At 37.8% G+C, this 121823-nt stretch overlaps 11 protein-coding genes, 2 long non-coding RNA genes and 1 pseudogene across 27 annotated transcripts; 6 read left to right on the forward strand and 8 right to left on the reverse strand.

Annotated features, from left to right (window-relative positions):
- Window positions 1–915: 915 nt before the first annotated feature.
- LOC131319692 (monocopper oxidase-like protein SKU5) lies at window positions 916–10124 on the reverse strand. 2 transcript variants are annotated; one of them, XM_058350067.1, is made up of 8 exons: window positions 9880–10121; window positions 3949–4058; window positions 3298–3568; window positions 3072–3195; window positions 2599–2983; window positions 1848–2219; window positions 1654–1732; window positions 916–1435 (listed from the first exon to the last, which is right to left on the reverse strand). In XM_058350067.1, exons 1-8 carry the CDS (start codon window positions 10018–10020, stop codon window positions 1148–1150), a joined length of 1770 nt encoding a protein of 589 aa, XP_058206050.1. In that variant the 5' UTR covers window positions 10021–10121; the 3' UTR covers window positions 916–1147. The 2 variants fall into 2 exon arrangements, with proteins under 2 accessions (XP_058206050.1, XP_058206051.1); XM_058350068.1 differs by having other exon boundaries at window positions 1296–1435; window positions 1654–1758; window positions 9880–10124.
- Window positions 10125–16892: 6768 nt separating this feature from the next.
- Window positions 16893–20641, reverse strand: LOC131319694 (monocopper oxidase-like protein SKU5). Of its 3 annotated transcripts, XM_058350072.1 has the most exons (9): window positions 20410–20641; window positions 19800–19909; window positions 19367–19640; window positions 19140–19263; window positions 18667–19051; window positions 17924–18295; window positions 17730–17808; window positions 17307–17509; window positions 16893–17223 (listed from the first exon to the last, which is right to left on the reverse strand). In XM_058350072.1, exons 1-9 carry the CDS (start codon window positions 20548–20550, stop codon window positions 17130–17132), a joined length of 1782 nt encoding a protein of 593 aa, XP_058206055.1. In that variant the 5' UTR covers window positions 20551–20641; the 3' UTR covers window positions 16893–17129. The 3 variants fall into 3 exon arrangements, with proteins under 3 accessions (XP_058206055.1, XP_058206056.1, XP_058206057.1); XM_058350073.1 differs by lacking the exon at window positions 16893–17223 and having other exon boundaries at window positions 17282–17509; window positions 17730–17834; window positions 20410–20618; XM_058350074.1 differs by lacking the exons at window positions 16893–17223; window positions 17307–17509 and having other exon boundaries at window positions 17524–17834; window positions 20410–20618.
- Window positions 20642–28200: 7559 nt separating this feature from the next.
- LOC131319693 (monocopper oxidase-like protein SKU5) lies at window positions 28201–32269 on the reverse strand. 2 transcript variants are annotated; one of them, XM_058350069.1, is made up of 9 exons: window positions 32063–32269; window positions 31145–31254; window positions 30711–30981; window positions 30484–30607; window positions 30014–30398; window positions 29256–29627; window positions 29063–29141; window positions 28656–28858; window positions 28201–28561 (listed from the first exon to the last, which is right to left on the reverse strand). In XM_058350069.1, the coding sequence occupies exons 1-9, from the start codon at window positions 32201–32203 to the stop codon at window positions 28462–28464; spliced, it is 1785 nt and encodes a 594-aa protein (XP_058206052.1). In that variant the 5' UTR covers window positions 32204–32269; the 3' UTR covers window positions 28201–28461. The 2 variants fall into 2 exon arrangements, with proteins under 2 accessions (XP_058206052.1, XP_058206054.1); XM_058350071.1 differs by lacking the exon at window positions 28201–28561 and having other exon boundaries at window positions 28662–28858; window positions 29063–29167; window positions 32063–32232.
- Window positions 32270–39846: 7577 nt separating this feature from the next.
- LOC131319695 (S-type anion channel SLAH2-like) lies at window positions 39847–47888 on the forward strand. 6 transcript variants are annotated; one of them, XM_058350077.1, is made up of 7 exons: window positions 39847–40252; window positions 41624–41707; window positions 42457–42655; window positions 42986–43462; window positions 43949–44719; window positions 47087–47118; window positions 47264–47888. In XM_058350077.1, exons 3-7 carry the CDS (start codon window positions 42479–42481, stop codon window positions 47694–47696), a joined length of 1890 nt encoding a protein of 629 aa, XP_058206060.1. In that variant the 5' UTR covers window positions 39847–40252; window positions 41624–41707; window positions 42457–42478; the 3' UTR covers window positions 47697–47888. The 6 variants fall into 6 exon arrangements, with proteins under 6 accessions (XP_058206060.1, XP_058206058.1, XP_058206059.1 ...); XM_058350075.1 differs by having other exon boundaries at window positions 40018–40252; window positions 42463–42655; XM_058350076.1 differs by lacking the exon at window positions 39847–40252 and adding an exon at window positions 40375–40493.
- A 4672-nt stretch (window positions 47889–52560) lies between these two features.
- LOC131319697 (S-type anion channel SLAH2-like) lies at window positions 52561–55983 on the forward strand (annotated as a pseudogene).
- Window positions 55984–62010: 6027 nt separating this feature from the next.
- On the reverse strand, window positions 62011–63626 carry LOC131319699 (probable membrane-associated kinase regulator 6). The gene is made up of 2 exons (XM_058350082.1): window positions 62442–63626; window positions 62011–62341 (listed from the first exon to the last, which is right to left on the reverse strand). Exons 1-2 carry the CDS (start codon window positions 63073–63075, stop codon window positions 62334–62336), a joined length of 642 nt encoding a protein of 213 aa, XP_058206065.1. The 5' UTR covers window positions 63076–63626; the 3' UTR covers window positions 62011–62333.
- A 732-nt stretch (window positions 63627–64358) lies between these two features.
- LOC131319700 (uncharacterized) lies at window positions 64359–65593 on the forward strand. Its single transcript, XR_009198020.1, has 2 exons — window positions 64359–65024; window positions 65518–65593. It is a non-coding gene; the product is annotated as an uncharacterized LOC131319700 (long non-coding RNA).
- On the reverse strand, window positions 65308–70903 carry LOC131319698 (uncharacterized). Its single transcript, XM_058350081.1, has 4 exons — window positions 70426–70903; window positions 70163–70315; window positions 68327–68392; window positions 65308–66149 (listed from the first exon to the last, which is right to left on the reverse strand). The coding sequence occupies exons 1-4, from the start codon at window positions 70555–70557 to the stop codon at window positions 65481–65483; spliced, it is 1020 nt and encodes a 339-aa protein (XP_058206064.1). The 5' UTR covers window positions 70558–70903; the 3' UTR covers window positions 65308–65480.
- A 1775-nt stretch (window positions 70904–72678) lies between these two features.
- On the forward strand, window positions 72679–76951 carry LOC131319701 (G-type lectin S-receptor-like serine/threonine-protein kinase At5g24080). Of its 2 annotated transcripts, none has more exons than XM_058350083.1 (6): window positions 72679–72929; window positions 73381–73826; window positions 74048–74968; window positions 75080–75260; window positions 75425–75878; window positions 76193–76951. In XM_058350083.1, the coding sequence occupies exons 1-6, from the start codon at window positions 72679–72681 to the stop codon at window positions 76529–76531; spliced, it is 2592 nt and encodes an 863-aa protein (XP_058206066.1). In that variant the 3' UTR covers window positions 76532–76951. The 2 variants fall into 2 exon arrangements, with proteins under 2 accessions (XP_058206066.1, XP_058206067.1); XM_058350084.1 differs by having other exon boundaries at window positions 72797–72929; window positions 73329–73826.
- LOC131319702 (uncharacterized) lies at window positions 72756–78941 on the reverse strand. Of its 2 annotated transcripts, XR_009198022.1 has the most exons (4): window positions 78850–78941; window positions 75691–75909; window positions 75386–75540; window positions 72768–72895 (listed from the first exon to the last, which is right to left on the reverse strand). It is a non-coding gene; the product is annotated as an uncharacterized LOC131319702 (long non-coding RNA). The 2 variants fall into 2 exon arrangements; XR_009198021.1 differs by lacking the exon at window positions 75386–75540 and having other exon boundaries at window positions 72756–72895.
- A 1400-nt stretch (window positions 78942–80341) lies between these two features.
- Window positions 80342–87455, forward strand: LOC131319705 (uncharacterized). 3 transcript variants are annotated; one of them, XM_058350087.1, is made up of 17 exons: window positions 80342–80562; window positions 80694–80807; window positions 81813–82243; window positions 82328–82449; window positions 82964–83106; window positions 83224–83540; window positions 84033–84091; window positions 84228–84322; window positions 84804–84906; window positions 85022–85116; window positions 85204–85266; window positions 85720–85795; window positions 85896–86004; window positions 86248–86360; window positions 86524–86582; window positions 86824–86932; window positions 87033–87455. In XM_058350087.1, exons 3-17 carry the CDS (start codon window positions 81853–81855, stop codon window positions 87165–87167), a joined length of 1989 nt encoding a protein of 662 aa, XP_058206070.1. In that variant the 5' UTR covers window positions 80342–80562; window positions 80694–80807; window positions 81813–81852; the 3' UTR covers window positions 87168–87455. The 3 variants fall into 3 exon arrangements, with proteins under 3 accessions (XP_058206070.1, XP_058206069.1, XP_058206071.1); XM_058350086.1 differs by lacking the exon at window positions 80694–80807; XM_058350088.1 differs by lacking the exons at window positions 80694–80807; window positions 86524–86582; window positions 86824–86932; window positions 87033–87455 and having other exon boundaries at window positions 86140–86257.
- On the reverse strand, window positions 87437–98284 carry LOC131319704 (uncharacterized). The gene is made up of 20 exons (XM_058350085.1): window positions 98045–98284; window positions 97624–97776; window positions 97333–97492; window positions 96508–96823; window positions 96036–96173; window positions 95766–95961; window positions 95524–95651; window positions 93904–94116; window positions 93262–93428; window positions 92370–92448; window positions 91257–91412; window positions 90819–91169; window positions 90358–90728; window positions 89843–89971; window positions 89652–89753; window positions 89206–89442; window positions 89027–89095; window positions 88697–88924; window positions 88381–88479; window positions 87437–87964 (listed from the first exon to the last, which is right to left on the reverse strand). The coding sequence occupies exons 1-20, from the start codon at window positions 98139–98141 to the stop codon at window positions 87679–87681; spliced, it is 3675 nt and encodes a 1224-aa protein (XP_058206068.1). The 5' UTR covers window positions 98142–98284; the 3' UTR covers window positions 87437–87678.
- Window positions 98285–100048: 1764 nt separating this feature from the next.
- LOC131319707 (plastidial pyruvate kinase 2) lies at window positions 100049–110314 on the forward strand. Of its 2 annotated transcripts, none has more exons than XM_058350092.1 (12): window positions 100049–100398; window positions 101910–102179; window positions 102616–102781; window positions 103235–103369; window positions 103475–103585; window positions 103688–103776; window positions 104094–104156; window positions 104282–104457; window positions 104918–105020; window positions 105132–105280; window positions 106388–106496; window positions 109946–110314. In XM_058350092.1, the coding sequence occupies exons 1-12, from the start codon at window positions 100171–100173 to the stop codon at window positions 110051–110053; spliced, it is 1707 nt and encodes a 568-aa protein (XP_058206075.1). In that variant the 5' UTR covers window positions 100049–100170; the 3' UTR covers window positions 110054–110314. The 2 variants fall into 2 exon arrangements, with proteins under 2 accessions (XP_058206075.1, XP_058206074.1); XM_058350091.1 differs by having other exon boundaries at window positions 100095–100398; window positions 104918–105041.
- Window positions 110315–110405: 91 nt separating this feature from the next.
- LOC131319706 (uncharacterized) lies at window positions 110406–114490 on the reverse strand. Its single transcript, XM_058350090.1, has 3 exons — window positions 114251–114490; window positions 110749–113036; window positions 110406–110716 (listed from the first exon to the last, which is right to left on the reverse strand). The coding sequence occupies exon 2, from the start codon at window positions 112651–112653 to the stop codon at window positions 110755–110757; it is 1899 nt and encodes a 632-aa protein (XP_058206073.1). The 5' UTR covers window positions 112654–113036; window positions 114251–114490; the 3' UTR covers window positions 110406–110716; window positions 110749–110754.
- Between the last annotated feature and the right edge of the window lie 7333 nt (window positions 114491–121823).

Consider the following 121823-nt stretch of genomic DNA (forward strand, 5'->3'; position numbering starts at 1 on the left):
GTTAATATTTGATCAATATGGAGTAATTTAGCAAGTTTTTGTTTGAATAAACTTATGACATGAACAGGTCTGATCATTATTTTGGACCAGATATGAGGTCAACCCACAAAAGTCTTGAGAGTTTGTTGAATTGGAGGTCTTAAGAGGAGCTGACCCAATTTTTATTCACCCGACATTAGATTTGTTCCGCTCCAATCGCGGAACGATATATCACTTCAACCCTTTCGGATAACTCGGATGTTCGGGCAAATTTACGAGCATCTCGACAAACAAGTACTTTGTATGGATTGGTTTCAAATAAGTCGATAGCATCCGAAAAGTTTCGAACTTGAGACTTTCGGATAGGGCTGCAACGGCTCGATAACGGCTCGGCTTGGCTCGGTTCAAGACAAAAACGAGCCGAGCTCGAGCTCGAGTCCTGGGCTCGTTTCATAAACGAGCCGAGCTCGAGCTAGTCGAAACTCGGCTCGAATTGGCTCGCGAGCTCGATTATATAATATATTTATATATATATTTATATATATATATTTACATATTTATATATATTTATATATATATTTATATATATTTGTTTCATAAACGAGCCGAACGAGCCGAGCTCGAGCTCCGTAAATACCTATCGAGCCGAGCTCGAGCTCGAGTTCTGCAGCTCGTCACGAGCTCGAGCCGAGCTCGAGCCAACTAAATTTTTGCCGAGCCGAGCTCGAACACTCTAAAACTCGGCTCGGCTCGGCTCGATTGCAGCCCTACTTTCGGATGAAACAAAATCTCAAGTCCCGAACCTTGAACATCCGGCCAACATCCGATTGGGTTTTTTTTTTTTCCCCCTCATCTAAATTTCATTTGCTTTCCCATCCCAAATTGAATAAGATATTGTGCGAAGAGAAATTCACGAATACTTAACAATCCCAAACCTCAAACAAGAGCAACGTACGTACTAGATGGAATTCAATGAAGTTGGTAGCCATCCATGGCCTACACACAATGCTAAGCAATTCCCTCAAACAAATTTTCTACCAAAACACAAGTGCGTTTCGAAATACCACAACCAAAAACTAAACACAATGAAGACACACACACACACACAAATAGTGACTGGCATTTGGCTTGGGCATAAGAATGTTATTTTCATTTGACCCAAAAAAACTTAGCACAGAATCAAAATCGACGCAAAAAACACCACGAGCAACATGAGATACAACTTTGGATGTTCAACTCCCCAGGCGATTGATTTTGGGTAATTTTCAATATCACCGCAGTAGAGAACATTATCGGGCACACTAGCGAACACAGTTGCATTATCTACAAGGGGATCTACAACCCTCATATACGTCTCTTGGCCTAGATACCATCTGTTGAGATTCTCTGCTCTAAGATTCCACACTCCAACGTTGTCCAAATAGATCAGAATTGCTGTCCACCCACCTGGAAAAACCTACAAAATACTCCACAGGGAAAAAGAGAGAGAGAGGAAAAAATTTAAAACGAGCGCTAGTATTTGCACCTAATGGTCCACCTATCAGAACACCGTAATCTTCTGTGGGCCTCGTTACCGTACGTGCTCGGTGCTCCGATCGGTGCACACATCTCGGTGCAATTAGGGTATCTCAATTTGATGAAGAAATGTAGGAGCTAAGGAGCCTGAGCAGAAACCTGTACGGTAGAACGCGATATAGTATCGTTCATGTTATACAACTTCGTGCTGTTTTTTGTCCATTCTCCAAGCCCCATCCTGCATTAGTATCACACACTTGATTTCTGAACATCAAAAAAGGACGAATCGAGCAGGGCACTAAAACTTGCACGGGGTACCTAATTACAAAGAAATCTGTAAAAACTATACGTACCCAAGAACAAAAAACGAATGACCATCCATGTGAAAGCTCAGCACAACAGTGTCATTGTTTTGCAATATGAGTTCCATGGAGTGGTTATACGTTCCATTAATGAGAGAGGTGGCAATCCGAGATGGCCCGCTCGGCAACGTTGCGTTCGGGAAATCGAGATCGTAAACATCTTTCGATTTGTCAAACTGGTCAGCTAGCCGAATCGGATAACCAGGATTTTTGAATGAAATTCCGTTAAATGTAGCTCGAAGTTTGCCGTCAATTGTTGATGGTTGTGTGCTTCTTAAAATGAAGACCTCAGAGGATTTGAGCAGACGGTATTCGAACTTGCCTTGTTGGCTAGGGCCACCTCCTGTAGCATTTAAGTCTTGCCTGATCAACGAATGAAATTACAACATTGTTAGTACTTACATAACTATTACAGGCAAATGATAGGAAACCCTAATTTTAGCAATGCCGATGTGACGTGGACTGTATGAGAATGTAGCATTGCTCTTGTTTTTACTGATTTAAATCCTTTTATGCAAAGGATAGACGCGTTATATCCTAACACAGACGGTTAGCTAAGTTGAAAGTATCGAACCAGACTGAAAGATATAAAAAAGAAGAAGAAAAGAAGGTCGATTTTTGTTTGGTTATAGAACAAAAGCAAAGAGGAAGAACGGTTACTAGAACAAAAGCAAGCAAATCTTGATTCAAAGTGTATTGGAACACGGGAAGGAGAAAGAAGCGTATAATCAGGCAAGCAAACCTGATGGACATTGACTGCTCCATCGCGAGAGACGTATTATAAACACCATTTGGTGGTACGGGATCGGTTGGGAGAGGACCAGCTGCCTTTCCTTTCAATTTGGAATAGTACAAGATAGCAACCCCAATACCATTTTGCCACTGATAGGTTTGATTAGGGTTCATAAACTTCGGGCTTGCTACGATGTAGTAATCGCTATTCGCATCCTGATTCATGGTAACCAAAAATGAGTAAGACTGCCCGACGTGTATGTCAAAGCTGGAGTTGTTTTGTTGAACCGTGTAACGCCCCTCTGTTTCTACCAGGAGCAAATCGTGGTTCTGGATTCGAAAGTTCAAGCAAGTTGACACCCCGACGTTGTGCACCCGAATCCGATAGGTTTTTCCTGTAATCGTGATCATGTTTTACATAAAATAACCCGAACATAATTGCGAAAAAGAAGAAGTTTTATTAGACTGGCAACAATCAGTTACCTGGGACAACATTGATTTTTTCATAATCAAAAGGTTCAGCCGTGCTATAAGGCCCCTTCCCGTTAATGAGAACTCCATCAGGTATTCCAAGGTCTGTTCCATTGTTGAGTGCCCCTCTCAGTGCCTGACATGCAAAAGGTTTAGTCGCCACCCTTTCTAAATACTCCAGCGTCTGTTCGTTTATGTATGCATATAGAGTACAACAGTTTTATCAGCAAATACGAACCTTATGGCTTTGTTTATACCAATCACTGATGAAAACAACGATATCACCATATGGAGTGTCGAAAGGCAGAGGTACTATAGGCAAGTTATTGATGATAAAAGAACCGAAACCACCGGCCGATCTTTGAAGATTGAGTGATGGGAAATAAAAGAAGCTGCCGATCTGATCCTTGACTTGAAATTCGTAAGTCCAATTTCTGTTTGGAGGAATGGGGCAATTTGTGCCTAGAACGCCGTCTTGCCAAAAAGTGCGACGCATTCTCAATCCAGCCCTGCCACAACCCATGAAATGAAAGATAGCTAACACACGATTCATGAATTGAAAACTATGCAGAAAAAACTGCGCGGTCTATATTTGAATCTGTCATGTGGGCGTAAATGCAAAAATGCTACTTGCACAACCGTTGTGTTGGTTGTGTGCGTAATTTTGACCATTCAGATGTATTTGGACGGTCTAGATTTTAAAAAAACTCTTTCAAGGAAAAGTTTAACTTTTATGGAGAAAAGTTTGAACGAATCCTGGCCATTTATTACAACAACGGATGACTAAAGATTGGTTGTGTGTTGTATTTTACACAACCGTTGTGTGTGTAGCACTTTTGTATATTTATATGTTTGCTTCTTCTTCTTCTTTTTCTTTTACGAAACTTACCAAGTAATGAGGAGATTTTCGTCCAATTTGTTCGTCACAGTTACGTTGACAAGGTGATTAGTAGTAACATTAAGAATTGGACCAGGAAACATTCCATTTACTGCAATAACCTGCACACAAGAGAACAAGAAATAACTTATGCATCTATTTTGCAGGTTTTTAACACACCCATTACAAGTGGCTAAAAGTTTATTAATGCATGATTTTTGCTTTAAAAAACGACGTGCACTTATTATATCCATGAATTTCAATTTTGAATAAGAATAGGTGGTACAACTGATTGCAACCATCCCAACGTGTTCTTAATGGTCCACAATTGTCAACAGTATCTTACCAATAAGATACTTTAGGAAATCAGAATAACTGATTGGCGAGATGAATGTTTAATTGCGGAGGCTTATTTTCTTTTGAATAAAACCTATACAATGACATCTTTAGACCTTAATACTACATGAAACGAGAGAGAGAGAGAGAGAGAGAGAGGGGGGAACTTTCTAAAAACGAAAAGAGAATATATATATAGAGTCCGGTTCCCCTAAGAGATCCCGCACGGGCTTACCGTGCGGGACTCCCCTTTTCTGATCAAATTGCGACGATCCGAGCCGCTCAAAATGATCAGAACGTGATTTTAAGAGTACCCGCGAGAAATCAGCAAAAAAAATAATTGGGAAGGGCTTGATCTGAACAGTTTTTTATTGAACGGTTCAGTAAAAAACTGCTCGGATCAAGCCCTTCCCGATCATTTTTTTTGATTATTTCTTGTGGGTACCCTTAAAATCACGTTCTGAACACATTGAGCGGCTCGGACCGTTGCAATTCGATCGGGAAAGGGGAGTCCCGCGCGGTAAGCCCGTGCGGGATCTCTCATTGGATATAAAGTGTATATATATAGGGGAATTTTTAGGCTGGCCCAAAAAATTAGGTTCGGACTTAATTTAGTCCTGCATAATTATTTGTATTTTTTATTCCAATCATGCCCCTTCACGAGCATCAGCGCACGGGACTAAAGAGCATCTAGTATAGAAAAATTATCCAATGCTCCATGAACATTGGAGCACCATTAAAATATTGTTTAAATTTCAAAAAGTCATATCTTTTGTTGTAATTATTCATTTTTTAAAAAAATTATATTTTTGGAACCTATTCGAAGATATCTACTAAACAAAATCCATATTGAATATGAAATTATGTAAGATTAAAAAAATATCATTTACCATGAGAACTGTTTTTATGAGAATTGTCTCTATGAGAAGTGTCAATGATAACTATTTCTATGAGAACTGTTCCAATGAGAATTATCTTTATGAGAACTATTTCGGACAAAAATATCCTTGGCTCTGTGAATTGGTTATGAGAACTGTCAATTTTCATAGTCAGTTCTATGAGAACTATGTGAATGAAAAATACACAGTTCAAATAGTCTCAACACACACTAAACTACACAGTTCTCATAGACAATACTCAATTTTCAAAGAAAATACATAGTTCTCATATATAGTTGTCATGGACAATACGCAATTCTCATAAAAAATATACAATTCTTTTAGAAAAATACATGATTCTTACAGACAGTTCTCATAGAAAATACACAATTCTTATAGAAAAATACACGATTTCCATAAAAAATATTCAGTTCTCATAGAAAATACACAATTCTCATAGAAAATACACAGTTTTCATGGATAAATACACAAATCTCCTAGAAAGTACTCATGAACTATGGTTACGAGAATTGAGACTATGAGAGCTATATTTTTATAATTAATTCATGATCAAATCATATTATTTCGGACAAAAATACCATTGGATATTTGAACTGGCTATGAGAACTGCCAAGTCTCATAGTCAATTCTATGAGAACTACTCAGTTCTCATAAAGAACTGGTCTTGTGAGCTGAGTTATGAGAACTGGCTATATAAATTGCCAATTCTCATAGTCAGTTCTATGAGAACTGCTAGTTTTCATCGTCAATTATATAAGAATTAACTATGAGAAGTAATTGTTCTCATAAAGAAGCTTTGTAAACTGGTTATGAGAACTAGACTATGTAAATTGGCTATATGAACTAAAAAATATATATTTCACATAGTCTTACGATATACTAAAATACACAATTCTCATAAAAAATATATAGTTCTCATAAAAAATACACGGTTCTAATAGACAATTTTCATGGACAATATACAGTTCTCACAGAAAAATACGCAGTTCTTATAGAAAAATACACAGTTCTTATTGTCAGTTCTCATAGAAAAATGCATAGTTCTCATAGAAAATATACACACGAATAAAAATTGAACAAAAATAAAAAGGTAATCAAATCAAATATAGTTATAAATGTTCTCACCGTCATATCTTCAAAAAAATAATCAAAGTAAAAAAAGTAATAGTTCACATAGAAAATAAATTGATTTAGAATTGAATTTTTAATTGTCAAGTCTCATAGAAAAATACACAGTTCTCATAAAAAATATACTTGTTTATATAGTCTCACCACACACTAAAAATACATACTTTTCATAGAAAATATATAGTTCTCATAGAAAAATACACAATTCTCATAGACAGTTCTCATGGATAATACACAGTTCTCATAGAAAATACATAATTCTCATAAACAATTTTCAAAGAAAATATACAGTTCTCATGGACAATACACGATTCTCATAGAAAAATACACAGTTCTCATAGACAAATACACAATTCTTGTAGACAATATATAGTTCTCATAGAAAATTCACAGTTCTCATAGACTGTTCTCAAAGACAAATACACAGTTCTCATAGAAAATACACAGTTTTCATAGAAAAATATACAGTTCTCATAAAAAATACATACAAACAAAAATTGAACCAAAAAAAATAATCAAAATCAAATATGAGAGGTTGAAAATACATAAATTTGACATTTAACAAAAAAAACATCTACGAAAAATTGAGTGCCATTGATGGATGGTCCAGCATTCAACAAAAAATTTGATTGACATTCAACAAAATATCTAATCAACAAAGATTTTTACCCTTGCTCCGGCGTCTCCAGCTTGGATCTCAAAAAATTTGTGTTTTGAAATTCGGATCTCAAAAAATTTGGATTCTGAAATTAGATCGGAGAAATACCAATGGGCCTCCGTCTCGTACGTCGTTTTCATGTTCATGCTCCGACAAGAACCATGGGCAAAGCGATGATGAACTACGTACAGTTTGTGAAATTGAATTGAAACGGATCTAATGGTCGATCGGAATCGGAAGACGGCCGGAGTAGAGTTGATTCCCGGAGAATACGGATACGTGATTCTTACCCTCGTTCTCTATTGCTTCTTTAACATCTGGATGGCCGGACGAGTCCTCAAAGCACGCAAAAGATATGCAACTTTCTTGATCTAAATCATGTCAATGGTACTATTGATTTGATAATGAAAAATCTCTTTATCCTATTGCATCAATTCAATAGAATACAGATCGATGATGGAGAGAGAGAGAGAGAGAGAGAGAGAGAGAGAGAGAGGAGGAGGTTTATCATCTTCAGAGGGAGAGGGAGGAGGAATGATGAGATTGAGTTGACGATGCGAACTAAAATGGGCAAAAAAGTCATAAGATAACATATCCGAGCCTATGCAGGCTTGGGGATAATATTCTGGGTTGGGATCAAACCAAGCCTAAAAACTAGGACTGGCCTCTAATTATATATATAGAAAATTAGAAGCCAGCCCTGGTTTTTAGGCTTGGTTTGATCCTAACCCTGAATATTATTCCCAAGCCTGTATAGGCTCGGATATGTTATCTTATGATTTTTTTGCCCTTTTTAGTCCGCATCGTCAACTCCATCTCGTCATTTTCCTCTCTCTCTCTCTCTCTCTCTCAAGATGATAAAATGAAAGTCCAGTGAGTTTGGGGACATGGAGACAGGCTCGACAACCCGGAAGACGCGGACGAGGAGATAGGTGATGGAGGAGCAAGAGGCCATGTGGATCATGGTGTGGGAGATCGGGAAAGGCCAGTTGAACATCTTGCGGTTGAGGATGTATTTGTTAAACACGATCACGGTGAAGCTGAGGAAGATCCATATGGCCACGTACGTGTAGGACACCACGATCTTTCTCGACATACTCGTTTTCATCTACTTTGGCGGCTGGAAGACAGCCTGCGCAGATTCTCTTTTTTTGGTTGCGAGCCCGCGACGGTGATTCGGCGAAGGTGGTGCCGCCATCACCGTCGCTGAACGTACATGCAGAGAAAGCTGATGAGGACAAAGAGGATGGAGCTGACGTGGACGCTGAGGCCGTGGTTCTTCTCGGAGCATGAACACATGAAGAAGACGTATGAGACGGAGGCCCACTAGTATTTCTCCGATCTAGTTCCAGAACATTTATGATTTGCGATCCAGATTTCAGAACACAAATTTTTTAAGATCCAAAGACCAATTGGTGTTCGAATTTGTGGCCGGATTCAAAACATTGCGGGTCGTCGTCGGTTTTCATATATGAAAATACGAAAAATGTGGTGAACTGTTGTGCAAATGGAGACAAAAAGCAGAGGGCTGTTTGGTTGCTCATTTCAATGCTTCATTTGGTTAGTCTTTTTGTTTTAGAAATTTTCAGTTGACTAATGACTTTCTTCTTAGTTGATTGAAGAATTTAGAACCATTTTTTATGCGAACTATACAAGTAAACTGTATATGGGATTATGTGAGCTGTGTATTGGGGCTATATGAACTGTTTTTTTTATGAGAATTGTGTATTTTTTTATGAGAACTGTGTATTTTTCTATGAGAAATGTCTATAAGAACTGTATATTTTCTATGAGAACTGTGTATTATCTATAATAATGGTATATTTTTCTATGAGAATTGTGTATTGGACTATTTCATTTTGTTTTTTCTATGAGAATTGTGTATTTTCTATGTAAACTATATATTTTTCTATGTGAACTATATATTTATTTCGGACTATTTCACTTTGTTTTTTATATGAGAATTGTGTATTTCTTTATGAGATCAGTCACTTCTCATAGTCAATTCTTATAGAACTGACTTTGAAAACTGACAGTTCTCATAGAACTGATTATGAGACTTGGCAGTTCTCATAGCCAATTCACATAGCCAAGTGTATTGTATATTTTTTACGAGAACTGTTCATTTTTCTATGAGAACTATGTATTGAACTATTTCACTTTGTTTTTTATATGAGAATTGTATATTTTTTTATGTGAACTATATATTTTTTATGGAAAATGTGTATTTTAATGTATGATAAGACTATGTGAACTATGTATTTTTTAGTTCACATAGCTAGTTCACATAATCCAATTCTCATAATCAGTTCACAAAGCTAGTTCTCTATGATAACAATCACTTCTCATAGCCAATTCTCATAGAACTGATTATGAAAACTGTCAGTTCTCATAGAACTGACTATGAGAATTGGCAGTTCACGTAGCCAGTTCTCATAGCTCAGTTCACATACTCAATTCTCTATGAGAACTGAGCAGTTCTCATGAAACTGAATATGTTAACTCGGACTATGTGAACTGGCAGGGATATTTTTGTTCAAGTTATTATGCTAACTGGCTATTCAAGTTATTATGCTAACTGGCTATGAGAATCGGCAGTTCTCATAGTCAATTCACATAACCAAGGATATTTTTGTCCGAAATAATATGAGTCAAGAGTTAATTCTAAAAATATAAATTTTACTAAAAATGGACATGTACACAAAAAGTTAAGAAGAATAGGCAAAATAGTAAAAATGCATGAAAGTCAAGAAAAAAGGACTGAAATAAAAAATATATATTTTTGTCAGGACTAAATTAAGCCAAAACCTACTTTTTGAGGCTGGCCTAAAAATTTCCCATATATATATGTGCTGCTAGCTAAAACACATACAAAAAGATAGGAAACAGTATCCCAAAGGAGATAAAAGAAAGGAGTAGAACCTTTTGAGGGACACCCAAAGGGGAAAGAGTGATGTAAGAGATCTCCAATTTGAACTCGGCAACAGTTGCAAATGAGAAACAGAGGCCGAAAAGCAGAGAGAAGGGGATTAAACACAAGATACATGACCCCAAGAACGCCATGTAGAGAGAGAGAGAGAGAGAGAACAAAACGGCTCTCTGTTCTGCTCTGGCTTTGTATATTTACGTCTTAGAATCTAAACTGATTCCGGGCCCAAGCAATATGACATTGGTTCGTACCCCTTATATAAAGTTTCTTCTGAAGTCTTTCATGCATAGTCTTTTTTCCTATGTATCCGGGGGGCATCTCTTGTGTATGATGAGGGGTTCTCTGAATTTCAAATTTTCAAACAAGTAATAAAATTTTGTATGTTGTTTTTACGTATAGTTTGACTTTTTTTAAGATTGTATATAATGGATCATATCATTTTCACAAAGCCAAAATAGATGAAAAACAACTTAAATTTTAGCGTAAAGTAAATAATATAGCTCAATAAAATAAAATAAACCAGGACAAGTAAACTCTCAACCAAAAAAAAAACATCTTTACTTTGTGTAGGTTTGTGTACAAAAAATTCTTTATTTTTTTGTTATCGCTGAATCAAAATTTAGGAACCTCTCTCCCCTGTTTGTATCATAATTTTTCTTTGCTTCATATACTGCTGTTTAGGCTCTTAATATTTGGGGACTTAAGACTCACTCTTTTTTTATGTCTTATGTCTCAAAAATGACCATAGAAAAATTTCTCAAATCGAAAAAATCTCACTGTGCAGAAAAAGAAAAAAAGTTAGGTAAATGATATAGACACTTCAAAAATTGATACAGGCACTCCAGAACCAGTGTAATTTCAAAGCCACTTTTCTTTGTTTTTTGGAGTGTCTTCATCAATTTTTGGAGTGCTAATATCATTTTTCAAAAGTTATTTTCTCATGAGAAAGTGGAAAAAGTGGTTAGGTGAAGAAATGCTAGATTCCCCTATAAAAAAGAACAGAAATGATATTGGTACCGACCTCCCGGTACCGAAATCGTACCGCCGGCCGCCGGTGGGCCGTCTCCGGCCACCGGACGGCCGATCCGATCCGTCCAAAAATTTTAAAAAAAAAAAACGAGGGGGCCAACGCGGGAATCAACGGCATCCGAGGTGTGTAAGGTGCTTGATCCGAGCACCCTTTTTTCGTGTATATATGTATATTCCCGCGAATATACATATATACACGAAAAAAGGGTGCTCGGATCAAGCACCTTACACACCTCGGATGCCGTTGATTCCCGCGTGGGCCCCCTCGTTTTTTTTTTTTAAAATTTTTGGACGGCTCGGATCGGCCGTCCGGTGGCCGGAGATGGCCCACCGGCGGCCGGCGGTACGATTTCGGTACCGGGGAGGTCGGTACATGTAGCACTACTCAAAAAAGAAAGGGGAGTGATTTTCACACTTATTTTTTTGATATCTATACTCTCTTTTTATTTTTAAGTGTTAAAAGTGTGTGTATTTTTTTTACTAAAAGACAAAAAGAAGGTGTAGATATAAAAAAAGGGAGTGCAAAAATTATTTCCGAAAAAGAAAGAGAAATGCTAGATAAAGTAGATAATATGTCATCTGAACATGTAATACTTATTTAGGATTTTTGGATGGGGAAATAAAGAACCCTTGTTCCACTAAGGGTTCTTAAAAAATAAGTACTTATTCGGTGTGCTATTTTTTATTGTTTAAATATTTCAATATGGATATTCAAAAATATGCAATATGAATATTGTTTAATAGATTTCAATTAGTTCTAGGGAAATTTATATAAATGCTCCTCTTAGTTTCATCTGAGTTTTATTCTTTTTTCCTCAAAGTACCAATTACAACTCTTTTGATCTTCAAATTTGATTTTGTACCAAATCAGTCCAATTAATAACTTCTATCAGCCAAACTGGGTGAAAAAAAATTAAATTGATGGTAGTTTGGATGTTGTAGTTCGTACCAATTTGGTCAAATTGATGACGTCTGGCCTCAATTTGATTATTTCCACCTAGTTTGGCTGACAGAAGTTATCAATTGAACCAACTTGGTACGAAAACCAAACTTGAAGGTCAAAAGAGTTGTAATTGATACTTGAAGGACGAAAATGAGACTCGGGTGAAACTAGGAGGACCATTTCTATAAATTTCCCTTAGTTCTATTATACAAAGTTCGCAAAATCATAAAATTCATTATAAATTAAAATATATAAGCAATAAAAAATGACACAGATTTTAGAATGTAGAAATAAGAAGGTAAAAAGTTAGTGGAACATGGGTTCTTATTGGATAAAAAAATAAGTATTTATTTTGTTAGTGGAATTATTTCAGTATTTTTTATTTTTCTTCATAATTTTTGTTTAGCTTTTCGCCGTAATTTTTAGGGTTAAATCGGAAAATTATAGAGATATAAATTGATGTTGAAAAAATTTAAATAACATAGCACTTTAGACAAATAAGAAATTTTTTTTTTTATCAGAAGACAAATAAGATAGTTTGATTTTTTTTTTTGTCTTTAGTGAACTTTTTTTTTTGTTGCTTCCGGTCATAATTTTGTAACTTTTTAGACTCATTTCGTTGACACATGTGATTAATCGAAAAAAATTCAATCGAATTTAACAAAAATTCAGAAAAGACGAATAAATCACCCAGATCAAAGAAAATAATTAAGTTTACAAAAATGCGGCCACAATATTCCATTGACCAGTAATATGGAATTTAACAAGGCAAATTGGTGAATTTGCAAACTAATGGAGTATAACAAAGGGGCCCTATATAACAAAAAGAAAAAAGTAGATTCCCCCCATTACCTGAAATAATTGGAGTCCTTTGTCTCTCTTTTTTACATTTTTTCTTGCATTTATGAAGACGACTTCTGATTGACACTCTAGTCTTGCCCTTTTGATATCGAAGGTCTTCACGGCTCGACCAGAGAAACACAGCCAGCCAATCCCCAGATTCTTCTTTTTTCCCTTTTCTCGCTTTCGGATCGCGGTTACTATTGACGATCAAAGAATCACTCAGGTTATTATTAGGTGGAAAGGATAAGAAATGATGGGAGATTCAACCTTCCTGTAATTTTCTGCGTGTTCAATTACCAAGAAAGTTATAGGATTCACAGTTTCAATTTTTTCACTGAGAAACACTTTCCTGCTAAACAGACTTTCCTAAAATGAGGGAATTTTTGTTTTTCTGCAAGATTTTTTGTCAAAAGAACATACACAGAAAAATAAATTTCATCTTCATTTACTTCACCTCACTTTATTTTTCTTGGGAACCAATTCCGCACACAACATTCCCGACAATGAGGTATGTTCTGGTCCGTTTGATAACCGTACTAGTTTGTAGGGATTACTCCATTAAGAGCATTTCTAGTGGATCCTATAAAATACTCGTTAGCTTTTTTTTTTTTTTTGGAGATCTATAAAATACTCATTAGGTTGAATAGCTAAAATTTTAGCTAGTGAGTGTGCCAAAATTTACTACAGTGGACTAGATAAAATTGATCCATAAACTTCTGGCTCAATAGCTCACCCCATAGGTTTGGCCACCAATATGTACTCATTAAATTTTGTTGGTCCAATTATAAATAAGAAAACAATTTTTTTTCTTTAAATTTTTTTGGGAAAAAAATGAGCTATTTTCTTTTTGGGTATCCAAATTAAATAGGGACCACACTCACAGTTTTTCTTTTCTCTCTCTTTCTCTTTATCTCTCTCCCAGCTCTCTCTATCTTTTAAATGAATAACAAAATTTTTTGATTATTCAATTTTGATCATATCATTCAGGACACCCTTATCCGCTCCGTTGGTTGTGGAGTTGCTTTCAAATGTAAAAGGTAACCAAAATAAAAACAAAAGTGAGGTGGGTTAAACCTTAAAAAGCGTTACAGCAACATTACAAAGGATTAACTTTATTAAAGAGTGGTCTAAAGCTAAATTTCACACATCATCAACTACTAAAAGTGCATGCAGGACCAAAATAGTAAGTCCTACCGAAAATGACAATGGAAAATGTTGCGTGAATCTGGACCATTGATTACATTTTCACGGACATTTTAATGGATTTTTTTCATGTACCATACCGGTCTTCAATGACTATTCTTTCCATTCATTTATATCTAAATCGAGCAATGTTACAAACACAATTTTATAATATGATTCTTAAAAAAACTGTATCCAGAACTGGTCGATGCATATAAACTTTATGTACATTGAACGTTTCCAATTACAATTATGTCTGGAATCATATAGTAACGTTGTATTCCAAGACTTTTTGGAAACTTTAGTTGTCAATGATGAGCCTTTCCAAGATAAGATTGGGGATTGGAGGATATATGTGAAGCCTCATTTTACAAGTCCCACGTGTGCGGGTAGGATTAAAATGAATTGGTATATAAGGATCCGTGAACAAATACTTTATAACTCGAGTTTAACTTATTGAGCCACTTGGTTAGGCTAAGAATTAGTAGGTGCGCGGGTCGTTACAATTTATATGTGTTCGGAATTCTTAACACCAAAATGGGTTATTGCATGTGTCATCACTCATCAGCACTCATAGATGTTTTTGTTTTTTGAACAGTAGCACTCATACTGATGAACATGTTAAAAATCAAGGGATGTTTTGTTTAGACGTAAAATATTTTTCTGAAAAATGTTTTATTTATGTTTGGTTATCTTACAAGGTAAAACATTTTTCATCGTATGGTTGAAAATATTTTCCTCTTGAAACGTTAGTCATTTGTGGGACACTTGGCCTTCAATGCTGCTTGAGTCTCGACTAACGTCCTTTGCATCCTAGCATCAAATTCACCATAAATCCAATTAGGGCAAATGATCTGTGCGAAAGAAGAAAACACGACCCAAAGCTATCCATTTACAAGCAAAATGATCAAGACCGGCCAATTACTAAAGCTTGTAACGAGCAAAACAACAAAATACCAGAAAATAATAATATAACGACGTTGTTGCACTCGGCCAGGGAATTTTATTTACTTTAAAATATTTTCCATAAATGCACTGCAGAACTGTACGGGTTTTGAAAGGAACGCTACTACCCTAACGAATTGCATAGCAATGCGAAAGTTTCGAAACATGGTACACTCCCTTTCCAAAACCGTAAATATAGCGATCCAAAGAGATCCCCAAATTATTTTCAAAAAATATAACTTTCTAATGTAAAAATGTAGAGAGAATGGAATTTTGGTGAGAGAAAATGGAAAAATTTGGTCATCGTGTTCCTAGAAATGTATTTTGCATGAATAAATTGGAAACTGATACTTAGTTTTGCTAGATTTTTATCCATTGAGTTTTGATTTTGATATCTATAGAAGCCTACCCTTAGCGTTTCCCAATTTAGGCACGTGACCCTATTCCTGTTCCTCCTACCGATACGATCCGCGTTCTTGGCAATTAATATATATGGTCTCTACCTAACTCTTCTACCTGTTGCTTTTCAAAATTTCTCGATACTGGGAATGAAGATAAACAAAGCCACTTTTCTTTCTCGAATTTGAAATAACTTGAGGCACATCCGATTCTCCAATTCTTCACCCACTAGGCGAAGTATCTTGACTTAATTAACTAAGCTGCCTCCCAAACCAAAACGGAAAATGAACAAAGTAACATACTGCAATGGTTTGTCGGTATTGATAGGACACTACCTAATTTAGTTTTGTTATGCTCATTTATTATATTATTTGGAGTTTGATACTTGTTTTTCACGTTGCAAGACTTGCGAAGCAATAAAATGGCACACGGAATAAATTGATAAGTTAATGGAAAAATATGGACAAAGGTTTATGTTGTAGCATTTCAATTAAGAGAGAAACTTATTTACGGAGTCGCAGCAAAGTAGCTCTTTACGGAGTTAAGCGATTTCAGCCGTCCATTTCGGCAATCAATGGTCCGAATTTAAAAAAAAACTATTTGCGTGAATAGTTAACTATTCCCTATGCTACTATTCTAGCGAATAGTTTTTTTTTTTAAATCCAGACCGTCCAAAATATTTTTGGATGCGCGAGATTGAGCTTCATAATCAAAAGTTTACAGGTTGCTCCGTAAAGAAGTTTGGGAAATTGACGACTCAGGACGTGTTTTAATAATTAATATCTGTCAAGGACAATCTAAGAACATTTATTAATACTGAAAATGTCCTTAGCGAGTAGTAATTATGGCGCAACTAGTCCTGAGATAACGACTGGCCAACGGCTAGCTTGAATCTGCCGTCATTTTTCCAAGAAGTTTTTCTCTTCAATTAATCCCTTTCCGGAAGGTAGTCATGCTATTATACTTGTAGGCTGTAGCTTCCCACGGGGTCTGGGCTATAAAAATTGGTGCGGTGCCCAAGCCTATGGGGTTGACGTTCTCTGTCTAAAGCCCAATACTGATGCCCTTCTTAGTATTCTCGGCATGTACTGTATTACACCATGAAAGGGAGGCAGGAGGGAAAAAATTTCACTAGCGGACAGGTACCATGTGGTGCCCGTTTGGCGCATTCGAATTGGTCATTGTGTTTTTAGATGGCTTAGATTTGGAGAGAGAATAAGGAGAGAGAAAGTGTTGGGATGAGAGAAGAGAGAGGATTTCAATTCGAATAGTTCAAAAGTGTATTTGCCGAACGGATACCACGCATGTGGGATATATCCACCCAACACCGAAAAATTTCTTGAGGCGGTAGGCTTGAAAGGGGATCTTTTTTGACGCATACACAGAGATGGCAGCAGCTTCAATGGAGTTCTAATAACTCGGGTGTTCAGGCTAATTTACGAGCATCTCGACGAGCGAGTACTTTGTATGGACCGATTTCAAATAAGTTAATAGCACCTGAAAAATTTCGAACTTAAGACCTTCGAATGGAACAAAATCTCAAGTTGCAAACCTTGAACATCCAGCCAACATCCCATTGGGTCCCCCCCTCCCCTCTAAATTACATTTGATTTCCCATCCCAATGTGAATAATAAGATATTGTGCAAAGAGAAATTCACGAATACTTAACAATTCCAAACCTCAAACAAGAGCAACGTACGTACTAGATGGAATTCAATGAAGTTGGTAGCCATCCGTGGCCTACACACAATGCTAAGCAATTCCCACATACAAGTTTCTCCCAAAACCCAAGTGCATTTCGAAATACCACAACCAAAAACTAAACACAATGAACACACACACACAGTGACTGGCATTTGGCTTGGGCATAAGAATGTTATTTTCATTTGACCCAACAAAACTTAGCACAGAATCGAGATCGACGCAGAAAACACCACGAGCAGCGTGAGATACAACTTTGGATGTCCGACTCCCTTGGCGATTGAAGATTTTGGGCTGAAATTCAAAGGTAAAAACAATAAGTTGGTCATATATGACTTGTGAGCCCGAGGGAGAGAGAAAGAGTGGGGATATTATACTTTGTGTAATTTTCAATATCACTGCAGTAGAGAACATTATCGGGCACATAAGCGAACACAGTTGCGTTATCTACAAGGGGATCTACAACCCTCATATATGTCTCTTGGCCTAGATACCATCTGTCGAGATTCTCTGCCCTAAGATTCCACACTCCAACGTTGTCCAAATATATCAAAACTGCTGTCCACCCACCTGGAAAAACCTACAAAATACTCCACAGGGAAAGAGAGAGAGAGAGAGGAAAAAATTTAAAACAAGCGCTAGTATTTGCACCTAATGGTCCACCTATCAGAACACCGTAATCTTCTGTGGGCCTCGTTACCGTACGTGCTCGGTGCTCCGATCGGTGCACACATCTCGGTGCAATTAGGGTATCTCAATTTGACGAAGAAATATAGGAGCTAAGGAGCCTGAGCAGAAACCTGTACGGTAGAACGCCATATAGTATCGTTCATATTATACAACTTCGTGCTGTTTTTTGTCCATTCTCCAAGCCCCATCCTGCATTAGTATCACACTCTTGATTTCTGAACATTAGAAAAGGACGAATCGAGCAGGGCACTAAAACTTGCACAGGGTACCTAATTACAAAGAAATCTGAAAAAACTATACGTACCCAAGAACAAAAAAAGAATGACCATCCATGTGAAAGCTCAGCACAACAGTGTCATTGTTTTGCAGTATGAGTTCCATGGAGTGGTTATACGTTCCCTTAACGAGAGAGGTGGCAATCCGAGGCGGCCCGCTCGGCAATGTCGCATTCGGGAAATCGAGATTGTAAACATCTTTCGATTTGTCAAACTGGTCAGCTAGCCGAATCGGATAACCAGGATTTTTGAACGAAATTCCGTTAAATGTAGCTCGAAGTTTGCCGTCAATTGTTATTGGTTGTGTGCTTCTTAAAATGAAGAGCTCGGTGGAACTGAGCAGACTGTAATTGAACGCGCCTTGTCGGCTAAGGCCACCTCCTCTAGCATTGAAGTCTTGCCTGATCAACGAATGGAATTACAACATTGTTAGTACTTACAGAACTATTACAAGCAAATGATAGGCAACCCTAATTTTAGCTATGCCGATGTGACGTGGACTGTATGAGAATGCAGCATTGATCTTGTTTTTACGGATTTCAATCCTTTTATGCAAAAGATAGACGCGTTATATCCTAACGTGACGTTTAGCTCAGTTGAAAGTATTGAACCAGACTGAAAGATATAGAAAAAAAAAATGGTCGATTTTCGTTTGGTCATAGAACAAAAGCAAAGAGAAAGAAAGTTTACTAGAACAAAAGCAAGCAAATTTTGATTCAAAGTGTATTGGAACACGGGAAGGAGAAAGAAGCGTATAATCAGGCAAGCAAACCTGATGGACATTGACTGCTCCATCGCGAGAGACGTATTATAAACACCATTTGGTGGTACTGGATCGGTTGGGAGAGGACCAGCTGCCTTTCCTTTCAATTCGGAATAGTACAAGATGGCAACCCCAATAACATTTTGCCACTGATAGGTTTGATTAGGGTTCATAAACTTCGGGCTTGCTACGATGTAGTAATCGCTATTCGCATCCTGATTCATGGTAACCAAAAATGAGTAAGACTGCCCGACGTGTATGTCAAAGCTGGAGTTGTTTTGATGAGCCGTGTAATGCCCCTCTGTTTCTACGAGGAGCAACTCGTGGTTCTGGATTCGAAAGTTCAAGCAAGTTGACACCCCGATGTTGTGCACCCTAATCCGATAGGTTTTTCCTGTAATCGCGATCCTGTTTTACATAAAATAACCCGAACATAATTGCGAAAAAGAAGAAGTCTTATTAGACAGGCAACAATCAGTTACCTGGGACAACATTGATTTTTTCATAATCAAAAGGTTCAGCCATGCTATAAGGCCCCTTCCCGTTAATGAGAACTCCATCCGGTATTCCAAGGTCTGTTCCATTGTCGAGTGCCTCTCTCAGTGCCTGATATGCAAAAGGTTTAGTCGCCAATCCTTTCTAACTACTCCAGCTTCTGTTCGTTTATGTATGCATATAGAGTACAACACTTTTATCAGCAAATACGAACCTTATGGCTTTGTTTATACCAATCACCGATGAAAACAACGATATCACCATACGGAGTGTCGAAAGGCAGAGGTACTCTGGGCAAGTTGTTATTGATGATAAAAGAACCGAAACCACCAGCTGATCTTTGAAGATTGAGTGATGGGAAATAAAAGAAGCTGCCGATCTGATCCTTGACTAGGAATTTGTAAGTCCAACTATGGTTTAGAGGAATGGGGCAATTCGTGCCTAGAACCCCGTCTTGCCAAAAAGCGCGACGCATTCTCAATCCAGCCCTGCCACAACCCAAGAAATGAAAGATAGCTAACACACAATTCATGAATTGAAAACTATGCAGAAAAATACTGCACGGTCTATATTTGAATCTGTCATGTGCACATATATTTTTATGTTTGCTTCTTCTTCTTTCTTTCTTTTTTTTAAACGAAACTTACCAAGTAATGAGGAGATTTTCGTCCAATTTGTTCGTCACAGTTACGTTGACAAGGTGACTAGTAGTAACATTAAGAACTGGACCAGGAAACATTCCATTTACTGCAATAACCTGCACACAAGAGAACAAGAAATAACTTTTGCATCTATTTTGCAGGTTTTTCACACACCCATTGCAAGTGGCTAAAAGTCTTTTAATGCATGATTTTTTGCTTAAAAAACGACGTGCACTTGTTATATACATGGTTTTCAATTTTGAATAAGAATAGGTAGTACAACTGATCGCAACCATCCCAACGTGTTCTAAATGGTCTATAATTGTCAATAGTATCTTATCAGTAAGATATTATTTTTATGGGCAAGATACTTTAGCAAATCAGAATTATTGATTGTCAAAATAAACGTTCAATTGCGGAGGTCCCAGATGTTATTAAGTGATCACCCATTCCACTCTCAAGCAATGTGGGATTCTATTTCCTTAACAACATGTGACAAAAGAGGGAAAAAAAACTTTCTAAAAACGAAAAGAGAATATATATGTGCTGCTAGCTAAAACACATACAAGAAGATAGGAAACAGTATCCCAAAGGAGATAAAAGAAAAGAATAGAACCTGTTGAGGGACACCCAAAGGGGAGAGAGTTTTGTAAGAGAGCTCCAATTTGAACTCGGAAACATTTGCAAATGAGAAACAGAGGCCGAAAAGCAGAGAGAAGGGGATTAAACACAAGATACATGACCCCAAGAACGCCATGTAGAGAGAGAGAGAGAACAAAACGGCTCTCTGTTCTGCTCTGGCTTTGTATATTTACGTCTTAAGAATCTAAACTGATTCTAGGCCCAAGAAATATGACATTGGTTCGTACCCCTTATAAGAAGTTTCCTCCTAGTTTCATTTGAGTCTCATTTTTATTCTCTAAGTATCAATTACAACTCTTTTGACCTTCAAGTTTGGTTTCGTACCAAATTGGTCCGATTGATAACTTCTGTCAGCCAAACTGAATGAAAAAAAATCAAATTGATGTTAGTTTGGACGTTGTAGTTCATACAAAGTTGGTCAAATTGATGATGTCTTGTCTCAATCTAATTTTTTCCGTCTAGTTTGGCTGACTGAAGTTATCAATTAGACCAACTTAGTACGAAAACCAAACTTGAAGGTCAAAAAAATTGTAATTGATACTTGAATGACGGAAATGAGATTCGGGTGAATCTTGGATGACCATTTCTATCAATTTCCCTTAGTTCTATTACACAATGTTTATAAAATCATAAAATTCTTTATAAATTGAATTATATATGCGATAAAAAATAGCACAGATTTTAGAATGTAGAAATAAGAAGGTAAAAAGTTAATGGAACATGGGTTCTTATTGGATAAAAAATAAGTACGTATTTATTTTGTTAGTGGAATTATTTCAGTATTTTTTACTTTTCAAAATTTTTGTTTAGCTTTTCGTTGTAATTTTTAGGGTTAGTCGTTCGTCTCGACAAGATGAATCGAAAAATTATAGAAATATAAACTGATGTTGAAAAAATTTAAATAAGATAGCACTTTAGACAAATAAGACAGTTTGATACTCCCTCCGTCCCTAAATAAGTGTCCAGTGCGCAAACTCAGACCTTTTAAAATATGCATTTGTTTCATTAAAAAAATTAATTTTTTCACAAATGAATAGATAGCAATGAGTTCTATTAGACAGTGAAAAAAATAGATTTTTTAAACGAAAAATATGCATTTTCTTTGTAAGGCCTAGATTTACGTGCCGAACACTTATTTAGGAATGGAGGGAGTACTTTTTTTTTTTTTTGTCTTTAGTGAACTTTTTTTTTTTTGCTTCCAGTCATAATTTTGTAACTTTTTAGACTCATTTCGTCGACACAAGTGATTAATCGAAAAAAATTCACTCGAATCTAACAAAAATTCAAAAAAAACGAATAAAACACCAGAACAAAGAAAATAATTAAGTTTATAAGAATGCGGCCACAAGATTCCATTGACCAGTAATATGGAATTTAACAAGGCAAATTGGTAAATTTGCAAACTAATATAGCAAAAAGAAAAAAGTAATAATGGCCTTTAGATTCCCCTCTTTACCTGGAATAATTGGAGTGTAATAATGCCCTTTTCAATGGGTCCTTGTTTGTCTTTTTAACACATTTTTTGCATTTTTTAAGACGACTTCTGATTGACACTCAAGTCTTGCCCTTTTGATATCGAAGGTCCTCACGGCTCGACCAGAGAAACACAGCCAGCCAATCCCCAGATTCTTCTTTTTTCTCCTTTCCTTCCCTTTTCTCGCTTTCGGACCGCGGTTGCTATTGACCATCAAAGAAACACTCAGGTTATTATTCCTTTCAGACATAAAAGGTCCCGTCCAGTTTTACGGAAATGATAAAAAATAATGGGAGAATCAACTTTCTTGTAATTTTTTGCGTGTTCAGATACCAAAAAAGTTGTAAGGCTCATAGTTTCAATTTTTTCAATGAAAAACACTTTCCTGCAAAACAGACTTTCCCAAAAGGAGGGAATTATTGTTTTCTTGCAAGATTTCTTATTAAGAGAACACACAGGAAAATAAATTTTATCTTTCTTTACTTCACATCACTCCACTTCAATTTTCTTGGGAGTCAACTCCGCACACAACATTCCTGACAATGAGGTATGTTTTAGTCCGTTTGATAACCGTACTAGTTTGTAGGGATTATTAAGAGCATTTCTAGTGGACCATATAAAATACTCATTAGTTTTTTTTTTTGGGATCTATAAAATACTCATTAGGTTGAATAGCTAAAATTTTAGCTAGTGAGTGTGCCAAAATGTTCTACAATGGACTAGATAAAATTGATCCATAAACTTATGGCTCAATAGCTCACCCCATAGGTTTGGCCACCAATATGTAGTCATTAAATTTTGTTGGTCCAATTATAAACAAGAAAATAGTTTTTTTATTTAATTTAATTTTCTGAGGAAAAAATGAGCTATTTTCTTTTTTGGTAACCAAATTAAATAGGAACCACCGGACCACACTCTCAGTTTTTCATTTCTCTCTCTTTCTATCTCCTCCCATTACTAACAATGAACCCACCTACTTTAATTTATTCCCAGCTCTCTCTATCTCTCTCTACTAACAATGAATTTTTGATTATGAACTATTGCAAATCTCAACATTGTTAAGTTTAACAATCTCCTAAATGAATAATCAAAATTTTTTATTTTTCAATTTTAATCGTGCCATTATTAAAGACACCTTTATCCGCTCTGTTGGTAGTGGAGTTGCTTTCAAATGTAAAAGGTAACCAAATAAAAACAAAAGGGTGGTAGGTTAAAACTTAAAAAGCGTTACAACAACATTACAAAGGACTCACTTTATTAAAGAGTGGTCTAAAGCTAAATTTCACACATCATCAACTACTAAAAGTGCACGCAGGACCAAAAAATAGTAAGGCCCACTGAAAAATGACAATGGAAAACGTTGCGTGAATCTGGACCATTGATTACATTTTTACGGACACTTCAATGGATTCTTTTCATGTACCGTACCAGTCCTCAATGACTATTCTTTCCATTTATTTATATCTAAACAACTGTATCCAAAACTGATCGATGCATATGAACTTTATGTACATCGAACGCTTCCAATTACAATTGTGTCTGGAATCATGTGGTAATATTGTATTCCTAGACTTTTTGGAATCTGTAGTTGTCAATGATGCGAAAAACTGTTATCAACAAAAATGCTGCGAAAATTGCTAGTAACCCAGGCTTTTCCAAGATAAGATTGGGGGTTGGAGGATCTATGTGAAGCACCATTTACAAGTCCCACATATGTGGGTAGAATTAAATTGAATTGGTATATAAGGATTCGTGAATAGCTACTTTATAACTCGAGTTTAACTTTCTGAGCCACGTGGTTAGGTTAAGAATTAACAAGTCAGCAGGCGCGGGTCATTACAATTTGTATGTGTTCGGAATTCTTAACACCAAAATGGGTTATTGCATGTGTCATCACTCATCAGCACTCATAGATGTTTTTGTTTTTTGAACAGTAGCACTCATACTGTCATACATGTTAAAAATCAAGGGATGTTTGTTTAGACGTAAAATATTTTTCTAAAAAATGTTTTACTTAATTTTGATTATCTTACGAGGTAAAACAATTTTCATTGTATGGTTGAAAATATTTTCCTCTTGAAACGTCAGTCATTTATGGGACACTTGGCCTTCGATGCTGCTTGAGTCTCGACTAACGTCCTTTGCATCCTAGCATCAAATTCACCATAAATTCAATTAGGGCAAATGATCTGTGCGAAAGAAGAAAACACAACCCAAAGCTATCCATTTACAAGCAAAATGATCAAGACCAATTACTAAAGCTTATAAGTTGTAACGAGCAAAACAACAAAATACCGGAAAATAATAATATAACGACGTTGTTGCACTCGGCCAGGGAATTTTATTTACTTTATAAAATATTTTCCATAACCGCACTGCAGAACTATACGGGTTTTGAAAGGAATGCTACTACCCTAACGAATTGCATACCAATACGAACGTTCCGAAACATGGTACACTCCTGTTCCAAAACCGTAAATATAGCGATCCAAAGCGATCCCCAAATTATTTCCAAAAAATATAACTTTCTAATGTAAAAATGTAGAGAAAATGGAAAAATTTGGTCATCGTGTTCCTAGAAATGTATTTTGCATGAATAAATTGGAAACTGATACTGAATTTTGCTAGATTTTTATCCATTGAGTTTTGATTTTGATATCTATAGAAGCCTACCCTTAGCGTTTCCCAATTTAAGCACGTGACCCTATTCCCGTTCCTCCTACCGGTACGATTCGCGTTGTTGACAATTAATATATATGGTCTCTACCTAACTCTTCTACCTGTTGCTTTTCAAAATTTCTTGATACTGGGAATGAAGATAAACAAAACCACTTTTCTTTCTCGAATTTGAAATAACTTGAGGCACATCCGATTCTCCAATTCTTCACCCACTAGGCGTTCGGCCCCGTTCTGGAAAGGAAAATAAGTCCTCATTTTTCAAGAAGGCAATTTCAAGCTCAAAAATCATGTGCTTACGCAAATTATTTTCCTATCAATATGGATCTTGTTTAATAGATATCATTGAGATCTTTAATACGGTGCAAAAAATTTTGAAAAATTATTTTTCATTTACATTATTTTTGAGTTTGAAAATGTGAAATAAGTACTTATTTTTTAAGAAGGTGTTCTGGAACGTATCATGACTTAATTAACTAAAGCTACCTCCCAAACCAAAACGGAAAATGAACAAAGTACATACTACAATGGTTTGTCGGTATTGATAGGTGCATAAATGTGCCCATTTACGCTCCCTAATTTAGTTTTGTTATGTTCATTTATTATATTATTTAGAGTTTGATACTCGTTTTTCTCGTTGCAGGGCTTACGAAAGCAATTAAATGGCACACAGAGTTAAATTGATAAGTTAATGGAAAAATATGGACAAAGGTTTATGTTGTAGCCTTTCAATTAAGAGAGAAATTTATTTACGAAGTCATTGCAAAGCAGCTCTTTACGGAGTTGAGGGATTTCAGTCGTCCGTTTCGGCAATCAATGGTCCGAATCTTTAAAAAAAACTATTTGCGTGAATAGTTAACTATTCCCTACGCTACTATTCTAGCAAATAGTTTTTTTTTTAAATTCAGACCATCCAAAATACTTTTGAATGTGCGAGATTGAGCTTCGTAATCAAAAGTTTACGGGTTGCTCTGTAAAGAAGTTTGAAAAAATGACGGCCCAAAACGTGTTTTAATAATTAATATCTATCAAGGACAATCTAAGAACATTTTTTAATATTGAAAATGTCATTGACAAGTATTAATTATCAAAACACGTCATTCGCCGTCATTTTCCCAAGAAGTTTTTCTCTTCAATTAATCCCTTTCCGGAAGGTAGTCATGCTATTATACTTGTAGGCTGTAGCTTTCCACGTGGTCTGGGCTATAAAAATTGGTGCGGAGCCCAAGCCTATGGGGTTGACGTTCTCTTTCTAAAGCCCAATATTCTCGGCATGTACTTATTACTCCATGAAAGGGAGGCAGTGGGGAAAAATTTTAACTAGCGGGTGGTACCATGTCGTGCCCGCTTAGTGTATTCGAATCGTTTATTGCGGTTTTAGATGGCTCAAATTTAGAGAGAGAATAAAAAGAGAAAGTGTTGGGGTGAGAGGAGAGAGAGAGTTTCAATTCAAGTAGTCCAAAAGTATATTAGACGGGGCTGAATGTGCCGAACGGATACCACGCACGTGGAATATACCCCCAACACCGAAAAATTTCTTGAGGCGGTAGGCTTGAAAGGGGATCCTTTTCGACGCATACACAGAGATGGCAGCAGCTTCAATGGAGTTCTATCCTTGCCCGATCATCTCCTTCTCCATGCGCGGCTAATATCCTTCGGCTAGGGTAACGAGGAAACTTTCTCCAAGTAATGTAATCATTTGATTTCTAGGGTTTTATTCAACAGTTAATTGTATGACTTTTTGGGATGATTCATACTCCAGTTTTTATGAAAGAACATATTTTTTCTACTATTTATCTATTGTGTTTGTATTTCGGATATCAAGCACTATCATACAATAGTTTTTATTGATAGTCTCTGAGATGAGTTATATTACGTTAGACGGGTTGTGCCATTGGTTAAATCCAATGAGACGATTCGCGCTATGTTAAGATAGTCTTTACGGAGTATGAGTCCCGAGAACCCTCTTGACGATTGTCGATTGGGATTGCAAGCCCTAGCGACCAGGGATGGATTTAGGAATATAATCTAGTGGGGGCACACGTTAATCATAATAGAGAAAGTTCATTTTTTTAGTCAACTACAGTAAGATTGTACAAAATTAAGGCATACATTACTAACTACAAAGGTTCTTTAAGTTAAATTAGATAAAAATGAGCACCATATCTCAGAACAAATTTTAAAGTATGTTTTAAATGAACATCGATAAGTCTTAGAATGATTGAGTTAATTTTGTTAATGACTTTATTTTGAAATAATTCCCCAAACGGTTAAAAATGAAGAGAATCAAGAAAGAATGATTCCAAATAGACAAGCAACTCGTAAAACAATAAGTATAAATGTATCATAGGATGAAATTCAAGCATAAAACTAAGGGCTGTGCTACGTGCACAGACTGCTGTGCACAGCAGCCTTTTTCTCCCGCCTCGGGTCGCACAAAGATGATCGGAGCCGCTCATTTTGTTCAAAATATATCGTTTAAGGTCTCTGTAAAAAATGAGCTTCGTTCGATATCGTTTGAGGCGTTAACAAAACACCCAAAATCACTTCAGAATGAGCGGCTCCGATCATCTTTGTGCGACCCGAGGCGGGAGAAAAAGGCTGCTGTGCATAACTGCTGTGCACAAATCATTTCTGTAAAACTAATTCTATATGTGTATTTTTGAGATATATGCAAGTGTGTATGGTTATATATTAGCACACTTTTATAATTATGCTAATTTATACCAAAAAAAAATTAATTTTGACTGGGAGTACGCGTTCAAGTGGGGGCACGTGCCCCCAAATGACTCCCTTTGGGTCCGTCCCTGCTAGCGACAATCTTATTTGTCTTATGTTGAATAATTACCTTAGATTTTATTACGATTATATTGCAAGGGGAAGGTGGAATCGAAACCCTAATTCCTGCTCTCTTCTGTCTTCAAAACTTTAATTGCTTTCTAATTTAGTTTTAGTTTACTCAAATCAAATCACAAATTTATCTTTTTCAGAATTGAATTAAAAATAAATTGGAAGTACTGCAACTCAGCTTTTTACTTCCCGTAGACGATCTTTGACCTAGTCATTGTTCTTTGGAATAATAGTTAATTTCTCGTTTTATAAATTATATTTTTGGTACGAAAACAACAAGACCAGGTATCCGGAAATTGTCAATTAACACCAACAAAATTAGCTAAGGTTTTCTTTCCAATCGGTAACGAAACCCACAATCTTTTTAACATCAAGTTTACTTTATGTTTGCAAATTAAATGACTTCTTTGTCAAAATAAAGAGAACCCAAATAATCACACGATGCTGCAGTTTGTCAAAAGCAGACACAGTTCGGAAGATTTAAGGCCCACACCACGCACAAGAGTCCTGAGAGTTTGTTGGATTGGAGGTCTTAATAACTCGGGTGTTCGGGCTAATTTATGAATATCTCGACGAACAAGTACTTTGTATGGATCGAGTCCAAATAAATTAATAGCACATGAAAAGTTTCAAACTTAAGACTTTCGAATGGAACAAAATCTCAAGTCGCAAACCTTGAACATCCAGCCAACATCCCATTGGGTTCCCCCCTCCCCTCTAAATTACATTTGATTTCCCATCCCAATGTGAATAATAAGATATTGTGCAAAGAGAAATTCTCAAGTACTTTAACAATTCCAAACCTTAAACAAGAGCAACGTACTAGATGGAATTCAATGAAGTTGGTAGCCATCCATGGCCCACACACAATGCTAAGCAATTCCCACATACAAGTTTCTCCCAAAACCCAAGTGCATTTCGAAATACCACAACCAAAAACTAAACACAATGAAGACACACACACGCAGAGTGACTGGCATTTGGCTTGGGCATAAGAATGTTACTTTCATTTGACCCAAAAAAAACTTAGCACAAAATCGAGATTGAAGCAGAAAACACCACGAGCAGCGTGAGATACAACTTTGGATGTCCGACTCCCCTGGCAATTGATACCAAAGATTTTGGGCTGAAATTCAAAGGTAAAAACAATAAGTTGGTCAGATATGACTTGTGAGCACGTGCGCTGAGAGAGAGAGATAGAGAGAGTGGGGATATTATACTTTGTGTAATTTTCAATTTTACCGCAGTAGAAAACATTATCGGGCACTCTATCGAACACAGTTGCGTTATCTACATGGGGATCTACAACCCTGATATACGTCTCTTGGCCTAGATACCATCTGTCGAGATTCTCTGCTCTAAGATTCCACACTCCAACGTTGTCCAAATAGACCAGAACTGCTGTCCACCCACCTGGAAAAACCTACAAAATACTCCACAGGAAGAGAGAGAGGAAATAATTTAAAACGAGGGCTAGTATTTGCACCAAATGGTCCGCCGATCAGAACACCGTAATATTCTGTGTGCCTCGTTACCGTATGTGCCCGGTGCTCCGATGGGTGCACAAATCTCGGTGCAATTAGGGTATCTCAATTGACGAAGAAATGTAGGAGCTAAGAGCAGAAACCTGTATAGTAGAACGAAATATAGCATCGGTCCAATTATACAACTCCCTGCTGTTTTTTGTCCATTCTCCAAGCCCCATCCTGCATTAGTATCACACTCTTGATTTCTGAACATTAAAGAAGGACGAATCGAGCAGGGCACTAAAACTCGCACAGGGTACCTAATCACAAGAAATCTGAAAAAACTATACGTACCCAAGAACAAAAAACGAATGACCATCCATGTGAAAGCTCAGCACAACAGTGTCATTGTTTTGCAATATGAGTTCCATGGAGTGGTCATACGTTCCATTAATGAGAGAGGTGCCAATCTGAGGCGGCCCGCTCGACAACATCGCGTTTGGGAAATCGAGATTGTAAACATCTTTCGATTTGTCAAACTGGTCAGCTAGCCGAATTGGATAACCTGGATTTTCGAACGAAATTCCGTTAAATGTAGCTCGAAGTTTGCCGTCAATTGTTACTGGTTGTGTGCTTCTTAAAATGAAGAGCTCGGTGGAACTGAGCAGACTGTAATTGAACGCGCCTTGTCGGCTAAGGCCACCTCCTCTAGCATTGACGTCTTGCCTTATCAGCGAATGGAATTACAACATTGTTAGTACTTACAGAACTATTACAAGCAAATGATAGGCAACCCTAATTTTAGCTATGCCAATGTGACGCGAACTGTATGAGAATGTAGCATTGCTCTTGTTTTTACTGATTTAAATCCTTTTATGCAAAGGATAGATGCATTATATCCTAATCACAACGTTTAGCTCAGTTGAATGTAACATTGCTCTTGTTTTTACTGAAAGATATATATATAAAAAAAAAAAAGGGGCGATTTTCATTTGGTTATAGAACAAAAGCAAAGAGGAAGAACGTTTACTAGAACAAAAGCAAGCAAATCTTGATTCAAAGTGTTTTGGAACACAGGAAGGAGAAAGAAGCTCATAATCAGGCAAGCAAACCTGATGGACATTGACTGCTCCATCGCGAGAGACGTATTATAAACACCATTTGGTGGTACTGGAGCGGTTGGGAGAGGACCAGCTGCCTTCCCTTTCAATTCGGAATAGTACATGATAGCAACCCCAATAACATTTTGCCACTGATAGGTTTGATTAGGGTTCATAAACTTCGGGCTTGCTATGATGTAGTAATCGCTATTCGCATCCTGATTCATGGTAACCAAAAATGAGTAAGACTGCCCGACGTGTATGTCAAAGCTGGAATTGCTTTGTTGAGCAGTGTAATGCCCCTCTGTTTCAACGAGGAACAAATTGTGGTTCTGGATTCGAAAGTTCAAGCAAGTTGACACCCCGACGTTGTGCACCCGAATCCGATAGGTTTTTCCTGTAATCGCGATCCTGTTTTACATAAAATAACCTGAACATAATCGCGAAAAAGAAGTCTTATTAGACAGGCAACAATCAGTTACCTGGGACAACATTGATTTTTTCATAATCAAAAGGTTCAGCCATGCTATAAGGCCCCTTCCCGTTAATGAGAACTCCATCCGGTATTCCAAGGTCAGTTCCATTGTCGAGTGCCCCTCTCAGTGCCTGACATGCAAAAGGTTTAGTCGCCAACCCTTTCTAAATACTCCTGCTTCTGTTCGTTTATGTATGCATATAGAGTACAACAGTTTTATCAGCAAACACGAACCTTATGGCTTTGTTTATACCAATCACCGATGAAAACAACGATATCACCATACGGAGTGTTGAAAGGCGGAGGTACTCGAGGCAAGTTATTGATGATAAAAGAACCGAAACCACCAGCTGATCTTTGAAGATTGAGTGATGGGAAATAAAAGAAGCTGCCGATCTGATCCTTGGCTTGGAATTGGTAAGTCCAACTATGGTTTGGAGGAATGGGGCAATTTGTGCCTAGAACGCCATCTTGCCAAAAAGCGCGACGCATTCTCAATCCAGCCCTGCCACAACCCATGAAATGAAAGATAGCTAACACACGATTCATAAATTGAAAACTATGCAGAAAAATATTGCGCGGTCTATTTGAATCTCATGTGCGCGTAAATTTTTATGTTTACTTCTTTGCTGATTCTTCTTCTTTCTTTTTTTTTAAACGAAACTTACCAAGTAATGAGGAGATTTTCGTCCAATTTGTTCGTCACAGTTACGTTGACAAGGTGACTAGTAGTAACATTAAGAACTGGACCAGGAAACATTCCATTTACTGCAATAACCTGCACACAAGAGAACAAGAAATAACTTCTGCGTCTATTTTGCAGGTTTTTCACACGAGTGCTGCTAATGGTACATACGAGATTCCCACCACAATCGTACTGACGGCCGTGCCAGGCCGTCTCCGGCTACTAGACGGCCGATTCAAGCCATCCAAAAATTCTATAAAAAAAAAACCGAGGGGGGCCAGGCGGTAATCAATGGCATCTGATGTGTGTAGGGTGCAATCACCGTCCGGTGGCCGGAGACGGCCTGGCGCTGCTGTCGGTACGATTTTGGTGGGAATCTCGTCAGTACCATTTGACTTTTCGTTTTTCACACACCCCTTACAAGTGGCAAAAAGTTTTTTTTTTTGATCCGGTGGCTAAAAGTTTATTAATGCATGATTTTTTGCTTAAAAAACTACGTGCACTTATTATATCCACGGGTTTCAATTTTGAATAAGAATAGGTGGTACAATTGATCGGAACCATCCCAACGTGTTCTTAATGGTCCATAATTGTCAATAGTATCTTATCAGTAAGATATTATTCTTATTGGTAAAATACTTTAGCAAATCAAAATTATTAATTGTTGAGATGAACGTTTGACTGCGGAGGCTTCTTTTGAATAAAACCTATACAATGACATCTTTAGACCTTGATCTACTTAAAACCTCAGTTTCTACTTCACCCACTACATGTGACAAAAGAGGGAAAAAAAACTTTCTAAAAACGAAAAGAGAATATATGTGCTGCTACCTAAAACGCATACAAAAAGATAGGAAACTAAGAAACTTATCCCAAAGGAGATAAAAGAAAAGAGTAGAACCTGTTGAGGGACACCCAAAGGGGAGAGAGTTTTGTAAGAGAGCTCCAATTTGAACTCGGAAACATTTGCAAATGAGAAACAGAGGCCGAAAAGCAGAGAGAAGGGGATTAAACACAAGATACATGACCCCAAGAATGCCATGTAGAGAGAGAGAGAGAGAGAGAGAGAGAGAGAGAGGGGGGGGGGGGGGGGCGCGGGAACAAACCGGCTCTCAACAATGACCATAGAAAAATTTCTTAAATCGAAAAAATCCCACCGTGCAGAAAAACCAAATAAGCTCTTTTCTCTTGGGAAAGGACAAAAAGTGGTTAGGTGGAGAAATGCTGGATTTCCCGATAAGAAAAGTGAAGAGAAAAGAAAAGGGTTTGATTTTCACACTTATTTTTTTGATATCTATACTCTTTTTTCTATTTTTTAGTATTTAAAGTGTGTATTTTTTTAATTAAAAGACAAAAAAGTGTAGATATAAAAAAAAAGAGTGCAAAAATTAATTCCGAAAAAAAGAAAAGAAATGCTAGATAAAGTAGATAATATGTCATCTATATAACATGTAATACTTATTTTTGGATTTTTGATAGGGGAAATAAAGAACCTTTGTTCCATTAAGGTTCTTAAAAAATAAGTACTTATTCGGTGTGCTATTTTTGATTGTTTAAATATTTCAATATGGATCTCAAAAAATATGCAATATGGATATTGTTTAATACATCTCAATTAGTTATGGAGAAATTTATATAAATGCTCCTTCTAGTTTCATCTGAGTCTAATTTCTGTCCTCTAAGCATCAATTACAACTCTTTTGACCTTCAAGTTTATTTTCGTACCAAATTGGTCCAATTAATAACTTCTGTCAGCCAAACTAGATGAAAAAAATCAAATTAATGTCAGTTTAGACATTGTAGTTCGTACCAAATTAGTCCAATTGATGACGTCTGGTCTCAATCTGATTTTTTCCGTCTAGTGTGGCTGACAGAAGTTATCAATTGAACCAATTTGATACGAAAACCAAACTTAAAAAAAATAGAGTTATAATTGAAGCGTAGCTTTCCTTTTCAATGGGTCATTTATCTGTTCTTTTCACACTTTTTTTGCATTTATGAAGACAACTTCGGATTGACTCTCAAGTTTTGCCTTTGTTATCGAAGGTCTTCACGGCTCGACCAGATAAACACAGCCAGCCAATGCCCAGATTCTTCTTTTATCCCTTTTCTCGCTTTCAGACCGCGGTTACTATTGACGATAAAAGAAACACTCAGGTTATTATTCCTTTCAACCATAGAAGGTTCCGTTCAGTATCACGGAAAGGATAAGAAATGATGGAAGAATCAATTTTCATGTAACTTTTTGCGTGTTCAGTTACCATAAAAGTTGTAGGACTCACAGCTTCAACTTTTTCACTGAGAAACATTTTCTTGCAAAACAGACTTTCACAAAATGAGGGAATTCTTGTTTTCCTGCAAGATTTCTTGTCAAGAGAACACTTTACTTCAATTTTCTTGGCCGGGAACCAACTCCGCACACAACATTCCCAACAATGAAGTATGTTCTGGTCCGTTTGATAACCATACTAGTTTGTAGGGATTATATATTAAGAGCATTTATAGTGGATCCCATAAAATACTCGTTAGTTTTTTTTTTTTTTTTGAGATCTATAAAATACTCATTAGGTTTTGAATAGCTAAAATTTTAGCTAGTGAGTGTGCCAAAATTTACTACAATGGATTAGATAAAATTGATCCATAAACTTATGGCTCAATAGCTCTATGGGTTTGGCCACCAATATGTGCTCATTAAATTTTGTCGGTCCAATTATAAACAAGAAAATAGTTTCTTATTATTTTTTTCTGGGAAAAAAATGAGCTATTTTCTTTTTGGGTAACAAGATTAAATAGGTACCACACTCTCAGTTTTTCATTTCTCTCTCTTTCTATCTCCTCCCATTACTATCAATGAACCCACCTACTTTAATTTATTCCCAGCTCTCTCTATCTCTCTCTACTAAAAATGATTTTTTAATTATGAACCATTGTAAATCTCAACATTGTTAAGCTTAACAATTTCTTAAAATAAAACTTTTGGTTTTGCCATTGGAGACACCCTTGTCCACTCTGTTGGTGGTAGAGTTGCTTTCAAAATTTATAGGTAACCAAAATAAAAACAACAGAAAGGTAGATGAAAACTTAAAAGCGTTACAACAACGTTACAGAGGACTCGCTTTATTAAAGAGTGGTCTAAAAGTACCTGCAGGACCAAAAAATAGTACCCTACCGAAAATGACTATTCTTTTCATTCATTTATATCCGAATCGAGCAATGCTAGAAACACAATTTTTAAAATAACTATATCCGGAACTAATCGATGCATATGAACTTTATATACATCGAATGTTTCCAGATACAATTGTCTCTGGAATCATGTAGTAACATTGTATTCCTACACTTTTTGGAATCCTCAGTTGTCAATGATGCAAAAATCTGTTGTCAACAAAAATGCCGTGAAAATCTCCAGTAGCCCAGCCTTTCCAAGATAAGATTGGGGGTTTGGAAGATCTATGTGAAGCCCCATTTACTAGCCCCACATCGGTGGGTAGAATTGAATTGAATTGGTACATCAGGATTCATGAAAAGCTATTGTATAACTCGATATTAACTTTTTGAGTCACGTGGTTAGGATAAGAGGTAGCAAGTCAACTAGTGCGTGTTGTTTATAATCTATATGCGTTCGGAATTCTTAACAACAAAATGGGTTATTGCATGTGTTACTCATCAACACTCATAGATGTTTGGGAAATAATAGAATACACACTCCTTAAAAGGATGTACCATATGCACCTATTTTATAGTTCATTCATAACATTTTAGAATGTTTCGTAACTTTTGTTCTAGAATTCATAACCTTTCAGCAGTACGATTCGTAACATTTTCATTATGATTCATGACATTTTAGTGTGTCTCGTAACCTTTATACGATTCGTAACTTTCTAACAATATATTTCGTAACATTTTCTCTATAATTCATAACATTTTGGGGGTGCATATGATGCACATCCAAATAAGAGGTGTGTATTGTAGACTTTCCCTGAATGTTTTTGTTTCTTGAACACCATCACTCATACTGTCAAAGGGATTAAGGCTCCATTTATTTAGAAGGTACTTATTTTTGGTGTTTGGCAGTGCAGAAGACATGAAATTATTTACGGGATAAAACATTTTATCCTATGGTTGACAATATTTTCCGCTTGAAAAAGACCATTAGTCATTTTTAGGATACTTGGCCTTTGACGCTGCTTGAGTCTCGACTAACGTCCTTTATAGCTTTACCTAACCGAGCCAATGTTGTCAATCACGTACCATACCGGCTGGTACGGACCATACTGAACATGAAACGGTACACATACTTAGGTGTTCTGTACTATCCAAAATACCGGCCTGTACTAGTCGATACCAGACGTACCGGTCAGTACTGGTCGATACTAAAAATATAGAAAATATATGTTGCGGTCATTCCGGAATGGTATCAAGATACACACCTGTATGTAATGTCCCAACAGAAGAAAAAAAACGGTACACTTATCGGTACGAAATTGATAACTTTGAACCGAGCTCCTCCAAGCCCCCAATTCTCATCCACCTGAGCCTATGCTTTCTCAAGATTACTTTATGAAGTCAAAGGAAAAATTTCAAAATACCCCCCAGCCTTTACACCAAAATTTAATTAGACTTTCAACCTTTCAAAAACTTCAATTTTACTCCCAACGTTATCTTCCATTAACCAAAATGCTCCCTTCCGTTCGAATGACTAACGGATTTCGTTAAAAGCTCTGTTAAATACTGTCCCGATCGAATTTTGATGATCTAAACTGCTCAATGTGTTGAAAACGTGATTTTAAGGTTACCCGCAAGAAATCAACAAAAAAAATGAACGAGAAGGGCTTCATCTGAACAGTTTTTTATTGAATAGTTGAGCGGTTCGGATCATCGAAATTCGATTGAGAAAGGGGAGGTGCGGATCGATCCGGATTTTGTTCAAGTCCGAACGTCCGGATTTTGCTTTGGTCTGCACCTCCTCTTTTTCGATCGAATTTCGATGATCCGAGCCACTCAATGTGATTAGAACGTGATTTTAAGGGTACCCGCGAAAAATCAACAAAAAAAATGACCGGGAAGGGCTTCATCTGAACAGTTTTTTTGTTGAACTGATTTCTTCCGGATACCCTTAAAATCACGTTTTGAACATATTGAGCGGCTCGGATCATCAAAATTTGATCAGAACGATATTTAACAGAGCCTTTAACGGAATCCGTTAGTTATTCGGACGGAAGATGGCAATTTGATTAACGAAAGATAACGTTGAGAGTAAAATTGAAATTTTTAAAAAGTTGAAAGTCTAATTGAATTTTAGTGTAAAGATTGGAGGTATTTTGAATTTTTCCCCTAGTCGAATGCCGGACAAACACTCTTGTACGGCAAGAGAGCTAATAAAATACAGCAGATTACATAGGTAGACGCCAAAGAAAGGCCCAAAACGGAGTACATTAGCAAAGTGGGAAAGGAAAGATCCTCGTCCACGGGCTGAAGCGGAAATCATTCCAGATTCTTTTGTTTATTATGCGGCCCCAGCCAGCGGATTGGGTTTCTCCCATGTTTTTTAGGATTATGTTTTTTTGAAAAAGCCCAGGTCAATGCCAGTAGTACTTTTTCCAGCACCAGCTGGCGACAACAGGTACGACAAACTAGGGGTAGGGACCACCACCCTAATTTACTGCAGTACAATTTAATTTGTTCCTGGATCCCACTGTGGACGAACCAACGGCAACGGCGCAACCCGTTATCACTATTCTAAAAAATGATCTTCCCAAAGATACTACGGTTGTATAGTATTAATAAGGCTCCGTTCCGGAATTTCTTTTAAAAAATAAGTACTTATTTTGCCACTTTTAATTCAAAAATAAGAAGGGGCATTCCACAAAATTCTTTTTAAAATGTTCATTTCACATTTTCAAACTCAAAAATAATGTAAATGAAAAAAAAAATTCAATTTTTTTTACACCGTATTAAAGATCTCAATGAGATCTATCAAACAAAATCTATAGTGGTAGAAAAATTATTTGCGTAAACACATGATTTTTGAGCTTGAAATTGACTTATACAAAAAATAAAACTGTTGCTATGATAATGGGCGCCAGCGGAGGGAAATCGTACCCGCGGCCTCGCCGGGCCGTCTCCGGCTACCGGACGGCCGATCCGAGCCGTCCAAAAATTCTAAAAAAAAAAACCGAGGGGGCTTATGTGAGAATCAATGGCATCCGAGGTGTGTAGGATGCTTGATCCGAGCACCCCTTTTCCGTGTATATATTAGGCCCCCTCGGTTTTTTTTTTTTAAAATTTTTGGACGGCTCGGATCGGCTGTCCGGTGGCCAGAGACGGCCTAGCGAGGCCGCGGTACGATTTCCCTCCTGGCGCCCATTGGTACCTATATAAATTCTACCAAAATAATTACCACCCTTCTTATTTTTCGGAACAACCCTTTTTATTCAACAAAAAATAAATTCTTAATTTCTTTCTGGAACACAACCTAAAGCCAACCAATAGGAGTACTAATTTTCCTGAAAAGTCGGCAAACTTTTCTTTTCCTTCTAATAAACGTAGATATGAATCACCTCCAGCGCTTGGATTGGGGTTTGTTCAGGTGTGGTGGCATAGGCGGCATTTTGGGTTTTTAAGGTTTTGTTGGTTTTTGATTAGCGCTTGGGCCTCGGATAATTATAGAGATTAAATAATTTTCATTTTCTTGTCCTTTAAATCTCTCTAATTTTTAAATTCAGTGATTAATAAAAAAATTTGCTGATAAAAAAATAATAATAATAATCACCTTCCGCGTGCCTCAATTAATTTCAAGATTCGAAGTTAATGACTAGACTACTCATCCAACGGGTCCAAAGTTTAGATTATTTGGCCTTTGTAGAATTCAGACATACAACATAATAAAAGATAAATACTTTTTGCTTTCTCATACTCATTTAACTAAATTCCTTGGGTTAGTCGCTCTACCATGCAGGTTTTCGACGCAATGGGTTAGTAGGCACTCTCTACTTTTCATGTTTTCAATTTCAATTTATTCTCTTCCCTACTCATTTTTTTTGGCAAAAAACAATCAAATGGCATTGCTTTGCTTTGTACTTGTCTAGGCCCTTTTTTTTTGGGCGCTGTTATTCGCAACCTTTTATTTTCTCTCATAGCCCGTTAAAAATTTTCAATTATACTCGACAGTTAGTTATCGAAATTGATATATATTTTCAGCATCCAATTACTGAAATATAATATTTTTTTCAACAGCTCTTTACCGAAAATATATGTTCAGCAGTTGTTTACCGAAAGTTGAACATATTTTCGACATGTAGTTATCGAAATATAATCTTGTTTTCAACAGCTATTTACCGAAATGTTATGTATGATTTTCAACAACCATTTACCGAAATATAATGGGCTACGAAAGAAAATAAAAGGCAGCGCCTTTTTTTTTTACCGATCCTCATTTTTCCTCGTAATCGTAACATCAACTTTCAGACCTCTCTTTACTTGGGTGGTTCGGGTTAAAAGCAGCGATGATGTAAACGGAGATGTGAAAAAGTGGGGTTCTCAATGAATGTGGGACGTTCCTTCTTTTTTTTTTCCTCTTGCAATTTCTCTGCAGCCAAACAATGTTATGTTGGTAAATAGGTTTTAGCTCAGTTGGCATCTTTTGATCCTTCTTATACGGAAGCACAAGATTTGAGTCCCGTTTTGGACGTTTGGGATTCAGAACTATAGCCTCTAAAAGGGTTCTCAATGGATGTGGGACGTTCCTTTCGTTTTTGTTTTTTTCCCTTTGATATGTATGCCAATGGGCTCTAATCCAGTTAACAACTTCTAGTCCTTCCCATGTGGAAGAACAAAGTTTGAGCCCCGTCGTGGGCATTTGGGATTTAGGACTATACCCTGAAATTTTTTTGTGGACTAACCTACTAACGACAAACTTTTATGTATGCTGAGGATATCAAGGGTGTTGGTATCCCTTCCGGTCTCAGGCCAGTTTCGCATTTTCTGATTATATTTGGCTGATTGGTTCTAGAGCCCAGTTGGCATCTTCCGGTCCTTCTCATGTGGAAGAACAGGGTTTGAGCCCTGTCGTGCGCATTTGGGATTCAGGACTATACCCTTTAAAATTTGTGGACTAACCTACTAACGAGAAACTTTTATGTATGCCAAGGATACTAACGGTGTTGGTATGTCCTCCAGCCAGTTTCACATTTTCTGATTATATTTGGATGATCAGTTACTTTCATTTTGTAGAGTTTGGCGAGAACCTTAATCATACCAAAAATCATGTTCATCAAATTTAGTAGGTACAAGATCGGCACCCGTAAAAATTGAAGAAAATCAAAACTTGGTCCAAAAACACACTGAATCTGAAACCAGTTTTGGTTTTTTTGCGATTTTCACGTATGCCGATTATGTATCAAATAAATTCCGATGAACACGATTTCGGTATGATTAAGGTTTTCGCCGAACTCTATAAAATGAATGGGATCGATTATCAAAATGTGATCGAAAAATAAGAAACGAACAGGAAGGAATACCAACCCCGGATGTACATAAAAGTTTCTCCCTACTAACACTCCTCCAATCTCCGCAAACGTATAGGCAAAAAACAATGATACGTAGGAAATCCACCTTATCAGTTCGGATCATAGTGTTGGAGATTAGGTATTAGGTCAATATTCAGTTCATTTTTCCGCCACAAACAAAAAAACCACCGTCCTAGTCAGATTCCCACCACCATTGTCCCTTCCCCCTCTCTCTCTCTCTCTCTACACGCACGCGTACACCACGCATGCTTATCTATATCCATCCGTAAAAATAATGGTACAGAACAGGAATTCCGCTGTAATATGTGGTTTCTGATGCAGGTGTCGAGCTCGGATTCCCTTACATTTAGGGAAATTTTTTTTCCTTTTTTTTCTTTTTCTCTTCAACTCATTGTTGATTCATCTCCAAACTTGACTGCCCTACGTTGGGTTCAAGTAATCCAAAAGTGGAATGGGCTGTAAATGGGCAGAATGGCAATGAACAGTCCCGGAAACCCAGTTTGTGGGACATTAGTATTTCCCTTGGCCATCAAGATAAAGGAGCCCCCGTGGACCTTCTTGAGGTGGGTGATTAATCTCATTTTAAAATTAATTTTGCTCTTCTTCTTTTTTCTTTTTTTTTTTTCCTTCTTCTTAATATTCCATGAGTCGTCACTTCTTCACCTTTGCTGGATGTGGGGACTAGCACTAGCTAGAGCTGGAAATATCTGTAAATTTTTCAAGGCGGTCCCGAGTCGGCTGTGGGGAGAAAGAAGATGACTTGATAAGTGATACCCAGAAAAAAACTGGCCATGATTTCCTGAGGTGGTCACCGTTCAGCCGCTTTTATAGAATTTGAATACGAATTCCTTGGATTTTTTTCTTGGATGTTGTTTTTGGGTTGATTTGACAGATTGGCGTAGGTTGATGCATTGCATTTAAATATCCTAAACAAGACATGTGTGGTCTTTCTCCTCATAAATGTAAACTACTGGGGGAGACCATTTTTGGACCCAGCCATGTGTTTGTTGGCGTCCATTATAATTTAGAACCGTGTTTGAGTATTATACTTGTTAGTCCTTTGACTTTCTTAACTTATTTTGTACTCGTTAATTTGTTTGGTTGTGTACTCATCAATTTGTTAGATTCTGTACTCATCAATTTGTTGAAAATTGCTGTCGTGTTTTCGTCCAGAAACTCTGTTGTAATTTTTTAAGCGGAAAGCAAAACGTTCAATAATCTTCCAAGTCCCGGGTATTCTTGGTGGCTTCAAGAAGAGTATATTTACCCAGTGATCTACTCTAAGATTCGAACTCGTGACTTTTCGTATGGAGACATAAGCTTTGATCAACTGTGGAAGTTATATTTTGCTTCTTGAGGCTGTCTTTTTATTGCTGAAGTTTTATTTCAAATGTTAGCATAGATCTGCTATGAAGCAATATTTGTCCATTGGCAAAAGCAACTGATGTTGCTCCTCTGCCTTCCCTTTCAGAGTCTCATATTTCTTGAAATTTCACTAGTAATTCATCATTTAAAAATTGGAACTCTATTTAGCAGTAACATGCATATATGTCCCATTGTCATCCATTCTGTTCATAGCTGTCAAGTGAATGTAGTCAAACCTAATTTTTTAATTGAAAATGAGTTGTTAAACCAAAATTTTCAAGCCTAAAATGCCTTGCTCTCTCTCTCTCTCTCTCTCTCTCTCTCTCTCTCTCTCTCTCTCTTGTCCTTTTCGTAGATGTCATTTTCATACAAATTATATTTTTTGTCTCACATGAAGTGTGGGGTTGATGTAGCTGTTGCAAGAACATTGCAAGCCTTTCGGTATTTATACTGCTTCCCATGGTTGGGAATCATGTTCGTCTTTCTATAAATCTGTTTTGTGTTTCCTGCACCTCGTGGTTCACCAAAAACCTTCTCATATGAGTCTTTTGTTGACTCATTATCTGCAGTGAAAAGGGTATACCTCTTTTGGTGCTTGAAGGCATAGCTCTAATAACCATCAACCCAAGTTCACAGGGTCATTGAATTTGAAGGTACAGACTGTCTCTTTCTTAACAATCTTTAACTCTGTACGTTTGAAGCGAAGTTTTTTTTATTTCGTCATGATTGGTTAGTAATTTTATGTATCTTTCATTCTCCTTCAAAATTATCTGCATTTCAACGGAGTTGTGTGGAGATGGTAGTCACGAAAATGCAACTTTTCCAGTGGAATTGACTTCATGTCTGAAGATTTTCATCTTAGTTCCTTTAAAAAATAAATCTGATTGTCACACGGCAATCAAATCCTAGAATATTATCAGTATGAGATACAAATTAGAAAAAACCATCTAATATGTATTGCCAGAAAAAATAAGAAGCATAAAATTGGTTTAGAAATCAATATCTACAAGTGACCTGGGTTGCCATAAACAGAGTACTGCCAGTAAGTCATATTTTGATTGTTTCTGTAGGACCTTAGGTTTGCCAATATATGCAATCAAACTTTTGTCTGTTGACAGAAAATGGTTTCTAAATTTGCTTATTGTTACGGATGTGTAATTGCGTTGACTACGTCTGATATCATGAGAGTACTTGATACCACTTTTGGGGTCTTTTTGGTATTGCTGAGAGGGTTGAGTCTACATAAAACATGTACTAATTAGAAGTAATCTTGGTTGAATCTGAAATTATTTTACAACACTGAAGTATAGGTACCGTAACTCACTTCATCACTTAGAAGCTGCATTTTTAATGTGTTTGTTTGAATGTTTCAAAGATCCCTGAATAACTGAGCTGTTTGCAGCTGTAGGTGTAGTTGCTTTGTCATGGAAGACAATGAACATCTTGGTTTGTCAAAGCTGGTCTCTCCTGAAGTAGTTCCATCTCTCATCAAATTTATAGCTGCAAATGAAGTAGCAGGCTTTGATAGGGTTGAGGAGCCCAAAAACTTGGATATTCACCATCAACAAACTGGTTTTCAGTTCTTCAGTTCCTCAGCTACAGTAAGTTTTTTTTCTTTCCACCAGATGGGAGTAAGCATTAGTATCCTTCTTTGTATGCTCATCTTTCACTTTTTTGGTCGTCTTGACATGTCTAGCATACCCATAGATTTGCATTCTTAATATGATTCATATTGTGGTATGTTGGTATTCATAGGAACAAAGCTACCTGAGCTTGAGATAGAGACATTAGGTTGTTTATTACGTTGTGAATTGCATAAATTCAATTTTTTTCCTTGTTCTTTTAAATGCAAAATACTACAATATGGAGTGAATTTTGTAGCTCTATCAAAGAACACTGTATCCTGGTGTAATACTTTCTCTATACACTAGGAAACCAAAACAGCTGCTGTCCAAAGCCAGAGAATGCATTCTGTTTCTATCAGTATGCCATCTTCCCCCATGGAGGTTCACTTACAGAGCAGTAAAAGAGTTCTCTTCCAAGATCAAGATGGAACAATCTTCAGCGATGAGATTGCAAATCCTACAACTTCTGGCACTAAACAGGAAAAATTCCATTCTCAAACAATGCCAGCTGGTTCTGCATTTGATGAGGCAGATACAAGTGGATTATTTCCAAACCGCCCACGGCTCCCACCAAAGAATCCAGGGATTGAAAGGCTGAAGGACAAAAGGTTTGATTCTTTTAAAACATGGTCTGGTAAGTTTGAAAGGCAGCTATCAAATCTACGTGGAAAACCACAAGAAATAAGACAAGAGGCAAACACAGAGCAGAACGTAGAGGTGGAGACTTTGCCTGTGCATCGATACTTTGATGCCTTGGAAGGACCTGAGTTAGATACCCTCAGGGTATGTGTTTTCTATCGCCAAACTCTTTTCTGCAAGTTTGTTCCTGTTATTTGGTTACATAATGTCATCTCCCTCCAACTTTTAAAGGTGGATAGATCCTGAAATTTTCATAATTTTGCATGACAAGTAGCTTTCCTGCTGTTATTTGGTTCTTTAGACTTTTCTCCATTATACATTGGGTTCCATGTTGCATGTGTAATATCACCATTCAAGTGTGGGCTGCTGTGGCACCCTCTAAAATATAACTTTCATGTTTGTCAATGTTCCGTGAAAGAATAACAATCATCCTGCAAATCATCAAAAAGGAAAAAAAAAAAAACAATCATCTTGCAAAGTGTTTGGATCCATTTGTAATACTTTCATATTCAATGCACCAACATTTTTGAATTTAGCAATGTGATTTAGTTGTTTTCCTTTTGTAAATACTGGACATTAATGTCAAAGCGTTACTACTGTTATAAAATAAAAACGAATTTTGCTTTACAGGCTTCAGAAGAAATCCTGCTTCCAGAAGACCAGCGGTGGCCGTTTCTTCTATGCTTTTCTATTTCTTCATTTGGTATTTGCCTCGGGGTTGGCAGCCAAGTGATTTTGTGGAAAAAGTTGGCCACTTCTCCTTCCATAAAATTTCTTCATGTAAGCCTGGATGTAAACCTCGTCCTTTGGTGCATAGCTGTTGCGCTGGTATCTACAGTCTTTGTCACCTACATGCTCAAAGTCATATTCTACTTCGAAGCGGTTCGCCGTGAATATTATCATCCCATCCGTGTTAACTTCTTCTTCGCCCCATGGATAGCCTTATTGTTCTTAGTTCTTGGAGTCCCACCATCCATTGCTCAAAACATACATACAGCTCTCTGGTATATTCTTATGACACCAATCTTTTTCCTAGAGCTTAAGATTTATGGACAGTGGATGTCAGGAGGACAAAGGAGACTTTCAAAGGTGGCAAATCCTTCAAATCACCTATCTATTGTTGGGAACTTCGTGGGGGCCTTATTGGGTGCGTCGATGGGGCTGAAAGAAGGACCGATATTCTTCTTTGCAGTTGGATTGGCTCACTATACAGTCTTATTTGTAACTCTCTATCAGAGACTTCCAACGAATGAGACACTCCCAAAGGAGCTCCATCCAGTTTTCTTTCTGTTTGTCGCCGCACCCAGTGTTGCTTCGATGGCATGGGCGAGGATTCAAGGCTCCTTTGATTATGGGTCACGGATTGCTTACTTTATTGCTTTGTTCCTTTATTTCTCACTGGTTAGTCTTCTTGTCACTCATATCATGAGCATTTACTTTATATCTACATCATAACTTGGATAGAATCATTTTGGCATTTGTTGTCTTGGGGATTGCATTATCTGCAGCAATGACAAAAACGGTGGCACTGCAATTCATTTTAGAAACTTGTAGCTGTCATTACATGGGAACAAAAAAACAACTTTTTTGAATTTTTGAAATGGAACAAAAGAAATTCCATTTTAAGTTGAGAAATTTTCTAGCGTGGGGTTATATGTCGTTAGGAGACGAGCACAGGTATTCTTAGCCAAGTCCCGCACTCAAGTCTCATTTTCTTTCTCCCTGAAAAGCTACAATAATTGGTGAAGGAGCCTTGAATCCTTAAATTGTCTTGCATCATCCATTAAAGAGTCAAAATCATGTTCGCCTGATACATAAGTGGGAATGACATTTACAGCTCAATTAAGGCTGCAAGAAGTTGTGCAAATCTAGAATTAAACAACCACCCTACCAGGCCTACCCTAAGAATCATTTGTCTTAGAGATGCCTAGTCAGGCTTTTGGTCAAGAAACTGCAACTATTTGGGACATTCTTGTTAGTATAATTGGCATTTTCCGGATTATGTCAAAACCATTGGAGTCTGTATTGTTCTTTTTTCATTTGGGTTTAGGAGGTGGTTCTTTTATTTTATTTTGTCTAGATACTCCACCCGGTGAATGAAGAAATATTGAGAAGCTCTTGCCTTGAAGGATGCTCAGATTGTGTTCGAAAGAGGTATATGCATTCTATGCATTTAGTGTAATATTTTCCATGCATCACTTCTAAGTTTTATGCATAAACTTCAATACTGCAACCTCGCTTTTTAATTCCATGGCATTAGCTCTCTTGGTTTGTTTTATGGGAAGAAGTAGAGAAATTTCTCCAAGGCATGAGAAAAAGCTTTGCTGGCCTTGCTTGAAGGAAGAAAAATTTTCTAAGGCAAAAAGTGGACAGAACCATGTGCTAGCGGAGCGCTCTTGTAGCGCGGTAGCACTCGTTAGCGCCCTAAGAGTGCTAGAGCTCTCCGGTGGCGCTATTCAAAGTGTTCTTGATTTTTGATTTAGTTCTAAATACCAAATTTTGAAGGGCGCTTGCAGAGCGCCTTGGCAGCGCGCTAGCGCTAGCTCGCATGCTAAGAGCGCCGCTGGAGCGCGCTAGCACCCGCCGTGTCCATCCCTTATTGGCTAGCTCTAAGTTTTTGTTCCAACCATATATATATGCCGAATTTCTCTTCTGGTAGGGCAACCCACTCTTGCATCAGCCACTTTAGAGAGAGAAAAACACTTTCACTCATATCCTTGTGTGCTTATGCATTTGAGATGATCTAAATAGAGCATTTGATCATCCTTTGTCATCCTAGAGAAATACTCTAATATTCAATGTATCCTCTCTAGGTTGATTTGTTTTCCACAAAAACTTCATCTATTTTAAAATCCATACATTGTTGCCGATGATACTACTTGGCCGGATGATTCCGGAGCCGTGTTGAGCGGAAATCGAGGTGGTGGACTCGTGGTGGCTATGGGATCAAGAAGGAGTTCGGGGAGCTACATCAAAGTGGTGGAGTTAGGATAAGCTTTTGGGGTAAAATTGTTATTCCTCTCTCAACACTTTGTAAACCTTTTGATCTATAGCAATTTTGGTAGTTAGGCCTTGGTTTTATGCTTAGGGTATGATTGACCCTAAGTAGTTTCCACGTATATCTCGGTGTTTGTGTTCTTTAGATTAATTGCTCTTAACTTATATTGTTAATTTGGATAGCCTTGGCATGGAATTTGGATAGTAGCCTAAATTGTTTGTTGCTTTAAATTTAAATTAGTAGTCCTATTCACCCCCCTCTTGGACTTTGTAGCGTATTAGATTATTTCAATTCTTTTTTATTGCCTTACCCATGTGAAGGGGGAATTTATATCCGTCACCTAACACATGACCGAATGTATGGCGTCATGTAATGAGCTATTCCAATTTTATGTCGCTTCTTGCAATGCATGCTCCCATTTCCAACCTGTTAGTACTCACTCAGTGTATGTCCAAAGTTCCAATGTGTGGATGCCATGACTCATAGATGCTTAGAAGTGAAGAGGATTAGTCCAAATCAATTTAGGAAGCCTCCCATACTAGTTTTAAAAAGTCAGACTAAGCAACAGAATTACGGTTTGAACAACTAGAAGAGAGCTCGGTAACCTCAGTATCTGGTTGATGTTAAATGGAACCAAGTTGCACCCCCACCCCGGCAGAAGTGTTGAGTCCTTCCCTTTTTGTACCATTCTGAATATCTATTAAATTTCATTCTGCAATAGTTGCCTCACTAATGACTAATGAGTCTACTTTGTTTCTTTGTTACTACAGGCTGTTCGTGTCAATTTCTTTCGAGGATTCAGGTATAGTTACTCACCAACCCACCCCAAAACCCCCCCCCCCCCCCCCCCCCCCCCCCCCCCCCCCAACCCCGGTGTGTTACTTGTAGCTATCCATAATTCATCCTTGTGTCTTAACTTTCTGAGGTTCCTTTGTTGGTTTGTATAGGTTCTCGTTGGCTTGGTGGGCCTACACATTCCCTATGACTGGAGCTGCCATTGCAACTATCGAGTACTCCAATGAGGTACCAAACGTAGTAACGAAATCTCTTTCGGTACTACTCACTGCCATTTCCACTGTCGTCGTTACATCGCTGCTTGTAACGACTATTCTCCACGCCTTTGTGCTGCGTGACCTCTTCCCAAATGACATTGCTATTGCCATTAGTGACCAAAGGCCAAAAGCACACCCCCATAAATGGTTCCACAGGAGAACTGGAAGCTCAGATAAGGACATTGAAAATTTCCTCAAATTTACAAACTCAGGTGGGAAGGATATCGAGGCTTCTATGATGCCTCCAAGCTCCATTCCTAAAGGAGTTGACAATTCCAGCACAACCGAGGTACACTGCCATGTCTCTCAATTTTACCATGACCACTGAGGGACATTCAGTTATTTGGGGAGAAAAGGGGGGACAAGGGAGGAATAGGGTTTTGCTATTCCAGTGAACTTGATGTAGTGTGAGAAATGGAGGTTTATGTTGTAACTGGGAGAGGGTACAGTATGGCCATCATGTCAGTTGTAAGTCATAAGTATCTATAAATAAAATATTGCAGCCCTTTTGCTTGGGAAATTGATCTCCTTATTTTCACTTGCTGAACTTGAATTTTACCTCATAAAGGTAGCCCAAGCATTCACATATTACCCATCTTACTGTCTGGTATTATGCTATTCTGCACTTGTCGGTTAATTTACTACCCGGTAACTTACCGAATCTTGTAAAAGCACCTCGGATTCTTCGTATGAAATTTCTTCTTTCGATGATACCATATCGTGGACCCGTGGATCTTAAGAATATCTCATACTATCCTTTCTAATGTTTAAGTTGTATTTGCATTTGGTTAAAGAAAAGATGCCCTAAAAATCTGAAAGTGGAATTATTCAGCCAAGCACAACCATGCATTGATCCATTAGCCTTGGCAGCAAATGTCTTATTTCCCCACAATTAAGGCGCATAAGTGAAACTGATCATGGTCTAGCCATAACTAGGCGGACGCGGGGGCTCTGCTGCCCAGGGGTGGGCAGCAGCCCCTGTCCACACTCACACACACTCACACACGGCACCGTTTCGTTAAAGAAAAAAAAAAATTTCTTACGCTTGCAATCCTAAGAAGCAGAAACATGATTATGAGAGCCTTAGAGTTAAAATTTAATTATGTCTCTTTAGAATAATATGATCAGAATAATAAGATCTTCACGTCAATTCAAACGGATTGAAAATTGGAGCACTTAATTTTTTAATCATATTTTTTAATATATAAACGGTTTAAAAAATTAAGTGTGCCACTTTTTAATTCGTTTGAACAAGTACGAATATCTTATTATTCTAATCACATTATTTTAAAGAGATATAATTAACTTTTGTCTATAGGACTCTCATAATCACGTTTCTGATCTACAGGATCCTAAATAAAGAGCAGATACTTAATTACGAGAGTCCTAGAGACAAAAATTAATTATATCTCTTTAAAATAATATGATTAGAATAATAAGATATTCGTACTTGTTCAAACGAATTAAAAAGTGGCACACTTAATTTTTTTAGACCGTTTATATATTAAAAAATATGATTAAAAAATTAAGTGCTCCAATTTTCAATCCGTTTGAATTGACGTGAAGATCTTATTATTCTGATCATATTATTCTAAAGAGACATAATTAAATTTTAACTCTAAGGCTCTCATAATCACGTTTCTGCTCCTTAGGATTGCAAGCGGAATAGTTTTTTTTTTTTTCTTTAACGAAACGGTGCCGTGTGTGAGTGTGTGTGAGTGTGGGTAGGGGCTGCTGCCCACCCCTGGCAGCAGAGCCCCCGCGTCCTAACTAGGCCAGCATTTCAAACTGGTACTAATTTTCTAATTTCTGTACACATTTGGATGATCGGCTTTGTTTATTATATAGAGTTCGGCGAGAACCATAATCATATAAAAAATCGTGTTCATTGAATTTTAGTAGATACATGATCCGCACATGTGAAAATTGAAAAAAAAACAAAAACAAAAAACAAAATTGGGTTTCGATTCAGTATGTTTTTGGACCCAGTTTTGAATTTCTTCAATTTTCACGTGTGTCGATCATGTATCTATTAAAGTCCGATGAACACAATAGTTGGTTTGATTAAGGTTCTCGCCGAACTTTACAAAATGAACGAAACTGATCATCCAAATGCGAACAGAAAATAACCGAAAAATTAGAAACTTTCTGGAGGGGATACCAACCCCCTTCTATACCGGGGATACATAAGTTCCTCAAAATGCCGGAAGCAGTGTTTGACACATTAGTTGATTTCAGGAAAACTGTCAGCTTGCGCCTTGAATATCACTGCTCCTGCACAAGTACAAAATAGATGTCGTGAAACTTTTGTTTTTTTTATTTTATTTTAGAATTATTTGAGGTGCGTGTAAGTTGGCCCAAACACCTCAGCTAAAAAAACAAAAGTGACAGTTTGTTTCCATGTTTGTGCAAGTTCATTTTCTGCAAAGTAAATTCCAACCCTAACAAGTGATTTGATACTGACATTGTGGAATCCCACATCTCACATCGGGAAGATATGGAAATTGAATTCAATATTTAAGAAAACCCAAACAGCTACTGTATAACTTGAGGTTAATTTTTTGAGCCACGTAGTTAAACGAATGATTAACAGGTGAACTGGCGCGGATTGTTACACACTATCCAATCAAACAATGAACAAGGGTTTCCTCTACCCTCTCGTTTGTTTCAATTCTCTCATCTGTTTCAGAAAACTACTATTAAGTAACACTCTGTTTAGTTAATCAATTGTTTTCTTTTACACAAACTCAAGCCCCTGTTTTTATTTAACACCTAAAAACTGCTATTTTGTCTATGAAGAGCATCTTCAACACAGGCTTTAGATTTGGAGGTGTCAATTTTTGTAAGGCAAATGTGAAATATTGACATCTTTAAATTTGACATCCACTCAAGAGAATAACGTCCAACTTTACCTCGAAATTGGAGTTGTTAAATTTCCTCTGAAGGTTTTTGTAACATTCCTAAATTAAAATAAATAATGAACTCCAATGTTTAATCGTACATCTTGATTACTATGTGACTATATATGTGTATTCATACATATGGTGACTTGATTTTTGTTTGATTCGGAAATTACTACTACTAGTATCCTAGTCTAGTGGGACCCACCCTACTAACCTAGACCCTAGGACCTATCGTACACCTAAGTCGCATGATGCACGTGTGGTTGCGGAAGCGTGAGCAGGAGCATGAAAGTGTCTTTCAAAACAACTAAAATTTGTAAGTACGAGGATTGAAAGCATAAGAGCAAAACGATAATTGAGTGCGAGAGCGAAGACCATTTTAAAGGATTATGTGACCAGTCCAACACCCAAACCTATTGGGCTATTACGTACCGAGACCAATTAGGCTCAACCTTAAAAGCATCTCCATTCGGCTTTTTGTGGCCTTTGTTTGGGTCAGTGTTTTTCTGGCTCAGGCTTAGTTTCCCAAAAAAAAAAAATTTATAGATATTTAAAAAAAAAAATTTGGGTATATGTCATGATTTTTTAATTCTTTGATTCCTCTCGTCAAGATAAACCAATAATTCACAAAATTTTGACGCAAAACTACTAAATGCAAAAAAAAAATAAAATTTGAAGAAGGATTAAACAAAAAAAAAATCCAAGTTTTTTTGAGAAACTAGGCCTCAGTAAAATAAGAAACGATCGCATTTTTTGCCTTTAAAAATGGGCTACCACCTTGGTTTTGTGTCCATTTTTGCTGCCTTTGCAACCGTTGCAAACCCGGTAGAGTACTGAGTTTTAGTAGATGAGAGAGAGAGATAGAGAGAGAGGAGAGGGAGGGCGGCCTTTTTTTCGGAAGAGAGAGAGAGAGAGAGAGTAATCTCTCTATACTTTAATTAACACTACTACTAAAAAACACCTTAAAGTGTCATATGGAGTACATTTTCTTTCTCTAGTTAACAAATTCCTTAACACATAACCGTGGACTCCACTTTTAATGCTTTTTGTCACTGGTGATCGAAGTATAGATATACACTCCACCCTTCACCACTTTTCCCTTCCAATCAACCCCACTCCTCCATCCACGGACAGAGCTAGAGGGGCTAGTAAGGGGTGTCGCCCACCTACAATTTGCATTGAAAAAAATGTATTATCAAAAAAAATTTTGATTGTATATATTCGTACTCCCTACGCAAAGATTCTGGCTCCGTAAGTAGTAATTTATCCCACTCAACTCTCTTGATCGTTGCACTCTATCGCTCCTCCTCTACGTATATGATATCAAGCCCCCCTCCCTCGTGAGCTTCTGGAAATTACTCCATATACTAGTGATCATTTGAATGATTTATGGTGAGAGAAAGATAACATAGAGAGAAAAAAATGAGACTGGTCTGTTCGTCCCGCAGCCATGTAAGGATGGGTGATTTGCTGGGGAGTCCATGGAGCTTGGACGGCAAAAGCTAGCGCACAGAAATATTATTATAGAAGGCGGGAGAGGGTTATTTAATTAATGTTGCCAATTTTTGTTTCATTACTTTGCTAAAGAACAGCTCTCCGGGCAGACTGGTCGGATGGAGAACAAGTCGAGGAGGATTTTTTCGGAGCATGTCGAGTTGATTTTGCGGTACTTTATTTTGGAAATTTTTTTGATCGGCAGGGGACCTAAATTATTGCTGCCTTGTTTCGCAGGTTTCTAATTTTACATCTTCCCTATTTTGGTAAGATGTCTTATTTCTTTTTAATTTTGGTTTCCAAACAATTGTCTTGCTTCGTCTCCAGACCAAGTCAAAGCCTTCGTCTCCGAGGTAATTGCCGTATTTGTTTAACGCCTCTGTTCGGCACTTGAAGAAAGCGGGGGAAAGTAAAAGCAAAGAAAGTGGGTGGACAAGTTTATTGTTCAGAAAAATTGAATTTGTTATTTTTTCCCATCTTTCTCTCCGAACCAAACAATGGGAGGGAAATTCGATCTTTTAATTTTCTTTTCTCTTCCTTTCTTTTCTTTTAAGCCTAAGGGCATAAGCATCTTTTGATTCAATAAATTTATAGAGTTTCATTCTCTCTTTTCCCAACACATTTTAAGGAGGGCTCGTAAATTCAAGTGTTTATCTCGTTTGCTAAAATGCTATCTAGCCCTGTCTTTATTTCGCCGTGTCACTTTTCACAGGGAGTCATAAGCTTTAGTCAACTGTGGAAGGTTTTTTTTTCTTCTGGAGGCTGGCTGTCTCTTAATGGCAACTAGTTATTTCAAATTAATGTTGGCTTACATCTGCTGTGAAGTCATATTTGTCCATTGCATGCCTTAACGCTATTTCAAATGTTCTCAGAGAATCTCAGGGTCACTCAATTCGAACGCACAGACCGTCTCTTATTTATCATCACCAATCAGTGGCGGAGCAAGGAATCAGCGTCACAGAGGGTGCTTTTAAACACTCTTTGAAAAAAAAAACTGTTGTTGAAAATGCGTTCGGTTTCTATCAGTATGTCGTCTTCCCCAGTAGAAGTTCACTTACAGAGCACTAAAAGAGTTCTCTTCAGAGATCAAGATGGAACGATTTTCAACAGTGATATTGCAAATCCTACAACGTCTGGCACTAAACAGCCCGAAATTCCATTGTCAGTCAATGCCAACTGGTTCTGCATTTGATGAGGCAGTTGCAGCAAGTGGATTATTTCCAAGTCGCCTCCTGCATCTCCCACCAAAGAATCCAAGGATCGAAAGGCCGAGGGATAAAATCTTCCATTCTTTCAAAACATGCTCTGGTAAGTTGGAAGGGCAGCTATCAAATTTACGTGGAAAGTCTCGGGAAATAGGACAAGAGGCGAACACTGTGCAGAACGTAGAGATGGAGACTTTGCCTGCACATCGATACTTCGATGCCTTGGAAGGGCCTGAGTTAGATACCCTCAGGGTATGTGTTTTCTATCCCCAAAATTTTTTCTGCAAGTTTATTTTCCTGTAAAACATAAATCGAAGGTATACGATTCTATTGGTGGAGATTCATTGCAGGAAAACGCGTCATTTTAATCTGATGCATCACTTTATATTTATGAATGAGACCCTCTTCTACACTTGGTCAATGTACTAAAATCGTGAAAGAATAACAATCCTTCTGCCGAGTGTTTTGAATCCCTTTATAGTACTATCATATCTGATATGCCAAAATTTTTTTATTTTGCAATGTGATTTAGTAATTTTCCTTTTGTAAATACTGGACATTAACGTCAAAGTGTTAAGAAAAACGAATTTCGATTCACAGGCTTCAGAAGAAATCCTGCTTCCAGAAGACCAGCGGTGGCCGTTTCTTCTACGCTTTCCTGTTTCTTCATTCGGTATTTGCCTCGGGGTTGGCAGCCAAGCCATTCTGTGGAAAACCCTGGTCACTTCTCCCTCCACGAAGTTCCTTCATGTGAGCCTGGACGTAAACCTCGTCCTTTGGTGCATAGCTGTTGCTCTGGTAGCCACAGTATATTTCACCTACATGCTCGAAGTCATATTCTACTATGAAGCGGTTCGTCGTGAATACTATCATCCAGTCCGTATTAACTACTTCTTCGCCCCATGGATAGCCTTGTTGTTCTTAGTTCTTGGATTCCCACCATCCATTGCTCAAAACATACATTCGGCTCTCTGGTATATTCTCATGACGCCAATCTTTTGCCTAGAGCTTAAGATTTATGGACAGTGGATGTCAGGAGGACAAAGGAGACTTTCAAAGGTGGCAAATCCTTCAAATCACCTGTCTGTTGTCGGGAACTTCGTGGGGGCTTTATTGGGTGCATCGATGGGGCTAAAGGAAGGACCGATATTCTTCTTTGCAGTTGGATTGGTTCACTAAACTGTCTTATTTGTAACTCTCTACCAGAGACTTCCAACGAATGAGACACTCCCGAAGGAGCTCCATCCAGTTTTCTTTCTGTTTGTTGCTGCACCCAGTGCTGCTTCGATAGCATGGGCGAGGATTCAAGGCTCCTTTGATTATGGGCCGCAGATTGCTTACTTCATTGCCCTGTTCCTTTATTTATCACTGGTTAGTCTTCGTGTCACTCATATCATGAGTTCTTACTTATTACCAACTTTGGATACAATCGGAATTGCATTACCTGCAGCAATAACAAAAATTTTGGCACGGAAATTGGTTTTAGAAACTGTTAAAGCATCCAACTCAATACGAATTGGCTATGAGTGGAGAGGCCGCCCAGACTCATATATTAGTTTTGGAGGAGATAATTAACCGATGTGAGAGAATTTCCAACAGAAACTTATCACCGTTAATTGCCACTACAAGGGAACAGAAGTTGTCAAGCACGGGGTGATGAGCACAAGCGTTCTTTGCCAAATCCCAACTGAGTGTCATTTTATTTCTTCCAGAAAAGATGCCATAATTGATGATGGAAAGCATGTTTGCTAGACAAGCTCTGGAAAGGATATAGAGTCCCTAACTTGTCTTGCATCATCCATTTAGATGAGTCTAGATCGTGTTCGCCTTGTAAACAAGTGGGAATGACATTTGCTGTATCTTAGGGCTGCAAGAAGTTGTGCAAATCCAGAACCAAATAACCCACCCTAAACTTAGAATCATTTGTCTTGGAGATGTTAAACCCTGGTCACTTTTGGCTAGCAAGGCATGCTTCCATGTTCCCCTCCTGTTAGTGTTCACCTAGTGAATGTCCAGAGTTCCAACACCCGGTTGCCGTGAGTCATAGCTGCTTATAACTGAAGAGGATTAGCCCAAATCCATTTAGGAACCTCCCATACCTTACTTAAAAGTGTTCGAATCAGACTAAGCCCTGGAATAATGATTGATCAAAAAAAAGGAGAACTCGGTAACCTCAGTTTCTGGTTGATGTTAAATGGAACCAGGTTGCATTGCACCCCCTTCCAGGTTTATTTCCAGTTCTTATTGTTAAATCAGTCTGCGATAGTCGCTAATGAGCCTGCTTTGTTTGTTTGTTACTACAGGCCGTTCGAGTCAATTTCTTTCGAGGATTCAGGCATGGTTACTTCTTCCCCACTTTGTGCATATCAGTTGTATCTTCATCCTTGTGTCTTAGTTTCTAAAGTTCATTTATCGGCTTGTATATCGTTGGCTTGGTGGGCCTACACATTCCCCATGACTGGAGCTGCCATTGCAACCATCAACTACTCCGCTGAGGTACCGAATGTGGCAACGAAATCTCTTTCTGTACTACTCTCTGCCATTTCCACTCTCATCGTCACGTTGCTGCTTGTAACGACTATCCTCTGCGCCTTTGTGCTACGTGACCTCTTCCCAAATGACATTGCTATTGCCATTACCGACCAAAGGCCAAAAGCACACCACCATAAATGGTTCCATAGGAGAACCGGAAGCCCAGATAAAGATATCGAAAATTTCCTTAATTGTATGAAATTGGACAGGAAGGATATCGCGGCTTCTATATGATGCCTCCAAGCTCCATTATAAAAGGAATCGGCAGTTCTGGCACAACAGTAGCACACTGCAATCCCTCTGAATTTTACCAAGACAAATGAGGAAGATTCACATTTTTGGGGACAAGGGAGGAATAGGCTTTTGCGGTTCCGGTGAACTTGATGCATTGTGAAAAATGGAGGTTTACGTAAGGGTACCGTATGGACATCTTTTGAGTCGTAAATCATGAGAATCTATGATATTGCAACCTATTTTCTCATATATTGTTCGGGAAATCGTTATGTTCATATTTACTTGCTGAACTTCGTTATTTCGTATCGATTTTCTTCATTCCACGGTACCATATCATTGAGCCCCGGCCCCTAGGTCTTAAGAATATCTCGTATTATCCTTTCAAATGGGTAAGTTGCATTTGCATTGGTTAGAGAAAAGATGCTCAAAAAATTCCGAAAGCGGAATTCTCTTCAACCAAGCACAATCACGCGTTGAACGATTCGCCTATAATATAGTTGGTAGATGTCTTATTTTCCACAATTGAGGCACATAAGTTAAATTCCTCATGGTCTAGCCATATGTAGGCCAGCATTCAAACTGGTTTGGAAGGCACTGTTTGTTCGTTCTTGATGAGTAGAGACACCTTTATTGAACGGAAAGACACCAAAACTCTGTCCAACGTACGGACCATTGCCAGAAGCAGTGTATGACACTTGAGTTGCTTTCAGGCAGACTGTCGGCTCGAATAATCACGCTTACAAGTACGAAATAGAATGTCGTGGCGACTTAGTATCCGTGGCTGTGCGAGTTCATTCGATACCGATTACCGACACTATCCATCAAATGATGAATCTTGTCACTAGAATCGCCTTGCAGTGGTTTTCATTGTACTAATAGATACCACATTGGACCATTAATGGTCATTGGAACCAATGAACTTACTTAGGCTGAATGCTTCGGACATGCGGCAATTGAAACAAGGTTTTTGTCTACCTTCTCGTTTGCTTCAATGTCTCTTCCAATCTCTTTCAGCAACCCACTCTTTAAGCATTTCTATCTTCGAGAAGATTGTCTCCTTAAACCAAGCAGTAATTATTCTGCTCTAGTCAGTAACATCTTGTTCATGCGTCGTCTATTTATTTAACGGTTACGCTATTGATAGCTCACTTGTTTGTCAGTAAGATAAGAATAATACCAACAACAAAAACCCGCAGTTTTTGATGCACTTTTTACACATTTCAAGGCACTTTAACACAAACAAAACTGTGTTTTTTTTGTCATTTTCCTGTCATACTATTGGGATTTTCCTTTATCTAATCAATTGTTTTGGAAGAGGGGCTCCAGGTAGTTACCGGTGGAATTGAGTTCTTTTGCACGAACTCAAGTCCCTGCGTTTAACACCTAAAAACTGCTATTTTGTCAAGTTTGTACCCTAAATTCTCTATCCTTAACTTTTAGGACAATTACATGGAATTATCTTGTGGTTTCTAGAAATTTACATTGCTCTCTTTGTATGTTTGTACAACACACGAGGACCTTACGTGGCGGCACTCTTGTATTATCAGTTTTGAGTCTCTGAATGCCCAAAATGCCTTTTCTTGCCCTAAGAGCATCTCCAACCTTAGCTTCAAATTTGAAGGTGAAGTATTTTTTGAAGGCTAATGTGACAACCAGATACTCGCATCAAAAGTGGCAATTGCTTCACAACGTGGGATTTGAAGGCTCTTGTTAGAGCTGCTCTAAGCATTTTACAAGGCAAGAGAAATTGTCACTTGTCTTAACAACTTAGACACTTCAATAATAATTGAAGTTTTCATTGAGAGAGTAATTTTATCATCCAGCGGTGTTACGCCCATCGCTCTGTTTCATTGCCCAATATCTCACCGTCCATCTTGGCAATCAATGGTCATGATTTTAAATGCCTTGAAAGATATAATTCTATGACTGTGAATGCATTAAAACAGAGAAGAGAACAGATAATACCGGGATTTATTTAAACCGCGGTTTTGTTTCCTAGTAGCAACAATGACTAACGAACGAATATGAGCAACAAGTTGGGAGGTTATGGTCCCCCTTCTGAGTTGATATATAGGAGCAAAATACAAGGGAAAAACAAAGATATGAAGGTTCCCTTGGTGATGCTTTCTTCTGCAGAAGAAGAGAAGATCCAACAGAGAAGACAAAAGGAACTACGTAAATAAGATTACTGCTTTGACACACAGATAGATACAGTACAGGACACTGATGTATATCAACCCCTTGGGCATTTTCTCCTATCACAAATTTGTCCATGTCTCCCTTTCCCACATGTTGCCATGTGACAGTTCTTCTCACTCTTCGCTGGTCGTTTTTATCGGTTAAAAGATCGGGTCCAATTTGAACCAAAAATCCCAAGAACACTGTGAAGGCCTAACTGAAATCAAAATCCACAAACTATATGAATTGGTGGAATGAGATTAATAGAGAGATTAATGTATCAAGAAGTAGTCCATTGAAATATCCATGTGGTCCCATGAAACTTGGACTAAAATTTAAATAATTTGGACATAATTACGTATGGAATAAGGAGTTGCAGCCAAGGTACACCTGGGGTGTAGTCAACTTGTGCAGTGCATAAATTGTTTTCAGCTACAGATGATTCGGTAACATGTTAGCTTTAGTCCGGTTGGTTGGTGGTTTGCTCTTTACACAATTGACCAGGGTTCGATTATTGGGTCAAGCCGTAAGGAAGTAATTTCTTGTGAATTCCCGAGTTGACGAGTCCCAGCGTGGATGACCTATCTTTGACCAGACCGGAAAGGTTCGGGGATTAGTTTTTTTCCTTTTTTTTTAACCAAAAATTGAGAGGTAGTATTCAATAGAAAGAATGTATAAGCGCGTAGATGCGCCTCCCTACAGAATGAGAAGAAACTCTCCAAAGGAGAACAAACCCCCCCCCCCAAGAGAGGACATTATTAAAACAAATAACCAAATAAAAGAAGCACCGCCGAGACATCCGCCGTCACTCTTTCGTAACCACCTTGATAGACTCGTAATCACCACCACTACTTCACAAAATAGGAACACATCGTTGAGAGGTCGTTGCCTAGCAAATGCGGTAGACGGCGTCAGGTCACTCGTAATCACCACCACTGCTTCACAAAATAGGAACACATCGTTGCCCAGCAAATGCGGTAGACGGCGTCAGGTCACAGATCTGAAAAAATGGAGGCTAAGAATGGTGGTGGACAATATTTTACCCACAACCACTAAAACCAAAGCTTCGGAACTTCGCTGGAAAACAACTTGGCTGAAAAGTTCCCAATGGAAGCCCGAACTTCAATCGCGAAATTGACAGAGAAGACGGTTCGACTGTTGGGGGAAGAGAACAAAGAGAGAAATGGGGGGGTTGGAGGGGAAGGATCCCTCCCCTCCCGCCGCCTCAGAAGGGGAAGGAGGGGTTGTTGGCGGTAAGGTTCGGGGATTAGTTGAGACGTGCCTGACCTGAACACAGTGACCGTCGAGAAAAAAGAAAGAAAGAAAGAAGGTGACATGTTTAGGTCTTGAGTAAGCTCAAAACTGATGGAGATAGGGATTCCCAAATGGTGAACACCCCCCCCCCCCCCCTCACGTGGTGGACCAGGCAACCACAATTTTCGTTTCAAGTAACGTGTCCATATTTTGGTTACCTTTATACAAAACAACTTTCCATAGACTGTTTTTGAAAAGAAAACAATTAATACATCATTTTTGTATCCTACTTTATGTAATCCAACACATCCTGCTGGTGTCTTTTCTTGAAATTGGGTTCTACTAGCGTTTTTTCCGAGGACGGACTGAGAGGCAGATGAGCCCCGGCCCAACCCAAATTTCAAAATTTCTTTAGGATTACAAACTAACAGTAGTAATTTTTTTCTCTCGAAAACGTCAATATCATATTAGTTCGTCCGCCCAACAGTTCATGGAAAGATCCAATGCCCGCCCATCCAAGTCTCCTAGAGAATTCCAAGAATCATCCTATTGAACTTGTATGCATCTTTTCCAATACTATATTACCTTTTGAAACGAATAAGATGCATGCACCAGATTATATGCATCTATAAAAGCATATGATATCTGTTGATAGAAATGGATATCAACTTTTATATGTGACGGAAAAATCTGATATTCGCCCATCTAAGGTTGAAATCTCGCGTCCGTCCTTGACTTTTTCCAAATACGTTTAGCAATTAGCTACTCATTTCTGTAGTAAAAAAACAAGTCCAAAATAAGAACAACGTTGAACTAACAACTGTCCTCGTACCCCTCCCTAGTCAGCAATTGTCTAGTGGAGGTGGTAAGTAGAATTACTTTCTTACCCTTCCGTGTATTAAAAAAGAAAAAACTAACAACTAGAAGTTATTTTGTATCCAAACAAGATGAAAGAAAAGATACGTTTCATTCCCCCTTATTTTGAGATAGCTTGTTTCCCCAATCCGTCCCTCGAGGCATTGGTTTTGTGGAAAGAAGCAATGAATATTCCTAGTCGAAATAAACCCTCTCTGCTTGTGGCATAGACAAAGTGGCACAAGTAAATATAATGGAAGTTTTGCTGCCTGCCTTTAGGCAAACCATTGCCCACTCTTCAAGGACGCAGCTAAGTTCATTATTTTTTGACATGACGCAGCTAAGTTCAATGAACCCATATATAAAGGAAGTAATTTGCCAATATTATTGCCCTTTTACTTTAGAGAGAAAGCAAAAGGATTTGTTTTTCTTTGCTAAAGTAGCATTACTTTGTAATTTTGTATTATTATGGTCGACTAAACTAGGGACTCGAAAGTTAACAACGAAACAAACCTTCAATACCTCCGATTGCCGCAATGGTTTTTTTTTTTTGTAGGCGGTGAAAGTTGACGAACCTTGAAACTTGAGAGAGTATGACCAGTAATTGCATGTCATAATTCCCACTCGACCTCTTGGGTTAAAATAGCATACTTAGCAATGCTACTTGCAATACAAACTCGAATATTAGAAAATTTTAACGCGACATCATTTTGGATAAACTTTCTAATGGACCAGATTTTGAAGGGTTGAGATCCTCTCATCCGGTTCCTCATGTGACGCAAAATGGAATCGATCACAAGTCTATTTGACAATCTGAATGGTTCATTTCGTACTTTGAGTACCATGCAATTTTTTCCCCTAGCTAGCTAAAATGGTTGCCAATGACTATTATACAATTGAAAAGATACGTAGAGAGTTTCTCATCTAGGGCTTGTAGGCTTCTAGCCAAGTAAGACCAATTTCCTTTTTCTTTTCCCTCTTGTTCAGTTGTTCCCTTCGCTGTTGACAATCAAGGCACATCACACCACCAAAAGAGAAGTGGATATTTAAAGCAGAGTTAAACTAAGCAGTGGCGTCGACTAATCAAATCTTTTAAACTAAATGATGACTCCTGGCTTGTGAAAGCAACGGAGTACTAAATACTAATGATGACAAAAATTAAGACCTAATAATGACAGAAATTAAGACAAGTTAAAAATAAAAAGCGCATTACATTTATTAGAGAGCCCATGCGCGAACCAAAACTAATTTATTCATAAATTTAATGGGTAGTTGGTGGCTACGTCACATAATTCGTGTGCAGTTGCGTGAGCGGGAACGTGAGCGTTAAAGCGCCTTTGAATCACATCACAAACTATACTAAATCCGCGAGCGCAGTATGAGAATTGAGGAATTGAGAACGGGAGTGCAGGACATTCTGAAGAAGTATGTGACTAAGGGTGGCAAGATTTAAGGGTTTTTTTTTTTTCCTTCTCATTATGCAAGAGGCAGGTGCAACTGGAGATTCTCCTTTTTTGTAATCCCATTTGTGCTAAAAAAAAAAAAAAAACTGCTTCAAATTTTGATTCTTTAGCCCCTATTGATTACAAGTTGCTTGAATGAGTCCAATCTGGATTTTTCCAGACCATTGGTTTGAGTATGAAATATAATGACCAACAAAAATACTGCATCACTAAATCCGTTGTGTCCCTCCTAGAATTCGAATAAAATGAATCCATCTGATAGATCTCAATTCACCACTTATTTTGCCTCGCAACACTGCACCACTCTCACCACTGCTCTGGTTTATCGTTCTTTCTGTTAAAGAGCTCCTTCGTCTACCACATTTCCTGTTTGCCGTATTCCCTTTCTGTATTCCATTTCTTGGTTTAAGATACTCTTTGAATGGATGTGGACACAAACATGAACAATAATTACTCTAATCTCATTGGATGAGAACTTCACAGCAGGGAAGTTCAGGAATTTTGTCGCAAGGGAAAGATGCGTATGATGTTCAAATCTACAATAATAGTTCTAATTTCATTGAACGATACACTTGATAAGAGGGCAATTCAAGAATTGTCTCAAGGAAAATCAAATAAATCTTCTCCTTCTTCCCAAATTGATGCAATTTCAGTGCTTAAACTCTCTTTACATCCTCTACTTCCTCTGCAGCTAGGACAGGTATACATAATTGTCCAGGAAAAGAGAAGAAAGGGACAGTGAAGAAGAGGTGACTGATGATGATCTTCTTGAGACCTCTCATTTCGTTTCTGCACATTCACCCCTCTTTTATCCTCCTTTTTTCACTCCTATGCTCAATATCCTCATTTACTTACCTGAAAAATAACAGAGTTCTACACAATGTCAGAAACTTGATAAATTTACCACAATTTCTCATAATAGCAAATAAAAGTAAGGCAAGGGACATGAACATACCGATGGATCTTTTGCAGTGAAGAACAGCCTCACGTATTGAGCTCTCAGAATCGCAAGGCATTCGCCAATATCCAACAGAGTCACGCGGAGAAGTTGATGGTGAATACACCACTTCTTGCATTCTTGAACCAGCAGCTTCAATTCTGGAGCCAAATCTTCGGCCTCGTAGTTTCTGACACAACGGCCTAATAAATTCCAAGTACTTCTCCAAAATTCGCTTCGATAACATCCGGCACATTCGTATAGATGAACGACGAATTTTTCCCTTCTTTTGGTCACGTCCAGAGATCGGTGTTGTTGGAGTAGAATCTGGTGTATAAACATCATCATATCCTTCCATATTCTCCAATGACTTCATGAAAAGAGGGATGAGAAAGCCATCAGAGATGAGCTCATCGGCATGGACAAGAGTACGAGGAGACTCTGATTTGGGAAAATCAAAGTTGAACTCCTGGGAACCTATGAAGAATCTCTTCGAGGCTGGTAATTTCGGGTCCATCTCGATGAAGGAAGCCTCGTCATAGGCATCGATGGAGGCCCTAAACGACTCTCCTAGGGTATCAAAAGATGGCTTTATGTTCACTAACCAGCTATATGAGAAGCTTTCAATGGAAAGAGTTTGGGAAGTATCCATTCTGTCAGGGTATTCCGCAGAATGAGAGGAGAGAAGATTCTGTAGAGTTCAAGGTATACAAGCTGGGTATAGCAGAGGCCCTCCTGTAATGGCAGATATGCCTAGTCTATATATATATATATATATATATATACACCCACAAATAACTAACTTACCATCATCTCCAGAACAATCGTACATGTGGTGGCCTTGGCTACAGACATTTTTATTAATTAACTGAAAAGGAAAAGAGGAGAAAAAGACAGAAACTGTGAGCCCCACACCAGCCATTCTGTACCCTAGGAACCTTTCCTTTACCCTGACCTTTTCTTTTCATGTCCTCTAAGCTTCTTCACAATAGATAACAAACAATTAAAGAAAGATCACTGAGTGCTAATGGGAAACATGTCCATCCACACTCATTATTATATTCAAGGCTGCTTCCAAATGAAGAACAAACAAAGTAAACAACTACTACTAGTTCCAGTCTTGTGGTTACCAATGTTGATTCTACTGAACACAACCGCATCCTGCATGATTTGTATTTTCATTTAGCAACTTATTGGTAGGTAGAACCAGGTTAGAAAGAGGATTTCAACATTATGATACTTGCATCCCAACTACTGCAGCACAGTTCTCTAACTACTTTATTGTACCAGTATAACAGTATTCAAGGAGTGCTTATGCAAGATTCTACAATGATTTCAAGAGTAGGAAGAAACTATTCTAGCATTATGCTACAACACTCATGTTACAAGTCCATAATATCAAGCGGCATTATTAGTTCAAAAATTACCCTTAAATCGGTTCAAAACAGGCCTACATAAAGTTAGGAATATATAAACAAATTCAGAAACTGAAAGCTTCAGCGAATCATACTTGTGCAATTTGCACATTTATTCCGAGGCAAGTTTTATGAAAACACAGCAGATTAAGTCCTGGAATATATTTAAAATTCCAAGATTAAATTCAGTTCTTTTTTTATCGGCAAGATCAAATTCAGTTACCAGTTGCTCACAATATTTGTCACATTTATAAAAGGGAAGTGTTGAAAAGTAACACGCTCCCAACAGGCTTCAAATAACGTAAAATAGCTGCATCGCATGAATTGTGTACATAGAATAAAGTCAGGAGATTTTTGGACATAATAAATGACTTCTTCACTGGATCACTAACCACACTTTCCTTTTCTTTTTTTGGTACATAACCACACTTTCCTTTTCAACATCACAAAAAAATTGCATGAGGGAAAATTAAAAATTCCAAACAAAAGAAAGAAGAAATTTAGAGATGCCCATAATCATAACAATACTGTTGACCTTGAACGGTTGAACCATTAGGAAAAGATTACGCTGAAATCTAATGGAGAGAAAAACATCACAAAGTTCTTCTGGTATTGAAATTTCAGGCTTTCACATCCACTAAGGGTCCGAGTGGTGGTGAGTTCAACTCTTCTCAAGTTCAAATGCTAAAGAGATTTTTGTCCCTTTGAATGAAAATCGAACTAATTCGTATTTCTAACTTGCAAGCAATCCAAAGTACAGCAAGAATAACAGGCAAGGGTCCCCAGAGTTGTCGGAGAGAGAAATTGACATCAACAAAGGCTCTAGGGGCAAGAAAAGGAAAGAGAAAATGACTTGAAACCAATTGGTCCCCCATGATGTTCTCCTTCAAGACAAAAGGTGATTGCAAAAAGATCCAAACCCCATAAACAATCAAACTCCAGGAAGAACTAAGAAAGGTTTTTCTGAATACTCCTATAAAAGACTTAATAAACTGGTGGATAAACACCAGTACCAAATCACATCACGAAGATGACTATGCAATCATCAAAACATACTGAATAGCTTTTTCTCTCTTTGGTTGCCAATGGAGTGAAGTAGGATTTACAGAGAGCAGCCTATCAGAGGGTGTCCATCACAACGGGCAAGGTAAGAAGCTCCGTAGACTGTACTATGGCCAACTAAAAGGTCAGAAATCTAAATTTCTCTAATATTGAAACCCGAAAGTACTTACAGGCTTGCGGTAAGAAATCTCACTAGTTAGTCAAAATAACAGACAATAAAGTTTTTTCATGTCTATAACCATATAGAGCTGTTCTTTAGTATATAAATCTGTTACTCCAGTAGTTAGTCCCTGGACATATCATGCAACGTCATTAAGTGATAAAATGTGCAAGGAGCGTAGAGGGAAATCATTACAACTCTTTCCCCCCAGCCAAAAAACCCCACAGCCACAGGGATGGTAGTCAGATGGTTTGAAAGTTCATCAACATGTAGGACGTAGAAGTTACATGAAATGAATCGGGAATATCTGCCTAAATCAATCTTTGCAATAGTCCTATTTACCGGCACTATAATTATATACACCAACTCAAGAAATGGAAAATACATTCCACTAATAAATATAACTACAAAACAAGAATGTCATTTCATAAGATCTAAAAATACAAATGCATTCCAGAGGCTATGCAAAAGCATGGATGGCAAAAGGTTCCTTGATCGCACAAAAACAGCACCCATGACCGCCCCAAGCAATACAAGTGGCAGCATCCTTTGCAAATTGAAATGTGCCAATGCAAAGGCTACTGAACTCACAAGAATTGAGCACCATACCGGCATGTACCTGGTCAAAGAGGGGAGAAGAAACCCACGGAAGACAATCTCCTCCCAAACAGGCGCACAAACTGACACCACAATGGCATAGAGGGCCATCGCCACTGGATCTCGCGCAACAATTGATTGCTCAACGTTTGAAACAGTGACAGGTGCAGAAGGGAAAATGGGCAACAGATTTAGGTTGACCTGCGAGAGCCGGTTGACCAAGGGAAACATAAGGCAGCCCAAAACAACATCAAACTGCCACTTCCCTTCAAGGCTAAACCTGAACCAGTCGGGTGCTAGGGGGCGGAACTTTGCAAGGCATCGATGCAGGATTGCAATACCAGCTAGACCTTCAGCCACATCTGTCAAAAGGCTGTATAAAGCTTGCCCTCTGTATGTCAAGGTTTCTTTTCTGAATCCTGCTGTGTGAGCCAAGAATGGAACTATCCAAGATCCTACTAACCAGAAGGAAGAGATCCAAAGGAGCATTACCTGCACCACCAGAGAACTTCAATTTGCTATTGTTTATATCTGTTATGTTCCATCAATCACGAACTCTAAAAGTAGTATAATTGGCGACATTTTTAGCTTCAAGTTGAATAAAACAGGAAGTTATTAACCTTCACCAGTTCATAAGTTACTCTTAACGCATCCAACTCAAAAATTAATTGGCAATGAGTGGAGAGGCCACTCAGGCTCATAAACGATTATAATTACCCAATGTGGGACGAGCTCCAACTGTTACGATACAGAAATGCTTTCATGCTTGGGGAGAAAGCTCGTGCAAATGATTTCGCATTGTTTCCAACAGCAAAAGTTCGTCATTTATAAGTACAACTAAAAGCTTCAAAATGAGATACAAAGTGATGAAAACAGCCACCGCTACCAACTAATTGATCAGTGGTTGCAAAAATGACTTTCTAAGTCCTACTCAGAAAAAATTACTTTAATACCTACATACTATTCTTTGAAGCTACTTTGCCTTTGTGGAGGATAATGAAAGGGAAAGAGAGGATAAAAACAATGAGTTGGAAAAAGCTAAATCCATTCCCTTCGTTTGGTTGAGTTAAGTGCTAACAACCCATATCTATGATAGCGAAAAAGCTTAATGTGGAGAACCAACACAATTCTTTCCGCTCAAACTTCATCTCAAGGGCCGTGACCGAACCAAGCCAAGTCAAGTTTTGAAGTGTTCAAGCTCAGCTTGAGCTCAAATTGTGCCAAAACAACCAACCACAAGCTCAACTCACTGCGTTAAATCAAACCAGAGCTTGGCTCGAATTGCCTTGGTAAAGCAAGCTGCTTGAACATGCATCCACTACTGAAGCATTGAATGGCTCCATGTCAGTTGATCTTTGTACTTATGTAGCCCCATTGCATCTACTGAATACACTAAGGAAACATGGGACGCATAAAGAAAATGTATGATACCCATCATATTGAGGTGGTTATCCACTTCTTCCAGTGATTCCTGTCCAGCTATGAACACAACTGTCTCACATTGGCCAGTAAAGGATGATGCATAAGTTGTGGTAAAGATTTTATGGCACGCATTACCTTGCCTGTGTTCTGTTTAGTTAACTTCTTTGAAAAGCCAAAGCAGTCAGACTAATGAAACTAAGAAAGAGAATTGCCCACCTCACGACCCTGTTGGAGCCGCACAAGTCTTAGGTTGGGCTCAGCAACTTGATTAAACAAGCCTAGATTTGTGGGTCGAGCACCTCTTTTCATCTAATGAACTGAGCTTAAATGAGACGTAAATGATCTGAATCATTTCGTCCATGTTCATCAACAACTTAACTGGTTTGGACAATACTGACACAAATACGAAGTTTTCCCTAACAGTAAGCACAGGACAATTTCGGATTCAAGTGAATAAACCACACAGCATACGCAATCTTCCAGAAAGCAACAACCACAACATATGTTCTTGATCAATTAACAGATTTGCAAAAACCAATGCAAAATGGGTTCCAAAAACAAGAGAGACCAGTACAAAATACTTTTTCTCTCCGAATTCTTCTATTCTACAGTTTCTTACATAACACAACCTTTCGCAGGACTAATCAACCCTGATCATTAATACACCCTTATGATGTTCATTTTTAAGTTGCATATTCATAAACTGTGTGTGATGAAATACTTTCAGTCGAATGTCTGAGCCTCGTGTTTAAACAGAAAGAGTATAACAGGTGTTGTCTTTTGGTTCTCATAAGCAATGTATCTACATAAAGAAATACATATACATGTATGCATTTACAGAATATGGCAAGAGAACAGGGCATCTGATCTTTTAGACAGTGCAATGCCTATTGATTTAGGAAAATAAATTCCACTTCGATTGGTAGATTTTGTTGTATATCCAACATTATTGACACCTGTGATAATATGATAGCTATTCAGTTCAGCCTGAATGTGTATTATGATGAGCAAAGACATGCAAATGAAAGATACAATCATCCATGAGTACATGATGAAAATAATTCCTGCGACAAACATGAGCTAGCACAACAGAAAAAGCCTCAAATCCATTAACCAGTAGTTCATTGCTTGTTTTTGCAAATGAATTGCTTGTTACAAATATGTGCTAGACAAAGATGACTTTCTCACCCATTACTTACAGTGGTAGAACCAACTTTAGCACAAAAATTTAAAAAGAAATGCCTTACCCGCAGAATGGTCTTTGCTGTCCATGGCACTATCCAAGGTTCTGAACTAAAAACTGCCTCCGCGGCCTGAAACAAAAACAGCCAATTAATCACTAATTGTGACAATTCTATCAAGATTTGGAGTTATACTTTACTCTTTATTACAAGTAAATAATTGTTGGGGAAAGACAAACAGGTGACGACCCTGAACTTAAACCCAACAAACCTCTTCAAAACTGCACTCAACTTACATTTGGACAAAAAAGAGGTCAAGCGAGGGAAGTGTAGGTTATGAGGCAAACCAAAAGAAGGAGAAGGACACATGAATTTTCTTCATCTTGTTTGCTTAGAAAATACCTAACCAAGTGGAAGGCTGGCTGAAATTTCCATCCTCTTATTGGTCCCACTAACACTATAGGTAAGGGAGGAGCAGAGACTGATAGATTACTTATTCATAAACTCAGGGGCATTCTTGGCATAAACAAAATATCTCTTCATTCACCTCCTATTCCTTGCAATTTTTTTGTGGGGAAACAAGACTCTTTTTTCCTGTTTATTAAACATGTTAAGCCATGGGATTGGATTGCGAATCCGAAGGGATTATGAATCCCTTGTTTGTTAACTCAAAACACCTTCGGACTACTAATCCTATGGACTACCAATCTGGCCAAATAGGGGTATTGGTAATACCCCGGTAGACATGGTATTCATAGTCCTGTCCCATGGGACCAAATTATGTTGACTAAATTGCCCTCATTTGGTTCTTCAGCTATCTTAGGGCTCGTATATGAAAGCCCTTGAGCCAAAAAATAATTATGACCCTTTAGTATAAAAGGATAAGAAAAATAAAATCTTCGCACTGATTCAAGCGGATTAAAAATTGTAGCATTTAATTTTTAAAGATAGTTTATATACTAAAAATATGATTAAAAAATTAAGTGCTCAAATTTTCAATCCGTTTGAACCGGTACGAAGATTTTATTTTTCTGATCATTTTATTCTAAAGGATCATAATTATTTTTTTGCTCTAGGGCTCTCATATGATTGTTGTCCTTCAATTTTGCATAAGGGCAAAAATAAAAATGTATACTATCAATCCAATTCTATCCCATGGAAACAAACATGATATTAATAATCCTATCATCTAATTCCAACACAAACAAACATACTCGTTACTAATCCTCATTATTAATCCCTTCTCATTACCAATCCCAATCTTAATCCCATCTCCTTATGAATCTCAACCATCTATCATTATTATCAGACGGGGTTTGGCCCTCTCTATCCTCACAACCCTCCATAGTCCATGTACTTCCTCTTCCTCTTTGTGTTACACTTTCCCTCCAACTTGCTCAATCCAAGCCCAGTGTACTAATTGTTAGTCTCCAACTTATGAGCAAAAATGAACTACGTGACTCTTTAAACTAATATAATTTCCAGCTGTGGCGTACTTTTTTCCTACTAGGGAATAGAAGATCCATAGCTTTTCAGAAATGTCACTAGCAAACTGGAGCTAAACTCGAAGGGTATTCATTTTCAGAAAAGGCCACACCTTGTCTAGCAAATCCGACAACCATGGCATCACCTAAACAGATTGGCAAAAGCATTACTCTCATCCTCGATAGATAAGTTCAAGATTTGAGCTTGATGTTGGAGTTAGGACAAAACTTTTCTAATAGTCAACATCGAAAACCACTCAGGCTGGGTTTTCCTATTGTCCAAACTCTAAACGGACTAAAATCAACTAAACTTCCATTTAGCGGAAATAACTCTTAAGTTCTTAAGCTATAGTCAAACTTTGAAACGATGAATAATTCACTAAAACAGTCCAACCAAAACAAGTGGGAAAAAAAAAACCTTTCTAAGATTCGCAATCCAATCTTCCTTTGCAACACCCGATTCATTGAGCTCCGGGTTCACCGGTAATTCCGGCAATTTATCCTCTGCGTTATTGGACTCGTGGAACTCCGAAGGAGTCTCTTCACGTCTAAGGAATGAAACTTTCCATCTCTGCAAGACATCAGAGGAGTTATCAATCATTATGCCTAACATACACCTCATATGCATATGTAAACATGGAGAGAGAGAGAGAGAGAGAGAGAGAGAGAGAGAGTATTTACGTTTTTGGAAGATTTGGAGAGAGAATCGACGAGGCGAGGGGTGCGATTGAGCGGGAGGGAAGCCCTGGAAGTAGGAGGAGATAGAAGGGAGGGAGCATGAGAGAGGGCGCGACAGCAAGGGGCTGATGACATCGTGGCCTTTGCTCATGCTGCATCACAGGGACGAAGCCCTAATTCTTTGCATCAGAAGGAATCAAATTGCGAAAACCCTAATTTCGTGGTTCGACGGACGCGGAGACCGTCTGCTCCGACGAAGGAACCAACTTGCAGTGGAGAGAGAGAGAAGCAAATCCGTGACGCCAAGTTGGACAGAGGGAAAAAAGGGGTCGGTGGTGGGAAGGGAAGGCAGCCCGTGCTGTGTTGGTTGTTGCCTTGAAGGTAACCACGTCACGACAAGCTCGAAATTTGAAGCCAGGACGAGTTCAGCGACGACGTATTTACTTGTACATGCGATGTATTTTACGTAATTTACGCATACACGTTTGCTGATTCGGCCGTCTATTTCGACACAGACACGTTTGATGATTCGACTGTCTATTTCGGCACAAACATGTTTGCTGATTCGGATGTCTATTTTGGCACAAATACAGGGATGGACCTAAATGTGGACATGCGGGGCACGTGCCCCACTCAAAATTAAAATATTTTTATATAAAGTAGTATAATTATGAAAGTGTGCTAATATATAAATATTCATATTTGCAAATATCTTGAAAATACACATATAAATTAGGTTTATGTTTGAATTTCATCATATAATGTACTTATATTTGTTGTTTTATGAGATTTTTCTCTATTTGGAGCTATTCTTTCTTGATTCTTTTTATTTTTAACCGTCTGGGAGAAATATTTTACAATCAAGTCATTAACAAAATTAGTTTGATCATTCTACAACTGTCGATGGTCATTTAAAACATACTCTAAAAATTGTGTCTAAGATTTTGTGCTTATTTTTTCCTAATTTAACATAAAGTATGCATTATAAACTTTTGTAGTTAGTAATGCATGCCATAATTTTGTACGATATTACTATGATTGACTAAAAGAATAAACTTTTGTCATTATAGTTAACAACGTAAGGTGTCCCCCACTAAGCTATATATGTTCCTGTATCCGTTCGTGCATGCAAATCTTGATATGGACAAGGTAATTAATTTCTGAATTTGACACCATGGGCTTAAAGTCCACAAGTAACGTAAAATCTTGGCATTTGATTTAGATTATTGACTTTACACGCAAAAATGGGATTAAGGAACCTTATTTTCTTTCTGGTCCCCCTAAATAATTATAGTCTAAGCACCTAATGCATGCCAAACAGTCGTTATATATACTTTGCCGACCCATCGATAACAACTACAATGCAAACGATCTTCGGTAGATAGTCAAGAGTGTCAAAGCCGGCATACAAGCACCCGACGCCTCAACTAATCCTTTGCGATCACGTCGGAACTAGAAAAGTTGCAATGTATCATTTTCTTATGACTTAGCCCCAAATGTCAAACCCTGAGCAAATTGTGTTGGGAGCCCACCTCAATTTTGTATAAACTGCGTGCAAGTTGCATGTTGGTTTGTTATCGGCTTCTTCTTTCTTTCTTTTTTTGACTTTAAGCTTCGTCTTGTCCTTTTCTTAGATGAGCACCATTTTTGTGGTTTAAGTACTTCCAAGTCATCTACCATTTCGTCGAAAAAGTCATCTACCATTGGCCTCATAATCAAGCTTGTTAATTACTGATTGACAAGCTAAAAAATGTGTCCAAATGTAACCTTTTCTAATCTTTATACAATCACTCTCAAACGAGCCTCGCAAATTTAGCAGAAAAAGTTTTCTACAAGATTTTTACATTTCTTGTTCTTCTGGGAATGTACTTTTCTCAGTTACACACCATTCTCAGACAATAACAAGACTTGAACAAGTACAATTGTGTAATCCAAATCCTCACTTTATAGGTGTGAAAACCAGAAACATTCTCATGCAGAGGTGTTGAGAGAAGACTCGATCTGGCTTTTCGGTACCGAAAAACCGCCAGTCAAATTGAAACATGTGCCCACAATATCCAAATCCAATAATTGCTCACAGCCGACCACTGCATCTCGAAATGAAATTCAACGTATTAGCTCACCCACCAACTGAACACCTGTCAAGGTCGTCTCCCATTTGTCTTCCAAACAAATGAACCCCTTTTCACTCTTATATAAGTAATGGTTTAAGTTACCGCACATTCATTCTCGCAACTTAAAGCTTGCTAGCTCACCATGACTGCTGCTGCTGCTTTTTCCACTTGGGTTTTGTTCTTCCTACTTGTACCTGAGTTCGGACGGTGCGTATTGGCCCAGATTGGTCTGGGTTCGAGATTGTCGGCAAAGGATCAGAACCGAGCATGGGTTTCTGACAATGGGACCTTTGCATTTGGGTTCACTCCAGTGGACTTCCCTGATCAGTATCTGCTGGCGATTTGGTTCGCGGAACTCCCTGGCGATCGAACAGTTGTTTGGTCAGCTAACAGGTGAGTTCAATGAATTACCAGAACTCTGAATTATAGTAACATGTGGTTTTGGAGTATGATTTAAGTATCAGTCTTGCATGCCAGCTTATAAACTGAACAGTGAAACCAATTTAGCAAGTTTACATGTGGTTAGCACAACTTTGGCTATCTCATGAGCTCTACTTTGTTTTGTCAAAGGTCTGGTTAGCACCAGTTTTCATTTTTCTGCAAAAAAAAAAAAAAAAAATTGCGTGCGCGTGTGTTTTCGTGTGCGAATTTTGGCCTTTAAAATGTCAAAGATCATACTCTTATAGATTCAAATTTCAAAGAGAAAAACAAATATACTGTGGTATCTGATTTTTCAATTAGGAAGAATCACAAGCCATTTCTCCATCTCTAGAGTTACCAAAGCTTTTGCAGGAAAATCTGAATTAAAGCCAACCATTTCATTTTCTCTCAATCATCTAACTAGAAACTCTCCCGTCGGCACATCTGCATTCCTGGACTTCGACAGCAGCGGCAACCTCCTCCTCCTCGATGGCTCCACCACCGTGTGGACATCAAACACCTCTGGCGCAGGCGTCGAAGTCGCCATCATGTCAGAAACTGGCAACTTCATCCTCTACTCAGCCAACCAACGCATCGCTTGGCAAAGTTTTTCACACCCATCAGACACACTGCTCCCCGGCCAACCCTTAACAGTCTCGCTTGAGCTGAGATCCTCAAATTCTTCTTCCCGCGGCGGTTACTACACGCTGAATATGCTGCAACAACCCACTTCGCTAAGTCTTGCCCTGAGCTACAACTTGCCAGAGTCCTATGATTCCTCGCCGGATTCCTACAACAACTACTCCTACTGGTCAGGACCCGAAATATCAAACGTCACCGGCGAGGTTGTTGCCATTCTAGACAAAGCAGGTATTGAAATTTCTGACATATGAATCATATTATTTGTTCTTTTCGTTGTAGTCCAAGTGAGAATATTGAAATTTTGGACATACAAGTTGAGTTGCCACTCTGCTTTCAAAGCCAATATTGATCTCATTCAAACTTCCGGTACAAAAGCAAATACTAATTCTTTTGTATTAGCACAGTAGTTCTGTCTTGATTGTTGCATCGGGTCTTTTGATTAATATCAGGTAGCTTTGGAGTCGTTTATGGCGCATCTTCAGATGGGGCCGTTTATGTGTACAAGAATGATGCCGATGATGCGGGATTATCTTCAGCTACAAACCAATCTACCGGCCCATCAGTTCTTCACCGGATAACCCTAGAGACAAACGGAAATCTGCGTCTCTATCGATGGGATAACGACGTTAATGGCTCCCGCCAGTGGGTCCCTGAATGGGCAGCAGTGTCAAACCCTTGTGACATTGCAGGTATATGTGGAAATGGCATATGTAATTTGGAGAAAAACATGACAAACTCGTCCTGCACATGCCTGCCGGGTTCTTCAAAATCAGGAACTCAAACCCAGTGCTATGGAAATTCATCGGTGACAGGAAAATGTGGGTCTCAACACGAGAATTTAACGTCTCAGTTCAAAATAGCAGCGGTCCAACAGACAAATTACTACTACTCTGACTCATCAGTGATAGCAAATTATAGTGATATGGAGACAGGTTCAAAGTGTGGCGACACTTGTTTATCGGATTGTGAGTGTGTTGCTTCTGTTTATGGGCTTAGTGATGAAAAGGCCTATTGCTGGATTCTGAGGGATTTGGAGTTTGGGGGATTCGAGGACACTGGCTCAACCCTGTTTGTGAAGGTCGAGTCCAATGGCTCATCGAACCCAGAGAGCAACACGAGAGGGTCTGGGGCTTCAAACGATAGTGACCCTAATGCCCCTAACAAGAAGGTTGTGGTTCTTCCTATTGTTTTAACCATGGCCGTTCTGATCGGACTCCTCTGTTGCTTACTGTACTTCAGTGTTCATAGAAAGAGAGCCATAAAAAGAGCACTCCAAAACTCCTTGCTGGTTGTTTCAGGTGCTCCTGTTAATTTTAGCTTCCGGGATCTACAATGCAGGACAAATAATTTTTCACACTTGCTTGGAACAGGTTAGAGCAGACTACATTGATCAGTTTGTAAGCAGAGGAAACTGCTTCAATGAGTGGAATTTTGTTCATTTAGTTGTTTATTATTCGGATTGAAATGTTGTTTTTTTACAGGTGGGTTCGGACGCGTATACAAGGGAAGCCTAGGGGATAGTAGTTTCATTGCAGTGAAGAAACTTGACAGGGTTTTGCCTCACGGAGAGAAGGAATTTATAACTGAAGTGAATACTATAGGCTCTATGCATCATATGAACTTAGTTCGTCTCTGCGGGTACTGCTCTGAGGGGTCACACCGGTATGTCACATTTCTTGAAGAAAATTAATTCCAGTGACCAAAGTTTTACTCAAACTGAACGATGTATTGTAAATTCAAACTTAGTGTTGTATTAGTAATAAACACAGATCATTAGAACTCGGTACCTTGTTCTGAAATTTACATTGCAAAATGACATTTTGCAGGCTTCTAGTATATGAGTTCATGATAAATGGATCCTTGGACAAATGGATATTCCCATCTCCTACCAGCCAAGACAGGCTACTAGATTGGTCGACTCGCTTCCATATAGCTATTGGCACTGCACAAGGGATCGCGTATTTCCATGAGCAATGCCGGGACAGGATAATACACTGTGACATTAAGCCGGAAAACATTCTTCTAGATGAGAATTTCTGCCCTAAAGTATCAGACTTTGGGCTAGCTAAGTTGATGGCGAGAGAGCACTCACATGTGGTCACAATGGTTAGAGGAACCAGAGGGTATTTGGCCCCCGAATGGGTCAGTAACCGCCCCATAACAGTGAAGGCTGATGTTTACAGCTACGGAATGCTTCTTCTGGAGATTGTGGGTGGCCGAAGAAACCTAGACATGACTCGTGACGCAGAGGACTTCTTCTATCCCGGGTGGGCATTTAAGGTACCCTTCATTTTCAAGCACCATTTAAGCCCTGAAATTTGGGAAATACAAACAAGCACGAATATAGTTTGTCAATATCTAGCCTTAGTCGTCTCACAAATACATGGCATTCTTCCGTAACGTAAACTAACTATTCCTCTCTTAGATTCAACCAGAGTCTCGAATCAATCATCAAAATATCCACATGAGTTGACATATTATAGCAATTCTACGAGATAGTGATAGACCTAGTCCGAATCTCTGTCTCCTAGCTAACTTTTCTGAATCGCAGTTTTTTTTTATAAATGGTCTAATTTCAGCTATGGTATTTCCAGGAGATGGAAAATGGAACACCACTCAAAGTTGCAGACAGAAGGATGAGAGGAACGGTAGACGAAGAAGAGCTCGTGAGAGCTCTGAGAGTTGCATTTTGGTGCATCCAAGACGACGTTTCCATGAGACCTTCAATGGGGGAAGTGGTAAAGATGCTGGAAGGACCGGTGGACATCAACGTACCCCCAATGCCACAGACAGTTTTGGAATTGATTGAAGAAGGATTGGATCACGTATACAAAGCCATGAGAAGAGAGTTTAATCAGTTCAGCTCCTTCACCATTACTAGTCATCCATCATCGCGTGCTACATGTAGCTATTCCACCATGTCGCCTAGATAGAGAGATTGATCACGTGATCTAATGGCCGGAAATGCACACAATTTTGGGTACAGAGGATTCGAGGGGACCTAGATAACAACAACAAAAGCATATAGGAACCAAGGCCGTCCCTTCCGGTAGGGGCTTCTATGGTGATTGATCCCTTCTCAATTCAGCAGAAGGGAAACACTAAATTAGAGAGAGAATTCTTGAGATTGTATTGAAACCCTCCAATGCTTCCAAAGGGCCGGCTACCGAAGAATTAATAGATGGTCGTGTGATTCATATTTCAAATTCATCATATTGTTTTGACCAGCCCATGTTGTTCTTCTTTTCATGACCAAATGGCTTCAAGGTGTAAAATTTTAAGCAGGAAACTATTCTTTGAGATGGTAGCGAGAAATACAATGAAGTAAAAAAGTGTGCTGAATGACGCACAAATCTAGCATACATTCTACGGAACATGCTGCAATGATATATTTCGGGTCTCTTCCGATAGACTTTTCAGTGGCTTTTTGGCACAGTCTTGTTGTTTTCTCTTAATCTTTATTATATTTAGGTGTAATTTTTACATCATATTTCGTTTCGACGAGAGGAATCGAAAAAATATAAAACATAGACCAAAGTTGAAAATACACATAAGGCGACAACAAAGATTCAAAGATTTGACTTTTTCATTTTTTTTTTTTTGATTTTTTTCCGTTGTTTAATATGGAATTTTTTCAACTTTGGTATATATTTTCGGAAAAATTTCAAAATAGCACCTGACCTTTTGCACAAATCACATATAGGCACTTGACCTTTTAAAATTATCAAAAAAACACCTGACCTATTTAAAAACCCATCAATTTTACACCCGCCGTTAACTTTCCATCCAAAACAAACGGAAATGCTGAAAATGTATATTTTGGCATGAATATTGGCAAAACAAGATTAAGGCTCATTTTGGCAAAACACAATATTATACTCATAAATAAGATTAAGGCTCAATTTGGCTTTAAAAGTCAATTAATAACTTAATTTTTGTCTTTATTCAAAAGAAAAAAAACGCATTTGTTAGTTTTGCGTCAAGACGAATCAATAAGTCACAAAAATTACTTAACTTTTCAATCCAAATCTACCCTAAAAAAGGAATCAAGCTTAATTTAATAATTAAATACCCACAACTATGCAGCCAAATAAGATTACTCCGTATTAAACAAATGAAAAGGCAAAAACAAAAAATATAGAATAGTCAAGCTTAATTTAGTAATTAAATACCCATGACTTGTCACTTTTCACACCTACTTATGACTATTATATGTTTTTTGTTTTTGTCTTTTCCTTTGTTTATTTAATACAGAGTAGTCTTATTTGGCTACATAGTTATGGGTATTTAATTACTACTAAATTAAGCTTGATTTCTTATTTAGGATGGGTTTGGATTGAAAAATTAAGTAATTTTTGTGACTTATTGATTCGTCTTGACGCAAAACTAACCAATGTGTTTTTTTTTGAATAAAGATAAAAATTAAGTTATTAATTGACTTTGAAAGCCAAATTGAGCCTTAATCTTGTTTATGAGTATAATATTGTGTTTTGTCAAAATGAGCTTTAATCTTGTTTTGTCAATATTCGTGCCAAAATTCACATTTTCAGGATTTCCGTTTATTTTGGATGGGAAGTTAACGACAGGTGTAAAATTGATAGGTTTTTAAATAGGTCAGGTATTTTTTTGATAATTTTAAAAGATCAGGTACCTGTGTGTGATTTGTGCGATAGGTCAGATGCTATTTTGAAATTTTTCCTATATTTTCATACTTTTTTTAGGACGCTGTTATTCGCAGCCCTTTATTTTCTCCCATAACCCGTTAAAAATTTTCAATAATACTTGACAGTTAGTTACCGAAATTGAGATATATTTTCAGCATCCAATTACCGAAATATAATATTTTTTTCAACAGATATTTACCGAAAATGTATGTTCGGTAGTTGTTTACCGAAAGTTGAACATATTTTCGACATGTAGTTACCGAAATATAATCTTGTTTTCAACAGCAATTTACCGAAATATTGTTATTTATGATTTTCAATAACCATTTACCGAAATGTAATAGATTATGAGAAAAACTATAGGGCTGCGAGCAGCGCCTTTTTTTATTCTTACCGGTGAAACTGTAAGATGATACTAATATTATAAAAATTTGCCCCGAATCATGTAAAGCATGTGGAAAGAAAGGGAAAATATTAAAAAATTCCTCGTCCCTTGTTTGGTTTGGTTCGAGAGAGAAGAGAGAAGAAAGCGGTACTAAAGAAGAAAATATTCAGACGTTAATGGAGTACTTCAAAAAGATTCTTACCTGGAGATACTCCATGTTTCTCTCTGCGACACCCCAACCCTTTCGGTAAAGAGAGATTATTTTGCGAGCGCCGGGGCGGTTGGGGAGGAAGAGGATGCTAGGGAAAAATTTTAAAATACCCTCAACCTTTAAAATAAATTTTAATTAGAGTCTCAGACTTTCAAAAAAATCAATTTCACTCCAAACGTTATCTTATGTTAATCAAAACAACTCTTTCCGTCCAAATGACTAACGGATTTCGTTATAAACTTCGTTAAATAGCGTCCAGATCGAATTTCAATAATCCAAACTGCTCAATGTGTTTAGAACGTGATTTTAAGGATATTCTCGAGAAATTAGGGAGAAAAAAAAGATCGAAAAAAGCTTGATTTGAGCAGTTTTTTATTGAACAGTTCAGTAAAAACTGTTCGGATGAAGCACTTTTCGGTCATTTTTTTTGTTGATTTTTCTTGGGTACTCTTAAAATTATGTTCTGAACATATTGAACGGCTCGGATCATTGAAATTCAAACCAAAAGGGGGAGATGAGAACCGATCCGGATTTTGTTCAAGTTAGGGCGTCTGGATTTTGCTTCGGTCCACACACCCCATTTCTCAGTCGGATTTTAATGATCCGAGCCGTTCAATGTGTTCAACACTTGATTTTAAGAGTACTTTAGAGGAATCAGCAAAAAAAATGACCGGAAAGGGCTTCATCTAAACAATTTTTTTATTGAACTGTTCAATAAAAAAACTGCTCGGATGAAGCCTTTCTCGGTCATTTTTTTTGCTGTTTTTTTGCGAGTATCATTAAAATCACGTTTTGATTACATTGAGAGGCTCGGATCATCGAAATTCGATCGGGACGCTATTTCACAAGGCCTTTAACGAAATCTGTTAGTCATTTGGACGGAAGGGGTCGTTTTGATTAACGGAAGAAAACACTAGGAGTAAAAATTGATTTTTTTGAAAGTCTGAGAGTCTAATTGAAATTTAGAGTAAAGGTTTGGGGGTATTTTGAAGTTTTCCCAGATGCTAGGCTAGTAATCAGAAAGTCTACATACACATACAATCTGTGCACAGATTTCATTGTGGGACCCATCACGGGTTCCACACAAATCATTCGAGCCGTTCATTAAATGTAAAATATTTTTTCAAGGGTCCCTGTAAAAAATAATATCAATTCGATACCTATAGATACTCGATCCAATCATATAACTTTTCATTATCCAGAAATTTGAATGAAAAGTTAGATGGCTAGATGAGGCATCTATAGGTATTGAATTGAGCTTATTTTTTACAGAAACCCTTGAAATTTTTTTTTACATTTAATGAACGGCTCGGATGATTTGTATGGGACCCGTGGTGAGCTCCACAACGAAATCTGTGCACAATCTGTCCACAGATTGCTGTGTGTAGCAGTAATCGCTAGTAATAGTTGAAGGGTATGAAAGTAAATTCACATTTGTCGCCCAAAACACTGCCTCAAAGACCTGATGAGTTGTAGGAGTATACGTTACAACTCACGATAGATCTCTTGGCCACGTTTATGTGAAGGGAAGGGCAGAAATCTCCTCAGTTTTTTTGGAATCCAATTGTTGAAACAAGAAATTTGCAGAAGCAGAAGAAGAAGAAGTTGAGAGTCAGAGAAACGGATGAACAAAGATGGACTGGACCCGAGATATCGGAAAAGGTGGGAACTGAAGCCGAGCGCGAACAAACTAACTGAATTAAGGTTGTTCTCATCAACTTTTATTATTGTCACCTGACTTGTAGAGTGTTAACTTGTGCGATTTGCTTATTTCTGATGAATTTCTAGGGTTTCCAGTTGAAATTGATTTGCTTAAATCTTCGCCTACTTTTTAGATTACGACGCATCGAGCATGAAAATTTGTTTCTTAAAAGTCAAAATTCTGTTGACAAACTTGTCAATTGAACTGTCTTTTCGTCATTGGATGGAGTGGCCTCGTAGAAGATGAGGTAGTAGTGAATCGGAATTCTTCCAACTGCCTCGTGAAACTTTTTCAAATTGTAGATTGTCAGTTTGATTGATTTGTCACCTAATCAATCAACTTTTTAGTTTATCCCTTTATATAGGAAAAAGAAGACCTGCTACATTTGGTGAAGTTGGACAAAACTTCTAAGAAACTTTCATTATTATTATTATTTTTTAAAAGATATTCGAATTCTTTCAAAACATGAGTTCCTTTCCTTACTGGATCGGCGATTGGCATTTTGGTTCTCCAACAGTTAATTTGGATGGCTCTGACATCATTTGGAAGAGCCAAGTGGTCAGAATTTTTGAAATATACTAGTCACTAACAGCACTCGATCTTTACAGTACACTTTCCTCCTTGAGCATGTTTATGATCTCCATCATATCTTCGCCACTGCTTAGTGGCTTATTTAGTCTTAAATCCGCATTCAAAATAGGGCTAAGTGGAGGTAATTCTTTTTAACGGCGAGCATTAGTAGTTGAAATTCATGGCATACATAATATTCGTGTCCTCTCTCAAAAACCCTTAAAAGCACCAAATTTTTTTATCGCTATGACATGTCCCATAATTGTCCTCAATGTGAGGCCTAAATGAAAAAGAAAAGACAAGTATTCCTAATGACAATCTTGAAGAGTGGACTCGAGGGAAAAGGCAGGACTGTTTTCTGTTTAATCCCCACCTTCTTCCTTTTTTCTACAAAATTGCCACCGCTACATGTGGCACAAGGAAACTAAACATATATGAAAGCAACCTTTTCCAAAATTCTAAGGGTGGCAGGAGCACCTCTTGTCCCCCTTCACTTGTTCTATTTGTGGAATGCTCAAAAAGTTTTCACTGGGAAAGTTGTTTCTATTTAACTAATGCACTAAGAGGAGTTCTGTGGTAAATTTTGTGCTTAACAAGATGGTTACTGCTATACTAGATAGTTGACTTGCGGGTTGTGAAGATATATCCTGAGTTGGACTATTTGGCTTTTCGAGTCCTACAGGCTGAAGTTACACCTCTCCTTTTAGCGCTCTTGGAACAAGATGGAGAATATGCAGTACGCTGAGGAGCTTGTGAAGGAGTTTCTTGTCTTCAGAGGGTTTACAAGTACTTTGCAAGCTTTTGGGAAAGAATTAGGCACTGATATAGGCAAAGGATTTCAAGTAGATAAGATATTGGAACTAATATTCTCAGTCTACATTCCCCAATTTCGAGCAGAAGAGTTGATTGAGGTGCTGAGCTTTTTCAAGCAGTGCTTTTCTTCTTCATCTGAGACATTGTTGATTTCTACACTATCAAAACTAGAGGTCTCTATTCTCCGTTGTTATGTAGTACGTGCCATACTATCAGGAAGGAAGGACAAAGTTATAGAGTTTTTGGGGATGCATGGCAATGACTTGTTGCAAAGAGACCAGGATTGGACTTACTGGTTTGGTAGGATTTTTTTCTTCCTTCTCCTGTTCATGATGCTCTCTTGAACTTTTTATCTTTAGTTTAATGATGTTATATTTCATGCAGCCATCCCATACATTAAGAACCCCAGCTCGGATCCACAGTTTCGCATATTTTTTTCACAGGAGTGGTTTAACGCCTTGCATCTGTCAGTTAGGAACTTCTTAAGCGAGATGTTTAATGATACCCATATCCTTGAGCAAAAATTCTCAGATATTCGTCCATGCTTGTTCTGAGCTTAATTAACTGTATTCCATCATTACTCTCCCTACTTTTTTTCTCCCTCTGTTCTTAATTGTTGTTCCATTATTCCATGTTGGGATGTTTCAAAATGTTAGTCCTTTTTGAGAAGTCCAAGTTTATTCCTTGTAAGTGTCTATGAGTGTTCCAAAGTAGTTAGAATTTAGGGGTAGTGATGGAGATGATGTCTTTAGATTTGAATTTAAGTTCTATCTTTGCCTGTGAAGTTGGAGCTCTCAAAAGGGACCAACATTAAGGAACAGAGGGAGTAAATGCTACTGCAAAGTTATAAATGGAACTATATTATCTTATTGCCAGTGTTAATGTAGTTAAGTAGGGAAACTAATATGGCCATGCCTTTGCAGTCACTTTCACCTCATACTTTGACGGCATTTGGTTTTCTTAGTCGCTATATTGTCACATTACATGCTGTTTGCATAGGACTTTTCCTTAGCTGATCTACGCATCCCTGCGATATTGAAGATCTGTTCTGAAAAGATTACTGTCAACCGTCTTAAAAAGGACATTAGGCAACTTAATCTTAGGTTGTCCGAACTTCAGGCTTTATTGGAGAAAAAGGAAGCTCAGTTATGCAGATCAAGGAGGTAAGGGACTTCTGCATCGATGTAGTTAGATATTTTTCAGACTCTGGCGGTTTGCCTTTTTTTTTTTTTTCCTTTGATCAAAACTCTGGTTTGGTTACCGTATTGTTTTGAGTCCAGTTATGCTTCATCACCCCTGGAAGCAAGTGTGGGTCAGAAAACCAGCCCAACCAACTCTGTAACCTGGACTCCATTGAATGGTGGCCATGAAGCGGATATTATTCCACCCAGGGTTTCTCATGAGACGTGTGCGCCTTTGAGTACACCTGTAAGTGAACAAGAATCACCTAGGAATTGGGTCGTTACTGGACCTGCTGAGGGTGCTCCAAAATTGGCCTCATCTAAGGTTACTCAAAGCTCAAGCTCAAAAATGGTGTTCAGAGGGAGTGGGAGGATAAATGATCCTCTGGAAATGATCAAGGATGGCTTTAATATTGGTAAGCAATGGTTGCGATTAGTTTCTCTTTTGTCCATGATTAAATAAGACAATGGCTTTTGCTCATTAATGCCACTAGGAGATGGAGACTTATCCATACACAACACAGCACAGGCATGGAAACTCATTAATAGGAAGGGTTATATTTGTTTCATTTCTTTTCAGAAGACTGGATTAACTTCACATTTAAAATTATTAAAAAGTTGTCTCTGCTTTGGAGGTTACAATTCCATTCCACTGGATACCCAAAATAATTCCTACTAGCTATGTGAGTTTCCATGGTTTTCATGACTTTTTGTTTTCCTAACTTATTGGAATGTCTCAAGTGGTTGCTTGACTTTTGCATTTCCTACACCTCGATTATGGACAAGGCTTCTCCAGCAGGTCTTTAAACACTATGAGGACCTTTCCTATTGTCACACTGAGGTTAAAGCATGATGCAGTGCTTTATTCATAATAAATGTTGAAGTAACTTGAATTTATCTTGTGGCAGAGACTAGCACAGAAATGCAGGAAGAAGAAGAATTTCCAGAAGTGGAAGTAGAATTTCAGGTAAAAAATTCGTAAAAACCATTGCTGACTTTTGGTCTTTCTTCGCAAATTTCAATGCCCCTATTTGGCTATATCTGTCCTCCTTACTTGCTGCATTGTCTTGTCTTTTATGTCTGTGTGGAAAAACTTGATGCAGGAGACATTCTTGGGCCACACAAGTCCTATCAGTCGATGCCGATTTTCTGCGTCTGGGAACAATATTGCCAGTGCTTCTGTGGATGGCACAGTCAGGTATTTATCATGATTTCCTGTATCATGCTGAGGTTACCTATACAAAGGGGTTAACTTACGGGGCAGACAAACTGGTTTGATTTATTTAGTTTTAATGAATGATGACGTCGCTATTTATTTGTTCCTTGGATGTGTTCTTTCTTTATTTGCCTGGACTCGACACATTCTAGGTGCTATCCTGGAAGCATATTGGCCATGTTATCAAATGAATTTCATGATTTCAACCCTCTTATGAGAAAGCTTTGTTTTTTTGGTCCTCCACTTATGCTTATTTTTCTTGTTGTGGTTCGATTTATTTCCACTTTGTTTTTGTTTTTGCTTTTGCTTTTCTTGGTTTGTGAGGGTGTGAAGTTATATGCGGTTCATTTACCATGATATCCAACCCTAGAGGTGGTGCCTTTTGGACCATCTGTGTAGCTTATCATTTTCAGTTTAGAGATTGTTGCAATTGCATGATTTCTTCTCTTTATGTTGATGGAAGGATATGGACATATGACTCAGCAACTCCAGCATCAAGAAATGCAACCATATACTGTGGGGCAGAGATCATGTCGCTTGAATGGGATTGTAAATCAGATCGCTTGGTACGTAATTAAGCATCATATGAACATCGTATAGTCTTTTTTCTGTTGGAATATGATGTTGATCATTGAATAGTGGAATTGATACTTGTAACTTCACTCTTTGTTTTGAGAAAAGCTTCTGATTGGCACTGCTGATGGTGGCATTAAAGCATGGAATGTTGATGCCAAGAGAGTTGTTTGTGATCTCAACACAATTGAAGCATTTCCGAGGTTCTGATTCAATAATTTAACCTGGTTCAGAAAGAGAGATACAGTGGTTCTCCTTGTACTCATCTTCATGCATTTGGTGTAATGCAGTGTCTTGGATTTGAAATGCAGTCCTGTGGAACCAATTTTTGTTTCTGCAGCATCATCCAGAGGGTACGTTTTCCCCCTAGATTTAGCATTCTAAGATTTTCTTCCTTTCCTTATTCTATGTTTTACTAAGTGGGAATGTCAATTCTTTTCAATATTTTATTAAATCAAACCACACATCAAAAATACCTAGTGCCAGTGTGAACGAGAGAGATGCTGAGAAGGACACAGTTGATAGCTTAATGATACACTTCCAGTCCAACATTGCTACTTAAGAAAACATGGATTTTAATCAAGAGAGTGGTATATTCACCACCTAAGTGGTGCTTGCATAGAGATGCATATTTTCTGCTTTTGCATTCTCTAGGATCTTTTTTCCTTCGTTCTCCTTCGGAAACCTTGTGGTTTTGTCTGAAGTATGCAGTTAAGGCTCCCAATGCTGTATCTGTTATCGTCATACTTAGTGATTATTCATTTTTTAATTTACAAAAGACATTCTTAGACTTTTCATCTTTGTAGGCATGGCACCAGTTATATGGATAAGTTGGGATTTGCAAACTTAACTGTCTGGAACATGAAAACATGGAAAGCAATGGTATGAACTTGTTTTTCCCCCAAATCATGTATCTATCTTGGAGTCAATTTTCTCTTAGAACAGCCTACAAGTCTTTAATAAGCTCTCACCTTTATTGAAGACAGTCCTTCCTCTTGGTGAAGATCCACCGGCAATAACTTCCTTATGCTTCAACCATAACGGGAAGATTTTGGCCGCTGCTGCAACTGATGGAATGATTCACATGTTTGGTATCCTTGTTGTTTTTATCTATATGCCTGATGAATCACAAACCCCTTGGTTTTACTATTCCTGGTACAGTTAGTTGATAAAAAGTTGAAGAAGAGAAGGATTACTTTTTATTTTTGAACTTTTTGGAGAATTAGGTGATGGGAGGAAGGGTGAATGATGATACCTTTCTTCTTGGAAGGGAAACCTTTCTCCTTGCTGGATGAGTACCCTGAACAAAGTATATACACCTTAACTTGGCAAAGATATGTCTGCTGGACTACCAATTACGGGATGGCCAGCTCATGATTCCGCTATTAGCTCCATTCTTTTTGGGCCTGATGAGACAAGCATTTTTAGCTTGGGAATTGATGGAAAGGCAAGTTACTCTAGCACCTTTTTTGGGGTTTGGCATGAGATTGGCTTATGTCTGATACCTCATGCGTTGCTCTTTTAAATTTGGTCATTCGTTTTAGCTGGATTTCCTTTATTATTATGTCTAGCAATTATGTGGGATCTCAGCAAACTAGCATCCACTGCAGATATTTGAATGGAGCTTGCAAAACCAAGGTAAAGTTCTTTGGTCAAGAAACTGCAGCAGGTACTTAAATCGCCAGCCCTGTATATATCTGAAATTTAAATAGTTATACAGCAAAACGGGCTACTTGGCTTCCTAGTAGTTGAAATTTTATTGGAGTCAAGATTGAGGGCATGCGGTTTGTATTCTATACGCAGCCCATTGGTAAATCTTTACATTGTGATTTACGGACTACCTTACAGGATCAGGGTTATGGGAACTCAGTACCTTGGCAACATGACCCTATTCTTTCTTTCTTTTTTAGGTTCTGCAATCATGAGAACTCAGGACACTGTAGACATGAAATGGCTTTAGATGCTGATGGGAGGAGACTTTTGGTGACATCTGGTTCAGTGAGAGCACCCATATATCAGGTAAATCTCCATTTCCGTTCTCTCTCCTACGTACACACGCACGCAGATCTTTTAGTGGCTTAAACCTCCCTACTCCTGATCCAAGTTTCCATGCATTCAGGTTAGAGGTCATATGAATGGAGTGAAAACCCTTCTTCACAGTGCGGCCATAACCACTGTTGATTGGCACCCAACCTTGCCCTTGTTCCTCACTGGTTCAGCCGATCATTCAGTTCGTGTGACATCAATATCATGAAGATTTTTCCTTTTTGATTATTCAATTATTTGTAGCTTTGAGATTGCCATATAGCATGAAATAGATCCCGTGCAGTGGTTTGACCACAGTCCTAATTGGTTTTGTGCCCTTTGTCCAGTTTTTTTGTTGTAGGCATTTATGTCAATGTAATTCTGAAATTTCTCTTCTTCAGGTCCAGAAAGAAAGAAGGAAAAATTATTTTTATCATCACTTCTTCCGAAATGTAATTAAACAACAGATTGTGTTGGAGGAACTTCACACCAAGCAATGCTAGTACTGAAGTTGTAATTGGGGTGTATTTTGTTCAGTTGTCTCAGAAGAATCGGTTATTTCGTTGTAGAAAAACATAGCTATTTGAATCCTTCACAACCAACGAAGCGCCTTTCAATAGGAAAACCAGAACTATTTGCGTCATTCATTTATGTGTGACTCTACATCATATCTGATCATGTTCAAGCGAAAAAGATCTGGAAGGGCAGATAATATAAAAAGACTACTCTATACAACAGTCCTAGTCATCATCCTCGAGATCAAGCACCATCCTCATCTTCCTTCTCCATACGGCATCTTTCGGGGATGCAACATGAGTTGTTGCATCGTCCCCAAAATCTGATAACTCATCAGCCAGCTCGTCATGCATTTGTTGATGCTGCAAATGACTTGCATCGTCAACAAGTGGAGCACCTACTAACTTTTTGCTGCCGAGGCTACTTGCTTCAGCTTCTGCATTGGCAGCGTAATCGAGAGAACTTTCATCAAATTCACCCTCCGTCCCACAGGGGGGTTCTTCTCCATCCCTGACAAACAGATAACAGAATTATTCCCAAACTCATGTTGAATGTATGGTATTCTTCCCGGACCTTACAGGAATAAAAACTTACAGATATACACTAATCATGATGAAATAAACAGGCCCAATAGCAATGCTGCGGACACATGAAATTGCACAAATTCGGACACACGTGTCCAGAACCTTCCAATGAAGGTGAGTCCCACATGATAAATGTGGAGAGGCCCATACACATTGGATGGTTTCGGACACATCTATTCCGGATCTATTCCTATTGGTTTATGTTGATAGCATTTTGGTCAATTAATCTATACAAAGCAATGCCACATAAGGATCAATTACTGAAATTCAAAGAATCAAATCCACTTTTTGTCTTGGGGTATTGCATGACTAGAAATCCGCCTTGAGAGTGACTGGACTTGCCTTAAAGCAGCGCCTGGAAGTTCATCGTCAGAATTGCCTTTTCCATAATTGTTCTCATCTGCCACCTCAATTTCTCTTTCATTCTTCTTGCTTTTGCTCCTAGAATACCAAATAGCAAGTAAGATTAGCCAGAATAGAAATGTAACAAGGTAGTATTTTATCCCAACTGCGAAAGAGAGGCTGAATTGAATTGTGGTTGAAGTCAAGAGACCCATATTTTTTGTCTTACAAATCACGGTGTTGTAGTTTAATAGACACGCTTAAACTACGACATCCTTTCGCACATCTGCAGCAACATATGGAGAGGACACATTACCTTTTTACCAGTGATAATAACGTTTCATTGTCAGAGTCTTCTGCACTTTCTGCAGAAAAGTTGACAGGATCCTCATCCCTTGAATGCATGTGGCCTTCCGATCTCTTGCACTTAGGAACACGAAGGCCAAGTTGCTTGAGTTTGCGTGAAACTTGTGCTGCTGTGAATATGCCATCAGCATCCATTGCATTTGCAATCATGTGACTACACCTCTTATGATCCTTAAACCTACAGTATTTTGTTAGTTATAGCATCCTTTTTTCACCAAAAAACCATCTCTCTAGAAAACATAAATATAAGTCTCTGGTAGCCACTAAGTCAAGCACTCACTGCTCAAATAAAGCTTTGATCCTCATCTCCTGATCTTTGCTAAAGGCGCGTACTCTTTTTCTAGTGTGCCTAAGAAGAAAACACAAACAATTAGCTGATTTGTCAATTTGTTTTCAACAACAGAAATGAAATGTAATAATGAAAACAAATTTACCAGCACTAAGTGTAATACTACTTACAGAGGTTGTCTCAGTGCAGAACTCTCCTCAAACTCATTTTTGCTAAGATCATTTTCATCTCCCCTTGCCCCTTCTTCCTCAAGTTGGATAGGACCCCCAGCTTGAAGCCTCCTTTTCTGTCGTGGGACTCTAAGCCCAAGCCGTCTAAGCTTGTTGGAAACCTGAACTGGCGAAACTTTTCCATCTGGATCGAGCTCTTCAGCAATGAGACGACTACAATGACGATCGTCCTTGTATCTTAAATTGTTTTCCACCGAGACAAAGAAATATCAGAAAACAAGTTGCAAAAATGATGTGAGTTATCCACCAACACAAGTATGTGTATATATCTCCAAGAAAAAGAGAATGCCAAAAGGGGAAATGTACGTAACCATTTTATCTTTATGAATTGATCATTGTAATTCTACTTCGTCTAACATAAATCATCCACATGAAATGACACTCACTTTTCATATAGACCCTTGATTTTCCCTTCTAGATCTTGATTAAGAACAAGGCTTTTCCTTCTTTTAGATACCCCTTCAGACTCATGTTCAATAATCCCCTCACTGCAACAGCCAGAATAAATAGAGATAATTTTGTGACGCAAAAGATGAACTAAGCATTTTCTCATTGGCTTTAATTCTTATCACCCAACCTATCAGAAATTTCCTTGCTGTGACTTCCCCCACTAGAAACTGACTTGACGTTTTCCTTCACTTGTCCATTGTTCCCATTGCTTCTTTGAAAAACTTTCTGAATCTTGATCTCATAAGGGTCCTCCTCCCTGTGGTTTATTAAAGAAATCATCTCAGAAACTGATATGACTGTCAAACTTACTCCAATTAGCAACAAACTACAAATCCTTCATGCTTATACAATCCCATACCAGCTATCGAAGCTTTCATGAATGCAAATGTCTTGGCAAAATGTAATGACAGACTATTAAGTTCTAGATCATGCCAATTTGTTGCCTCAAGTGCTATAATATGTCTGGTCACAGACTCACAGTCCAAATTTCCCAATATCAATAAGGAGTTAAAGGACTACTACAGTGGGGAAGAGTAAACCCATACTATCAGGAGGCAAAAATCGAATAAAAAGATGAAAAAAGATGACAGAAAAGACAGACTTTTACAAAGGATGTTAAGCCTATTATCAGACTTATCTTACTTCTGTTTATTGATCTCATTTGGGTCAACAAAGTCAGCTTCATCGTCGCCAAGTGCATCTGCTATGCTCCTATGAACCCATCCTTGCCCTTGAGATGAATAGATTCCTTCGTCCTTAGAAACACTTCCCCACTTTTCGCTTTCTCTCTTCAAGTTGCCAACTTCATGCAACAAAGATTCACAGTTGATGTAATGACATTCTTTACGTGTCTTCCAGAAGAGCACCTCTACAAAAAGTAGAGGTTGTTTCTTCATTTTCCTAAGCATTCTCCTAACCAAGCTTGTTAGAAATAAAACTATGTTTTCATATTCCTTGCATGGGCTTGACTTCTGCTCATCCAGGATCTTGTAGAATATATTTAGGAACGACAACTGCAAGTTGTTGGGAAGAAAAACACACAAAATATCACCAATATAATACTTCAATAATCTAAGAAAGCTAAAATGTTCCTGATTCTTTACCTGATATAGCATTGGAGAAAGCTCTAGATCATCACAAATTTTCCGCAGCATGCATAAAATGTAGTGGTTTGTACTTGTAGAATTGCTTTTATAAAACTTCAGCAACCAGCACAAATTTTGGATAATATTGTTATTTGCTAGGGCAGAAATCAAAGTAGATACTCTGAAGTCCACTTCATCAGTACCAGCTAGCTGCTCATCGCAAGAAGAATCACCCATTCCATCATGAAGATCACCATTATGTTCATCAGACTTATTATTTTTCATCCCCTGAAGATTGGTTTTGTGATTAGATGTTTCTACCCTGCAAGTTTCGGGCTCATTAACCTGAACAGGTATTGCGGCTTCGTCCTGTTTTGCATCAGAAATTGGATTAACAAACTTCTCCTCAGATAACATGCTTGAATTTGCATAGTGTTCACAACCAGATTTACCAACCTTGTTCTGAAAGGGAGTATGATCTTCACCTGGTTCACAACCAGAGTTAGCAATCTCATTCTGAAGGGGAGTATGATCTCCAACTGGTTGATCAATGTTATCACTCTTGTCATTCAACATTTTCTTTGCTCTCTTCTTCCTAGACTTTCTAGAAACCTTAACCAAAAGAAAATTTACACATTTAGATGTAGAAGGTGAAACAAAAGGCTTACCTGATTAGAAAAAACCATTGAACGACAATATTACAGTAAAAAGGAGACAGACACCAAATGGGCAAATTCAGTTACATACACATAGAGAGGCCTTTTTTGTGCGATTATTGTAGCCCCTTTACGAAGCCAAAACCAATAATTAAACAGACAACCTGCTTCAAAAACAACATAAGGCATTCACACCTCACAAGGAGAACGCTTGTTGACATTGAATCAGTGGTCACTCGCTCAGACACAGATAACAGTAAATAATATCTGGTTATGTATGATAAATTGATAATGCAACATCCACGCATGTAAATTTCAAACAATTACAGCTATTTGCGTTCTTTAACTTACGATAATGAAAACGACGAGAGGCCAAAAGGTAACTACTAAGCAATGAATATATCAGAGAAAGCTTTTCAGGTTACTACAAGCATGGTAACAGCCAGGATCCAGGTCTAACTTAATATATAAGATATTATTATTGTTAAACTAGTTCCAAGGAATATTATTAACAAATAGTTTAACTTCATGAACTAGAGGTGGGGGTTCTACTGCTCGCCACCTCATTGATGCCATACGGGCACAATCTCCCCACGCCCACATCAAAGTTTCTTTCTTTCTTTTCTAAATAAGCTGCTTTCTAGTCGAATAGCTATTCCAACTACGTCTAAATTCGAAGCTGTCATATGTTCGTATTGATTAAACCAGTATAGATGGCAGCCGCAAACTGGGATATCAACTATTAGACCATTTTTTCTAAATTCAGCTAAGATATGGCGGATCTGCTTGGCCTACAGACTAAATCCCTACATTTTCAGGGGAAAAGCAAGTTGAAAGTCATTATAACAAGACAAAAAAAATCCTATCTAGTGTTCACCTCAAATGAAAATGTAGTAAAACAGGACATGCGTACCCTTAATGTGCCTCGTTCTTGAAGGTTCTCCATGAGCCTTATAACTACATATGTTGTTTCTATCAAGTCGGAGAGATCACTGGCATAAACAAATGATAAAATAGCAACAATTATTTTCAGTAATCACACTGTTCTCAGTATCACTTTCTTTATGCACCATGAGTTATAGTAAAGTTTCATAAGTAGAAAAACAGAAAGAAAAAGCGAAATGGCTTGAAAGTAGAAACTGTTGAATTCCCATAGTATGCAGGCGCCAGGGCCTGCTTTCTGGAGAATGTTGAGCAACGCAAAGATGATTAATTTCAAGCTAATAATTTATTCACAATTCTACTCAGGATGTACTTTTAAACCCAATCACTTACGTGCCCAGGTATCAGCATTACAAGTTCTACCATTTCAAATAGACCATACTGTTGATATGGAACTGGAAAAGGAATAGAGTTCAACAAGAAAATAAATCAAAATTGTAAAGCAGAAATCAAAATTGTAAAGCAGAAAATTAGCATCTAAATGTTCCCGTGGATGTGTCCTCGAAGGAAGCGCCAGAAAAATGCTGCAAAAGCCAAATATATGATGACTGAGGTATAGATATATATTTCCAAGAAACTATCATCCTTGAAGGTCTAGACTCAAGAACATCGAAAAGTTCTACGATGTTGACCATTTGAAAACAAACAGTCCCATATGCTGATAAATATTTTATCAGATCAGTGCATTATGACAAGCTCCCCTGTTCTGATGTATATGGTACAATGTAGCTCTACAATAAAATACCTGCTCTATTATAGTTCCATGACATGAAATTTTAAAGATGCAGTACCTTAGAAGACATAAAATGTGTCGTTGTGTAACGACAATGAACACTTTTAAGTAGATAAGTGCAAGAAGAAACCTTTTTGCCTGTTTGTGAATGTCGAATGATTTGATCTGGTTCAAAAGGAACTGTGTCATCCCTTGATCAGTTTGATCATAAAATAACTTGTAAAGAAGAATGCGAGCCGTTTGAGGTTCCTTAGAATCTTCAGGTGATGCCTTAAGCACTAAATCCAGCATACGAATCTACACAAAACATAGTTACTGTGGGTAATAAGGACAATTTATGTACGGATAGTCCTATCCTAGCAAAATAAGCCTGCAACTTCAACAAATTATCCATGATGATAGCCAGAAATAGACCAAAAATTTTGCCTTCATGTAGAATGCATAAAGTAGGGCACAATAATTTTTTAGGTTGCAGAAAATGTGATATACTGGTATTTAGTGAAGTGCCAAGTACTCGAAACACCAAGAGGTAGACAAGATCATAAGTCCTAACATCATTAGTACTCACTACTAAAACATGCAACAGTAACTGTTTCCACCTTTCGGTATATCAACTGCTGTTTTTAGGACATGAGGTTAGAATTCCAACCACCATATGCATTTTGGAGAAAAGGATTCGTAAGTCATGAAAATCCATGAATGTAAATAGCAAGTTGAAAATGACGAAGAAAATACCAAATTGAAACATAAAAGATAAAACAAGTAAGACTACCATGATTTTCATTAGAGATCCTGCTGCAGATACAAACTTATAGTCCTTTGTCTCCTTCAAGCCATCATATGCATATTGCCACTTTGAAAATAATAAGAGGAACATTGACTCGTTCATCGATGCGGCAATTGGTCCACATATATTGCCTTTAAAAAGTGTACTATCAGCATGATGATTCAAGGAAGCTTCGAATACATCAGCATTTGTTTCAGGCTGTTGAAGCAAACAGAGACCATGTGAGAGCAGTTAAGCTGCCATACAAAAGAAACGCTGTAGAGGCAATATTTGAGCAACAGAACATGAATTGAATGGGCTGATAGAGTAGTAAGAAGCAAAATTCAGCGGGGAAGAAAATGTTGACATATGGAATGATTTTCCAATCCAAACCTGTAGAATATAGATGCTTTTTATCAGATGTTAATGATATAAAACCTTATCAACTTGGAAGAATTACACCAAGTACACCTTTACAAGTACAATCCTAACCCACCAAAATCTCAAATGTCAAAATACCCCATTCCATAACATTTAAGAACGGACTGAAGGAATCAAGCGATATGAACTATCATTCACCCGTCATGTAAGAATATTAACTTCTTCCACCACCTAGTCAACCATGTTATTAGACCTCCCAATTGGCTCCATATGACCTTGCTTCATCCATTGACAATCATTTCATAAAGATTACAATGTAATCAACACTTTACAAGGCAATTTCCCATTTCATGTTTTGCACCAGATTTCTATCAGTGAGTATGCCCTTTTCAATCTTCCTTGAGCGTGGGTAATGAAACCGAAATAGCATACCACCAAGTTTCACCATTCCTGTATCAGCCATTCAGGTAAGCCTCATCACCCTTCCCCCAGTTTCATTTATCAGATGGTACCATCAACGAAAATGAGATGAACAATGAGCTCTCTTCCTAAAGAAACTCTGCAACATTTCTGAGCCAATATACGCTACGTGGAAATCAATCTTCTTCTCTAGCCTTTAAACAAACACCGCAAGAATAGCTACTATTCTCAATTTCTCATGTACAGAAACCAACAGCCAGCATAAAATTGTACTACGTCACAGTCTTTTCACCATAAGCTTCAAAAGGTTCCACATCAACATACACAAGCCACCATAGTTGGTGCAAACATGTTTTTCAAGACAAAGTAGGTTTCCTTCATATGTTGGGCATTTCTTGGTTTTGGTCACCATATCAACCATGATAGTCAACCACCCATGTTATAACCAGACGTGCATAAAAAATTATTTGAAACATCAATAATCATTTTTTCAGATCGTATTTAATTTCAGTACGAGGAAAACATTGCTAGAAAGTGAAAGAACTAAAGAATTTCCTGAAATGAGACTATATAATCACCATTAACAGGCACACATGTCACAATTTGTAAAAGCTCAAAACAGGAAACAATCCATTTTGAGGCTTGCATCAACAATGCCATGTTTTAATACTTTACATTGTCAAGCATCCACAGTTAATATAAAGTATACATTTGGAGGAAAATGAAAAGTATTGGATCAACCCCAAAAAGATTTAATACATGTTACAAAGAACATAAGATGCAACAATTGAGGTATACTATAACCTACTCAATATAACTCCTCACCTTCAAAAACAAGGACTTCTGATATTGAAAAGATGTAACAAATTGAGCAACCTGAAAGAAAATGGCAACATCGCTGCTCTCAATTATGTGCTCCTTTTCTATATCTTCCCGAATGGATTGCATTAGAACTGAAATAATTTGAAGCAAAGTGAGAACATGCACCATGAATGTAGAGGTTTTACCATTGTAAAGACAGAAAAGGTTATGGAAGAAACTTTTGGATTCAATCACAGAGGTTTTACCATTGTACCCCCCTGAGACAAGCTGGTTAACAAAATCATGAAGCAGTTCTAAAATTTTGTCCTTTGTTGACGGTAATCTTTCATAGTCCCACACCATTCTTTTGAGTGGACCTCGATGTTGTACTTTATGAGACTTGAGCAGATTGCCATGAGAAGCAGAACATGGGTTTCCCATCAATAATGTTTTAGAACCATCCTGTTGCAAAGGACTACTCAAGTTACTAGAGACTGATTAATTCCTAGTGCATCCAGAAAGTGACAACAACCTACCATGGTTAGCCGAGTAAATGCTCCACTAAATTGGGAGGAACAACCCGTATTGCGTAGCCTGGTAAGCTTTCTTTTTTCAGCTTCCTCTTCCATAATAGATCTAAGACTGTCAATAGAAATTTCGGCATCTTCATTCACCTAATTAATCAAATCTCCTGTAGTCAATATCTTACATAGATGCATTTGTCTATGGTAACAGTATACTGCTACAGTAGCAAACACACAAGATGGCAAATATAGATAAGAACAAGTTCATATATGATGCAGCAAGATGCAACTGATGCGAAGTTATATGCCTAATAATCTGTTTTTGCTTTCTTTTTCTTCTAAGCTAAACATTTTAGGAACTCTAAAGGAATGCATATTCATTCCCAGTTCATCCAGAACAACATTTCCTTATCAAGCATGGCACAAGCTATTTCAGAGTTATTGCTAACAGAAAAAATGCTGAAATTATTAAATAGAGGCCAACCTTCAAGTCCTTTGAATATGCTTTAGCAATCAGTTCTGGCTCCTGACCCACAACTACGTAATGGAAAGTTTCCAACAAAAGCAAGTTATCTTGACGGAGATACCTCGAAGAGCCGCCAATGTTCTGCGTTAGAACTAAGATCAAGTCCATCACATTCTCATTGAACAGTAGTTCTAAAAACTTATCTCTGAGTGACAAGAACTGTGTGGTTGCGCCAGCCTTCTGGTGCGGAGGGATTTCCTGGATAGCTACAATGTTGCGAAATAAAGTAACCACCAGCTGGACTAGTTTCCAGTCATCCTCCGTAAATGTGTCACTGCTTAGCAACAAATTAAATCATGAGAACAGTGTTAGTGTAAGAAATGAAAGCTATTATGACAGCCATTAAGCATGCAGATGAAAAATAAATAAACAAACAGACAATTGGAAGACAAGAAAACGACACTAGATATGCAAACAGGCTGTCTGCTTTAAAGCACTACAAAGTAAAGAGCCCAGAGATTCAGTGATGCATGGAACTTATTAGCAATTGCCATATCCAACACAAAGTCAAATTGGTTAGTTACATGAGTCTAGAACAAATGATTACCCAAATTCATGTTTGAATTCACACAAGAGCATGTATATGTTTCACTACTGCTCTTAAAAATTCATGTGGAATAGATTCTGTAACAGAAAAGAGCCAGTCGCCCATGATTATGATGCTTCACCAATCATTTTACTTGCAGGTTCATAAATAGGTTGGCGTAGAAGAGGAACTACTGAATGTCAAAAGGAAATGTTACACAATGAACAACAAAGGGGAGAAAACGAAATCCAACTTACCATTCTAAGTTTTCCAATGGGCTCTCCAGAAGTGAGACGATCATTGGGACAGTGTCACTCAAGGTAATTGAAGACTTCAAAGCCCAAAGGTACTCTATTTGTTGGGGGATGTCGTTGGATGTGGGTTCGATAGGCATGGTTAGAAACACCAACACCTTCACTGTGATAATTACGTCCAGTAATGAGTATCAAAAACTAATACTTTTAGAAAGAAAACATTAAACCACTAGACCCCCTACTTTCAGAATTCAACAATAAGTCCGTCATGCAGAAAAAAATCAGTGGCGATACCTGCATTTAGCACCAAATTATGATCATCCTGGCAGTGTTCCAAAATGGGTATCAAATCCTTGCCAACAATATTCCACTTGCAAACTTGCTTGAATACTTCTCTGGTCTGCGGATCGTCTCGCCTCAGAAACCTCAACAAATCCTTCAAATTATCTGCCACCCAATTGCACAAAGCATAAATCCTTAAGAAACCTCTTAAAACAACAAATAATTCCGGTGCCCAACGACGTGTTCAAAGTAACAAATAAAGTAGGGTCTTACTAATCGCTGCCTATTAGGCGGTGTATAATAGGAGTGTACATAATACATATAACGCCAAGATAAAATTTCAATATGCGTTCTTCACCGAAAAATCAACAAGCTTTTTTGATTTTTCAAATATAGATACGCCTTTTACACGTTGTACAGATTAAAGTGATACCTAGGCAGTATTCGCCCTTCGTGTAGCCGATGCGACCGCCATTGTCGTCCTCCTCGATGATTCCGAGACCGGCGCAAATGGCGGATAGACCCTCCATGTCGATCTAAGCTTGGAATTGTTCGAATTAGGGTATCGAAAGGGCTCGATCTGATTAATCAGGCGAGGGGAAAAAGAATAATAAAGATTTTCAAGTCGCATCCGGTGAGTGATTCTCTGTCATTTTTAGGGTTTTTGTGGCGCCAATAATGTCCGAATTTTCCCGCGCTGAGAAGTCTTTTGGGAGTGGTGATTTCCTACTATTGCGGCAGCTGGCTCCAGTAGACAGACATCCATGAATGATGTGGCAAAATCGTGTCTGTCCGTCTGTTTCTTTCTCTAAGGCTCTGTTTGTTTCAAACTTGGGGAAGAAAAAGAAAAAAGAATAGAAAATTAATAAAGAAAAAATGAGATTGAAAAGAAAAAAAAGAAATGATTTTGCCACTCCCTTTTTTGTTAACGACACTCTCCTGCAAGTGTATTTTTTGTGCAAAAATACACTTGCAGGGGAGTGGCGTTAACAAAAAAGTGAATGGCAGAATCAACAACCAAAAAAAAGGTATTTATTACCCCTACTTTCAATTATTACTCTCTTCACACATTACTCATGTCTTCAATCATTATTCTCATTTTTTTCTATCTCTCTCCACTTATTACTCTTATTTCAATTATTACCCTAATTTTTCTTTATACTCGTTTCTCCAAAAATCAAATCCAAAATTTTTCAAAAACTCATCCAAACTTGTTTTTTCAAACTTTTCCTTTTTTTTTTTTCCTCTAGAAATCATGCAAACAATAGAAATACTCCGTAATTTGTTTAAAATTTTCTCTCTTTTTTTTTCATTTTTTCCCTAAGTTCCAAACACACCCTAATTTTGTGGTTTTCTAATCAAATATGTGTGTATGCCCCCGGGCATAGAGATGTTACAATTTTACATGTTAAAGTGCCCACATAGATAGAGTTCATTTTACTTAGTTAAGGCTTAAGTTAGAGCATCCACATGCGACTCTTCAAACACTCTTTTAGGTTAAAATAAAGAGCAAAATGAAGGAAACAGCCTCACATTAGGCTTGTCAATGGTGGAGACCGTTGGTCAATATTTTAGTTTTGGAACAGTTACTTGTCTCTTGTCTCTCTAGGAGAGCCACTGTTCACTCAACCAGTAATACTTTATATTATATTTTGGAGCAATAAAAATAATTCACTCAATCGTTGGTTAATAGGATTGCTTTAAATATTTGATTTGGGTGAGTTTGAATATTTAATTAAGTAGAAAGTGAGAGTAAAAAACCTGATGCTATGTAATTATGAAAAAGTGATTCGTTAAAGTAAATAAGTGGGTTTTGAGAATTAATTTGGTTCAAAATCAACTGAGGCTAATCCAGCCCTGCGGATGCTCTTATGTAATAAACTCGTAGAAAATTTCATAGACTAGCTAAAATTTACTCTTTTAACTCATACACTAATTTATCCAAAATACAAGCTAAAAATTGAATTATCTATCTTCTATGAACTGGAGAATCGAAAAGTACAAAATTGACTTATTTATCTTCTGAAACGCGGATTAAAAAAAAATCTTCTAAAACTAAAGATGATCTCTACCAATGTATATTGAAAAATTAACAAGCACATAGAGACCATTGCTATTATTTATTTCTTCTAATTTGCATCTATGTATTCATGAACCAAATCAAACTAAAGAAAAAAAAAAAGTTCAACTATGCGCACAGATTTATGTGTGCACAAATTGTGCACATATCGCTTTGTGGAGCTCATTCGGGTCTCATACAAATAATCTCAATCGTCCCTTAAATTTAAAATATTTTCCCTAGTGATCTCAGTGAATTTCGAACATGGACCGCGTCATATCAGATCGCCCCACCAAGTCATGCCCCTTGCTACGTAAACGCTGTCGTTTTTGTTTGCCATGGCTTAAACCTTCCCACCATGGCATTTGGCATTTGACCAAACGAATATTTCCGTTTTCTCAACCGTCTCTGCATAAGAAGTTCCGATACAAACTCTTTAAAAAAAAAGAAGTTCCGATACAAACGAAGTCTCATTTCTCTCTCTCTCTCTCTCTCCAACAATGGCACAGGTAGCGGCGGCCATTCGACCGATTCACAGCTCCTTAGCGAGCCCTAGCTCTGTATCCCTCCAAACCCAAGTCCAGAACATCAAACCTTCTTCTTTTTCCTCCAAAGTACAGGCTCCAGCATCACGAAAGAGCCACAGATCTTTCCGCATTGCATCCCCGATCGCAGCAACGATATCCACCTCAGAGGTCATTCCTGTATCACCGGTAGATGTACCAAAGGTTGCTCCTTTCGCCACAACTCCGTCAATTCCTAGTGTCATTCGCCGTGCTGTTCTGTTTTAATCGTATATTATTGTTGTTTTTATCGCCGTTAACTTTTTTTTGTCAATGTTTGTTCCTCCGGTTTAGTTTTTCAATCCCTCTCGTGTTTGTTTCGTTTTATAAGTTGTGGTTGTGGTGCTTAAAAGTTTAAACCATGCGCTGACTCAGGATTTTACCTATTTATATGCAACCAAAGGAAATCATGAAATTCCCCTATGATTAGTTGAGGTGCATAAAAGCTGGCCTAAACACTGAGTTAAAAAAAAAAAAAAAAAAAGGAAGTCAAGAAATTACGGAATACTGCATTGATCCCTACTAGTAATAGAAAGTGATTGTGAGAATCCATTCTCCGAACGCGACTAAGTCAAAGAATCCAGTCGAATTGTATATTCACTACGCCAAATTTTAGCATTAGCGGCATGAGAAAACTGCCGTTAATAGTCCCAAAACTGCCGGTAATACTCAAAACCGCCGGTAATAGTTCAAAAACCGCCGGAAATAAACCGCCGGGAAAACAATTGTCGGAAAAACAAAAGCGGCATTAGAAAACCGCCGGTAATACTAAAAATGGCGGTAAAGAACCGCCGGTAATAATACCGCCGGCAATAAAATCGGTGGTTAAATTTTTTTGCTTTTCCTGTGACTCGAACCCGGAACCTCCGGATCTTTGAACGCGCGTGCGACTAACTCAGCTAACCCGCATTATGGTTCAACTAGGATAAATAATATTATTTATATTATACGGGTCGGTTTTATTATAAACGGCGGTAATAAACCGCCGGTAATAAAAATAACCGTACATTCTACTTTTTCCGGCGGTAATTAAAAAACCGCCGGTAAAAGTCACTAAAAACGGCAGTCTTTGGATTACCGCCGTTTTAGGGTAATTATTACCGGCGGTCTTATTAATGCCACTAAAAGTGTCTTTTAACGGCATTAAATTAATGCCGGTAATACTATCGCCGGTAAAGCCAAAATTTGGCGTAGTGATTAAACAGCCTTCATCTGCCTAAAGCTTGGTTATTTTTAACTTGTTAAAAAGTCCAAGGATAGTAATGTTTAGTTTCCACCAAAAAAACTTGGGTTTGAACTACTAATAAAATTTGAAAATATCCGTGAGTGATACTGCTAACAAGCCTTTCAAGACTTTGGAGTGGTTGTCACCCCCAGTAGTGGATATCGGATGAAAAGATTATTGCTGCCCTAGATCTTTGGTGCAAAATGAGTTTTGAATAGAGTTGGGGTTTATAGAATGGTTCACCTGTTTTGAATAGAAGTGTCACTATGGTATAATCTGTGCTTGCTTGTTACTTATTCGTTCTTGCTACATAATTGTAGCATTTTCCCCACGGGTGCATGTCAAGGGAAACATTGCTGGTTTCTTTTACTTGAACAAAATTTGTACACCATATGTGCTGGAAGCTACAGTCATTCATTTTTTTTTGTCATTCTTGTTTGCTATTGATCAGATAGAAGAGCAAATTCAGCAGCTAGGTGAAACTTCTGTGAGTTTGTTGTCGAAGCAGATAGCGAGACGGAAGACAAAGATTGTTTGCACAATTGGTCCTTCCACCAACACCAGGGAAATGATATGGAAGTTGGCTGAGGCTGGAATGAATGTTGCTCGTCTGAATATGTCCCATGGGGACCATGCATCTCATCAGAAAGTTATTGATTTGATTAAAGAATACAATGCTCAATGTGAAGGCAATGTTATTGCAATCATGCTTGATACGAAGGTAGTAATTTTCATTCAAATTTTTTATTGTCTTCTTCTTTTGTACATACTTGTTTAACTGTGTGGTTTAATTTTTTTTGAAATGAAAATCAGGTATCGGGAATTTTTGAGCTAATAGTGTTACAACTACTAGACTATCTACTACATAGTTTCCCTATATAGGCCTAAGTTACTTCATTGAGATGGAATTCAAAACCAGCTTCAACCAAGTACACCGTTCACTGGTGTCTAGTCTCTCTAACTTAGACCAAGCCCTTCTTTTGAAGTGTCTTTCTTAGGGTAAATGATAATTGATTGTGTGTTGCCAAATGCTCCTAATTAAAGATTCACTAAAACTTCAAACTGTTGTTTGTTAATCTGGTGGCATTTGTTATTCAACTTCTTTTGCCAGGTTTCTCATTATCTGTATGTGTTTGGTATGATGGTGTTGTTGGTAGGGCCCTGAGGTTAGGAGTGGCGACTTGCCCCAGCCAATCACCTTAGTAACTGGCCAAGAATTCAGTTTCACGATTAGAAGAGGAGTCGGTACCGCAGACTGTGTCAGTGTTAACTATGATGATTTCGTCAATGATGTAGAGGCGGGTGACATGCTTCTTGTTGATGGTACGTGGCTAGGCTCTCTCTCTCTCTCTCTCTCTCTCTCTCTCTCTCTCTCTCTCTCTCTCTCCACACACACAAACTAAGAAGGTTTTAGTGGCAGTCCTGTCTACTTCATTGGGAGACCGGGATTTTGCCTACGGTATCATGAAACTTTTCTTCAGTTCAATCCAAGGTGAACACAAAACTAGTATTCTGTGGGCAGCAGTTGAAAAAGGTCATGTTGAACCGAAGAACAAAATTTGTTCCTATCCAATGCAAAGGTTATGCCATTGGATGGGGTTTATATCATTGCTTTCACTTTCAGTAGGTGAGAAATCTGGGGATCTCCAAATATTTTTTTTTGTTGACAACATGATTGAATCACTTTCACGGTACTCAACTTATCGGGTTCCAATAAGCCAGACGGAAATTATTGCTTTCATCTTGAAGAATAATTCACTCCCGGTTATGTTGTAGGGGGCATGATGTCATTAATGGTGAAGTCCAAGACAGGAGATTCAGTAAAATGCGAGGTGGTTGACGGAGGAGAGCTTCAATCCAGACGACATCTCAATGTTCGAGGAAAAAGTGCTACGCTGCCATCCATCACTGGTTAGAACCGGTTCACCCAAAAATTATCTCCTTGTGTCGGAGTACTGCGTAGATTTATTGGAAAGTCCTGCAAATGAACATTACCCATTTCATGGATTGTGACAGAGAAGGACTGGGATGACATCAAGTTTGGCGTGGACAATAAAGTTGACTTCTATGCAGTTTCCTTTGTCAAAGATGCTGAAGTGGTCTATGAATTGCAGAGTTACCTCCAAAGTATTTGAATAATGAGTTTCTTACACACATGGAGTAAACATTGTCTACATGCATGATAGGTGCCTCAAAAGTTTTTGCTTCTCATTATTATTGTTTTGGCAGGTTTCGGTGCTGATATACATGTTATTGTGAAAATTGAAAGTGCAGATGCTATTCCAAATCTGCATTCTATCATCACAGCATCTGATGGAGTAAGTTGGAAATTCAATTTATTTCTTTACTTAAATTTTCCTCAGCTGTCGATATTTTATTTTTCCTTTGGTGATGTTGTGGGGGTTGATTTTTGCTGTTAAATTTTCACTGTGCTGGGGTTTATTTAACAGTTAGAAAATGAGGAAAGAGATTTGGAAAATGCTTAGAAGTTCATCAAGGGTTGTCCCATTCATACAAGTGGATCTTTAGTTCGTCACATTTTTCCTCGAGCTGTTTTGGGTCCACACACTCTCCTATGCACATTATTAAGTTACTTATCCCTTAATTACTTAAGTAGCACATCTAATGATATCAGGCAATGGTTGCAAGAGGAGATCTTGGTGCAGAACTACCAGTTGAGGAAGTTCCACTGCTGCAGGTAGTCTTTGAACTGATGGAAGATTGATGATGGGGATAACTTCATTTTTCAAACGCCTTTTGACCTTTTGGTGTAAGTACAACATTATTTTTATCATTCAGAAGCAATTTGCTGCAAACATGCAGGATGAGATAATCAGGATATGCCGCAGCATGGGGAAAGCTGTTATTGTGGCAACAAATATGCTGGAAAGCATGATTGTCCATCCAACACCTACACGAGCAGAGGTGTCCGACATTGCCATGGCTGTTCGAGAGGGCGCTGATGCAGTTATGCTTTCTGGAGAAACTGCTCATGGAAAGTATGTTATATAACTTTTGTATAATTTTGGCAGTCGTTCCCTTTAACCAGATTAAAAAATGAACTTTCGTGGAAAAACATTTGAAATCTTTTTCACCAATCAAAATATCTCATTTAGTTCTCGTAGACAAAGTTCCAATAATAAAAAATAACAAAATAGTAAACATAGATGATCTTTTGAGATCTCGGAAAAGCAAAAATGGACAAAGAAAGTGGAACAAAGGAAGTATTAGGTTTTAGGACCTGGACTACGGAAGGGCCATCGAGTTTACCCAGTCAAGTGGGTCTTGCAAAATTTAACAACTTTATTGGAGGACCCACAAGAAGTTCCATGTAGAAACCGATACACGGATTGGTGAAGGCTTCAAGATTAAAGTTCGTTTTGATGATAAGCTTCAAAAGTAAGAATGACTCCAGCTTTAACTGTTACAGTTATACTGGACTGATCCTATCCTGCTCAGGTTTCCTTTGAAAGCTGTCAATGTTATGCATGCTGTAGCATTACGGACTGAATCAGACTTGGTTGCTGGGGAAACACCTGCTAATCTTGGCCAAGCCTTCGAGGTTCCTTCTGCATCCTCACTTGTAATGTTGGATTCCAAGTTAATTTGTTTATGAAATATACCTTAGTTCAAATCTTCATTTGAAGTCAACCTAGCTGCTTGTATCCTGCAGAACCCAACGAGTGAGATGTTCGCATTTTATGCAACAAAGATGGCTAACAATCTCGGAACCCCAATTGTTGTCTTCACCAGAACTGCTTTCATGGCCATTTTACTGAGCCACTATCGACCTTCTAGCACCATATTTGCCTTTACAAATGAGTGAGTTTGATGCTGTAACTTTACTTGCATCAAAATTTTCCTCATCTGTTTAGTTCAACAACTGGACAGTAGGGTTGGTATTTTGTAGATGTTTCAACAGCTGTACCATTCTTACAAAGTCATGAAGCACCTTCTTGGTGGCTTGGTATCTGTTCAAACAAAAATCATTTGATCTTTTCGAAATCTACGAAAATTATCGCATTACAATGAACTGCATGCAACAATCAAGCATTATCCTTCCCATATTAGTGGCAGAGGTATATGATAACGATTGATTTATGTATGCAGTTCATTGTAATGCAATACTATTCATAGATTTCGAAAAGATGAAATGATTTTTGTTTTTACAGGTACCAAACCACCAAGAAGGAGCTTATCCTTCCCATGCATACAGTTTGCTTATCCTTCAAACAATGCCTTTTGTTCTTGAAAATTTCTTTGAAAACGAAGATGAATCCTACAACCAGGTGAAATTTAGCCTTGTGGTAAATATTGCACTAAAATTCATCAACCTGCATGCATGAACCTTATTCTTGTTGATTTGCTTTCTTTCCACTTTCTTTCAACATACTTGCAAACATTCATCATGAACCTTATTCCTGTTACTTTTCTTTCTTTTCACTTTCTTTATTTAGCATGCCTGTAAACAGTCATCATATCTTGGTTAAGTGATAGTGTAGGAAATAATTCGATTATATCATGACTGAACTACTTTACACTTACCAAACCAAACCGAGCCTCCTAATCAATTGGGGTCGGCTACAATCCTATTTTTCCATTGGGCTCTGTCTAGGGCTACATGTTCACTTAGATTTAGTAAGACCAAATCCTTGTGTATCACGGCATCAACTATTTTACACCTAAGACGTAAAATATTTCCCTAAAAATCATGCCAACTCCATTGAATGAGTGGATACCTTGTGGGGATGAAATGGTATGCTGCCATTTAAGTGTTGCTTTTACAAGCATTATATGAAAAACTCCCATCACTACATATCTGGGTATGTCACTAGAAATTATGGTAGATTGTGAGCATAGGGTTTGGACCAGGACCAAGTACGTATCTTTTGAATTTTGACTCATCGAATGGGCATGACGGTCATGCAGGAAGAGAATACAACAAAGACTGGCTTTATACCAAGGCGTATGTCCCATATACATGCAGTTCTCAGATGATGCTGAAGAAACCTTCACAAATGCAATGGCTGTGCTTCAGGTGAGGTTTCATGGGCCTACTTGTCAAACCTGAGTTACCTGATTAGATAGTGGCAACATATACTTGTCTTATTATGAATGAAGAATTCTCATGCCTAAGCAAGTGGGGTGGTAGCCAAGTTGGAAGGCACCATATACCCACATGCCCAAGACCAAGGGTCAAGTCTCACTAGCAATACTAACAACTAACACGTCTTGCATGTTCTCAAAAAAAATTCTCAGGCCTAAGAATCTTTGTTTTTTTAATTATTATTATAGCTGTAAAGTCGTGACAATTACATCAATTTGGACATTTCAAATAACACAAATATTCAACAATAGCTTTCATAGGCACTATAATAAAGAGACAGCCTTCATGTATGAAAGAGTCGAACCCATGACCTGCTACCGAGGTGAAGGGCTATGGCCAACTGAGCTGGGCTTGATGGTCAGCCCTAAGAATCTTATCAACTGGAATTTGCAGCACATAGTGGTGGTAATCGAATAAGAGTTGGCTTCCTGTGGTTTCTATTGATGAATTGACTTAACCTTCTGGTGGCGGCTCCAGGATTTTTGTTCAACGGTGACAAAAATATAAAGAAATTTTTACACTCTTCATTTCATCCCTTCTTTTTTTGGGACCCAGTTAGCACTTTTTGTTGTCCCTTCTTTTTTTGGGACCCAGTTAGCACTTTTTGTTGTCCCAAAAACATTCTTCCACTTCAAAATTAAATGGGCAATATTTAATGATTTTTTTCTTTTACCCTTCCAATTTAAATTAGTACAGTAGTACTAACAAAGTAAGTACTCCTAATTGGAAGATACTCCAATTTGGGACGGAGGGAGTAAATGAAAAAATGGGTCTTGCTACATAATGCCCAAAGGGCATCACTATCTTTTATATTTTAGTATATATTTCAATCAACTTTAAGGCCTACACTTGCTTCTGTCACGTATACTACCTAACGACCAAAATTGATACCACTGACTATCATTTTTTTTTTCAATTGGACATTTTTGCCCTTCTATCACTTGCTTTATTTGCACCTTTTTTTCTTGGAACGGGCACCTTAAAGCAACACATTTCTGATTTCTCCACGAAAAGTCTGTCCCCATAGACTTACGCAGATTGTGATGTAGAGTCCACTATGGATCTCACATAAATTGATTCGAGTAGTTCATTAAATTTAAAATATTTTTTAGAGCACTCGCAAAATATTAGCTTAATCCGATATCTATAAATGTTCGATCTAATCATTTGACTTTTCATTCAGATTATAAGATCCTAAAACATGAATGAAAAATTAGATGATTGGATCGAGTATCTATAGGTATCGTATTGAGATGATTTTTGGTGTGAATTCTCAAAAAAATATTAAAATTTCAATGAATTGCTTGAATTGTTTGTGTGCAACCTGTAATAAATCCAATATTGCGATCTGTGCACATAAAATCTGTGCCAATAGCACCTCCGTACGGAAGAACCATTTCCAGTAAGTTTGGGTTCTTATTTATTTTTTCTCGTTTTCATCGTAGTATCTACTTTATTCATTTTTGCTTGATAAATAAAAAATTAACAGAAATAGAACAACACTGAATAATTTTTTCTTTTATCAACACTGAATGCACTAAGGCTCCGTTCCGGAACGTAAAAAAAGCCCTTATTTTTTAAGAAGGTAATTTCAAGCTAAAAAATTATTGATTTATTGAAATCTAAAAATATGCAATATGGATCTTGTTTGAAAGATCTCATCGAGATCTTTTATACAATGCAAAAAAAATTAAAAAAATATTTTTCATTTACTTTATTTTTGAGTTTAAAAATGTGAAAAAGCTGCTTATTTTTTAAGAAGGTTTCTGGAACGGAGCCTAAGGCACTTTGTCCTCTCTCTTTCTTCCCCTCCCCTTTATAATCTTTTCTTCTTCTTTTTGTCAGGCGACACTTCTCTCCTCTTTTTTCCCTTCACTGATAAAGTATTTTACTTTCTTTTTCAATTTCACCACAAACTCCAAACTCCAATTACTTTAAAACAATTTTTCAAGTGACCTTGTAAAAAATCAGCCCATCCAGACAATTGTAAGTACTTATTAGGCCTATTTTGGCCATAATCCAAATGGATTTTTTTTTATCGTTATTTAATTTTTTTTGCATTTGTTAATTTTGTGTCAATTTTTTGTGAATTATTGCTTCATCATGACGTGAGGAATCTAAAAGTAGTAAAAATTAACATTTGAACTCAATTTTTTTTGAAAGAAGACGAAATAAGCCGCTTATTGGCTTATATATTTTGGTCTTTATTAAAAAAAAAAACTTGGGTTTGATCTGGTCTTTATTAAAAAAAAAATTGGGTTTCAATTGTAATCTTTTACTTTTTAGATTTCTCTTGTCATGACGAATCAATAATCCGAAAAAATAGACAAAAAACTAACAAATGTGAAAAAAATTTGAATAAGGACAAAAAAATTAATCCATTTGGATTATTTGGCCAAAATAAGCCTCAGGTGGCATTCCCCTAAGAGATTATTGGGCTTTTTTCGTTTTTGTCCTTATTCATTTTTTTTCATATTTGTTAGTTTTGCAACAAACTTTCTTGGATTATTGATTCGTCTCGACAAAAGGAACCAAAAAAGTAAAAAAATATGATTTTTACCCAAATATTTTTTGAATATCCAAGATAAAGCCCAAAAAGTGCAAAAAGCCTGCTTTATCTTAGATATTTCAAAAATAATAATTTGAAGAAATTTAAAAAATTGTGCACAGAAGGACTTCGTGTTTTATCCAAAAATTTAGGAATTTTTCGTAGTATACCTTACTAGCTGTCTCATTTCAGGAGTAAAAAAAACAAGGCATAAGAAATTGATCCAAAAAGACATAGGAGGAAAGAAAAATTAAAGAGTAGCTGGGCCTGATGAGGTGTTTGCTAAAAGAGAAAAAAATGTTGAAGTTCGAAGGTTAAAACAGACATTTAATGAAGTTATAAAGCCTACCCTGCAAACATTTCAAAAGGCCTACGGGATGAAAGTAAAGTCCCTACACGTGTACCATTGTTATGAAAACAGCTGTCAATTGTCTTCCCTATGTAGACGCCCATTGGGCTGTTTCTAGCAAAACCCATAAAATAAAAGTATATATTTCAGTTGAAAGTTTATTAGGCCTAGTTTATTTTGTTTTGGTGTGATATATTTTGTACGTACTTACAAATTCAAGTGACTTTTCATTTACTTTGGCTACATATGAACACTTTAGTGCCGACAATATAAAAATAAAATAAATTACATGTACTCCTAAAAATTGCAAAATTTTAGTACATAAATTTGAGTCCAAGGCCCCTGTTTTACTAGTGCCGCCGCCCCTGCACATAATAAACAACCACCTGATTTTTGGGCTGAAAAATGATTCTCACTGTATAACTGCCGACGTAAGATTTCTTCTCCGCCATTCTAATTAGTGAAAGTCGGTTTAATATGCAGAAGCAAGGGACGGTGAAGGAAGGAGAGCATGTCGCTCTCGTCAAGACCGGAAGGCAACCCATCTGGCGCTTCGAATCCACTCACAACATTCAGATCAGGAAAGTGTAGATGGAACCTACAGAGAAAACACTCGCGACTACAATGTCTCAGATGTTTGAGCCTTAATATTTATTCCAGTCCTTTCTCTCGCTGGATCGCAGTTGTTGCTTGTATGAACCTCTGTTTTTTCGCAGAATCTCATCCGTTTTCTTTTCTTATTGTTTGTGTTTTTCAGTCAACTTATTTTTTGCTGTGTCTCCATAGTAAGCTTTTGTAAAGAGCTGCAGCTGAACGAATGAATGTTGATAATAAAAAGCAGTGTTATCTCAACTCAAATGGCTGATAATCAATCAGGTGACCATAATATTGGCTTCTCTAACTGATTACTAATCGTCAAACGAATGGAGACAAGACTTTCAATAAAAGAAAAGAAGGGAAACTATAAAGGTATATTCACAAGATCTTCGGTCAAATTATATACAAATATTTACAGGACATACAGAGAACACTTGTATGAACAAACTAAGCTTGCCTTTTACATATGTGCCCAAGCTAAATTACCCACTACTCTTCACAAGGGTTTCAAGGGAATCACTTTTAACAATGCAATGCAATGCAATGAGATGAAAATCACCAAACCCCTAAACTAACCACCAAATAATTATAAAAACAGAAGACCTGATACCAGCACTGAGAACCTTTACAAGGACCAAATCGAACCAAACACGAGAGGTTTGCTTAAACCCAAATATGAGGCGTTTCAGGTTTGCTTAAACCCAAATATGAGGCATATGAAACGGTTTACCTGGCTCTGATGGGCCATCAACTACTTGATCATTGCTTCCGGCTCCAAAGTTGGCATTCCCTCTTAACATTGCCATTAGGTTTCCTCCATGCACCCGACCTTCTGGAACTGACAGGTGACCTAAAGTATTTCCAACAGACAAAACTTCGAGGGATGGAACCTGCACAGGAATCGGCTGATGCCCAAAACTCATGAAATTAATCGATGTAACAACGCTGCCAGCTGTTTTAATACCATCGACATGGTTGTCCGCTTTTATCCTCTCCATTGTGCTAGAAAATGGGTCTCGCACTAGGGAATTGTGGGCAGCACATAAACCAGATTTCCCCCTTGCGAACTTATCACAAGGAACACCACATTGACCGCCAAACTCTGAACCCAACTGGCCCCAAGAGCAGTGTTTCCCTCCACCATGTGCCTTGCAGAAATCAGTTTTTCCTTGTGCACTCTTTAGACATCCCTCAGATTTGCACCTTTTTCCTCCACCATGACGAACACAGAAGTTTGTACGACCCCTAGCACTCTTGGTGCATTCAGGCGCAGCACATCTCTTTCCCCCACCATGATTCACACAAAACAAGGTTCCCCCATGAACACTCCTTGTGCACCCCCCTTCAAACGAACACCTTTTCCCCCCACCATGTCCTTTACAGAAGGATGTGCTCCCTTCTGCGCCCTTTATACACCCTAAAAATGTGCACCTTTTCCCCCCACCGTGTGCTTTACAAAGCATCGTGCTCCCTTGGGCACCTTTCGTGCAGGCAGGATACTGGCACCGGCGGCCCCCACCATGGGAGATGCAGAGGCCAGAAACGCCCTCAGCACTCTTACTGCAGTTTTCCATTTTACACCTCTTACCACCACCATGCCTTATGCACAGACCAGATTTCCCTCTAGCAGCACGGCTGCAACCCTCATGGCTGCACCGCTTACCTCCGCCATGGCCAATGCAGTAGTCCGTACGGCCTTCAGCGCTCCTTGTGCACCCAAGGTATTGGCAACGGCGGCCGCCCCCATGGGCTTTGCAGAATACTGTCCTGCCTTCTGCTCCCTTCTGACACCCAAGTCTCTGACACCTCCTGCCGCCACCATGGGCAATACATAGGCCAGAAGCACCTCTGGCTCCTTTCGTACATCCATCGAATTGGCATATTTTCACACTAGCATTACGTCGATGTTGAGGACGAGTTACCCCAGAAGCACCACCAACTGAGCTTTTTGATGTGAGATTTGGAGCAACTGGATTCAGATTTATATGGCTTCGAGGATGAACAAAATCAATCACGCGCTCTGTGACTTGTGATGCATGCAATGGTGGCACAATAGGCCCTCGTTTCCATTGCGATGATGTTGACCCATCATCCACGAGTTGTACTGCACCAAATATGTCTGCAGACTCTGCATTGTTCTGAAAAGTCGGAAATTCTTGGGATACAGTGGTGATATCAGAATCAGCAGGCCCAGTAGATAGACTCAGCCCAAGGTCCAGCCTGGGTTTTGCCACTTCCATTCCCTGCAGAGTCCCACAGGTAACACTCATTTGTTTAGCTGTTCTCTCATTTTGAGAATGGAGGTTGATACTCAGACCGAGATGGACTGTAGACTCGTCAGTTTCTTTCCCAGAGGACATGGTAGCACAAGAATTTGACAGACAGCCCAAACCAAAAACTTGAGAACCATCGTTGGCACTCCTTTTTCTCTTGCTTCCCTTGCAGTTTGAGAAATAACAGCTTGATGATCCAGGGGAATCAAGACACGAAGCAGCACTGGGGAAAAAAACAACTCTTGTATCAACTACACTGCTCGGTTTCTTGTACACATTTGAAGCAACACTAGCAACAAAATGTCGAGGGGTGTTGTCCATCTAATCTAAAGTTAAAGTGGAAAGCCACCAACCAAAACCTACTCACAATTGTTGACACTTCGTCTAACTTCAGGGTTGGGAGAGAATATTTAGTACGAGGTTCCAAGGAGCCTCAAAAGATCAGAGTGCATCCCCCACTAACAAATCCTGAGGTATCACGGCGATCCATTCTATGAACTCAAAATAACTATAACCAAATAAATATATGTACAAGGTTCAAAGAGCCTCAAATATTACAGCACACACCCACCACTAACAAACCCTGATGTATCACAGCGATCCATTCTGTGAAATCAAAATAACTTGACCCAATCACAAGCAGCAATTAACCATTAATCCAAAAAGGCCTCATATCCTCCGTAACAACATACTGGACATGAAACCTGTTCCAGAGACAATAAGTTCATTAGAAGGTGGTACTTATCCAAGAAGGAAGGAAAACAACTTGAATGAGCTAACACTTTCTGCGGAACAACAATATTATGAGATTAACTTCCTAAAGTAATCCATATTCTGCATCTTCACATGTAGAAGTCTCCAGGTAGCACAGAAAGAACTACCCAGCATCTATATGATTAGCAAAGGTTCTCCAAGCTTAACACGTTAAGCAAACAAATAAAATTGGAAAGCTGCCCCCATTCATATGCTTGAAAAGACTTAAAACTCAGTGGAAAACGGAATTCCTAGCATTCAAGAAAAGCTGGCCCTTGAGTAAAATGCTGTGGCCATGAAAGAAATTTATAGACAAACAGAATCATTAGATAGGAAGGAGATAAAAGACCCTTCATTTATAGGCATTTTGAGGTTGCTCATAAGGTATGAAATTAGACTTCTCCAGCTTCTGGGTTTAAGCCTATTTACAAGAAATTTAGAGAAACTTCAAAAGAAGTAATGAAGAACCCTTGTCAAACAATACGAATCCGCTGCAAAAATACCAAAAATAAGAAGGAATGTTAAGGAGAGAGTATTTGCAAAAATATAATATAAACAAGAGTTCATATCACCAAAAAAATCCATTGCAATGATATTTGTCGACCACATACTTCACATAAAAAGTAAAATGACAGAGAACACATCCTGGAGCAAGCAACACAAGCGAATCATTCACCATAACCTTTATCAATTACACAACACACTTCTAGGTAGTTTTTTTCTCACGATTCGATAGTTGCTGTGAATTCAATCACAGTTTCGAGTCATTCGTCACCTTCCAATAACCTCTATTGCCACAATAAGTAAAGCGACAGTCCCCCCAAACATTCTAGTCTTCTGGAAGCAAATACTCGAGCATCACCTTCAAACCGAAAGTCTGAAAGATCCTAACTACTCCAAATTCAATAAAATTACTACTTAAAGAAGGGGAAAAAACAAGTTTTTCAAGTAAATTTAAACAAACCCAACAATAAAGACAATCCATTCCAAACTCTTAAGCAAAACTGAGAAAAAAAAAATCCTCATAAATCACAAGTTCAGCTCTATTTTCGGAAAAAAGGCGTAATATAGAAACACTGCAGCATCTATTCCCCTGAAACGAAGGACTCGGATCTCACACAGAACACATGGAGTAATACGAACGATTAGGGCGAAAAAGAGATACCTTCAGAATCTGTTCTTTCTATTGGTTTGCGCCGTTCGAGGTACGAGAGAACTAGGGCTTTCGGCCGCCGGAAAATCCAAGGAGAGAGAGAGAGAGAGAGAGAGAGAGAGAGAGAGTGTGTGTGTGTGGGTCGGCGTGGAGGAAATGAGGGGGAAAATACTACTACTGCGTGAGAATATGCGGTGAAAACAACTCTAGGGCGAAAAGGCGCGTTTTAAGAGTTCGTGGGTGGGAATCATGTGTGTGCTTAGTCACACCGCGGACCAATTCTTTTTCCTCACGGCAAAAGTGTCTGGACTATTTTACGCGCACCTAAATTAATTTCTTATTCGATCCGGTTAAAAGCAGGTTGTCCATGCCGGGACTAGGAGATTCACAATAAATTATTTTTCTATGGTCTGACCACGAGAATCGAAGCACAATCGATTATGTGGGGAGCAATTTCACCAACCGACCGGACTAACCTTTGGACCGGAGATAAATATTTTATCGAGTAGTAAAAAATACACAAAGTATATTCTTTGGTGTATAGTTTAACGAAGGGAGTATCAATTTTCTTGCAAGTATGACATTCAAGTGCTTATGTTTGATTGGATTGTTTAAAAAGATTAACAAAAAATTTACTAAAAGAAGGAAAACTAATTCATTGAAGACCAAAGTTAAACAAATTCATTGAAGACCAAAAGTTAATTATATGTAAAATTATAATATTTTATTACTCCTGCTAAAAAATACTCCTACATAGAGCACTTTTTCTGTGTAATTTAATGTATCGAAGCTATTGTAATTAAGTAGTATACTCAAAAGTACTTTATTTCAATGTATTTTTAGAAAGATTTGGTCTAACTTTATTATTAAATTAATATATTTTCTTTATAAATTCTTTGAATTATTTATTACTAATCTCAACAACAGTAGTTTAAAAAGTACACAAATATTAATCAAACTTGAAAAAGGCTCAGAAAAGATAAAAATAAATTCAAAGAAATCTTTTTATTTTAGATTATTGTCTTTAGTGATTTTTTTTAAAATATCATAAATTTTTACATTCCTCTAATCGAGATAACAGTAGTCCGATCAAAAGTCGTTATGAAAAACTAACAAAAGCAAAAATTTGTAAACAGAGGGGAAAAAATTAAAACAATTAATCACATTGAAGATCAAACTTAAGTTTATCTTAATTGTGCGACTAATTTTCTTATGGAAAGTGCTAATCTCCGCCGCCCTTAGGGTGGAGGATAATAGGTAAAAAGTGTATTAATATTCGTGAAAAGTGTATTGATATTTGTGAAAAGGTATTAATATCCGTGAAATATGTATTGGCATCCGAACTTATTTAGAATTATTTGTGTATTATCCTCGGTCTTAGTGAGCGGAGATTAGCAAAACCGTTATCTTATTTTCGACTGGGTTATATACAAAGTTTACTCACAAATGTACATAATATGCAAGGCATCGAGGCTCGTGGAATAGTAATCCATGTGACTTCTCTTCTTTTTTCCATGTATAAGATTAACAAAAAATTTAGAAGAAACATGGCACCTGATCACGATGCCGAAAACCGGAGCTGCAATTCTCTAGCGATCCGAGAAGCTATTGCAGGACTGCGAAATAAGTTCAAGGATCGGTGAATTTTTCGGTCACAGACCTTCAACGATCAAGTTAGATGGAAAAATAGTATAGAATGTATGAATGATTTGTATAGATGAAAGTTGAGATATGCCAGATTCCACCAAGTATACAAATGGAACTTAACTATCTATGTCCTCTTAGTATATTTTTCAAATCGTCTACACTAATAACAACCGAGTGCGGCCCTTTTTGTGGACATGTCTTGCCTTTTTATATGCTTCATAGTAAACGGAATCAAAGGATTGATCCGTTCAAAAAAAAAAAAAAAGATCGAATCAAGGGACAAGAATCCCTTGATTATCGTCTCCTTGACAGCAGGGATGAATCACTTACGGCCGATGGGATTTTGGTATGATCTTGGGGTGGAAGAAGACCAACCGATGGGATTCGGTGTAATCTTGGGGTGGAAGAAGACCTTTCGTTTTCTTCGCCTTGACAGGATCTTTCTTAACGTCAGGGCCAATCGCCCCAGGTCTTCACGTGGCGCTAAGTGGGAGAAATCGATTGGAGGATTCAGATGTTAACTCTTGATCAGTATCCTTTACACCTCATCCATCCAACTAAGCATCCAACTTTCCTTGTCAAATGTATATATTTTTCATTTTACCTTTTGTTCCCCCCATTTTTTTTATTACCAAAAAGACTTTTGGCCATCTTTTTAATTTTATAGAGTTTAAAAAACACAATCTTTTCTCAACGCAAGGAAATGTGACAAAATTTTTTATTCTCTTTCTATTACACTATTATTCGATTGGAGAGAGATAAAACAAATAAAAAAATTCAATTACCTCAAATCAATCGTATTATCAAATATCTTAAATCAAATATATAGCCCTTTCTATGAGCAAAATTATTTACTCCATGGCTCATCAGGCATTATGCATAGATTGCCTCTTTCATGTTTTTTTTAGGGAAAAAAAACTATAAACGTGTTAGTTACATAATTCCAATCATCCATTTGCAAGCGGTTCTCCACTGTATATGAGTGCTTGTTCACGCATGTCACGTATGTGACAGTTCAGGTACGAGTTACGCACGTGAGACAGTAGCGCTCGACTGTATATGAGTGTGTGTACAAGTATGAGTGATGCACATGCCACTAGTGCTCCAGTGTGTGGTTTCAGGTACGTTACGTACTGTGCGATTGTGTTTTCGAGGCTGGTCGGGGGAATTTTTTTTCCGGTGCACTACAGTACGAGACTCCATATACTGTGTCCTCTACGTGTCATCGTTTCCAGCAAGGAAATCGTGGGTCTTTTTGTCAATTCGGCCAGCAGTTAAAGCAAATTAATGACACGTGGACAAAATCGGCAGAAAAGGATTTAGGTGCTGTCTGCAGTGGAGCGTGGCTTGACAGCTTTCACAGTTTTCACGGTTCCTTTGTTGGGAAATGGGACCGACATCGCAACCAACGTAAGCGATGAGGTAAAGATTTCTTCCTTTGCGAGTACAGCTCGTCACCAATTCGTCACCTTCAATGGCAGAGAGATGTGTGCTCATTTTCATTTTACTGGAGTACAATTTTAATGTATTAAAAGAAGAATGGAGAAGTCAACCTTATTTTATTCATTGATCCAATAAACGAAATTTTGATAGAGGGAGAGTGGTAGGGCTGCAAACGAGCCGAGCCGAGCCGAGTTTTAGAGTGTTCGAGCTCGGCTCGGCAAAAATTTAGTTGGAGCTCGAGCTCGTGACGAGCTGCAGGACTCGAGCTCGAGCTCGGCTCGTTTATGAAACAAATATATATAAATATATATATAAATAAATATAAATATGTAAATATATAAATATATATATAAATATATTATATAATCGAGCTCGCGAGCCAATTCGAGCCGAGTTTCGACTAGCTCGAGCTCGGCTCGTTTTTGTCTTGAACCAAGCCGAGCCGAGCCGTTATCGAGCCGAGCTCCGAGCTGCTCGCGAGCGGCTCGGATCGTTTGCAGCCCTAGAGAGTGGGAGAGACTGTAGGGGTGATTTCGATTTGGGGTAAAATTTCCGAAGACTGAATCGATTTTGTCTAAATATTTTCAGGACCGATCTCAATCGAAGTTGAGTTTGGTTCGGTTTGGGGTGGGATTGGTCTGGTCGGGGATTTCGGTCCGCCCAAATTATAATTTTTATATTTAAATTAAAAATATATACTTGATCGGTTCGGTTCGGTGAAAATTCTAGAAAACATAGACCAAACCGATTTCAATCTAGAAAAATTCCGTCATCACCCCGACCGAAAACCGAACCGATCGGTTGATTTTTTTCAGTCCGTCGGGTTTTGTAACACCCCTAAGAGAGAGAGTATGATCGGGGACTCACCGTTCACAAGCGGAAAAACTGGTCAACGTTGAAGTAAAGCCTCGTATGGCCACTGGTCCCGAAACATTTGATAGTATCTTGGAGATTTAGAACCTAAAATCTTAAGAAAAAACGATCCCCTGAGTCTCAAATCTTAACCAACAGACATACGCTTGGGATTCTTTATTCTTACAAAATTGAAGGCAAGGAAAGGACATAATGCTTGGGATTCTAAACTATTTTGATACGACAAAAGAAAAGTGTTTTGATTGAGTTTATAATGTACAATTTGCAAATAGTATAAGTACCATTCATGTAAGTATTTAGGATTAATTAAGTAGGAGGGGGAAATGGATCATGATACATCATTTTCATAAATATATGGTGACAATTTAAAGAGACTATAAAAATGGAAAATTATGTAATTGTGTCTTTGTCAGACTAGCAGATGGGAAATATCTTGATCCAAAAAAAATACAAAAGAACGACAAAGCAGTTGCTCGCCTTGTTTCTTCGGAGAAATTCTAGTGATTAAATAGATTGGTAAAGTGTAAAAGGCATGCGTATCTTTGAAAAACGTGTAAAGATATGTGAAACGCGTATTGATATTCGCATGAAGTGTGTGTTCTTTGCACTTATTGGATATATGATAGTTAACAAATCATAGTGTCAAAACAAAACTAATGAAGAATTAAAACTAATGAGTTGTCAATTCCGACAAAGAAACTAGAAAGTAGTAAATTAAATAGATTTGCTAATCTAATTAAGTCTAGTAAGTAGTTGACACAAGGGATAATAAAAGAAACAAAAAACAACAAAGCTCAACGTATATTGTGGAGCAAACACAAAAACATAAATAAATTGGTCTCGCCATTTTGCATTTACTTTTCAAGGAAAGATAAGATTTTCCCATGAAGTAGTCATATTCTTGCTTCTCACGTTGAAAGAGATAGGAGCAAAAAGAGGAAGCGTGATTTTTTTACACATATTTTTCATAACTTCCGTAAACTTATATGTACGTTGACTAATTCTTAAAATTTAGAAGCATGATAACCATTTTACAACAAAAAAGAGAAAAGGTTCGGTTAGGTTCAGTGAACCTTTTTTGTCTTCGAAATCTAATAAGTAAGTGAATATTATTTTCTCGGAATCAACCATATACAAATACAAACGTATCTTTACGGCGGCGAATACTATGCAAAAAGCATTCGGAATCTTTGAAAAGTTCATGAAATTTGTAAATTTGTACTGTAATACGTAGAATGTGCATTTATATATTATTCACGCTCATTGGATAGTTGTCAGCAAATCATACGTAACATTAAATTAAGGTAATAAAAAATTTTATTATTGTGTCGAGCATATCGAATTTACTTGAATCCTCATGCAAAGATAAGAGAATCGAATATACTTGAATCCTCGCAAAAGGATCATAAGAGAAGAACAAGGCCGGTTGTTCCTACAAAGAAATTCGTGAGTGAAATAGATTGCTAATGTTGAGGCTGGATAGGGGTTTGATAAGGTTCATGAAAGTGTCCATGAAAACATATCGGATGGTTCAGATTCACTCTGTCGTCCAATGTGTTTCATGGACACTTTCATGGCATCTGGACCGACCGATATGTTTTTATGGACACTTTCATGAAATCTGGACCGTCCGATATGTTTTTGTGGACACTTTCATGGAATATGTTCAGGACTCTAATATTTCTCCGCTGGAAAAGTTGTTGACACAAAAGATTATTATAACCAACAAGAACAAAAAAACAAAAAGGACAACAAAAAAGCTCAGCTATTATTTTATGGCAAACACAAAAACATAATCACTTGTGGGTTTTGTTTGTTTGCATTTGCTTTTGAAGGAAAGATGAGATTTTTGTACATAAAGTAGTCATATTCCTTGCTTCTTACGCGGCAAGGGATAGGAGAAAAAAAGAGGAATCGTGAGAGAACCATTCTGCAGTGGAGAAAATGGGGCTGGGAAATTGGGGGATCATGCGAGCCTGGAGATTCAATAGTAAAGCGAAAGGGCATCTCTTGGGTTTTATTCCTTCGGAACCTCTCTTTATCTTTTAAATTACAGAACATAATTTAACTTTTGGGTGTCGGTGATCTGTGTGATTGTGTGTCAGAAGTTCATTGGTTTACCGTGAGTTGCATGATTCGCTTGCGCGAGCGTGAAAATGTCTTTGAAACATATACCAAACTGCTAAAATTCGCAAGATCGAGAAATTAAAGTGCGAGCGCAGTGCGAAGAGTCGAAGATTAAGAGCTGGAGCGCTGGATATTTTAAAAGATTATATGACTAAAAATTCATCATGGGGGACCTTCAAGGGATTTGCCATTTTAACATTTGGTAGAAATTGCAGGGTTTTTTTATATGAAATTACCAAATTACCCTCTCTCTTTTTGTTAATGTTCATCCTCCACTTTAAACAGTATTGTTGTAATTTTAAATAGGAAAAATACAAAAAGTGGAGTGTTAATGGCTAAAAGTGAAGTGTCAAAATCAGAATCCTTATCAATGTTATTACTAGGCTTGACAAAATTAGTTAGGTTTTTGGGTAGGAGTTATGGGAGAAAGACAAATATGCCCTGAAATAAGCTTATGAGACTGGCAAGTAACCCTTTTCTGCATGTGACTACAGTTAAGGGTGTTAATCAAGTCAAACAAATTGAACACAATATTGCTTAAGCTTGACTCAATTCTTTATTATACATATTCAAGCTTGGCTTTAGCTTAAAATTTTTTGAAAACTAATTGTTTAAGCTTGGCTCACATTTGAAATTTATAATCTTGATAAGCTTGTCTTGTGTCGTAAAATATCCAAGTCAACCTCGAGTTTTCAAGCTTAAGCTTAAACTCAATGTCGAGCTTAAGCTTGTGAAATTTCGAGCTATTAAGCATGAGCTTAAGCTTGTGACATTCCCAAATGACAAAAGTTGGGGGAAAAAAAGCTATAGACTTGCAAAAAAAAAGTACTATGATTGGTGGAAAGATGTAAGGGAAGATCTCACATATTTGATTTTTTTTATTGAGTTACCCCTATCTTTGCAATATTTACGGAATGACCTTTATTCACAGGCCCATTAAGCCAAACGGTTATATGCTCGGGCCTGACTTCAATTTTTAAGCAAACAATAAAAAGTGATTGAGCTTTGCTTATTCTTTGTTTGAATGAGCCAAAAATCAAGTCAAGCTTGAGCTGAACTCATATTGTTTGGTTTGTTTTACAATAATTAAAAAAGGAAAGTGTCGGTGTTAGAATTTTTTTTTCTCCAATATTGATGTATAGAAAATAATTCTCGTGAGCAGAGAAAGTGTTAATTGCCAAAATAATTTCATCTATACCAAAACGTATTTTGATAAATGGGCCTTACAAGTTCTCCACCAATGAGGGGTGGGGATAATATTCACATTTTCTTAGCGACAACGGTAAAATTGGACTACATTCAATCAAAATTGAAGTCATAGGGTTAAACCGACGAAATTGAATTTCCCAAGTACCGGAAAAAAAAGAAAAAAGAGATCAAAGTACAATCTCAATAAAACTACTTGGAGCAATGGTGCAATTTAGCCTTCTTTTTCCTATCGAATGCTTCTCTGTTCAGTTCCCTCGTATACACAAGTGAGATACTCTTGTTCTTT

Source organism: Rhododendron vialii, chromosome 3a (genome assembly GCF_030253575.1).
Source record: "Rhododendron vialii isolate Sample 1 chromosome 3a, ASM3025357v1".
NCBI classification, from domain to species: domain Eukaryota; kingdom Viridiplantae; phylum Streptophyta; class Magnoliopsida; order Ericales; family Ericaceae; genus Rhododendron; species Rhododendron vialii.

Excerpts from the sequence above, each read along its gene's own strand:
- LOC131319692 (XM_058350067.1), bottom strand. The coding sequence starts at position 10,020 with ATGGCGTTCTTGGGGTCATGTATCTTGTGTTTAATCCCCTTCTCTCTG. Across the intron at positions 3,569-3,948 it reads GAAAATCTCCTCATTACTTG|GGCTGGATTGAGAATGCGTC; the intron begins GTAAGTTTCGTA and ends GGGTTGTGGCAG. Across the intron at positions 3,196-3,297 it reads GGTATAAACAAAGCCATAAG|GCACTGAGAGGGGCACTCAA; the intron begins GTTCGTATTTGC and ends TTTGCATGTCAG.
- LOC131319694 (XM_058350072.1), bottom strand. The coding sequence starts at position 20,550 with ATGGCGTTCTTGGGGTCATGTATCTTGTGTTTAATCCCCTTCTCTCTG. Across the intron at positions 19,910-20,409 it reads CTTTGGGTGTCCCTCAACAG|GTTATTGCAGTAAATGGAAT; the intron begins GTTCTATTCTTT and ends TCTTGTGTGCAG. Across the intron at positions 17,809-17,923 it reads CATTCTTTTTTTGTTCTTGG|GATGGGGCTTGGAGAATGGA; the intron begins GTACGTATAGTT and ends ATACTAATGCAG.
- LOC131319693 (XM_058350069.1), bottom strand. The coding sequence starts at position 32,203 with ATGGCATTCTTGGGGTCATGTATCTTGTGTTTAATCCCCTTCTCTCTG. Across the intron at positions 30,608-30,710 it reads GGTATAAACAAAGCCATAAG|GCACTGAGAGGGGCACTCGA; the intron begins GTTCGTGTTTGC and ends TTTGCATGTCAG. Across the intron at positions 29,142-29,255 it reads CATTCGTTTTTTGTTCTTGG|GATGGGGCTTGGAGAATGGA; the intron begins GTACGTATAGTT and ends ATACTAATGCAG.
- LOC131319695 (XM_058350077.1), top strand. The coding sequence starts at position 42,479 with ATGGAAGACAATGAACATCTTGGTTTGTCAAAGCTGGTCTCTCCTGAA. Across the intron at positions 42,656-42,985 it reads TCTTCAGTTCCTCAGCTACA|GAAACCAAAACAGCTGCTGT; the intron begins GTAAGTTTTTTT and ends TCTATACACTAG. Across the intron at positions 44,720-47,086 it reads TGTTCCTTTATTTCTCACTG|GCTGTTCGTGTCAATTTCTT; the intron begins GTTAGTCTTCTT and ends TTGTTACTACAG.
- LOC131319699 (XM_058350082.1), bottom strand. The coding sequence starts at position 63,075 with ATGGATACTTCCCAAACTCTTTCCATTGAAAGCTTCTCATATAGCTGG.
- LOC131319698 (XM_058350081.1), bottom strand. The coding sequence starts at position 70,557 with ATGTCATCAGCCCCTTGCTGTCGCGCCCTCTCTCATGCTCCCTCCCTT. Across the intron at positions 70,316-70,425 it reads TCTCCAAATCTTCCAAAAAC|AGATGGAAAGTTTCATTCCT; the intron begins GTAAATACTCTC and ends GATGTCTTGCAG. Across the intron at positions 68,393-70,162 it reads GGATTGCGAATCTTAGAAAG|GCCGCGGAGGCAGTTTTTAG; the intron begins GTTTTTTTTTTC and ends TTTTTGTTTCAG.
- LOC131319701 (XM_058350083.1), top strand. The coding sequence starts at position 72,679 with ATGACTGCTGCTGCTGCTTTTTCCACTTGGGTTTTGTTCTTCCTACTT. Across the intron at positions 72,930-73,380 it reads GTTGTTTGGTCAGCTAACAG|AAACTCTCCCGTCGGCACAT; the intron begins GTGAGTTCAATG and ends TCATCTAACTAG. Across the intron at positions 75,261-75,424 it reads TGCTCTGAGGGGTCACACCG|GCTTCTAGTATATGAGTTCA; the intron begins GTATGTCACATT and ends GACATTTTGCAG.
- LOC131319705 (XM_058350087.1), top strand. The coding sequence starts at position 81,853 with ATGGAGAATATGCAGTACGCTGAGGAGCTTGTGAAGGAGTTTCTTGTC. Across the intron at positions 84,907-85,021 it reads ATTGTAAATCAGATCGCTTG|CTTCTGATTGGCACTGCTGA; the intron begins GTACGTAATTAA and ends TTTTGAGAAAAG. Across the intron at positions 86,005-86,247 it reads TGGAATGATTCACATGTTTG|ATATGTCTGCTGGACTACCA; the intron begins GTATCCTTGTTG and ends AACTTGGCAAAG.
- LOC131319704 (XM_058350085.1), bottom strand. The coding sequence starts at position 98,141 with ATGGAGGGTCTATCCGCCATTTGCGCCGGTCTCGGAATCATCGAGGAG. Across the intron at positions 95,652-95,765 it reads TGTCTCAGGGGGGTACAATG|TTCTAATGCAATCCATTCGG; the intron begins GTAAAACCTCTG and ends AAATTATTTCAG. Across the intron at positions 89,972-90,357 it reads AATGAGATCAATAAACAGAA|GGAGGAGGACCCTTATGAGA; the intron begins GTAAGATAAGTC and ends AATAAACCACAG.
- LOC131319707 (XM_058350091.1), top strand. The coding sequence starts at position 100,171 with ATGGCACAGGTAGCGGCGGCCATTCGACCGATTCACAGCTCCTTAGCG. Across the intron at positions 102,180-102,615 it reads CAATCATGCTTGATACGAAG|GGCCCTGAGGTTAGGAGTGG; the intron begins GTAGTAATTTTC and ends TGTTGTTGGTAG. Across the intron at positions 102,782-103,234 it reads TGACATGCTTCTTGTTGATG|GGGGCATGATGTCATTAATG; the intron begins GTACGTGGCTAG and ends GTTATGTTGTAG.
- LOC131319706 (XM_058350090.1), bottom strand. The coding sequence starts at position 112,653 with ATGGACAACACCCCTCGACATTTTGTTGCTAGTGTTGCTTCAAATGTG.